Source organism: Ammospiza caudacuta, chromosome 3, assembly GCF_027887145.1.
Source record: "Ammospiza caudacuta isolate bAmmCau1 chromosome 3, bAmmCau1.pri, whole genome shotgun sequence".
NCBI classification, from domain to species: Eukaryota; Metazoa; Chordata; class Aves; order Passeriformes; family Passerellidae; genus Ammospiza; species Ammospiza caudacuta.
The window spans coordinates 710,299-850,521 of NC_080595.1; the positions used below are offsets into that span (position 1 = coordinate 710,299).

General features: G+C 49.7%; 4 protein-coding genes across 4 annotated transcripts; all 4 read right to left on the reverse strand.

Annotated features, from left to right (window-relative positions):
• Nucleotides 1-4,489: 4,489 nt before the first annotated feature.
• LOC131555983 (tubulin tyrosine ligase 3-like) lies at nucleotides 4,490-8,321 on the reverse strand. Its single transcript, XM_058802334.1, has 10 exons — nucleotides 8,282-8,321; nucleotides 7,622-8,199; nucleotides 7,351-7,479; nucleotides 7,158-7,272; nucleotides 6,954-7,061; nucleotides 6,554-6,722; nucleotides 6,334-6,482; nucleotides 6,016-6,262; nucleotides 5,502-5,934; nucleotides 4,490-5,428 (listed from the first exon to the last, which is right to left on the reverse strand). Exons 1-10 carry the CDS (start codon nucleotides 8,319-8,321, stop codon nucleotides 4,490-4,492), a joined length of 2,907 nt encoding a protein of 968 aa, XP_058658317.1.
• Nucleotides 8,322-9,968: 1,647 nt separating this feature from the next.
• ANKEF1 (ankyrin repeat and EF-hand domain containing 1) lies at nucleotides 9,969-20,865 on the reverse strand. The gene is made up of 9 exons (XM_058802564.1): nucleotides 20,505-20,865; nucleotides 19,870-20,069; nucleotides 18,825-18,974; nucleotides 18,236-18,359; nucleotides 16,616-17,411; nucleotides 13,854-14,080; nucleotides 12,467-12,642; nucleotides 11,142-11,279; nucleotides 9,969-10,094 (listed from the first exon to the last, which is right to left on the reverse strand). The coding sequence occupies exons 1-9, from the start codon at nucleotides 20,848-20,850 to the stop codon at nucleotides 9,969-9,971; spliced, it is 2,283 nt and encodes a 760-aa protein (XP_058658547.1). The 5' UTR covers nucleotides 20,851-20,865.
• Nucleotides 20,866-32,321: 11,456 nt separating this feature from the next.
• On the reverse strand, nucleotides 32,322-47,475 carry LOC131556253 (D-beta-hydroxybutyrate dehydrogenase, mitochondrial-like). Its single transcript, XM_058802723.1, has 4 exons — nucleotides 47,136-47,475; nucleotides 38,423-38,575; nucleotides 35,572-35,702; nucleotides 32,322-33,073 (listed from the first exon to the last, which is right to left on the reverse strand). Exons 1-4 carry the CDS (start codon nucleotides 47,473-47,475, stop codon nucleotides 32,726-32,728), a joined length of 972 nt encoding a protein of 323 aa, XP_058658706.1. The 3' UTR covers nucleotides 32,322-32,725.
• Nucleotides 47,476-62,093: 14,618 nt separating this feature from the next.
• LOC131556360 (uncharacterized) lies at nucleotides 62,094-78,317 on the reverse strand. The gene is made up of 5 exons (XM_058802873.1): nucleotides 78,238-78,317; nucleotides 76,702-77,144; nucleotides 65,601-65,699; nucleotides 64,484-64,590; nucleotides 62,094-63,410 (listed from the first exon to the last, which is right to left on the reverse strand). The coding sequence occupies exons 1-4, from the start codon at nucleotides 78,315-78,317 to the stop codon at nucleotides 64,487-64,489; spliced, it is 726 nt and encodes a 241-aa protein (XP_058658856.1). The 3' UTR covers nucleotides 62,094-63,410; nucleotides 64,484-64,486.
• Between the last annotated feature and the right edge of the window lie 61,906 nt (nucleotides 78,318-140,223).

Consider the following 140,223-nt stretch of genomic DNA (forward strand, 5'->3'; position numbering starts at 1 on the left):
CAGCAAGCTCAGAGGGAGTGCTGCCAGCAGGCACCAGCCGCTGTCAAGGGGGGCTAAAAGTCAAAGGGGATGAAAGTCATGATGAAATGATTCTTTAGCTATTTCTTTTACGTAATGGCTAGATTTGATTTCTTTTTTTCCTCCATAGAAGATGCCAGCTCACTCTGGCCCATCAGATAACAATTGCTGACAGGCATCCAGAATTAATAGGCAATCTGAAGCTACTTCTGGCTCTCGTGAATGTTTCTGTTGGTCCCGTGTAATGGCTGCACAGCTCAACAGCCATTCCCTGTGATGTGCCAGGCTTCTTCTGGCATCCTTAGTCAGCAGCTAGGAGCTGCATTGCACAAAACTAGCAGATTCCTGTTTATAGACTGTTGTCTGTGTTTCTACATCTCCCCTGCCTTTGGGGGTCCCTGGCTCTGTTTCCCCTGTAAGCAGCATGGCGCAGGCTGTAGCAGCTCCAGAGTGTTGGATTTCCCTGCAATCCCTGTGCCACAGGAGAGCTGTTGGGCTGTACAGGCACTGCTGCTCGTAGGAGAGGATTTATTCACCCCATCCTTCTGCAACACCACACACAGCAAACACTCTGCCACTTTTTATTTCCCTCCCTGCCTTCTTCCAGGAGGTCCCCATGGCCTATAATGCCAACACACCATGATTTAGCCTTGCCCCAGTCAAGTTCATTTTGGGAGCAGGAAGTGAAGCCCATACTGAGGGATGAGGGAATGCTCCTTCCTCCAGCCCATTTAAGTCAATACAATTCCTCTTACTGAGAGTCTTCCCCAATTTGATATTATAAATGAGGTGCTCCTTGGAGCTATGGCAAGAGATTTGTGGCAGTAGTAATGCTAAATTTAATTTCCTGGGATTCAGTCTCAAACAATTGATAAAGCTGGGTTATTCAGGAGCCATTCAAAAGTCCTAAGCTGTAAATGTATTTATTAGCTCCACTGTGCTTACAGCAGCCCAGGAATTCCACTTTGTGGAATTTCTGTCTGTTTTCCACTAGCGTATGAGCACAGATTACTGGGACTAGAACAATATTTGTGTTGCAAATTGCCTTTCAGAAAAACCCAAATGAATGGTAAATTATTGGAAAAAGGCTCCCAATATTACCAGCTGGATTGTGCCTGGGCCAGTCTGACCCTCGCTGCTGGGCCAAAGGCAGCAACTGCGGTGTATCACCCCAGAGATACCTTGGCTTGCTGGTGGTTGCAGCTGGGCACTGAACAAGTCCAGGCTTGTTGGAACCCCGTTTACCTCAGGAGGAATAGCTTCAGGCGATGGTGAAGAGAAAAAGGAGAGGATTCTGCTGGAGGGTTTAATGTCCAGAGGTTTATTCCATGGTTACAGAGGTCTGAACGTGAGCAACTGCTCCAACAGAATCCCGGCCACGTGGTCTGATCACCTTTTTAAGCTCAGGGACAGGGGAAGGGGAGGGAACAGGTGAGCCACCAACCAGGTGAGAGGGGCAGGGTCTCAGGGGGGGATGACACCTAGACAGGCCAATGACCCCTGGGCCTGAGGGGCATCCTTTGAACTTGACCAACCACACCATGCCTTGCTGGAATGTTAAACCTGATTGACAGCCCAGCAGGGGGCCAGGGGGGACGGGAAGAGAGGTATTGGCACACCTGGGGAAGGAAGTTTACAACACACTGCAACAGTAAATGTGTTGAAAATAGGGAGGAAAAAGCAGGTTCTTGTATTTCAGTCATAAATACATACTTAATAAAATATATGATAAATTGGGAACAATGCATGTACTGATGTAGGACACCTGGAAGATTAATGTGAGGACAGAGGTGAGAAGGATTTTTATCACATAAATGTTATTTTGTGCCTTTCACTGAAACTGTTGTGGTACCAAAGCAATAACATGATGTCCTGTTTGCTAGCACAAGGTGACTGTGCTCACATCTTCCTCCTTGAACAGCCATGGCAGAGGCAGGCTGGGGAAACTCCAGGGAGGCTTGTGGAGCCTTGGGAACGAGCAGCTGCACAAAGGGACTCACTGTGCATGTTTGTGCTTGGGTAGGTGTGTGAGGGCTGCCTGGTGGGGCAGGGATCCAGCAGGACATGAAGCACTCCCAGGCAGCAAGAGCAGCCAGCCCGAGGTGCTTCTGTTAGATTGAAACAATCCTTGGAGGCTTCACAAGTGCTTGAACCTCAAAGGCAAATCACAAAGTGTGGCTAAGGTTACATGACAGCCTGTCTGTGAACCAGCACCAGCATTCAACTCCTCTGGCCTTAGGTTGTGTACATGTGCAGAGTTCATCTTTCCTTTCCTTTGCTGTTGCTGCTCTCTGTCTGCTTAACTCTTCTGCACTGGTATCCCCCTTTGGTTTAATTTTTGCTTGTGTCACCCATCTCAAGAGACTGAGTCACAGTAGTAATCTGTTTGAACTCCTACCTGCAAATTTCCTCGTTCTCAGTACATTTTCTGGCGCACAACTGATTCAGCTTCCCAGAAGGATCTGTCACTTGGGAGAGCAGAGCTTTCCTCTCTATTACATTACCAAGGTCTCTCTCTGTCTGACTATCCCTTGACCCCTTTTAAAACATCCACCAAATGATCACTCAGCCTTTCCATAACCACTCCATTGGCAGTTTCCTTCCCTCTCTCACAGCTTACTTCCAGCTCTGTGTTCAACACCCTTATTTCTGCTGATGTCATTTAAGTTCTGGAGCTTCACCCTTTGACTCTCCTTGTGACGCCTGCTCTCGCATCCCTAAAACCTTCCTGTGCTGCTGTCACTGCTTCATGGAAGAGACTCTCCTACTGTGCTTCTGATGCACAAGGGGAGTCTCTAAATAAATACATCCTCACTGCCACCCTTGAGGACAGTCTTGAAAGATTCATCCTGACTCAGCCAAGCCCCTCTGTTTGCTCCACTTCTGCCTCTGGGCCACTGGCATCTGAATGAATTGATCAGTCATGCAAAAACGTTTTCTGACTGAGTGGTAGATATCTAAATGCCAGTTAAGTCAGCTCTTTTCCTTTCTTTGTGTGGAGAAACATGTGAAGAAGACTGGGAGAGTCTGCAGCCCGTTCTGGCTGGGATGAGAAGGCACGAGGATGATGCCAGTCAGGATTTCCTGGGGGAACAGAGGATGGTCCCCCCTCAGTACTTGCCCTGCCAAACAGCCTTTTCAGGGGCTAGTCACCAACATGGATACATGATCCAAAGTGGTGCAGGAGATGGCCCCTGCTGCTTGCCAGGTTTGATTTTTCCCTTGCATCCAGCTTCTCTTCCACTTGTTCCCAGTGGCCCTGATGACTGCAGCCAGCAGAAAAAGGTCTGTCTGGACCTTAAGGCAGCAGGAGTTCCCCAATGAGGAAGAACTCTCTTGCAGAGAGGAGGCTTGAGGAGCTGCCTCTAACAGCAGAGTGGCTGGCTCTCCCAGCTCCAGCCTCCACGTCAGAACTCTGCCAGAAGCACCAGCCTTTTTCTGCAGCTGATGTACCATGCACTGGTCACTTCTGCCCAGCCCAGAGCAGGGCAGGAGGGGCCCAGCCATCCATGGGGACAGCAGCAGGCACAGGGCACAAGCACTGGGGAGCCACGAGATCCTGCGTGCTCTCTGCCAGCACAGGAGCTGCCCTGGCAGTGCCAGTTCCAGCTGTCAGGAGGAACTCACTCCACACACTGGAACAGATCCCCAGAGACACTAAGGAATGTCCGTCCCTGGAGACACTCAAGAACTGCCTGGACACAATCCTGTGCTGTGTGCACTGGGATCACCTGCTGGAGCAGGGAGGTGACACCAGATGACCCACTGTGGTCCCTTCCAAGCCCAGCCATTCTGGGATTCTTTAACAAGGTGGGTTACCTCATCACAAAAGGAATCTGCAGGAGCTGGTGCTGCCCAGGGCCCCCCCGCACTCCCCCCCACCTCCTGTCCTGTACACCTGAGCAGCGCCAGGAGCCCACAGGGGACCCCTGAGGACACCTGACTTTCCTTTTATCCCTTTAATCCCCACCTGCTGCTTTTCTTGGCACACCCACAGCACGGGACTCCTCCTGCCATGCCCCTGGCATGTCAGGGGGCACCAGCCCTGCCAGCACTGTGTGCCTGGCCACTTCCCAGGGCTGCAGCAGTGTCACCGCTGCCACAGCCCTGCCTGGCAGGGGCCACCACAGGCAGCTCTCCCTGCCTCCTGTGCCTGTAGCCAGCAGAGGAGCTGCCCTGGCAGCCCCAGGTCCTGCCTGCAGCATCATCCCCAGCTGTGTCACATCTGCCACACACAGAAAGTCCCAGCCAGGCTCCTTTTCACGAAAGTCTATTAAAGCAGGCGTGCGGGTTGAGGTGGCTACCGCAGCACAGCACTGGGCTCCTGTACCCACCGGGTGCTGCTGTGTTAGCCACCCAGGACGGGCAGGGTGCTGTCACCTCGCGGGGTGTCTCTGCGTCCCAGGTCCCCTGCATGCCCTGGGGAGCTGCCGTTCTCCTGTTCCCGGCAGGGGCTGGGCTCCCGGTGCCGTCACAGCGCCGGCAGGCGCGCCGGCCTGGCAGGCAGCCCTGCGGGGGTCGGTGCACAGCCCGGGGGCCGCCAGGGTCTGCTGGGCGCTGCCGGGGGCTGTGCCACAGGGCCCCGCACCGGGGGACGGGCACTGATCGGGGGCAGGGCTCGGTGGGGCCGGGCAGCCTGGGGCTGCCCACCCGGCTGACTGAGCCGGGGCAATCCCTGGCGCCCCGGGGGTCGCCAGGGCCTCCTGGGCGCTTCCTGGCGCGGTGACAACCTGTCCCGGGGACAGCTGTTGGTCGGGGGCTGAGCTTCCTGGGGGCGCGCTAACTGAGCCTCAGCATCCTCGGCTTGCCCAGGCACGTGGAGGAGCTCCTGGCTCTCGGCAGAACCGCCCGGAGGTAGCCAGGGGCTCCTGGTCGCTCCCCGGGGCGGTGGCACAGGCCCCCTGTGCAGAGGACAGCTGCTGGTGGTCGGCTGCAAAGCTGTCTGGGCTTGAGCTTCCTGGGGCTGCCCGACCACCACGTGAAGGAGCCACGGCAACTCCTGGTCTCCAGCAGAGTAGCCTGGGGGTCGCTGGGGGCTCCTGGTGGCTCCCTGGCTTGGTGGTCCCGGCACGCTATCCATGGAACAGCTACTGATCATGGGCTGAGCCTCCCCGGACTGCCCATCGAGGTGAAGGAGCCATGGCAGCTCCTGGCTCCCAGCAGAGCAGGGTGGGGCCCGTGGCAGTGCTGGAGGGTCAGATTTGGGCAGGCAGCAGCTGCCCTGCAGCACCATAGGAGGCAGCTTTTCCCGTGACGCCCTCGACCTGTGCACCTTGGCGGCTCTGTTCCCTGAGGGTGCAGACCTGGGGAGCCTGTCCTGGGATCGATGCTTCGCCGACTGGGGCTTCTTCAGGGAACAGCCTGTGACCATCAGCCTCAGCCCTACAGTCAGACACGAGGACACGGCTGCCTGCAGGGGGACACAAGGGGCAGTGGGGGGCTCAGGGTGCCTGGGGGGTGGCTGTCCCCGGGCCCCAGCCTACCTCCTTGTAGAGGAGCTCAAAGGCACCAATGGAGCAGGTGGGGTTGTCCTTGCGGTCGAGCACGAGGCGCAGCGTGTCCCGCTGGACGTTGGCGCACAGCTGGCGTGTCACCGCCGAGGAGGGGCTCATGGTGGGGCAGGAGTTGATCTCCAGCAGCCAGGGCTGGAGGTCCTCCCCGATAAGGAAGTCGGCCCCGAAGAGCTCAAAGCTGCCCTTGCGGGAGCCCACCTGGTCCCGGGCGCAGCGCAGGGCGTTCAGGATCGCCGCCTTCATGCCGGGCACCATCACCCGCTGCCAAGCGTTCGCCCGCCCCAGCCACGCCAGGTGGGCCTGGAACTGCTTGTTGGACCAGATCTTGTCGGGGGGCACGCGGGGGTCCGGCTGCCACGTTTTGTACCGCTTCTGGATGGAGACGTTGCAGAGGTGCCTGGCGCTGGGGCAGGGAGAGCGGGGCTGGGTCAGGGGGTGCCGGGTGGCTGAGCGGTGCCAGCCGGGGCTCGGGGGGGACACTCACGGCTCCAGGTGGCACAGGGAGAAGGGCCGGGAGCAGAAGCGCAGGTAGCAGTCTCGGTAGAACCAGACGGTCAGCGGCTTCCAGTCGGTCACCACGAACCACTGCCGGATGTCGAATTTGGTGTTGAAGATGGTGAGCGGCCGCTCCACGTACTTCTGCACCACCCACTCGCACACGCCCGCCGGGGTGCCCACGCAGCTCTGCGCCAGCTCCAGCACCTCCTCCAGCCGCGTCGCGCACACGATGCCTGGGCAACACAGGGACGGTGGCACCCCTTCTCCGCGGGATGTGTGTGCCCCACGCCTCCCCCAGCCTTACCCCTGCCGCGGGATTTGGCGCTGGGCTTGACGATCCACACGTTGAGGCTGCCCTCTATGCCGAGCTGTGGCAGCTTCTCCTCCAGGCGCTGCAGCAGCTCCTGGCACCGCTCCCGCTGCTCCGTGTCCAGCTCCAGCCTGGCCCCCTCGCTGTGGGGGACACGGGGGGTCAGCAGCGGCCCCACCACTGTCCCTCCTGCCCCGTCCCGCTCAGCACCCACTGTGCCACACGGTAGTATTCCGGCAGGAAGCGGTCCCAGTCGATGCATGTCCGGCAGGGCGACGGGGTGCTCCTGTCGATGTCCTGGTGCCCCAGAACTCCCAGGTGCTGCTCACAGACCTCCAGGGCCTCCTCCAGCAGCTCGGGATACAGGGCTGAGCACGGCCCTGCTGTGGACAGCATGGGGTGAGATTCATGACTCCTATGCCAGCCTTGGGGCCGAAGCACTGAGCCTTCCTGTGGGACAGATGCCTTTGGAGCTAGGGCAGGGGATGGAGTAAGGGACCCCAAGCCACAGACATGAGCAGATGCTCAGCCTCCAAGCTCAGCCCTCAGACACGCCCTGAACTCCCCGTTTCATCCCTCACCTCCACCCCGCTCAGCCAGCTCCATGCACTCACCCGGCACCTCGTCGGGTTTTGAGGGCTGCTCTGTCCCCACTGGCCTGTCCCCGACCTTCTGCAGGGCCAATTTGAGAAGGCTGCGAGCTGCTGTCAGGCAAAAATCATCTGCAAGAGGGAGGCATCATTCCTAGCCAGTCACGCACAGGACACGGGAAGACTGGAGCATGAGGGGTGACAGGAGGGCAGCAGCCTCAGGCTCACCAATGAAGGCTTCCTTCTCGTCCTTGAACCCCAGCCGGTAGCACCGGGGGAAAAAGGTGTTGAAGTCGACTTGCTCGAACCAGGACAAGTTTTGCAGGCTTTGGCACAGCCCCTCCTGTTTGGAGAAGCTGGTCATTTCGTTCTGGACACCCGCACCCCTCGTGTGCCCTCCCTGAGGCCCCCGTGCTCCCACCTTGGTGCAAAGCGCGGCCAGCCGGGGATAGCGGTTCACCACCTCAATCCTCGCCAGCAGCTCCCGGTCAACGCTGCTCAGGCGAATGGTCCAGAGGAAGTTTGGCACCTGGTCCTGCACCAGGAAGGACTGCGGGAGAGAGCGGGCTGGGGTGAGCCAGGGAGCCCCCATCCTGCCCCAGCCCTGAGCCCCAGGCTGAGCCCTGCCTCCGAGGGTCCCAGGATGACGTGGGGAGCTGTGGCAGAGCTCAGCCCTAGCCCTCTTAGCTAACCATGAGGTCATGGATGTCTTCAGAGTCCTCACTGCACTGCTCCTTATCTTCGTTGTCGTCCTCATCTTCCCTTTCCCCCTCGTTCTCCTTATCGTGTGCTGTGCACCACGGGTGCTGCAGGGGCTCTGCGGTGCCCAGGGAAGGCTGTGCCCCACCCGGCGGGTTCAGCACTGCCTCCCCCTGCTCATCACCGCCACCGCTTGCCCCCCCGTCCGGCTGCTGTTGTCTTTGGTCGGCAGGCTGCTGCTTCAGCTGCTTGTGGTTGAGGGGCAGCTTCCTCTCCACCCAGCCCCGGGCACGCAGCAGCCGGCGGATGACGGGGTAGGGGCCGTGCACGGTGAAGATCTTCTTCTCCTGCGGGACAGCAGCCAGCTCAGCCTGCGCTCCCGGCGCTCCGAGCCGGCTCTGCTGAGCCACAGGGGCACAAATGCCAGCGTGTGCCATCTCGGGGCACTGTGGAACCGAACCCCTCACCTTAATGGCCTTCTCCACACGCAGCCTGGCCTTCCTGAGCCGCTCCGACTCAGCCGCGTACTGCTGGCCATCGTGGTAGCCGATGGTGGCAGCTGCCACCTGCCCTGTGAGGACAGCCCCGCCTGAGCCCGCTGTCCCCGTGTCCCCAGCCCACGGGGTGGGCAGGGAGCGGGGAAACATGCTGACCTGTCTGCCTCTGCCTCACCACGTCTGGGGATCCTGCCATGGCATTTCTGGACGTGCCAAGCCTTCTGCCAGCATCCCAGCTGCACTCCAGAGGCTCGGGACGCTGCGCTGTTCCCTTGTCCTTGGCCTGCTGGGCCAGGGGCAGCTGGGGTGTCAGCTGCTCAGGTACTGCCCCTGGCTGAGGGGCTGTGTGCCTGCAGGGCTGCTCTGTCACGCTGTCCCAGGCCAGCCTGATGGCGAGGGGAGCTGTGGGTGGCTCTGCCTCCTCCAGGCCAAGCAGGTTGTCCTATTCCCCCATCCCTTAGAGACTGCAGTGGGTGTCCTGCACAGGACACAGCTTCCTTATTCCATAGCCACCGTGATGCCACAATGCAGGGTGCTCAAAGCAGCCTCAATACACAGGTCCTGGTTCTCCCCTCTTGTGAGGGACTTTAACCACCCTGACAGCTGGAGAGGTGACGCAGCAAAGTACAGACAGTCCAGGAGGTTCCTGGAAAGCTTTGATGATCCCTTCCTGACACAGGTAGTGAGGATCCCACTAGGAATGGTGTGCTGCTCAACCTTGCACTAAGAACCAGGAAAAGCCTCGTTGGACATGTGAAGGCTGTGAACTGTCCTAGGTAACATCCATGACAGAGCTCTGCTAGAAACGCAGTTTTACCTTACAGTATAATTTCTGACTGCTGCTTGATTTTATTTTGATAGCTGCTGTTCAGCAAATTGCCCCTTTGCTTCTCCTTCTTTCAGAGATGTAGTTTCATTTACAATTGTTCACGGGCTCCTTGCCCACACTGCCTTCTATGACTTAACTGAAGCTCTACTATTTTTATTATTTACAATCATCTGCAGCCAGCAGCAGTTTTACGCTGGCAGATAAAAATCACACACTGGTCACTCAGTGTTGTTTCACTGTGATTGCCCCCGAGGGATGTGTTACCAAGAACCTCAGTTAACTGGCTGCAGAGGTGGGTCACAATGTTAAACTGGCATCACAGATAGGCCCCTTGGCTCAGGTGCAGGGACTGGGGGGCTCCAGACCTGCTGGAACGTTTTTCTCCAGGAGAATGGAGAAAAATGGATTACAGATTATTATACAGAGATTATTATCCTTTCAAGAAATCAGAAGGAAAACAAGATGCCCCTGTTGGGGTGGAAGCAGCTTCAGGTCTCACACGCACTTTAGAAAATGGATGGGAGAACATGATCAGGAAGCACATGAGGCACTGTGATAGTTCTGGCTGTAAACTCTCTGTGGCCTCTACAGACAACTCAGAACATTGCTGTCTTAGCTAATTACTGAATGCCATCTTCGTATCTACATATCTAGAGTAGAAGGGGAATGTATCTTCCAGGAAGAAGTTTTGAGTTGGGGTGAAGAAAGCCTTAGAAAGCCACACCTTTGCAAAAGATGTGTGTCTCACAATAGTGGCTATTCCATGAAGTATACTGAGCCAGCTCCAAGACTTGGAATCACATGAGGATAAATCTTTTTCCAAACTAAGCCCTCAACAAAAGATTGTGTGTAAGCAACATAATCTATGGAGGAAAAACTTGATATGATTTTCTTTTATGGTAGCTGAGATTTATTTACTGAGCTCTGCACGATTCCTTCCTTGCAAAGGAGTAGCCTTTTACATCTTTGTCTCCTCAAAACACGTGCTGAAGTAGCTTTTTCCAGATGCTGTGCTTATTTCTCAAATTTTCTGTTGAAGAGGGTTGTAAAATCTGCCATGTGACCACAAAGAGCAGCACGTTCACTGAGCAATACTCGCTGTTCTGCAAGCTGCATTGCTGTGGCATCAGGGCTCCATATCTACAAAATAAAGGTTTGTGTAGTTAATGTGGATGGGCCTTTTGCAACAGAGGCACTAGGAAGATACTGTTAGCCAAAGAGAGGCATGTTCTAGCACTCCTTTCCACTGTGAGACATAGAAAAGAAGCAGTGTGGCCACCCAGCAGAAGAGAGGTCAACAACGCGTGTGTATACAAACAGAGCATTCTCTTGTTGTCACTTCCAATCTCTATCATGCCATGGACTCAGATTACAGATAATGTGGGAAAGAAGATCTTAAGGTAATTATTTAAAATTACTGACTCGGGCTCACGATCCTCAGAGTGGAAAATAGTAATTAGCTGTAGAGTCATCAGCTATGTAGCCTCAGTCCTCTGAGACCATTGTAGAAACTAGCATAAATCAGGGTTAGGGAAATGATAAACAAACTCCAAACACAACTGCTTAGCCAGCAGTGGCATTCTTTTCCTTTTCAAGGAGGGGGAAAAAATACAAAAATTACCTCACTGTGATTATGTTGTTCTGTTTCTCAGTTATTTCTAAGCGTGTATGACAAGACCTGGACAGAAAAGTTGTATTTCCACTATTCCAACTCTAGGTAGCAAATATTTAGTGTGCTGTAATCCATCTAGTTCAGTAACTGTCACTGCCAAAAGTCATCATATGATAACTAATCAACAGGGCAAGTTAGAAGTTGGCGCCCATGCTATGCAAATAGATTCCTATCTTTTAAAAGCCGGAGTATAAAAATACGTGTCATAAATGTAGTTTCATTTTTATTTTAAAGTGTGGTTCACTTTAATCCAATTTAAAAATCCGATAAGAGATTTTGATATATAAAACAAATATTTGATTTCCACAAACATATGTCATATATATATATATTTGTGTCATTATAAATTATACATCCACAAACTCATTAATTTACTCTTGCTTGGTGGCAACCTCTCTACGTTGTGTCACATCATCTCTAAGCTAGATGAATGCTTGGATTGTTCTGGGTTTTGATCTCAGCAAGAGATCAAAAGTCACCATGGAACTGCACCCCTGTTTTGCTGCTGTACGTACTTTCCTGGGTCTGAAGGAGATGTCATTTTTGTCTTCTCTCGGTGCCAAGGATTGCCAATAAGCAGAACTGTCCTTACGGGAACTCTTTGGCTTTTCAGGAACAGCTTCTTCCTCAGGTGGCGGAGATCCATCTGGAGACTGAAGGGGAAGAAGGTACCAATTTTACCCATACATCATGTTCACAAGCAAGGCATGCATCCTGCATCTTCTGATGCTCTGCTACAATGCTTACTGGGAGGGTATTTTTCTTAATCTCTTAAGAACCTGTTTCTGTCAAAGCTGATTTTTTAAAATCAAAAATTGCAAGGGCCACCCTTTTGAAAGGTAAAAGGCACCTCTCTTCCTTGGGCACTAAAACATTAACTGCTCTTTGTGACTCCCAAGACAGTCACCTTGTACCACTGGTGATCCCATCCTTTTCCAAGTGAGGAATGAACGGGCACCTAAGGTTGCCTTCCTCCTGCCTCTGAAAGTCCTGTGCTGTCCCTGACATTCAAAACCTTTGTGCAAGGGGATGCCAGCATTTAGCTACTGAGACACATTTACTGCACTGTCCAGGGCAGCTGAAGGACACCTCCAGCCACACAGATACAATTTCAACTTCTCCCTAAATAGCAAGCTGCATGCGACTAAAAGTGCCACTGGTGAATCAGGAAGGTCTCATCCACAGGAGGAGAAGCCAGACGTGGGCATGGAGGCTGGTGTCAGCTTGGGAATAGGGCAATGCTGAGCTGCTCAAGACTCCCAGAGGGTGCAGGAAAAACATGAAGAAATAAAACAGGCAAACATCAGTGTGGGATTTGAGAAACAACACTTAGGTAAATAGTGGAAGAGGAAAGATATGGCATAAAATGGAAAATAGGAAGTTAGCAAGCCTGGTATTCTCTCAGTGAGTTCAACTAGGAGAATAAAAAACCTTTTAACCAGTTTCAAGGGTATTGCTCTTATCTTGTGAAAAAAGAGGTTCTCCCTTTAAGAAATTATGGTTACCAGTTGTTCAGTGTTTACCACAACAGAGCGGGATGAGCACATCCTTCAGGAGGAGGGAAAAAGAAAAGGAAATTTCTGTCTATGTCCGTTAGTGATACAGGACATCATTCTGATGTGTGTCTGTGGAAGACATGAAGTTTGTCTAATTAGCAAGACAAATTTCAACCAATGAACAAGTTCTAATGCTCACAAGAACAGTATGAGCATCTGAAAATCCTCACTTTAACAAAGCTGCCCAAGTTACAGTGTTAGAGAGGAATGGATAGCAAAGAATGAATGAAAGCAACTCCCTGCTAACTATTAGCAAGTCAGTCCTTTGTTACCATCTCTCATACCTCTGTTTTCACAGATTTCGGTGGCTCTGGTGGTTTTGGCTTCCCACCTTTGCTTTGCTTTGCTTGCTTTGCTTCTTCTTTTTCTCGTTCTTCTGCCAAAAATTTCAGTTGATTTTCAAGCAGTTCAATTATTGCAGCATCTTCAAATATTTCAGCTAGATCAAGAGCACTCCTTCCTGTATTTAAAAAAATAAATACCTGTGTAAACCATGAAAAGTAACTTTGGCACTGGTTTTTTGCAGCTGGACAATCAACTGAATTTAATATGGCCAGTATTTTATTACCCATCCCATATGCCAGCAACGTGCCTGACATTGGTGTGAGGACCAGTGGTCATCAGCACTGCTTGCAGAAATAAGACCTGGCAGACACCAGCCCTAAAACTCATTTTACAGGAATATTGCAGGAATTCTTATATTGCTTGCTTTGCTCTTAATGTTCTGCCATTTGCAGCTTAATACACTGGTCCACAGGTTGTCATTTTGATCTCTGAGAGCTGAGAGCATTTAGCACTAGGAGATGGTCTGCATTCCTGACCTTGTGCTGTGCTGGCTATCTCCTTCTGCCTCTGCTTGCTCTGTGGCTGGCAAGGGAAAGCCCTCTGATGGAAATGAACAGCTTCAGTGCTTAATGAAGGAAAAAATCTGTCCTGGTTCTTATGAGACTCTGGCTGTAAAGTATCTGTGAGACTGCACTGCTGTGTGAATCACAACTCCACATGATATAAGGAATAAGGAATACACGTCCCTTCTACAAGCAGGGTTTCACCACTAGACATTTTGGCAAAGAAAGTCTCATTGTGTAGCAATGCTGCTTCCTATGTTAGAGCAAGAGCTTGAAAGATGATGCATGTGAACTTTTCAATTACTCTGGAGACAGTGGAAATAACTCTGAAGGAGAGATCTGCTGTGAGGAGGTAACTCTTCAGTATCAGCTCAGATTTGGTTTTCTGTTAAATATTTTTTTCTCAGGAGTTATATCTACACGTAGAGCAGCAAGGAAGTCCTTTAACCAGCGCTGCCTGTGCCTCAAAATAAATCACTTAAATGAGTGGCAGACTATACTCTGAGCCACAGCTGAAATCCAATTTTCCCTCAAATAATAATAACTAGATAGAATGTTTTCATTAAAGCCACTTATAACTCTGTATGTATCTTGTGAGGAGTAACAGTCTCCTGAATTGAGTAATTATTCATGTTACTTCATTTTCTAGAGATGCAAAGTCCAAGAAAGCCTTTTTTCAATAATTATTCCAGACTGGAGAAAACTAACTGAACCTATTCCTTCATCCCAATCCTGACAGCAACCCTAAACACAGAACAGTTCTCCCAGTGTTCCAGGTGTTTTTAATAGAGAATCAGCCTGTTTTGGAGACATTGCTATTTACCATTGCTGTTTAAAGCCTCGACGTCAGCACCTGCAGTGATTAAGAAATAGACCATGTCCAGCCTGCAGGCCTCAACGGCTCTCATCAGCGGGGTGGCCTCGCCTATCGACGGGGCATTGACGGCTGCTCCAGCCTTCACCAGCACCTCAGCGATGTCCAGGTGTCCGTTGTAGCAGGCATGGTGCAGAGGGGTCCACAGGAAGTTGTCTGTTGCATTCACATCAGCCCTGCACAGGGTAAGAGCGGCTGTGGCAGCTGGAGCTGTTGGGTGCCTGCAGGAACAGCCCCAGCTCCCCGGGCAATCAGCTGCAACTGCCCGCTGCAGTGGCATATTCAGTGTAAAGAGCTATTTTCATATGGCTATTCTGAACCTGTTTCAGTCCCTGAACTTGGCATGGAATAGTAATTGTAAGTGTGCCTGGGTGCTGCTCATGTCTCCCCCTAAGCCATCAGTGTCCTTCACATGGAGCTTTTCACGGGTACAGCAAAAAACACAGGCATTCAAACACCTTAGTCCTGTAAAAGGCTGCTTGTGCTCCAGCTTCACCGAGAATGGCAGAAAGCAGATTCAGGAACTCAAAAAGTTCCCTTCTGGGCCAAGAACAAGTGCTACAGGACATGTGGCAACACTGCAGAACTCGCCTGCACGAGAGGGAAGTGTTCACCTGTCCTTTTGGTGTTGCTGCCCTCTGCCTGCTCCATTCCTCTGCACTGGCTCCTCCCTTTGTCAAACGAGTTACACAAGGTCTGCCTTGGGAGTCTGAGCTCTGAAAAGCCATTCAGCTACTGTGCTGCTGGGCTAGGACCTGCTTCTGCTCCCAAATTAAACCTGGGATGCTCTGCAGAAATCAAGGGCTAGTTCATGGGAGGTCCCTGGACAAAACTGAGAGGAAAAGTATTACCAGCCCTAGAGGTCCTGAAGGGAGTTAGGGACACTGTCCCACTTACTTGGTGGACAAAAAGCTGCTGTCTTCCCAAAAAAGAAGGAGGAAGGAAGAAAGAAGAAAGATTGTGAAGGAAGCTGCTTCCAGGGATAGCTGTTTGCTCTTCAGGTCAGATGATTGTCTAAATAAAAGCACAGATTCATCTGTTCTTCTTCCCTTGTTTAAATTTTTAATCTTTTTTCAGAATTCTATCTTTGATGAGATCTTAGCACAGTAAATTCCCTGACCTACCACGTTTATCTCTCTTATCTTTCAGTCACTAAGTGTTATGGTTTATTTGTAGGCAGTTTCCATTTGTTTTAATTCTCATTAAAATGAGCTTCTTCAGTTATTTCACTTTCTCTCAACGCAACCTCTTTGCCTGCACTCAGACTCTGTCTGCCCCCGAACCCTTTTTCCTAACTTCATCCTATCAGAAAGAAACCAGTCAGTGGGAACAGGGACAATGCAGCACTGAATTTAAAAATTCCTTGGCATTTTCTGCCCATCAAGCACAGAATTTCCCATCAGACCAAATTTCATTTACTTCTAATTCTTTCTGAAGGAAGATAGAAAGTAGATACCACCAATTTAATTTTAAACATAATAAATGTTAACAATTTAGCTGGATAAATGTTTTGTTTTGTATTCAATATGGATTTGTGGTTCTGTACTGAAAAGGTTATATTATAAAAGGTATTTGAATGCCTGTGCTAAACTGCAAGCCCATGATGCTGAGAGATGCAAACCTAAATGCTACTGATAACTTTCCATTTTCATTTCTGTCTATTGAAAAAAAGCGCAAAACTGGTACTATTTATTCAAGCTAAGTTACTGTGTTTCTAGGTCTTATTGTTAAATAGGATGTGACTCCAGTGCTGTCTGCTGAGGCTTGGGAAAAGGAGTAGAGATTAATCTGGTGGATTAATTTGGTAGCTCCTACACCTTTATCTTCTGAAAACCTGAATATACACATTACCCAATTTTCCATATGCTCTAGGAATGTCAGTGTAATTACCAGCGTGTGGAAAGATCCATTTGCTGTTAGTCTTTGCAGGAACCAGAGCAATGACTACAGCCCCTTTCCCTGATATATTAATATTAACATGAATTCTATCTATGCATAGTAGAGAGAGAACAGAGTTAACGTAAATATCTTTGGAAAATGTTCATTTAAGCAATTATGTGAAGGACTGTAGGAGCACAGCAGTGTGACAATAAGAGATTATGCTATTACACAAGTATGACTGAATCTTTTTGAAATTGCTTTCATTTTTAAGGTGTCATTGAGATTTTTCACAAGTGTGTCTGCGGGCTACAGAATTGCTGAAGCACTTCTAAAATGAGGAGCAGGCTAATTAGTAACAGGGGCTTCTGATGTAAATCCTGCTGCTTCAGCCTGCCTCAGCTGCAGAGGAAAGTGGAGATTTAAACCAGGCATGTGGAACAGGAAAGTCCAGGATTACCTCAATGATTTCAGTCAAGTCCTTCAAGTTAGATTTCCCCAAAATAATTTCCCAGTTTTGAGAGTTTGCTTGTGAGGATGTACTACTTGATGCACTACTACTTGGGTATGAACCCCTGCTGCTGACCAAATATCAACGGCCCAGACACCAACAATTGCAGTCCTGGGGAACTTGTCTCTTGGTTGTTTTCATTTCCATGCTACTAAAATATGAAAAATAATAAACTTACCCCTGTGACTTGAGATCTTAGGGAAGTAACTTTAATGTTGTGTAAGCAAAAAACAAACCGTAGCCTTTTGCATCCAAATATTCAGTGGACATTTATGCTTTTGAAAGCCTTCCCAAAATAGCAATTAAATTGAAATTATCTTACCCCTTTTCCAGAAGAAACTCCACAAGAACTATGTTGCCAATTGCACACGCAACCATCAAAGGTGTTTTGTAATATATATCTTTCATGTCTACTGGCACGCCCTGGTCGAAGGCTCTCTGCAGAGACACAAAGTCTCCTTCTCTGACCAGGTAGTTGATATCCATGAGGGTTTTACCGGGCTCCTCCATGTACCAGGCACGGTCATCGAACACGGGGTGGGCGGCGTGGAGGGCGCGTTTGAATCGCCGCTCCTCGGGGATGGTGGGGACAGCCTCCACCATGCAGGTAGGGAGGCCATCTTCCCTGAGGGGGCGTTCACTCTGGGGCACTACGCACACTGGCACAGGGAGGCCTTTCTTGCCTCTCCTTCTCGGTGGCTTCTTCTTCTTCTTTGGTTTGGGCCCAAAGGATGAGAGCAGAAAGGTTTTCTGCAGGTATCTTGAGCCTTTAAAAAAATCATCCAGGCTGATCTTGTCAGAAGATACTTCATGCTTTCTAGCAAGAATTTCTATTTGTTCCTGATCCACGGTGCCCCAGTGCTTCCGAATGACTGCCATGAAATCTCTTTTGGATACTATCCCCTCGTCTTCTTCATCAATCTCAAACTCCTTGCGGATGGCTTCCTCGTGCTGCAGGGACCAGTCGTACACCTTCAGGTACCAGTCAAGGGTCTTATCTGGCTTCCTTGAGGCTTTTTCAGCTTTGCGCAGCACTGTTACTGCTGCTTTGAACCCACCGCCCTTGGCAACATCCCTTGCGGTCAGCTTTAACAAGTTGGTCCATGTAGGATCACAGCCTAGAAATATGGACACAGTATGGCTAATAGTGCAGTGGAATTCCTACTTTTATAATATAAGAAACTTGTAATACACAGGCAACTCGTGGCGACGGCCTAGAATTTTATATAAGTAGCAGTGGTAGGTGGAACCACATCACTGATCCCAGGCTGGAAGGTCACCCACATGTCCATATATTTTTCCAAAGGGAGAAGCATTGAGCAGCCTGTATTTATTTATCCACCCATGAATATGTATAAAGAGAAGTTCAGTGGAAACTTTACATTTTTACTTGAAGTGGTGAGCAAGGTTAAGAAGCAAAATAAGATTAAGGTGTCATTTATTTCTATATCCCAACATTACAATTTGGCAATGGATCACAAGAACAGGATGTGGGATTTTGCATGGTGCTCTTGGATCAAAGCTTGAAGTGCAATGATCATCTGATCAAGTCAGGAAAGGATCACAGCTGCTTCAGGGCATGTTTCAATACCCATGGGTATGAAATTTTCCTCATGACTGCACAGAGATTTTTTTAAAATGATCATCAAATCAAAAATGTATTTTCTATTGGAAGTTTCAATACAATACATCTAAACCCAACTAAACCCAGAACCACCTAATACTGTCCAACACTAAGTTATACAACCTCCTGATGTTTCTGCTGCTTTCTTTGAGAAATGTTTTCTCATCCACATGAGGTAAGAGCCTCTGTTAGGCCCTTCTGAATAAGATTTTCGCCACAGGATACCCAAATCCTTCAGAGATACCCAAATGAAATCTTTCCTTTAGCACAGAAATAGAATACAGATAATAGTTGTGAAGTAATTTAGTTTTCATGTACCTCTTTGTCCTATATACCTGCAGCAGTCTGTAAATCCTCCCTCTGCAGCATAATGAAGTGGTGTGTTACCATTCATAGCAACCAGTTTCAAGTCTGCACCATAACCTGAAATAATCGCCAGAATCTAGAAAAACAAACAGAGCCCCACCAAAAATCTTGTCTGTTCTTAACATGTGAAAATGTAAGATTGATTTACAAATAAATGCAATATATGACATTCCCATTCTAATAACGAAGTTCTCTCCCATGTCCAGCTGGTCAATGCACATATAACATTAATGTTTTCTATAGCATTATGCTTATTCAACTGATGAAACAGAAACCTTGTGTAATTGTAGACACCAAGGACAATCTTCTTGCCAGCTCACTGTGAACCCCTGTCTGGCCTATCACTGCTGGAATCCCTCTGATGCTCACAAAGAATCTGCTTTTGATTACTGATCATTATGCTTTGATCAGCTGAGATAACAGACTCAAAAAAACCCCAACAAAAGCACACTCCAAAAGCCCAAAGCAAAGCCCTGTAACAACAAAAAACGCAGCCAGGTTTGGCTTTGCAGCAGTGCTTTCACAGCAGAAATGTGAATACCTCAAGGAAGCCTCCTTTGGCCGCGAAGTGCGCGGCGCTGTGCCTGTCGAAGTCGAAGAGGTTCACGTTGGCTCCCCTCTGCAGCAGAGCCAGCACCACGTCTGCCGCGCCCTCGCGAGCCGCCTCCATCACCGCCGTGCGCCCCGTGGCCTGCGGCAGCACAGAGCACTCACACTGGGAGCCCCCAAAACACAGCCTGACAGCCTCACAGGGACCTGCAGGTGAGCCTTCAGAGCCTACTCATAATAGGGCTGCCAGCACCTCAAGTACATTGAAGGCTTGAGTCCCTTCAATAATGCCCAATCTATTGCTTAGTTAAGGAGTCCTGGATTCTATGGGCATCTTCTCATGTATATTTACAACATCTAACTCAAAATACCACCTCAGATTACAAAAGCAGGAGCATGAGGAGCTATGGCTGGGGAAGGCAAAGCCATGGTTCTGTGAGGCAAAGTTCACTCGATTACATTAATATTGTCTTTTCCTAGATAGTAATGTTTGCTTTGGATAACTCCAAGGGAAAGCCTGAGCTTCTTGATTTATCAACAGCACAGAGCTTCAGTGTTTCAGGTCTTTGTTAAATTAGGGAGCAAACAAATAAATGATTAGGATATACAAAAGAGAAGAAAGTTTCTCATGCCTTGTTCCTGCCTTGATTGCTCATCAGATTTTCCCTACCTTTTAGCGAATATTCACTAAAATAACTTACCTTTTAATGAATACTATTTCAACTCTGAAAATCTAAGGACACATCAAGGCAAATACAAATCAGCAGTGCTCCACTGAAGTACAGTGAACTGCAGCTCCTAAAAGCTGATACAGTTACATGAAAGTTTGGGGAAATATTTGCACTCTAAACCTACAAAAATCAAAAAAAATAATTTAAATCCGTCTCCTCCAAAAAAGGGTGGTACAGAAGAGGGGAAGAGGTATGGCCACCTAGTTAAGCAATTTTCACTGCTTTATTATGTTAATGTGAGGATTTAAGGTCATGTACTCTGCTCTATACTCCTGTATCTGTTCTTAGCTACAGAAAGGCTCATACCGGGTCTCTTGCATGGGGATTTGCTCCTTTCTCCAAGAAAATGAGGCACATATCTTTAACCTCATGAGCATGCTCACAGGCTTCTAGAAGCAGAGACCTCCCAGTCGTGGTACAGCTGTTGACATCTGCACCATAATCCAAGGCAATCTCCAGGCAGTGGGTATGGCGAACTGTAGGTACAAGGCAGTAAAACAAAACACCTGCAAAGGAAACCAGTGGGGGTTAGGGTGGAAAAGGAAATTACCAGAAGGGTTGTGAGGCTGTGAGCTTCACAGCTGACCAGTCTGCAACAGAGACCCCTTCACTGAGGGTGAAGCCATGCAAGAAAAGATTTCTACTTCAGAGACTTTACCTGAGGAGAAAGCCAGAGCTCAGTATGTCACAGGCCATGGGAGGAATGTGATTCTCAATTATAAGTTACCTCTCAGCTCTCTGCTGGGGAGACATGATTTAATGGCCTCGACTCTTCAGGAGGAATTATTTTCATTTTCATCAAAGCTGTAATGGCCAACAGCTTCTGTTGGGCTGTAAGGATAACCCTCAAGCACAGCTCCTCTCCACAGACAGACACATCACATGTAATAAGTGTGCCACACAGTTAAGGGATTGCTTTATGGTACCTCCTTCTCACTCACCTTTCCCTTCATTATCCCCAGCAGTCATGTCTGCTTTAGCTGTTGCTAGTAGTTCCAGAATGGCCTCAAAGCCCTGCTCAGCTGCCTTCATGGCTGGCGTGCACCCCATGTTGTCGTGGACGTTGGGGCTCGCTCCGTGCTCCAGCAGGAAGCGGCACATCTCAATGTCGTTCTTCATGGTGGCCACGTGCAAGGCACTGTATCCTTCCTTGGGCTCTGTGTAATTAATCAGATCTGGGAATCCCTTCTGGGTCAGGTTTTCTATTTGCTTCTTGTCTTTCTTGTGAACACACTGTAGAAGTTTGTAGATCTGTAAGTTTAGAAGCCTTTTATCTACTGGTAGCATCCCAGGATAGGGACGATTTTCTTCTTTCAAGGAAATACTTTCTGCATGGACAAAAAAGAAAACATGTAATCTCACAGAGGACATTATAATGACCTGCCAGTAAAATCAGGAATTAGACCATGTTCACAGCATGAAAATATCCACTTTACCTGGACAAAATATTAGGTTTTGAACTAATTTATCTTTTACTATGGGCAGCACATATAGAGGCTATATAAACCCAAGTAGTACCTTACAAAATTTTTCTTTCTAGTCATCCAACTGTTCTGAAGAGGTCTCATTCAAGGAGAAAATTAAGTTAAGAAGCTGTAGGGTAACTGCTCTCCATTCAAGGAACTGTTATAATCTACAATTACTTGGAAGCCTAAGGGGAGGCTGTTCATCTGTTGTTTTCAATGGGAGAAAGAGTCACAAGACGCTGTGTCCTCTTCACTTCCTGAAACATAAAATTGATACTAAAATTTTTATTAACATCACCTCACCAGTGACTGAGCATCTTCCCCGTTTTTTTGGGTATTTTTTTCTGGTAGCTGATGCATGAACTTCCTGCTAGGTTATGTAGATAAAAGAGTAAGTCAAATTTCTCTGCTGCAAAATCCTTGGAGGAAAAAAAATACAGACTGCAGGGCACTGGTCTGGGAAAAGGGTCTTCCATGTCCTGCATCACAAGCTTCTTGAAAAAAATTCAGTGCAGGACTTTGCACTTGCCTCAATTCTGGATGTTTTCCATTTTTTTTTCTTTTGGGTTTTTTAGCCTCTTTTAGCTAGTCTCAGCTCTCACGGCTGGAGGGTTAGGAAGGGTCAGACATTGTAGGGACCATTTCTGAAGTTTTTCTAAGTGGACAGGAGGCTTCCTAGCAGCTTCAGCAAACCTTTGGTCATCCTGTCCTCCAGAACTCTTACAGGACATGCAACACAAAAATGTGAAGGAACATATGTTAGAGAACACTTGGGGTTTGGTTCGTTTGGGTTTCTTACTCATTGCAATGTAGTCTGTAAATGGGACCACTCAGCATCTGCCTGGCTACTCTGGGTGCTTTGTGGATGTCTGTGACAAGGGGAGATTGCAGAGAGATGCAGAAGGATGCACGATTCCAACAGGCAGGACCTCCCATTCTGGGGAGGAAGCCTGAGGGAAAACTGCAGGAAAAGTAGAAAAAGTTGACTGAAGGTGAATCATGTTGGGAATGGACAGAGAGGTAATTTTTGTACCACAGGTACAACTTGCCAGTTGTAGTTTCTGTAGCTATTGCCTCTCATTTCTTTGGAAGTTCTGTGTCCAGCCTAGCTTTGGAGCAGAGATTGGGTCAACTGCTGGCAGATTTCTGAGCATTGTGCCTCTTGTTTTCCCTGCCAGACAAGGCCCTCAGCTCCCTCCCTGTGCACCCCACTGTGCTGGGTGAAGGTGCTGTTATTAGAAGCTGCTCCCTTGCAGAAGTGTTTAAGTGGGTAATAAATGCAAAGACTTTCTCTCTGCAATGAAACCTGCTCTGAATAGATCAGCTGCTCTCAGATGTTCTCCATTTAAACATGGAATTACTTAAATCCTTTTCTCTTTAGGTCTTACATAACCCTCATTCTGATCATAAACAGGTATGTTCTTACATCAAACAATTAAATCTTCAGGTAGCAATAACTTAAGTCTGTCACCTGTGGCTTGTTCATTCTCATCCCTACCATGTTGTTCTTCCTGTGACATTTTGTCCAATGAGAGGGAAAAAATGCAGAGATTTTTATCCTGCTGACGGGAATTACACCTATAGCAACCCTGGAGTCCTGAAGCTCAGAGCTGAGAAATAAGGGTACTTGAGAGTACTGCCCTGCTAGAAGTGATCACTGGAGTCCCCACAGAGCCTGCCTTTTAGAGCCTGAAGAAATTTCTGAGCAAATCCTCAATACAGGAAGTTTTTTTTCTGGCTACTGAGCACAGGGAAAAGTTGTGACGCAAACTCTGCAGCAGCTGTGAGGAGGAGCAGCAGGAATGTTCTGCAGGGAAGGCTCTTACAGTACTTACACCACTGAAATTCAGCAAAAGAAAGATACTTAGATGGAACTGACAAGCTTAAATATTATTTTATGCTTTTGTTCCACTTCCCACCATCCTGCAGCAGTAAGGAACTTGGGTTTACTTCCATAAAACTTTCTTCCCACTGTTATTCATGATTTGCATCTGGATTTTTTTCTGGAACTTATCTTGGATGAAAACTTGCTTTTTCTTCCTTTCTTTCTCCCTCTGAAGCAGCAAACACTGAAGTGACATTCTCCTTGGACATAGGTTAGTAATGCCACAGAACATGAACAGAAGTGCACTTGGTAAAAACCTGTTAGTAACTAATCTTTGATGAACAAATGTGAACAAATGGATATAACATTCAATACCTATGAATTTGGATTTATTTCATGGATTATCTTGGAGATTCCTTGAGATACTTGCTCCCTATAACCTCTGCCCCATGCTGGACATGAGACTGATGGCACACCTTACACTTACTGCACACTTTCATTTTTGCTCACAGTGGAATGTACAATTGAGTACCATTTTAGTTCTGATCAGATTTTTTTCTGGTGCTTTTGAGCTGCTTATGACAGTATTCTTTTAATATTTCACATGCAGCAATAAAATTATTTCCATGAGCAGAAGTGAAATTATTTTTATCGCAATAGTCAAGTCTGTTATCACAATTCAGCCACCACTGAGTCCTTACCCAGTTTAAAGTCTTTGCTTCAAAGCATTAAGAACCAACAATTTACATGAAAACAACCAAAACATTTTAACTGTTACAGTTAATATTTCTTTGCAGCATTTTTTGAAAGTGACTGGATCAAGTTTTATTAGAAGCTTCTAAAGTAGCAGCATCAAAGAAACACAGGTGGGATAAGAAATTCTACCCAGGGTCATGTAAAGTTATAAGCAAGGGAAAAAAGCTTCTAAAATGAAAACTGCAACATCTTGTCAATTTTCATTGTAAATGAGTAAATTGACTAGTAGTAAATACTAGTAAATTTACTAGAAGTAAATGCTACCAACGCTGTGTATTTCATATATTTTTTTATCACTTCACCTATAATAGGTGGTTTAATGGAAAATGAGGGATTGTTATGTGGCTTTGAGACAGCCAGGCTCTGGGAGGGCTTCATGAAGATGTAACCACAAACCCCAAGCCTGTAGTGTTTGCTTAGCAGCAATTTTATCTGTTGACAAACATCAACAGACTCGCTACCTTCATTCTGCCAGCTTGTGTCATTGTTCTGATGGAGAGCATGAACTCATTTCAAATCCAGATTAATCCTTTTCTCCTGGCATTAAGAAAATAATTTTAGTTGGATTCCTGTTTGCCCACAAAGCTTTCCAAGCTGTGATGGAGGTAGATTGATAGAGAGGGAACTTCTGATGGCCACTGATCTCATTCCCTGTCTCCCAGTCAAAGCCTGCTGCCTGACTGCTGCTGGAAGCACTTGTGACTCTGCCTTAAAAGCTTGCAGAAGTTTTCAGTTTCAACATTTCCAGTTGAAAACGTCCCTTTAATTATCTCTATTCACAAACCAGTAAACAAAATTTTCATGTGTTTTATCTTTAGTGGGAGAAAATAGCTGAGCGCTTTCTAAATTTAATCCCTTTGCATGCTGGGCACAGAGATAAGCATGAGCCCTATATGTCAGTATAAAAGGAACCAATATGGTAACAGTGCCATGCTATATTTACAGCTTTACGTGAATAATTGCACTGGATTTTTAGCTGTGACTAAGGTTTAATAGGAGTGATGCAGCAAAATCTTCCCAAAACCAAATTCCAGTTTCATGAATAGCCTACAGTGCTGTGGTTTTTTGGTGTTAATTCTCCAATGGTGCCTTGCCTTGGGCTGAGGCACGGCTGAGCACAGTGATGACAGGTTTGAACTGAGCAGGTTTCAATGTCGTGTGGAGATCTCAGCCCAGATCCAGTCCTGAGTGCTGTAAAGGCAGTTCCCAGGTTATGGCTGGGTTGGATCAAAAGATGTACATCCTTTTGTCTTCAGCTTGCTTTGCAACTTCCAGTCACCCCAGTATCCATTGAAACTGGGGTGTAATGGAGCCCTGATTGCCAGCACCTAGAGCCCTGACTGCCCACTCCTAGCAGCCCTGATTTCCCATACCTGGATGGAGCCCTGATTGCCCACACCTGGATGGAGCCCTGATTTCCCATACCTGGATGGAGCCCTGATTGCCCACACCTGGATGGAGCCCTGATTGCCTGCACCTGGATGGAGCCCTGATTGCCTGCACCTGGATGGAGCCCTGACTGCCCACACCTGGATGGAGCCCTGATTTCCCATACCTGGATGGAGCCCTGATTGCCCGCACCTGGATGGAGCCCTGATTGCCCGCACCTGGATGGAGCCCTGATTTCCCACACCTGGATGGAGCCCTGATTGCCCGCACCTGGATGGAGCCCTGACTGCCTGCTCCGGGCAATCAGCTTAACGAGCAACACCTGTGGGACGGGGGGTGGCTCCTCAGCCAGGAGTGCAGCTGGGCCCCAGGGAAGCTTCTGGAAGGCTGTGGAGTCGGGGGGGTGGCTCCTCAGCCAGGAGCCCAGCCGTGCTCCAGGGAAGCTTCTGGAAGGCTGTGGAATCGGGGGTGAAGTGCTGCTGCGCTCAGGAACAAGGTGAGCAGCAGCGGTTGGTTTATTTTATCTGGACTGCGACTCAGAGGAGCGGGCGGCCTGTAGAGGAGACTGGCTTTAACGGGAGAGAAGCTGCTGGAAGGGGAGGATGCTGGAGAGCCGGTGATGACCCAAACGGTGTTCCCTGCCAAGGACGTGCCGCTCTGGCCGTGCAGACACCCCAACGGAGGTAATACCAGCGGCGAGAGGCGCGGGCCATGAGGGGGACGATGCACAGCGCGGCCGCTCTACCCCGGCCCTCCGCAGCGCCGGGAGCCGCCGGCTCAGCCCCGCCGCCCTCTCGCCTCCATGCCCAGCGGCGGCGACAGCGACCCTCGGCAGCCCGGGGCACTCACCTGAGGGGGAGGGCGCTGAGGGCTCGGGGGCCGCCGCCGGAGCCTCGCCCGCCTCAGCGGCAGCATCCGGAGCCTCGCCCGCCTCAGCGGCAGCATCCGGAGCCTCGCCCGCCTTAGCGGCTGCAGCCGGACCCTCGGCGGCCGCTGCCGGTCCCTCAGCGGCAGCATCCGGAGCCTCGCCCGCCTTAGCGGCTGCAGCCGGACCCTCGGCGGCCGCTGCCGGTCCCTCAGCGGCAGCATCCGGACCTTCGCCCGCCTTAGCGGCCGCTGCCGGACCCTCGGCGGCCGCCGCCGGACCCTCGGCGGCCGCCGCCGGATCCTCGCCCGCCTCAGCGGCCGCCTCCGGACTCTCAGCGGCCGCAGCCGGACCCTCGCCTTCCTCAGCGGCCGCAGCCGGACCGTCGCCCGCTTCAGCGGCCGCCATCGCCGTTGTGGCCGTCTCCTTGGCAACGGCGTCGGGCGGTTGAGAGCCGTGAGGCCGTACCGGATCCCCGCGGTGCCGCCGCGTCCGCTCGGTGCCCTCGGTGCCCCCGGCTCCCCTCAGAGCCCCCGGCTCCCCTCAGAGCCCCCGGCTCCCCTCAGCTCGGTACGGACCAGCGCCCCGCAGGGGGTGAGGCGGGCGCTCGGGAAGGACTTGGGTGTCGCGGGCTCTCTTTCCTTGAAGCTGGCTTACTCGCCAAGCCTCCTTTTCGTCCCCCGTGGGAAGAAGCAACGCTGTGCGGTTGTTCCGCCTCCAGACTTTTCTGGAGTTGCCAGAAAATGGAGTGGCGAGGTGCGCGTGTCCCCCAACGGCCCGGCCATTCCCATAGGGTCTGTGTAGCACGATAATGGAAATGAGCTTGGGTGGAAATGGGATCGTTCAGAGTCAGTTGAACAGAAAAACCTGTATTAACAGGAGAAAAATGCCAGTGAATGGGGAAAAACCCTCAGAGCTTGTCAAGTGAAGCCTAAGTCATTCTAAAAGGCAGCAGCAGTAACCCTGGGACTGCCCGAGCTCTGTATCTCCTTTCCGTTCACTTCCTTTAGTGCCGAATTCCCAAATGCCACAGCCCTGCCCTCAGTGCTCCTGCCAGGCCCGGTAGTCATGTATGTATGGGATAATTGCAGCAACACTGCCTGTCTTGCTCCTGGCCAAGCCTGGCAGCTGAATTGTTTGCAAATCACCTCTAGCATTAGGAAATAAATTAAAAAAAAAAAAAAAAAAGAATTGTTTTTTGATATGAAATTTCTTCTGCCAGGAAAGTGGTGACACAGCTGGATGCATGTCCAACAGCATGGAAAGGCATTTGACGAAAGCCATGGGACTGTGTGGTGAGTCACAACAAGAGAAAACATTGTTTTAGCATAATGTTTCATTATTTACCCTGCAATGAGTGCCATTCGTACAGCAGCTATTTGGTGTTAGCACTCTGTGGTGTGAATTGGCTGGACTGGTAGTGATGCACTGTTGTGCCTTGGTGTATTGCTTTCCTTTTTGGAAAATATAGCATAGCAAAAACATAGGCCCTTCTCTTTCTCCTTGGCTGCACTAAATGGTTGATGCAGACATGGCACGGTAGAAGATGTTTCCCAGCCTGTTCTTTGTTAGATTTTTGCTGTTGTTGTTGCTGCAAATAAGTAGACACATGTCTTGGCTAAAGGCCTGGGGTAAATTCTCCTTTTTCACTTTGTTGAGCAGCACACATTAAATTCCCATTAGAAAAGTTAGCACATGTATTTTGAAATTTAGTTAAATGTGGAAGTAACTGAATATCCTGTCTGAAACATCTGCATGCCTTTTCTCTGGAAGTTGTGGAAACACCATAACCAGACTATAACCACTCTGGGCACTTGGTATTCCACCCCAAATGTGAATGTGCATGTAACTGCATGTGTATATGTTTAGATTCTTATGCTTGATTTATTTTCTCATGGTGATCAGCTTTCCATGAGCTTTTTGAGAGTGATAATGAGGATTCGGGATGCAAGAAGCAGCTCAGCATCATACTGGATGGTTCAAAGCAATGTGGTTTCAAGAGCAGAGGTGTTGCACTTGAGTTAGGGTACTGCAACGTCTCCAAAATAAATAGGATTAAAATTCTCTTAGAGAAATTCAGAGTATTCCCTGCCTATAGAGATAAATAAAGCTCACCAGAGAAAATTGTTCCAAGGTCTGAAGCCTCAAGCTGCTGGGCTCTTTTTGGCTGAGAGCTCAGTTTTGGAGGAGTGGCGAGCTACTGCAGGAGTGCCAGTGGGATGGTGCCGGTAGAAAGTGACCGCAGTTAGGAAGTGGTAATTGGCTGCCCTGAGGAGGAAAGGTGTGAGGTGCCCTGGAGCTCCCAGAGGCAAAGGTGGGAGGCACAGCACAGCACAGCCCGAAGGTGGGCACCGTGTCCCCGTGCCCTGGCAGGGCCCCCGGTGTGCCGCTGCCGGGCGCTCACGGGAGGGCAGCGCTGCCACAGCCGCGGGTGCCGCGAGGGAGGGCGGCCTTGGGGCTGCTCTGTCCTGGGTGCTGAAAGCAGCTCCCCTCCCTCCCTCCCTCCCTCCCTTCCCGCGGGGACATCCCTCACAGCCAGCGGGGAGCTCCACTGCCTTCATGGTGCCCCGCACGAATGCAATCTGTGGAGCCCACGGCACAGAGGTTTGGCCCACTGTGTCTGACAATGAGATCACTGCTAAATCATGTCCAAATCAAGATTATTCCAAAGAACATTCATTACTGACATTTATTACTGTTTCCCCCTTGTTTTATGTACTCTTAAGCGTTAACCTCAATTGTTCCTGCAACATACGTTCTTCCCCGTGGTAGGTAAAGTCCCCATTACTGACATGCTCACTTTGAAGCTCCAAAATCATCTAATTGCATGTGAGAATGTTTCACTGCTGAACGAGTGCTTCCAAATATTCAAATACAAAAGCTGTGAAGTTTTGTTTGGTGCTAGCAGAAGGTGCCAGGCTGAGAGCACCGCTCAGTCGCTCCCGGAACATGTGGGACCATCCTCTGCCCTCCTCTGTTCCGCCGGCTGTCTCTGCGTTGTGCTGGGTTTCCTCTGTGGATGCCAAAGCTGTCCCACAGCTGACCTCTGGAGGGAGGCTGTGCACCACGGGGGCTGCATGGCCCTGGAGTCCTGGTGGCATCAGGGGGAGCTGCGCTGGTGACAGCCTGGCTTCAGCTGCAAGGTGTGCTTGAGGATTGCCTGGCTTTTACTTAAGCCTTTGTACTGGGGAAGTAATTATCACTGCTATTCATCTCTCTGGATTCTGATGCTACTGCAAAAAATCTGCTGTGTGGTGCATTCCACCCAAAATCTCCTTATTCAGACCTGCCAGCTTGGGAGAATGACACAAATGTACACATGTGGCTAATTCTGAAGGTCCTCTTGGGAGCTGTGGTGGGGGCATTGCTCCAGCGGTGCCCTCTCAAGGGAGGGAAGTAGTCTGCTCCTTGAGACAGCCTTTGTGTCTCACAGCAGCACAGCCTCCTCAGGACTGTGCTGGCAGGTACCACACGGCTCCTCCTCCTGAATTTCCTGGCATCTGCTCTGTTTCTGGTTTTGGTGCTGCTGTATGAAGCTGTTGGTGTCACTCACATCATTGTACAGCTTATAAACTGGTTTAGGTTTTTTCACTCTTCTTTATACTCTTTCTATAAGTGCTTTGTCAAAACCAACACTGACTCTTTCTACCAATTAATATGCACTCTTAGGAATAGGCCTTTTCATCAAGGAGAAAATCCATGAAATAACTGTTAGGTCCTTGATACTGTGTCCTTGGAGAAGAGACTTGGGAGGAAAGCTGAGTCTCTTTTGGTGTGGTTGTTTTCAAGGGAAAAAATCCCAAATTGCCAGCAAGGCTTATCAAGACAAATAGTGACAAAAGCTGATGTGTTTTGCCAAGAAGTTCTCTGTTGAATGCAGCTCAGATCAATGCTACATAGAGAAACAGCCTCAGGAAAGGGTCTGCAGCAGGTTAACTGGGTTTTGGGAGAGGGGTGTTTCAGGTATGAGAGTAATGTCAATATAAGTTTGGTTGTGGGGTTGGGGGGGGGGTTTGTTTGGTTTTTTCTTTTATCTTTGTCCTAAGTTTTTCCTAAAACTGTTTAATTTTTGGATGTTGTAAGTACAGATTTCTTGTATGCCCCTGCACTTCAACTTGACTTGAGGTAAAGGTGATTTCAGAGTTACTGAGGAGGAGGGAGGCGCTCCTCAGCCAGGGATGTGGCACAGTGAGAAGGGATGGAGGGGCAGTCCAGCAGCTCTGCGCTCCCAGCAAGTGCTCCCCAGAGTCAGGGGAGCCCCAGGGCAGGGCAGGAGTTCACTGCAGAGCTGACAGCTCTGGGAGTCCTCAGAGTTCAGCACTGGCTTGGTTAGCGAGGTTTGTTCACTAAAACCTTCAGTTACTGATCCTGCAGCTTCTGTACCCTGTGGCACTTGTGGAGGAGGGAATGCTGTGCCCCTTCCATCACCACTTCCTATGAGGGTCTCTTTGCTGCTCAGCCCAGGCATTCTGAAATTATTTCTGCTACTTATCTTCATGTTTGCTTGTCTAACACTGTGGCTTGGAACACATAGAACTCAGTGGGAGGATTCCAGATGACTTCAGTGGGATGTTGTGTTAATAACAAACTCTGATTCTCTTTATTAGTTCTTTATCTGCAGATCATAATGCTAAATTATAGAAGGAATAAAGATGATAATTTTGTGGCTGGTTTTCAGTTAGCTTCCAAGCCGGTGGTTAGGTGGCAATGAAAATACAAACTGCCTTATTTGTCCCATGGGCTCTCACCCTGTCACTGTATCCTGTTTAAAATCCTGTGCACTGCAAGTTCTCAGTTTTCAAGGTGAGGGAATAAATGTTCTGGAGTCTTTCTCATCTTATGTTACATGAGGCTATTGAAATATTGATCACATGCTTCACCCCGTACCCAGCCAATAAAGAACTTCCAGTTGGAAGCTATTTAGTGTCTGTGAGGCAGATCTGATGGTGCTGGCTCTCAGCAACTTAGTGCAGTAGCTTTTAGAAATGCCAAGAGAAGGGAGACAGTGTAACGGGGCAGAGATCAGCACTTGTACCCTGGGCCTGATGGAGAAACCTCTGGGCTTCAGAGCTGCTCGTGGAGGCCAGTGCTGCTTACTGCGAGGGAGGAAGGGCAATCTGCACAAAGAACAGCTGAGGGCACGAAAGCAGCGCTCCAAAGCAGTGCAGGGCTGCTGAAATCCCTGAGGTCACGTAGGGGGAACTCCTAGACAAGGAATTGATTGGTTCAGTTGGAATAAGCCTCATTCCTGTTCCCTTGCTTGGCCTTGCTCAGTTGTGGTTAAATGAGGAGAGGGATGATAATCATCTGATTATCCTGCTCTTGACAGTCTGGGGAACAGTTGGGAGCCCAGGCTTGTCCTCTTGCCAATGCCAGCTCCAGGGATGGGTTCAGCATTTGGAAAGAGAAATAACATGTTCCACAATCTCTGACAGGTGCAGTGGCTGTTCCACTGCTGAGTGTACCAGGAGAGAGCCTGGAATTGTCACTCTGTTTTCTGATTCACACTGCCCAAATTACCAACCAGGAGAGAGCATAAACTTTCTCAGCAGTTGATTAAATATGTTAGGAAAGATTTCCCAGGTACAGGGTGCAATTTCTGCCTCAGATGAGAAAGTTAACTGTGTCAACTTAGAGCTTAGATTTGATAAGGGAGACCTGGCATGGGGGAAGCTAATGCTCAGTGCTGCTGCCCTGGATAGATCACTGCCACCACAGTTTATCCCAGCTCTTCAGGGTTCTTTTGGTCCCAGAGGTCTTGCATTTTGTGCCATACCATAACCAAGTCAAATTTAGAGCTGTATGTGTAAACCAGCAATCTTTGCCATGACAATTAGTAGAAGAGTGTAAATGGAGCCACTGTGATCAATTACTCTCACAAAAAATGTTACTAATGTTTCTCTCTCCTGTTAGCAGGTATTCTTGTCTTCAGACCTTATTCCTTGCACTAGCAGCCAAACCTGAGTCTGTTCTTTCTGAGCTCTAGGCACACTGATATGGCTCCTTGGTGTTTAGCTCTCTCACTACACTTCAGGTCAACACCTTGATTAATCCAGACATTAAAGGATAGAGATTATTTAGGATTAAATACTCATTTATAAATGGAATATGTAACTTGTTTTCTGAAGTCTGTGATGTGTCTGCTTTGTAAGATTTATCCAGAACACCTGAAAAAGGATTGAACTGTAGTTAGCCAGGACAGTGTTTACATATTACAACTTTATTGTTCATAGAATCACAGAATGGTTTGGGTTGGAAGGGATCTTAAAGATCATGAAATTCCAGCCCCCTATTGTGGGCAGGAACACCTTTCACTAAACCAGGTTGCTCAGAGCTTCAAGACTTCCTAACTTGCTACAGCCATTTAACTCCATTCAAAGTATTTGAGGTCCAATGCTCATTTCTATGACTTTTCCATTAACCTCTTACTATCACCCTGAATATATGGCTACTCAGGTTTCTACAAGCAAGGGCTTTTGCTCTCTGCTGTAATGACTTCAGGTGTACAGCTGCCCTGTGGATGCAGTCCATTTTGTCTGCATCATGGCTGTAACACAATAACCTGCTATTGCTTTAGAAAATTATGTATTAAATTTCCCAGGCAATAACTAAAGTGGCTTATGTGGATGAGGTTTTTCCACAGGGAAGAGATAACGTTACTTAAACAAATGCTTTAATTTTACACAGGGTCCTGTATGTTTTTCTGTAGCAGTCAGTGACAGTTCTGACTAGGGGGACTCCCCAGAGTTTGTACTGGTTAATCGGAGTCACCGTTCTAACACACGGGAGCATTCAGTCCAGCTCTGCCTTTCACATTTGATAAACTGCCTCACCTGAGTCAGGGAATAGCACCACTGCAGGCTATGCAAGCTTTACCTTGCTCAGAGCATAAGACAGAACAGAATCCATCACAGCAGTCGGGAACAAAGTACACACCAACACCAGGGCCTTCTCCTTCAGCTTCGCCACCATGTACCGTGCCTTGGGCGCAGGAGATGTTAGAGCCTCCACCATGGCGTCGACCACCTCATTGCCATTAGTGCTTCCCTCACTGAGGATGCTGTTGAAAAAGTTAGCCCGCTCTTGAACGTACTCCTTGTTGTAAACAGCCTTCTCCTCTTCGCTCAGCTCACTCCAGATCTCTTCGGCACTGAGCGGTGGCTGAATTTTTGTAGAGCGTGCATAATTTCCTGGCTGGATAATACAGACCTGAGAGCGAGATGCAAAACTTACCAAGGTGCAATCAGTCACTGTGAATTCAATTAAATACTATAGTCAGTAACACAGACCAAAAGCTCTCTACAGACAGCCAGAAAATGCTGCTTTGTTGAAATTTTAACCCTGGAAACTTAACTGAAATTAAATGTATCCCTGTAAAATATTTAAGATTGCAGAGGTGCTTTATTCTGACTTCTTCATTTTGCTCTGATGTTAATTTCTTGTTTTGACTACTCAGCACACTCTCACAGAATGCAACAGAGCATCTTTGATTGCTGTACAATGCTTAACTGTATAAATGTTTTGACAGTACTGAGACAAGCATTTCAGTGTGACTTTGATGTCTCCAAAGTGGAATACTTTGGATTTTTCACTCAGTGGAGAACCTTGCCATTGATGATTTTTGACCCAACTTGGGACAAAAGGAGGTATCAAAGAAAATTATCAGGTCCTGGGGAAAGAAGTGCTGTTTTCCCCAAGAAGGTGTAATAAAAAGTAAACTAGGTATTGTCAGCAAAGAACAGGGGAACAAAAGGTCCTGCTCTGCCTCTCGCTGAAGCCATGAGGAGATTTCTGTAGATTTGTGCACATAGATTTAAATGAAAAGCACACAAGTCCTTTGCTGCTCCACGTTTTCTTTGTGTATTGCTGCTGTTCTGCTCCTTCTGAGTATTCCAGGGAGTTTTGGAGCGGGCTGAGCACTCACAGCACACATGCTGTTCTCAGTTAGCAGCAGCCTTGTTCAAACTATTTGTAGATATGCAACATTAAAAGCTCCGTGGCATTTGACTGACCTGATTTCTAAAGGCTGCAACACAAGGTGGGGAAAACCCATGCTGAGCTGTGTCAGAGACTTGGGGATCTGACAGGCATTCTCTGGGAAGTCTGTGGTGATGTAAAACCCTGATGTCTCCACTCAGCCACCAGCCCAGCTGTGTCAGTCCCTGCCTGCTGGCCTGCATGTGATGGATTCCCTGCTCTCAGGAGGACTGGGCTGCAGGTCCTGTGCACAGGGAGGAGGAAGGGATGCAGACAAACCCCAGCAGAGGCATGGTGTGCACAGCTGGAACAGCTTGGTGCTGCCTCAAGCACGTTTGTCACACAGCATCCTCGGGAGCCCTCCCTTCTGGTGCTGTTTAGAAGTGTGCTTGGTATCAGCTAAATAGTCAACTTCCCACATTTATTGTTAACAAAGGGGGTTTGGAAGCTTCCTTTTTTGGAGTTGGCTTGGAGGGAAGGAGAGATGGCTTGGTTTTTGCCCTTTCCACACTTTCTGTGGCCTTTCTACTGGCAGGCACCCACTTTGTTTCCTGTAGGCTCTCAGCTTGCCTGGGCAGAGTTCAGTGGGACAGAGCCACAGCTCCATCTGCTCCTTGCACCTCTGTGCAGCTTTCTCCTGAAAGGACAGACAGGACAACAGAGCACAGCAAAAAGGGACTGTGTGTTTTGTAGGCTCTGCACAGGGCAGGTTCTCAGGCAAGTGCCAGCCAGCATCTTCCATTCAGTGAGAAACAGAAAAACACCTCTCAATGATACTCCAGAAATGCTTGTCAGCCCGGCTCACTCACTTATGTGCTGGGACTACTGCAGAGGTGGAACAGGAAAAGTCCCAAAACAACCAGAGTAGCTAACCTGTTAAACTAAGCCCTTCCATGCATTTGAGATTATCCTCAGCTAATCAGCAGAAATCCTCATCATGCTGTGTGGTATTAGGATGTGTAAAGTCACTTGTATTTTACAGCCCTCATATTTATCTGACAGGGGTAGCTAATAGATGCATAGCTGTAATATTTTCCAACACAAAGCTTATGAACAATGCTGTAAGTCTGTGTACGTAAACAGTACCCCAATGCAGACCTGGCAGGGAAGACTTTGAGTGTTTGAAAAAAGTGTTTCAGCAGTAGAGTGACTCCAAGGAAAAAGCCCAGTGAAGCTACTTAGGGATCTAAGCTTCAGGTTTGACTATTAGAGTTGCTTAGGGTACTAAGAGCACTCTTAGAGCCTCTTAGGTTAAGAGAATAAAACATAACTGCTCTGCACAATGCTGCCTCTTGCAGCGTAGCTGTTCTCTCAAGAAGCAAGGAGTTGGTGTTGTAAGGGGAGAGAAAGAACCCCTCAGGCAAGTGACGAGTTCTGCTGCACAGCACTCGGTGTCTGGCTCTTTGCAGCCGCCCAGGGAACATGTGGGCTCCTCACTGCTGTGGGAGCTCGGGCAGGCCCGTGTCAGGAACCTTCCCCACTGCAGAGATGTGGAAGTTTCAGTGCTGACACACAGACTGTTACCCAGCAGCTTCTCAGAACCAAAAACATCCCCCAGGACTGCTGTTCCCAGTGATTTCCAGCTGACTGATTAGCCACAGAGAAACCACCTCTTTCCAAAAGGAAGCTGCACCCATGAATGCAGTTCTGAGCTTTTATCTTTTTTACTTTGTTTCACATAACTCATTACATCACTTACCTGGTTTCCAGGTTCTTGTTACATCACTTACCTGGACACCAAACTTCTTCATTTCCAGTCTTAAAGCATCACAAAATTTTTCAATAGCTGCCTTGGTCATAGAATAAATGCCATTTCCCAGAGTAAAATAGGCAATGATGCTGGACATGAAAACAATACGTCCTGGAGAGAAAACAGTGCCAATAACAAAACTTCACTCTCAGTCTTTAGCATGGAATTGATTTGCCTCAGTCTTGAGCTGCTGAGAATGTGGTGTTTAGCAGGAGACTGTTTTCCTGCACACTGTGCCACAACTGGGCAGTGTCTGTGTGCAGTCCCAGCACAGATGGGCACTCAGCTCTGCTGAGCAGAAAACTTCTCACAAAAATCTTCCACCTAGTGACAGATGTTGGACTAGACAAGTGTAACACATTCCCAGTGTGCTGCTTATTCCTTCTGAGCCTGAGAGGGGATGGAAAAGATGGAAACAAAGCAGTGCCCTAAAGACTGAAAAATAGTAATGAGACTGTGCTAGAAAGAAAAGGACTGCAGAGGAGAGGGGAGGTGATTTTCCCTGAGGTGCATTATATGGTTACTAATATCATTTTTTTCTGTGCTAATAATGTCTCTGCACTGAGGCCAGGTTCTGTTACTGTGCATATAAATTCCAGTGTACAGTGATAAGCTGTACAGTGATAAGCTTTACCAAGGAAATGTGATTTGCCAAATATGTGCAGGTTTATAAAACCTCACAATGATTTCCCTGATCTGGGCTGCTTTCCCTCCTTTCTAACTCCTGCTGAGTGCGGGCATGCCATAAATAGCAGAGATTCCTCACGTGAGGCACTGGACTGTGGTTCATTTCCATTGTTTCCTTGTGAACTTCCGTCACACAGTCCTACGTGGGGTAAGGAATGTCTGGGTGTGGATATACCAATACCAGGGGTGAGAAAGGTGGTGTTGTCACTGACAGTGCAGAGAACACAGCTGCACCCCTGCTGCTGCCACAGATGCAGATCACAGCTGGGCCCCAGATCTCACCAAATGGAACAGGCTTGGGGGATATCAAAGGGTGTCACGGCAATGCAGTGAAATCTGTCATTCTGAATTAGATTCCCTGCCTTCCTGTACAGCATCCCAAATAAATCTTATCTACAGTAAGAGGAAACTAACCACCAGCTTACTGATCAAGATGCTCTATCAGCTGGCCTGGCCAGCTGGAAAAGATATGGGGAAATGTTGCTCCTCTCAGGGTAGAATGTTTAAGTCCTAGGCTGGAGGGCACGACCTCCCTTTACAAGTATGAGTACTTGTATGAGTAATTTTGAAGTGTTTCTTGGAATAGGTGCACATCCATGGCAGTAAGCAATGGGTGGGATGACCTCTGCCTCCTTTGTCCAGTAGCTGAGTGGATGGGGCTCACACCCAGGATGTGGGACACTTTGTTTAACTTCTCTTTGAAGTGCCTAAGGGAACTGAAACTCAGGTTCCCCAAGATTATGCTCCAATGTCTGTAGGTCAAGCTTTTCATGTGGAGAGGCCACTTGCTGCCCCCAAACACATAAGCTTTAGCTGTCCTGGCTGTTCCTGCAAGGAAGGCAACAGCAAATCCAGGATTCTTCCTAGAGTGCCTTGGCCTCTTCTCCTACATAGATGGTACTTGAGAACGGAGTGCAGGAGTTAACCATGGAAACACTGACAGCCCTGGCAGATACAGAATGTTCCTTTGAGCCAAGGTGTGTGTGCAGCCATCAAGACCCAAACCTTCTGAAGGTTTATGCATGTACTTAATATTGCACATACTGTTGGTCCCCTTTGCTTCAAAGTAACCTGTGCAGTTCATGGGCTCAGAGAATGCCTCTGGTGGATCAGCATCACAGAGTTCCAGCAGTAAGTAGGACATGACAGGGAAAAGAGATGTCTCCCTGTGTAATGGGCCACATGACACACTCACTTGGTACACACAATAGCACATTCTGCTACAAAAACACATCCAGCCTGCAGTATTTAAAGGTTTCTTTCTTCTTCTGTCATAACATCATCTACCAAACGCAGCCAAGCAGAAAGAAGCAGAATAGCCGAAAAAAGGGATGTTTTCATCTCACCAGCAGTTTGTGTAGCAGTGACACCTGGAGTTTCCAGGTGAAACCTGCCCCTTCCTGTGCTTGGTGCTGCACTCAGAGCACAAATCCTCACCCTAACGAGCCAGAACAGACAAGGAAGAGGGGATCTTCCTCCCCAAACACAGATGGAGACAGGGAGGGGACAAATGCAAAGCACCCAAGGCATGCTGCCATGCTGCAGAGGGCTATTAAACACTTCCTTCTCCAAAAGAAGGATAAAGCCCACATGTAGGGAGGTTCATGCAAATACATTTATCCCACTGGATACCCATGCACCTCTACATACTTGAAGTTTCCTGTCCAAGGTCACAGAGGCTCCACAGAGCTGGAACTGGAAGCTGATGTCTCTAGTTCACCTCTGTAGGGTCATTCCTGCTCTCCTAATTGCCAAACAATAAAATTGTAAAGCCTAAATAATAAAATTAGGCAGCTTATGTAACTTTGTGTTTTCTGATGGCCAGTGTTTAAAAAGCCTTGCCTGGGCTTAATGATCTATGGTAAACATTCTTCCTCTTTTTTTGAGTCAAACACGGTGAGAAATCCTTAAATATAAATACTTTTTTTCCTGTGTACTGCAAAGACAAAATCTTTAAGGATCTTTTTTCCCCTTATGGCTTCAGCCTCTTTTCAGGATCAAGTTGCTCTTTCAGGCCACACACAAGGAGACTGTCATTTCAGTTCAATGAAAGACAATTAAAGCCTCTTTTATAGATGTTACATTACCCTGATTATAGTAAGCTAATTATTTTACAACTCTAAATAACAGTGGATTAGCATTACCCTTGTATTTCCTTAGAAGGGGAAGAAATGCCAGGGTTGTTCTGATGCTCCCAAGGAGATTCACATCTGCAAATTTTTCATATGTCTCCATAGGCAGCCAGCCTGTCTCACCAAATGTTGATATTCCTGCATTGTTGACAAGGCCCCAGAAACCTGCGGAAGAGAAATGACTCAGCAAACACCTTTAACTGCAAAGCAGCCTGTTAGATAACAAAGCATCACCACTGATTCAGAGCCTTGAGAGGAACTGTATGGTTGTGTAACATCTTTGTCTTTTCCACTTCAAAGGGTAGGCATGGTTTGTTTAGTGAAGGAATGCCACTGTGCCCATAATCTGGGCTAAATGGAATCACAGAATAGTTTGGGTTGGAAAAGCCCTTAAAGACCATCCAGTTCTACCTCCCTCCCATGGTCGAGGACACCTTTCCTATAAGTCTCAGTGATATTTAATAATGCTCCCTCTACAGTTGTCTTAAGATATTTATGATTAACATGATCTGGGAGACTACATCTTACTGCCAATGTGGTGTACCGTGATATTTTAATTACTTTAATCCCACTGTGTGCTATGAGCAGCTTTGTGGAAATTATATTAAGCAGTCTAAAGGCTAAGGGGTACTATTTTCAAAGTGCCTGACTAATTTAAGAGCCCAAGTCTTGCATCTTCTTCCAAGATTTGAGCTCTCATTTCTTCTGAAATCAGCCACAATCAGGTACATGGCTGCAACATTGGGTAAAGCAATCAAGCAGGGTCAGTGGCAGGGTCAGTATACTTAAAATTTTGTAGTTTTGAACAACATTTTTGCCCATGTAATGACAGGTTTTGGTGCTAAGGAGAGAGATGTCAGTGCTCACAAGCAGAAAGATACTGGCAGTGAGGCTTGTTGTGCTCGAGCTTGGTGACAGGGAGCTGGAGCCCTTCAGCCCAAAGGCACAGCAGCACTGACAGTGCTGACAGTGCTCACATGGAATGCAGTGCTGCAGCAGGGAGCACCCCCAGCACTGACAGGCTCAGCACAGAATGCAGTGCTGCAGCAGGGAGCACTGACAGTGCTCACATGGAATGCAGTGCTGCAGCAGGGAGCACCCCCAGCACTGACAGTGCTCACAGGGAATGCAGTGCTGCAGCAGGGAGCACCCCCAGCACTGACAGTGCTCACATGGAATGCAGTGCTGCAGCAGGGAGCGCTCCCAGCACTGACAGTGCTCACATGGAATGCAGTGCTGCAGCAGGGAGCACCCCCAGCACTGACAGGCTCAGCACAGAATGCAGTGCTGCAGCAGGGAGCACTGACAGTGCTCACATGGAATGCAGTGCTGCAGCAGGGAGCATCCCCAGCACTGACAGTGCTCACAGGGAATGCAGTGCTGCAGCAGGGAGCACCCCCAGCACTGACAGTGCTCACATGGAATGCAGTGCTGCAGCAGGGAGCACCCCCAGCACTGACAGGCTCAGCACAGAATGCAGTGCTGCAGCAGGGAGCACTGACAGTGCTCACATGGAATGCAGTGCTGCAGCAGGGAGCGCTCCCAGCACTGACAGTGCTCACATGGAATGCAGTGCTGCAGCAGGGAGCATCCCCAGCACTGACAGTGCTCACATGGAATGCAGTGCTGCAGCAGGGAGCACCCCCAGCACTGACAGTGCTCACAGGGAATGCAGTGCTGCAGCAGGGAGCACCCCCAGCACTGACAGTGCTCACATGGAATGCAGTGCTGCAGCAGGGAGCACCCCCAGCACTGACAGTGCTCACATGGAATGCAGTGCTGCAGCAGGGAGCACCCCCAGCACTGACAGGCTCAGCACAGAATGCAGTGCTGCAGCAGGGAGCACTGACAGTGCTCACATGGAATGCAGTGCTGCAGCAGGGAGCATCCCCAGCACTGACAGTGCTCACAGGGAATGCAGTGCTGCAGCAGGGAGCGCTCCCAGCACTGACAGTGCTCACATGGAATGCAGTGCTGCAGCAGGGAGCACCCCCAGCACTGACAGTGCTCACATGGAATGCAGTGCTGCAGCAGGGAGCATCCCCAGCACTGACAGTGCTCACATGGAATGCAGTGCTGCAGCAGGGAGCACCCCCAGCACTGACAGGCTCAGCACAGAATGCAGTGCTGCAGCAGGGAGCACTGACAGTGCTCACATGGAATGCAGTGCTGCAGCAGGGAGCATCCCCAGCACTGACAGTGCTCACATGGAATGCAGTGCTGCAGCAGGGAGCGCTCCCAGCACTGACAGTGCTCACATGGAATGCAGTGCTGCAGCAGGGAGCGCTCCCAGCACTGACAGTGCTCACATGGAATGCAGTGCTGCAGCAGGGAGCACCCCCAGCACTGACAGTGCTCACAGGGAATGCAGTGCTGCAGCAGGGAGCACCCCCAGCACTGACAGTGCTCACATGGAATGCAGTGCTGCAGCAGGGAGCACCCCCAGCACTGACAGGCTCAGCACAGAATGCAGTGCTGCAGCAGGGAGCACTGACAGTGCTCACATGGAATGCAGTGCTGCAGCAGGGAGCATCCCCAGCACTGACAGTGCTCACAGGGAATGCAGTGCTGCAGCAGGGAGCACCCCCAGCACTGACAGGCTCAGCACAGAATGCAGTGCTGCAGCAGGGAGCACCCCCAGCACTGACAGTGCTCACATGGAATGCAGTGCTGCAGCAGGGAGCATCCCCAGCACTGACAGTGCTCACATGGAATGCAGTGCTGCAGCAGGGAGCATCCCCAGCACTGACAGTGCTCACATGGAATGCAGTGCTGCAGCAGGGAGCACCCCCAGCACTGACAGGCTCAGCACAGAATGCAGTGCTGCAGCAGGGAGCACTGACAGTGCTCACATGGAATGCAGTGCTGCAGCAGGGAGCATCCCCAGCACTGACAGTGCTCACAGGGAATGCAGTGCTGCAGCAGGGAGCGCTCCCAGCACTGACAGTGCTCACATGGAATGCAGTGCTGCAGCAGGGAGCACCCCCAGCACTGACAGTGCTCACATGGAATGCAGTGCTGCAGCAGGGAGCACCCCCAGCACTGACAGTGCTCACAGGGAATGCAGTGCTGCAGCAGGGAGTGCCCCCAGCACTGACAGTGCTCACATGGAATGCAGTGCTGCAGCAGGGAGCGCTCCCAGCACTGACAGTGCTCACAGGGAATGCAGTGCTGCAGCAGGGAGCACCCCCAGCACTGACAGTGCTCACAGGGAATGCAGTGCTGCAGCAGGGAGCGCTCCCAGCACTGACAGTGCTCACATGGAATGCAGTGCTGCAGCAGGGAGCACCCCCAGCACTGACAGTGCTCACATGGAATGCAGTGCTGCAGCAGGGAGCACCCCCAGCACTGACAGGCTCAGCACAGAATGCAGTGCTGCAGCAGGGAGCACCCCCAGCACTGACAGTGCTCACATGGAATGCAGTGCTGCAGCAGGGAGCACCCCCAGCACTGACAGTGCTCACATGGAATGCAGTGCTGCAGCAGGGAGCGCTCCCAGCACTGACAGTGCTCACATGGAATGCAGTGCTGCAGCAGGGAGTGCCCCCAGCACTGACAGGCTCAGCACAGAATGCAGTGCTGCAGCAGGGAGCACTGACAGTGCTCACATGGAATGCAGTGCTGCAGCAGGGAGTGCCCCCAGCACTGACAGTGCTCACATGGAATGCAGTGCTGCAGCAGGGAGCGCTCCCAGCACTGACAGGCTCAGCACAGAATGCAGTGCTGCAGCAGGGAGCACCCCCAGTGCCCAGCTGAGGAATGCAGTGCTGCAGCAGGGAGCAGCTCTCTCCCTGCCCCAGTGCTGCTGGAGCCGTGCTGGCTGGTGCCTGCCTGCACAGCCCCCAGCTGTGGATGGCCAGCAGAGCAGGAGTGACACAGTGCTTCTGGAAACACCTCTGTTCCTGTCCTCAGCCCTCACTGACAGCATCTCCAGGGTGACAGGGCAGCCTGACTGGCACTGGAACAGCTGCAGTCACAGCTTACTTCTGCCAGCCTTGGCAATTTTGCTCGTGCATTTCTTTTAAGGAATGAATGTGTCCAGGGCAAATAATTGTTATGTCATGCCTCCCACAGGACGTCCAAGCCTGGGTTTCTGGGGAGGCAGAGCAGGGTTTAGTGCCTCTCTTCCTCTGGACACATGACTTTGGGGCAGGGGTGATGCTGACCCAGCTGCAGCCTCCTGTACCTGTGGCAGCAGAGTTATTCTCAGGGGAAGTATGATCACTTTAGTCAAGGCACTGCAGAAACCTTTGGGCTGAATCCTTTTCTTTCTGATCTCCTCTGACAAAACTACGGCAATAATTTCACGGTATCTTGAAACACCCATTTCTCATGGGTCCTTCCAGAGCCCCACCAAGAAGCGCCAGTATCAGATTTCATTCAGAACAGTAGTTAGAGGTGAAACAGAAAAATTTTAAAATTAGTTTGTAAAGCAGACCTCTGTAAACTTTTCTAACATATATATATATATATATATATATATACTACTTGTATTACCTAATGAAATTGGTCTTTAAACAGAGAAAGAAACTGATTTCTTTTAGTGAATGTCTCATTTGCAGGGCAAAACACTCAAAATTCGGAATTTAGCACCCAGAACTTGGATAACTCTATCCTCTAAGGAGCATCAATCACTATTCAGTAGCCTGTCAGCCAGCGATCCTGGACCCCTCTTACAACTTTGGTTACAGACAGACTGGTGCCCAAGTAATGCAGCAGCTTCCTCTGGACTCACTTCTTTTCCATGGCCTCAAGGGTTAGCAGACAGAGGAGAGGAAATGAGCTTGAAAACTGGCCATGGAATTGGGCATCCTAGGCCTCTTCTTCCTCCTGCCACTGCCTCCTTTTCTGTGTCTTTCCATCGTTCTCTGGCTTTATTTCTCCATCTTAAAATGGAACCCAGCCCCATGGGACTTACCTCCCCATAAAATGCTTCCAGATCAATGGCTTAGAGAGCCCTCTGCAGAAGCTAATTATCAATTATATTTTTGTACTTGCACATGATCTGCTCTGCAGATGGGCTGAGTGACTGCACACCCCATCTGTTTCTGCTCAAAGCTGGAGGTTTCTGTACTCAGGGTTATTTTTATATAACCTAACTCCAGCACAACCCAAACTAAAGCCCAACATCACTGCAAAAGCTGCTTCCTGATATTTTCAGCTTTACCCTTTCTAATTAAAGTAATTTTGCTTCTGCCACTGCACCCTGTGCAGCACAGCAAGGACACTTGTTCCACATACCCCTGATTTCATCAGGCCTTCAGAAATACAGCCATTAATCTTTGTAATTGATTTTCTTCCACTTTCTCTAAACTGTGAAATTCAGAATTTAGCTTGCAAGGTTTAAGTTTTCTCTCCAGCTATTTGCCTCGTGTGCTTCAAAGCCTCTGGGTGGCTACTGGAGAGTGTATTTCTGGGAGCTCACAAAATAATGGCTCCTTCCTTCTGTGTAGTGTCCAAATCAAAAGCCATGAGGAGAAAAACTGGCCTGACTTAAACTAAAACAGACTTGTGCTTAACTTTTAACTTAAACACAAAAAGACACTTTTGACCTGGTCAGCTCAAAACATAACTTGCCCTCAAGCAAAACATATTGTTTCTTAGAATATTTTGGCATTCCCAAATGGGAAATGCTCTGATATTTTCCAGAATGTTTCCTGCCACTTTGTATAGTTGAATCAATTTGCAAAATTCTACCCCAGTAGCAAACAGTTCATTATTCCCTCATGCTGTTTTCTAAGAATATTTCCTGCTTTCTGAGAAACAACCTGCCCAGCTCTGTATTCAGAGTACTTGAATGTGCTTTGGTCTTTCCTGAAATGTTTGTGGTAAAAACTAATGTTATAAGTGTGCATTCAAAACATATTGTAAATCTGCTTAGCCAAATGCAGCTCAGGTAGCCTAAAAATCGAGATGGAAATCCCGAAGGACAAGGCACAAGAACTAAACAGCTGAAGGAGAGCGATGCTGCATTTCCTCAGTGTCCCTGCAGAGCCGCATTTGGAAAAAGCAGGTGATGTTTGGTGTGTCAGACTGTCAAAACAGAGCTCAGTCCAAACACAGCTCATGAAGAGAGGTGTTAGACTGTGCTACAGCAGGCAGGGAAAAAATAAACTGGAAAGCAGGACTGGATGTCACAGAGATTTTCACTGATCTCTGTGTTGGGAACATGGATCCTGACAACAAAGATTAAAACATACAGCCATAGAGCTAAGAATCACATTAGGAAACTGAACTTTAGTGAAGCTTTCTGGAGAACAGTAGCTCTCACATAAGCTCTCCAGTAATTTCTGCTTCACAACATGGTGACCAAAAGGAACATATCCGAAATCCTTATTTAGGCCCAAAAGACATCTGATTTTTTCCCAGAAACTCTTAAAATCTTCTTCCTATTTAAGTTAGTGCAGCTGCAGGTTTGCAAAATGTTTTGAAAATCAGGTTGTTTCTGTGTTGGTGCCAACACTCAGATAATACCTGAATTCACACTCCGTCAATCCCAACAGGTGTTCTTGGGATCACTGATCTTTGGAGTTTCTCCTCTAAGCCTGAGCCCAAATGAAAATGACAGGCTCTCTCCTGATAGGTTCAGACCAATACTAAAGGAAACTGAGCAGTGCAGGGTGCTAGCAAGCCAGATGAGATTCCTGAATTATATTTACATCCATTCATGAGTCACCATCCTTTGCTTGGAATATTATGCTGAAATTCTCTTCACTGTAAGGATAATCTATTTCTATAGGAAGTCTGGGCTAAAATATTGTACCATGTGTGAATTCCATGAATACAAAATCATAATTATGTGTAAGAGAGTACTTAATAACCTCTGAGTAGGAAGTGGGACTAAAACTAATATCCCTCTGTTCCAGCTAGCTAATGTTACCCACTCTTAGCAGGCAATAAAAGGAAGACACATTCTGATTTGAAACAGAAGAAAATCAGAAAAATTCTGAGGCTTGATGTAGAGCCTAATAGAATTGCAAATCACGATGCTGTGAAGTCCTGGTCTATTTCTCATTGGCTTTGGATTTGTACTTTTGTATAACAGAGGGAGAGAAGGTAATGAGGAGCTTGGGCTAGTTACGGTTACAGCATATAGGAGGTGTAGGGAGAACTGTATTTTATTCCTCATACTCTGATTTTCTTCTGATATTCTACACATTTTTGTGTACATTTCATAATGAATAGTCTACTTATCCTGGGCCCAGGAAAAAGGCAGATTAAGGTGATTTAAAAGAAAGCATATCTGCCAAAAAGCTCTACTTGTTTGAGATGCATAGTCCGTGGAAAGGATGATACTGTAATCATAAAGAATCTATGAAATTATTTATTCTTTGCTGCCTTTGCAGAATACCCTCAAAATCCTGCAGCAGCAGAGCTGCCCAGTCATGAAAAAGGTTTCATAAAATGTGGGTGCTTGCCCAGCCCTTTGTGGCTGGTGTGAGGGCCCGAGTGCCAGCCCAGGAACAGCGCTGTGCCCATGCTGTGAGCCTGGTGCATCCCTCACCAGCCCTGCTGAGAGTCTGCACGGGCCTGGAGCTGCTCTGGGGGCACCTGCACAGTGTGTGAGCACTGAGCCTGCACTCCAGGGTCTGTATGGCAGCCCCAGCACAACCACTGCAGGACTGTATGAGCTGTCAGAATTGCAGGATAAATTATGTGAAACCCAGAGTTCCAAGTGACCTGGTGCCCAGGGAGCCTTTAAGGGCTTTTGGGAAACATTTGTGTTTATCTGCAGGTTAAGAAAAGGCCTGAGAGGGGCAGGCTCTGCCTCTTAATAAGATAAGGTCAAGATCAACCATCAATACATGTGCTTAATGAGCAATGTCTAGGCTCTTTCTTCTTTCATGTCTCATTCCATCCCCTTCCCAATGAGCTAATGAGCCAGGCAAGCAGAGGCCTTGCATTTCCTTATCTCTCTGTGTGCCCCATTATCCACTTTTATTCCCTGTATGAGCAGGAAGTGTTTGTGATTTGGAGGGAATCTCACTTCTGACTCTGAGGAAATCTGCTCTGCACCAAGTTATCCCAGAATTACACTGGCTAATTCCCACCCTGCGGTCCCACTGGGAAAGCAGGTAACTGTGGCCCCATCACCTGCACTGTGTCACATGTGCTGGAGGGATTTAGGTTGTCTGAAATTATTCTGGAGCTAAGTCTATCCATTCCCCTGGGTGCACACTCCCTGTAGGCTGTATAATTGACACGTTTCCCTTGCAGTAACCTCTCCAGGGACTAGCTTGACAAACCCCAAGTGGTTCCAAGAAGCAGCTGCTTTAGTACGGCACGGCAGCTGCCCTCGCTGCATTTCTTGTATCTATTTCCTCTTTGACAAGTCATGCTCAGAAACGCATCAGTCCCATCGCTCGGATGCCGGCACAGCTGTTCTGCGCTCTCTCTGCAGTCTGTGCTTTCGGGTACCCGCAGAGGGGCTCCGGCACGCCCCACTCGGGGAGTTCCTGTCCCGCTGGAAAGGTGAAGCTCCCCGAGCAGCGCACCCGCTCTACAGTGCCGGCACCTTCGGACAGGCCCCGCTCCGTGAACGCACCAAAGGGTTTTCGATAAAATCCCGCCGTCCTCACCAATAGCGGTGGGCGCCCCCGGCCCATGAGTGGCGGTGCTCGCTACCCTCGCTGGGCTGTGCAGCCCAGCCGGCCCTCCCGGGCAGCTCCCCGCGCGCAGCCCCGGGCGAACCGAGGCGCCGCTCCCCGCCCGCGGCCGGGCTCACCTCGCTCGGGCAGGTGGCTGAGCACCAGCTCCTTGGCGGCGCGCACGTCGCGGGCGCGGGTCACATCGAGCCGCAGGACGCGCAGCCGGCCCGCGCCGCCCGCCTCCCGCTGCAGCCGCCGCGCGCCGTCCCCGCCGGGGCACAGGCAGCCCGCGAACACGGTGAAGCCCAGGCGGTGCAGGCGCAGCGCCAGCAGGTGCCCGAAGCCGCTGTCACAGCCCGTGATGAGCACGGCCCGCCCGGCCGGCTCCAGCCGCGCCGCCCCGCGCCGCCACAGCCGCGCCAGCGCCAGCGGCAGCAGGAGCAGGAGCAGGAGCAGGAGAGGGGCCGCTGCCCACATGCCGCCACCGCCCCGCGTCCGGCAGCCAGGGAGGAGGGCAAAGCCGCGGGCAGCAGCGCCTCCCCGCCCGCATGCCCTCCCCGCTGCCCGCACCGCACCGCGCCCCGCCCGCCCGTGGCGCACGGCCGGCCCCGCACCGCGCCCCGGCCCGCCCGGCCCCTCCGGGCTCCGTGCTGCGGACACCCGGGCTCGGCAGGGCTCTCTGCCCACCGGGGCCTCCCCCGGCTCTAGATCCCGACAGAGAGCGCAGCCAGGGAGCTGCGCCGGCGAAAGGGAGCTGGGCTATGCCGAGACCCGGCGGCATGGACGGTTCAGCTTCCCTGCTCAGCTGAGTTTGCACCGTCCCGCCGCTGCAGACTGGCCGCAGGGCACAAATGAGAGCGGCCATGAGTGTTTCTAGACCGGCCAGGTGGGGATTTCTAAATCAGCCGTATTATTATGTTATAGTTGCTGTATCTTACGTTATATATTACGTGGCACCGTTAAATTGATGTGGGGTTTTTATGACTCAGGTCTATGACTGTTGTTATCTCAAGGGTGCCTACATTAGCCCATGGTGAAGGAAAATGTCTGTTTCTTGTAGGCTAAAGTGACAGTTATACATTGCTGAAAAAAAGATCCCCGAGAGCTATGATTACAGGAGAAATGTGATTAGGCAGTGTTTTCTCTGCCCTTTCTTTTATCTGAGCAACTCTCCAGACACCTATTGAAAGCAAAACTGTGTCGTATCTGCCTCCTCTGAGTAAAATGAAATGACTGAAAGAACCAGATGCCTTTATTAATTGTGAGTTAAAGGTGGCTTGTGAAAAGTACAAAGGGGGCAGTCATTCATTGATATTTACACAGCAGCAGACAAAACAGCAGGTCTTAACACACACAGAGAAGGTTCCAAATATTTGCTTAAACTACATCCCTGTGGCTCGCTATTCAGCCCTGTTTATACTTAGTGAACAACCTGTATCTGATTGTGGCAGATGGGTTTCAGAACTGGTGTTGCCCTGCTGTCCAGGAGTGTTCAGAAATTGCGTGGTCCCTACAATCAGCTGGGTTTTGTGTTTGCTTGGGGACACCTTTGCGCTGACACAGAGTTTTTAATCCGAAGGAGAAAGGGAATAATTATTGTTTCATCTGCTTTTTCGGGGCCCAAGGCATTCCTGTGTTTTTACTCTCATTGGCTGCACCTCTGCCTAGGTTTGTTTGAACTTTAAATTGTTCAGTACTCTCTTCTGCACTGCTGAGCTCTCCATAGGCATTGCATAATAGGACTCAAAGCCTCAAGTGGCTTGGGAAAGCTTTGCTGCTGGGAGACAAAGTAGGACATGGAATGGTAAACCCCAAAGAAGATACCCAGATACTTGTCCTCAGTAGGATTTATTTGATTGTGTTCCATCACACTGGGAGATGCTGCCCCTTTTTAGCCTTCAAAAGATCACTCAGTCTTCTGGGACTACATGAGTCACAAAGTCTTGTCTTTATGTTAACAAAATAATTATGCAACCCTCAAAATCATGAGAGCTGGTAACAGCCTGTCCTCCAGCCAGCTTCCCTCTGGCATAAAAAGACAGGGAGTGATTTCCAAATTCTCCTCCTCCATACCTTCTACCCACCTCTCATCCATGTCTGCCAGCCTCTCCTCTCAGTTTTTGTGTCCTGGTAATAACATAAGGATCACAGGCAGTGACACAGCCATTCTTTTGAAGACTAAGAGGTGACCCAACTAACCTCTGAATTTTATGCTGTCTCTGCTCAAAAAACAAAAAAAGGTGGTGCACAAATGTGACACACTTCCAGCTGAGCACAGAAGCAGTATGTTGTCAGAGCAATGCAATCATTTAGGCTGAAAGTTATGGATTATAGCTGTGTCCTTCACTCTTAAAAACAACTTCATGACTACCTAGTCCAGGAAATGAGGCCACTTAGGTCTCCAGTGCAGCACATTTGCAGTAAAATTTATTTATTTCCTGGAATGATTTTCCTCTGGTTTATAGTATTCTGTTCTAACTCAAATATTTACCCATATGTGTACACACACATACACATGCTCACATGGTAGTGTGTACTTTGAATTTATGTCTCTGCTTTGTCTAGTTTCTGACATCTTTCCCATCTTTAGGACTTAATTTTAAAAATGAAGTTTTTATGTCAATCTGTTCTACCTCTTATGCAGTTCCAGTTAGTTGTGGTTTACCTGTAACAAGTCTAAGTAAAGGCTTGGATTCTGAGGAAGTAGATGAGGAAATGGAAGACACTTAGGGACTGATACTGATGGGGATCCGGACAGTTCTGCTCCCAGAATATGCTCAGGGACCTTCAACTCTTCCTAAGAGCATTCCTGGCAACAGCAACCTCTGAAGCTTTTGCTTCAAACCTTAAAGCTTTATTCTGTGTCGCTCTAAGTTTTACAGTGTGAAATAACAAGTTGCTCTGGGAAGGCATCATAATATCTTTTTTTGTTAATGGGTTGCCATGTTGTCCCTACCCTAAAAACACAAACTGCTTTTCTAAAGAACTGTCAAGTTTCTGTAAAAGACCAGGATAAAGGAGAGCTGGGATGGACCTGTGCTTATTTTGCCCATTCTCTTGTTGCTGTTGCCTCAGCCCTGTGCCCCTGCTGGCAGCCTCAGTGCACGCTGGAGCTGTCTCAGCATTTGCCATCTGCCGTGCTCAGGGGTGCCCACTCTCAGCAGTGGGTGGGAGCACTAAGGTCTTTGATGTCTTTCTTGCAGGCCCAACTCTCCAGCATGCTGTGGAAGCCATTATTATTTTTGCATTCGAAAGCAAAGATGAAACCCTCATGTCCTTTGAGGTAACTGCAGAGCCATCCTTGGTCTCACATGAATCCTTTTCAGTGCAGACTTTGACTTTGACTTTGTCAAAGCTTCAGAAAAATGCTAAGAATGTGACAGAGTGCCTCCTAAAAGTTCCAAATAGCCCAGCAAACAAGAAATACAGACTCTTCTTTTTAACATTCTGATGCTTTTGGAGCTTTCATGATTTTCAGGGTGCAGGATCAGGATTTTGGTTGTAACTCACAATCCCCAACAAATGTGACTTCTCTTTGCCATCCATTGTGTCTTGTCAGCTCAGGCCCCAGACCATGTAGCATTCCTCTTGCTATTGTACAGTAAATAGCATAGCAGGCTGCTGGTGAAAATTATGCTTATCTGACCATAAACCCCCACAGAATTAATCTTGGCCCGCCCATCTGGAAGTTCAGCAAATTAAGCTCCTACTTCTAATGCTAACACACAAGTGACACTGCTTGCTGCAAATATCCAAAAGGCTGACATTGAATTTGCATCTGCAGGCAAGCATTTCAGGACTGGGAAAAGCTGCTTTCCAGGAAGAAAATCAGAATATGGGTTTTGGTGCAGTTGGACAGGCAAAGACAGTGTGAACAGAAAGGCTTGCAGTTTTTAGAGCTGGTGAGCTGCACAGAGAAGGCTGTGCCATGGTGTCAGAGGAAAGGAGCCCGTGGGAGGCTGTCATTGCTTGCAATTAGACAGGAGCAGTTGCATGTGGGCTGTGCATGGGGAATATCCAGCCTTTGAGGACTCAGCAGGATATCTGATTGTGTATGATGGGATGAGCTCTATTAAAATCTTGCTGCATATTTTTAAGAAGCCTGGACTCAGTTGACAAAACAGATTTAGGATGCCGTGTGTATCGCTCAGTGTGTTAAAAAAAGGGAGACTGCTTCTATTTAAAAAGCAAGGCAGGAATATCTCTATCCATGAAACATTTTCAAATGCTTGTCACTGCATACGGTGTCCAGACTATTCCAGAGATTAAGTTGCCCATTTGTCAGAAGTTATTTTAGTAAGTCCCTAGGATTAAGTCTTTTTTGGCAGTACTGGAGTAGCAACAAAGCAAAAGAGAGAGAGATGGAAAGAAAATTCTGTGAAAATTCACCATCTTCTGTAACCTGAAGTGACTGATCCTTTTTCCACTGGAACACCCCTGGCCCAGGGACTGATGGTTCAGCTGGAGTGTCCTCCTGCAGGGGCAGCATGGAAAGTGAAAAGACACCCTCTACTTTCCAAATAACACAATCCAAAACAAACAGAAAATTAAACACTGTCGTATGTCATTTCTGACTTGAAAGACAAATGTGGGATGATTCCGACTTCCAAAGGCTGCTGCAAAATGATCCCAAGGGAGTAAAAATGCTTGGCTGCTTCTCCACACAGACTAATACTCACTCCTGTCATGGAAGGATTACCTCGGCACAGCAACCTGAGAACTTCCTTTGGAGGTGGAGGATAAGGATGAGGGCAGATCAAGTCTCCTTCCTGGTGACCAGATTTGGAAAGTGCTGAAATCCAAATGGTCTCCTCCAGCACGTATTGTCACCTTAGGCACACAGTGCAGATACAGATTCATCGGGTAAATGGTTTTGAACCTGAGGATTACTGAAAAACGGGCACAACATTATGAAATTAGGATCTATCTGAAGATGAAAAGTCCTTGCACTGTCAGATTGTTGGGAAATTCCAAAGGTGTCAGAGTAGATACAAAATCAGTTCAATGGTGATAAACTGATCCAGCATTAGAATTAGCAGATTTTGAAAGAAGTCTACACAGGCCTTAAATATCCCACTCCAGATCTGCCCAGATTTAGCTTTTGGTAATTTAGATTAAAGCTGTAAAGGAAGTGCCTGAAGAAGCAGAGGACATATTTACATTGATTTGACTGCAGATTCTCACTGTGCAAGAGATAGAAATGTGAAATCTGACTCATACAAGGAGCTCCTACGAGTGACATAGCCAGCAGGGGTGCAGCTTCTGAGTACAAAGTGTGCCAATCTTGCTGGTTCCCACTAACATCCCCCCGTGGCACCTGCAGATATGCCTGTCAGAGCTCTTATTTTCATGGAAAATCTGTCCCACTAACCACGTTAGAGTCTGAACAACTTTATCATCTCTGCATTCGTACCATTTTCCCAAGCCAGGGACCCGAAGGGTTGCAGTTTCCTTGGATCATCGGTGCAGAATATTGACAGTAACGAGCTCTTTGCGCTTGGGAGTTGGTATTTCCAGGGAAAATCCTGTGCCAGTGGCTGCCCACGAGGTGGCAGCCTGTGCGGGGAAACTGCGGGAGCAGAGCATGGTCCGGAACACTTTCCCCTGCCCTGCCCTGCCCTGCCCTGCGGGGAACGGTCCGGAGCCCTTTCCCCCTGCCCTGCCCTGCGCCCCGGGGGCGGCAGCGCCCTCTGCACCAGGTGTGGGGCTCGGGCATGTGCCAGCCTCCCCGCACCGCCGAGACACCCCGAGGCAGCAGCCAGGCTCATGGTCTGGGGGATAGCAGCCGAGTTCATCCCTGCAAACACGGTCTGCAGGGGCATGCACTGAAAGACGCCCGGCAGCCTGGTGGCCAAAACCACCTGGTGCTGATGGGCAGCGAGAGAGCTCCGAGTGTGCAGTGCAGTAAATGTACATGAGCACAGGAGGGTGCTGCTCCTTCTCTTAGCACAAGGCAGCATCTCCCTTCCCTGCTCCGTGGTGCCATCAGCTCACAGGCCTCAGAAGGGTTGTGTGGGTTCATCCTGGCCAGAGCCCGTGGTGATGGAGCTGCTGAAGAACCCAGATCGCTGCCTGTTTCTAGAGTAAAGGGACATTCACGTGAAGGACAGGTTGTGCTTTGAGGTGACGACCAGCACAGCCAGCAGGCTGCTGGAAAAGCAGCCAGGTCTGTCATCCTGCAGAATGCTGGCACAGGGCAAGGTGTGGGTGGTGTTACTGCCATCCCCCTCCAGCTAAGGGTATAAACTAGAGGTGGTTGGCATTCCTGCTGCCCTGGTGTGCAGCTGTTCAAGGACAGCCCAGAAGGTGGCACATCATTTACCAGTTGGTCCGGGCTGGAGGAGCCAGGGCACCCATTTCTACTGGAAATTACTCTGCAATTTTGTAGAGTATCATTTGCCTTTTCTTAGCAGTGTATCAGCTGGTGGTGAGGGCACGAGGATGGGTAGGGAAGTGCAGGGGAAGTAGTCTGAGAGAACAGATCAAATCAGAAACAAATGTGACAGAGAATGACAGAGAATATGGTTTCCTTATTCACAAGTCCGAGTTGCCCTGTGTGTAGGACAAGAATAATACCTGCAGACCCTGATGCCCCCTCAAAAAGAAAAGTAAGCGCCCAAAGGATGGAAATATGTGAAGGTTTGCATTTTTATAAATAGAAGTAGACCTTTTAAAAATAGAAGTCAAAAGCCAACTCCATTTTAGAACTGAGGGGTGCAGAGGAGCTGTACCATAGACAGCAGAGAGGATTGCAGTAGAAGAAACAGATACTGAAATTTGCTGCTGAGCTCACTGGTGCAATCTGAGAGTGACTCAAGAGAGCAGCTAACACTCACCCACCTGCCTCTGATCCCAAACCTCCCTTCCATTATGCAACAGGAGTTAATCAATAGGTCTGGTTTCTTCCTGGAAAGGCCACAGAAAAGAAGGCTGGGCTTTTCTGACACACTTCCAGCTCCAGCTGCCAGAAGCACTGTCCAGCCTGACATCTCTGAACTTCTGCATGGGGTTACCTCCTTGTCCCTGCGCTGGGACAGCACAGGCAGCTCCCCCTGCGCTCACAGGGGGAGTGCATGGCTGGCAGGGATCCTCTGTGACGGTACCAGGATGGAAATGTGACTGTTTAGTGCCCCCTCATACAGGCCTACTTTTAGGAAAACATACAGCACCCATATATCCTGTTTTCCTGTACACCTGAGCTGAGCAGTTTCCCTGGTTTGGGATTCCTGCCTCCCCTAACACTTGCCTCACTGGTAAGAAATTGCAGCTGCACCACTGCCGCAATGTGGGGGCTCACTTTTCCAGCCCAGGCAGTGTGCAGATCACTTGGACTGGCACCTTCCCAAGCATAATGTTCTGAAATGTCACTCTGCTCCTGGGCGAAGCTTGGCTTCTTCCCAGCTTGTCTCCTCCTTTGGCTTGCAGCATCTGTGCATCTTGCCCTCATTTCTTGGCATGCAGATGCCTGAAGGTGTAGAAGACAGTGCTCTTGTTAATGCTGGAAAGTGAAAATAGATGTATTTTAAATCCTGAAGGGATCTTGCCAGGGTGCATCTTGCCATCGTGCGAATGCCCACTTTTTGAATGACCCCCAAATGCAAGGGAGGTGCTTTGGAGCAGCACAGGGCACGTTCAAGGCCCCCTGACAGCACTCTTTTTTTTGGTCATTTTTAATGCTCCTCACAGGGGGCTCAAAGCATAGCTTTAAGCCTCTACATTTGGAACTTTGGATTTAAGGTTTTAATGATAAAATTGCATGTGGGTTTTGGCCATTCCCACTTCCTTTTTGATTTTGGCAGATTTCCAAGGGTGCCAGACAGTCAGGGGCCAGGAGTTGACTCAGATTCAGACAGTGTGCCCAGAGCAGCCCAGCTCTGTGATGGTGCTCCCCCCTCAAAGCAGCTTCCTTTGGAGCAGAGCCCATGGTGTTGCTCTGGCAGTGGACAGGGATGGCCACAGCTATGTTCCAGACTGCTGAGAATCAAAGCCATTCCCGGAGCACTGGGAACATTTGGAGGCTGAGTTCTTATCTGGGTTGCTAAAGAATATCCTGTTTCTGAAAGCCCTGTGTGACACAGGGGCTGGTAAATAATGAATGTCAGGGTGCACAGCTGAGTGTTGGCACACGAAAGGAGCTGTGCTCGGAGCACCAACCTCTCTGCCTGGCAGCAGCAAGACACAGTTTACTACATTTGCTCAGCTGTTTTGTTGGTTTTTTCCTTTAAGTTGATAATAGCTTTTCCTTTTCTGTCATTAAATAGCTTCTGATAAGAATTTATTTTCCCAAGGGAAACAGGAAAGACTTAGAAATCTGTGAAGAAAATGAGTAAAAAAAGCCTACCTCTAATGGTAATTGTGTGTTCTACTTTCCAAAGCATTTCATTTCCCCTCCTGAATTGTGATTTGACATCCAGAGGAAAGGGGGTGGATTAAACCAGGCTCGAGTTTGGACAGCACAGCCTCAGAGCCAACATTGGTCCCAGGTCCTGCAAGGTTTTAATCCCAGGCGTGGAAGAAATCAAAATCAGTTCCTGTGGCCATGGCAGGAGGGAAGAGCAAATCCCTGACAAAGGTCAGCAGAGACCCAGAGGCAGCTCATGGAGCTGGCCTTGTGCAGCCCTGTCCCAGTTAAACACTCAGGAGTGCTCAGCATTACAGCACAGAGTTTTGGCAGCACTGGCACGGCAAAGCAGGGCTGCTCCGCCCTGTTCCCCCGTTCCCTCACAAGCCCTTTGCTTCCTGCCTCTGTTGTCTGGTTGTGATAAAGGTGCTTCCTCCAGAGCCTGCCTGTCCCTCAGCAGGCACCTCAGTGGCAGTGCCAAGGGATGATTCCATGGTTCCTTGAGCGGGCTGGGGCTCATAGCACGCACACAGCAATAAAGCAGCAGCAGCAGGGAGCTCAGGACCTGCTTCAATATTCCCATTACAGCTGTATTTGAAGGTGCTACGCTTCTGAAGCCACAAGGCATTCTTAATGGTCATTAAGTTATTCGGGTCAAGGGCTTTCTTGTGCAAGGACATGGAGGAAAAACCCCAGCTTAATATTGCACAACAGGATTTTTAATATGCTGATCTCAGTTCCATTGTTATTTTGTTGTTCCATAAAATTGTGTGTTAGGAATAGATTTATACTGGGCCAGTTCCTTGGAGTCTCTGATTGCCAAATCCTTTTCTCTTTTTTTTTTTTTTTTTTCCTCCATAAGCGAATTTCTATAAAAATTATCCATTTGTAAGCAACCAGTGTATTCGATGACATTTCCCTCTGTGGTACATTTATGCTAGAAATGCAGAAATGAGAAACTCTGAAATGGCAGCATAGTGAGAGAGCTGTCTCCATTTGATTTCCTTCTAGCCTGAATTTTCATAACAGTTGCATTTGGGTTTCAGTTACCTACACTGGCTACCCTACCCTACACTGGCTGATGAATATTAAACAAGGTCTACAGACATTTCTTGGGTTTGCTTTTACAGACTCTCCTTGTACAGAGGTATATTTTTTGATGGTGCCCTTCTTGGTGCCCTCTGTCTCACTATTTTATTGTTCCCAGGTTGTTCTGAGAGGCAAGTGACAGTGTGAGACAGGAGGAGAATGATTACATTTTTCAGGGAAATTATACAGAGAAGAAAATCAATAGTTAGATGCTCCCTGGGACTGCCTAAAACTTCTTTGAAGAATAATTAGCTTGCAAGAGAGCTCTGGTAGCTGGAATTCCTCCCCAATTCTGTATGTATAAGATAAATTTAGTCTGGAATAAGCAGTGTGTTTGAGGTCTCTTTGCTGATCTGGGGAAATGATTCATGTGGAGAGAATGAAGAGATTAGATAGAAGAGGTGTGGGAGAAAACCTGACTGACCACATCCATCCTGGCTTGGAAGCCAGGAGCAAGCAGCAGCAGAAGCAGGGAAAGCCCAGAGAGCAGAAGGGGTGGGAGCTGGGGCTCAGCACCTGGTGGTGCTGCAGGTGGCTCTGTGACAATTATCCACTGGGCTGGCAGGGCTGAGGCATTACCGGGGGGAGTGCAGCCCACCCCTCAGCTGTAAGGGCTTCATTTGCTCAGCAGCAGCAGAGCAGGGGCTGTGTTTAAGCAAACTGCCTTTAGGACAGCTTTGCTAAGCTTGGAGGGGACGATGGGCAGCAGCAGAGGGAGGAGTGTGGGTGAGTGCCACCATTGTGTGCCGTTTCCTTCCATTGCCGCAGGAGCTGTAATTGCTCTGTGGGTTTGAGCTGGGCTGGGCAGAGCTGGGGGGGAGATCAGTCTGGCTCCCCAGAGCTGTCAGTGCTCTGTCTTTCGGAAGCACAAAAACACCCTTGGAGTGCGGAGAAAGCTGCTGCAAGAGGTGTCAATAGCAGTGCATGACAGACTAAGTGACATCTAATCAATTCATTATCTCCCTTAAAGGAAGGACTAATAAGGCTGAAGAATGTGCTGGAGGCATAATGTAGGAGGTATTACGGGAGATCTGAGAAAAATCTAACCAAACAAGAGAGTGAAGCAGCACAGTAGTAAAAGGAGTCACCACAGGGGACTGGAGAATGATCTCCTAGGATGAATGAAAAGTCAATGTTTAGTATTTGTTGCTATTTCCATTCTTAAAGTCATAAGCATTGAATGAAAATACATCTCTGTTTTGCTTGGGTTTGGTGTGTTGGGTTTTGTTTGTCTGGATTTTTATATGTATCTATTCTTAGGAGTTAGATGAACATCCAAGCACATGTGTGGCAATAAGCATGTGACTCAACTCTCTACAGCCAGATGTGTCTCCCTCCTAATTAAATGTGTGCTAAAAAGGTCTGTTGGAGCAAAGCCCAGTAGTGCAGGTTTGAGCTGCAGGTCCAAAAGTGCTGCTAACAAGCAAATCTAGAATTATAGACCTGTCAGCTTAGCTGTGGTTCCTGGGAAAACACTGGAACAAATCACCAAACTATTGGAGAGCACCTGGAAGAAATTGAGGGGATGAGTAACAGGCAGCATAATTTTTTTTTTGAGACACATATTCAAAAGGTTTGAGTTCTGAAGCCGCTTCACATGTGCCTTTATAATGATTATATGGCTGAAAATATCTGAATGCAAAACTGGTTGGAAAATTGATAGGGATCTATCTTTTGTTTACACCTGTGGAATGGCTGAGGCAAGAGAGCATGCAATTTAAACTTGCAGCTGGCAACACTTTGGAAAGGCTTTGGGCAGGTTACAATTCAGTGTGGTGCTTGCAAGTGGAGAGGTGCTAAGAACCCCACCCAAATCAGCTTGCCATGCAGCTGGGACAGTGCTTTGTCCCTCTGCTGATACAGATTTGTGTGTTGCAATAAACTCTTCATGTAGGTTATTCTCTAGTTATGACAGGGTTGGGACCAACAGCTACAGTGTAGTTGACTTATCAATGAGGATGAAAGCTTTTGATGGCTCACGAATTGATCATCAATAAACAACAGCATGCTGTTACAGAAGAGGCACATTAAAGGTGAGCAGGACTGTGGCAAGGGCAATAATGCAGCAAGCAGGAGCATTTGCTTTTGCCTAGGGTACTTCCAAGCTGAGCTGGATTGGGTTGAGTGGGAAAAGGAAGGCAGGAAGACTGATCCAAGGTCCAAAAGGCTTGATTTGCTAGGGAATGTGGAGGGGTCTCATCCTCAGGAGAGGGAGGCTGAGGGCAAGACTGTTTCTCCCCAAAACACTGTCAGGCAATAATTTGGTGTTCCTGGCCCTGGCAGTTAAGACAAGAATCTTTGGGATAAATTGCTTCCAGGGAAAATCAGGGCACTTTGTTTTTAGTAACTAATCTGGTACTAAGGGAGGGCGAAGGACTGGAGCAGATTTCCTGGGAGACATCTGTAACTCCTCCAAAATAAGCTGGACCTGCTCTCAGGCCTATGCATGTCCTCCCCCAGCCAGGCCAGTGGACTAAATACTATCTGGAAATTCATTCTAGACCTCTGGTTCTTCTAGGGCTGATTTCCACCAATCTGCCAGCATGAATTGAGGTTGACTTAACTAAATCAGAGCCAGTAATCCCATCCCAATGGAAAGGGAACCTTGTCTTCTCAGGAATGCAGCTTTAGTTGCCCAAGGTTTTCCGTTCTGGGAGTATTGAACGCGTAAGTGTAACTCACTTGAGTCACAAGTATTAAATGTGTGAGTGCAGAGAAGAACAGGGTAGGAGGATGCTTGCAACTACAAGGAAATCACAATATCTAACCTGAAACCCACTTGATAATTAGTGTGTGAAGTCCAAGTCGTTGATTTTGTTGCACTCTGCCTCAGCCCTCAGTGATGGTTTTGGAGGCTGAGAGAGAGCAGCAATGTAGAGCAGGTTTCTGACAGCTCTCCAGGCAGCAGAAGTAGTACTACAAATAGGGAATAACCAAGGTAGCTGGATTTTTTGCTTTGCTTCATAAACAAGCTGCCAAGAAAGTGTTTCACTGAATTCTCCTCATTAGGAGAACTGGCTAACTGGGGAGCAACCAATGTCTAATGGGTTTGATCTCAGTTTCCTAAACCTAAGCTCTCAAAAATGTTAAGGTTTCTTTGACAGAAATGTTCAAGTTCACATGTTGTGGCATGATCAGTAAGCAGCATTATCCAAAGCCTGTGTGGCATACCAATGGCTCCTGGAACACTGGATTAGGGCTCCAGAGCCTGTGGCTTTCTCTTTTCTCCAGGTCATACTCTGTAATGCTCCTATCAGTTTCACTGCCCTGTCTGTGCAGGGAGACAGGTTCTCACATGCACTGGAAAAGAGGCAGAGGAGTGGGAGCCCTCTTCTGGAAAATGATTCAGCCCCAGCAGTGGGTATTTGAGGTTTTGGTCGGTGTTTGAGGTCTGACCTGCTGGCCCTAGGCAAGAGAGAGTGGTTACTCAGTGTCTCCTGGGAGCTTATCAGTGGGGAATGGTATTTCAGGCTCTGCCTTGGGCTGACCTGTGACACAGTGCAGTGCAAAGTGCATCCAAGTGGCACAGGGGAAACTTGTCAGTTGTTCCTTATTAAAAAAAATATTTAAAAGGCCAAATTAACTTACCTACCCATAAGACATTGCTGCTTGCAGTTGTGGTTTTGCATGCTTCTCAGAGCTGATACAACAACATTGCCCATAGTTATTTTTTGGTGGTTTTTTTTTTTTCATCCCTAGGGAATGCCAAAATAAATTAGACACATTATAGCAAACTAATCTTGTGACTTCACATTTCGGAGTTGCCGTGCTGTGGAAGTGGAATCCAGGCTCTCTGCACAGATGCTGCCTGTGGCAGTCACTGCTCCAGGGCTGTTTGCTCACAGATGAGCAGCTGTAAATGGGCCAGGTTCCCTCTCGTGAGGCTGTGGGGACAGGCATTGGGATGGAGGGGTGGCCCCCCTCCAGCCTGGCAGTGGGGAAAGCTGCTCCTCAGGGAAATCTGCCGTTGTAGAGATTATTCCCCCCGCCTTGCACTTGTCAGTTTGGAGATTGTCTCAGCTTATTTCAAAGTCAGTTTTAAGCCTTTAAAATGAGCTTTATACTGATACACCAATAGGGTGTTTATATCTGCTTTTGGCACTATCTATTTAGAGAGATAAAAGCAAAAGTTAACACAAACTTTCTTTCTCCCTGCCTAAAATCAAGGTAAAGGATTGTAAGGAAGGCCTGTGTCTCCTTAGAGCACATGCTGTGTCCTGGGGTATGACAGCAGTGACGTCCCATAACTGACATGGTGCCAATTGCAAATACAGCTCTTCCTCAGGGCAGAGCTCAGCACAGCCTGTGTGGCACCTCCATGGGGCTGGTGCTGTGCCAGCCTGGGACAGTTCTGCCTCATCCTGCCTTTTGCACTCTCCGGTCGGGGGCTGCGGCACGGGTGCTCCTGCAGGGGGGCACGGCGTGACAGGCACAGAGCCCGGTGTGTGTGATATGCAGAGCCCTGGCAGTGCTGGGCTGGCTGCAGGGCAGAGGCACCTGCGGCTGCACCTGCACATCTGGGGCACACAGAGCCTTGGGCACAGCACCACGAGATTATCCTGCTCACATTGGGCAATTCCCACCTGTCCTAGGACCTGTCCCACCCACACTGTGTGTCTGGGGTAGCCAGCACAGCCAGGACACACCGGGCAGGGCTGAGTTTAGGCACAGGAAATCCCACTCCTGCCTCTTTTTGTTGTTGCCAAAGTGAGTGGTAGAGATTCAGGTGATACTAACCATGGCGTAAGGGTGTTGAGCTAATTATAGAGACACTTGAGCATGGCAAGCATGGCAGAGGGTTCTGTATATGTTTCTAGTGATTAAACCATTAACAAGAATAGCAAATCCCATTACACTAATCATTATTTTCCTTCCCTTCCTTCTCCTCCCTCTTTGTCCTCCTCTGGATACAATAAACACATGGAGGGAAATTTCTCACCTCAGGCTGCCTGAAACAGCTCCCGGTATCCAGTGTGGAGGTGGGCACTACCTGCTCTGGCTTCAGTGGAGCTGTTTCTGTGTCTGACCTCTGCTCAGGAGAGGAAAGTCAGGACAAAGTGTCCTCACAAACAGAGAGAGAATGCTACTAGGGGAGTGACAGTGCTGCAGAGGACTCAACCCAAGGGAATGCTCTCTTAGTATCTTTTGACAGGCATGCAGACATCTATAAAGGAATAAAACTGGCCTGTAGATTAGTTCTTGACATAATTTAAAGTGGTAAAAGGATGTGTTCGTGTAACCAGCTTCCCTCTGGTTCTCCATCACCACTAACATTTAGGCTCTGTTGGGAAATAATTTTACAGTGTTGCCCAGGAAAATCTGTTCTATTTCAAGTCCAATTCTGTGCTTTCTTAAAAAGGTGCAAAAAATAGAAATGTTGCAGTTGAGACTGAGGCGAAAGGACAGATCTTGGGTGATCCATTGTTTCTGTTCTGACTTGCAGGACATGGGATTTGGTGCTAAAGCTATTTTTCTTTTAGCAGACTTTTATAGCCCAATTACATTTTTATTAAATGGATCAAAGTGATCTATTGAAAAACATGTTGGAATTGTTGGGTTTTTTCCTGAAAGCATTTATTAAGGCTTGGAATACTTTCATGATTTTCTGAATCTCTAATTTTAATGGCTGTATGCTTGGGGAGATGTGTCTAAAAAGATGTTGCCAGAATCTTTTGGCCATGTTTGTAGGCTTGAAACGCCAGTTGCTTTCATGTTTTTGTGTTACACGTTAGTAATGAAACATTCAGCACTATTGAAGGAGTTCAAATCCCTCATTGCCACTCAAATTAAAAGCATCTGGGCACTCGGATCCCTTAGTCAGCTTCAGCAGTCTGTAACTTCAGTGTTAGTTTGATATCGCTAGTTTGTGTTAAACACACTTTTCAGTGCAGTTATATTATGATTTCTCTCACGGTACTATTGCCTCACTGTGATAATTTATGCTTGCACACAGTGGTTCCTGTATCCCAGTGGACTGGAAAGCTTCATGAACAGACGTAGGCCATTCCCAAGTCCTCGGGCCAGCAAAGCTTCCACTGAGGCCTTCAGGAGCTTTGCTCACATAATGCCTCTGATTTCAGACCCTGAGTACTGCAGGGTGCACAAGCAGGCACCATCCTTTGCTTGAAGGTCACTTTGGGAGAGAAGCAGGAGCCATGCAGCAGCCCACACATGTCCCCTGCCGTATTTTGGAGGAGAAAATAATGGTTATCAGCTGAAATTGTACAGGGTTATGTGCACAGAATGGGATTTTGCGCTGAGCGAGTTGACAGCACTGGCTCAGAGCAGGGTTCTGACTAAAGCAAACATTTCCTGGGATCTTCTGCAGAATATATGGGTTTGGCATTATTCATGTAACTGGTTATTTGCCAAATGTGTAAAGACTAAAACCTTGAGCTTATAATTCAGGAATTTTCTGCTTTAGTATGTTCTCTCTCAGTGCTTTGATGTTACAGAATTAAAATGTTTGTTTCCAGAATGATTTGATATTAAGCTGGTTTAATGTCTTAGAGGAGCTGTTTTGAAAGCTTTCCTTTTCCTCCCTGGATCCAGCTCCCTGGGAGGGTGACATCTCTTATCATCAGTCAGGCAGTTCTGAGTTGTGCCTTTAGATAATGAAAACCAAGCCCTAGCGTTTTGCTTCCCAGCAGAGTTCTTCCTTTATTTCCTTTCACCTCAGATGTTTTTTCCTCTGTGCATATCCCAGTGTGCACAGTACAGCACTGTAATGAACAACCCAAAATTTCAATGTCTTGGGGTTCTCTTCCTTACAGATTAGACTTGCAAGGGAGCTGCTGACCTGTGACATGGTTCTGAAAGTGTTTTCTGTCTTCATCCACAGTTTTTTGTTGGCTTGCAATTGAAGTCACTGCTCATAATCCCCTGCTGCAAGGAGTTTGTCACTTGTGATCCCAGCTACGCTCCCTTTTCCATTGTGGTGTGGCAGTGCCGGTGTGCAGTGCTCCGTGGGTTGCCTTGCTGGCTGGAAGACAGCAGGAGGGTTTTAGCTCTTTGGGGCTGTTTGCTCATTTCCCTGGGCTCTCTCCTGCTGGGCACGGGGTGCCCCAGCCCAGCTGCTGCAGCGGGCACTGGTGACACAGGCTGCAGCCAGCTCAGTGCCCCATGCAGCATCAGAGCCTGCTCTTTGGCCTGACCCAACACTCTGCAGGCTCAAGGTGCTGCTGAGAGCCAGGCACCTGCAGGAGTGCTACAGGAGAGCCAGGGACCCTCTCCCCTCTAGCCAGAAAAGATCAGACTGCCCACTGGGGACACTGGCAGGTCACATCATCAGCTGCCTGCTTTTTATTTTCTGGCTTTAATTTGTTTTCTGTTTTCTCTCCTGTCCTAAAGCCTGGACCAGAGAATCACAGGGTGCTCTGGGCGCTTCCTTTCAAGCAGGGATGTTGGGGACCAGTTTGATTGCTCTTCCAGCCATGTGCTGGATGAAAGGGAATTCAAGGCCTTTGGAGCCTGCAGCAGTGAGAATACAGGAGCTGGGGAGAGATGGTCCAGCAGTGAACAGATACAGGATATTTGGGGGTTGCCCTTTAAGGGTGACTGTTGTGCATCTTGAAATCCAGTGAGGTGATGGAGAGCAGTAAATGGTCTGCCTCAGTGCTGGAGGCTGAGCTGGCTGGTTTTGTGTCTGCTGCTGATGTGAGTGCACTGCTGTGCCTGCCTGGGCTGGACTCCTCAGGGCCACACTGGGGCAGAGGGGCAGTGTCCCTGGGGTGTCACCGTGCTGCACGGGCTGCTGCTGCCTGGGCTGTGCCCCCAGCCCCCTGCCACAGCTGGGACCCCTCCCCTGCAGTGTCCCTGGGGTGTCACCGTGCTGCACCAGGCTGTTCCTGCCTGGGCTGTGCCCCCAGCCCCCTGCCACAGCTGGGACCCCTCCCCTGCAGTGTCCCTGGGGTGTCACCGTGCTGCACGGGCTGCTGCTGCCTGGGCTGTGCCCCCAGCCCCCTGCCACCGCTGGGACCCCTCCCCTGTCCCAGCAGAGGAGCAGGAGGTGCAGTTACCTCTGGCAGGTAACTGAGCTGGGAGGTGCTGCCTCACCTGTCACTTTCTGGGCTTCAGCAGAGGCACGAGCAGCTGAGGGCTTCTCTTCAGGAGAGTCAGGGCACAGGTCACTGGGTGACACAGGACTGAGATACAGAGAGCTGCTAATAGAAAAATGACACTAACTCAATAGCTAAAGATAACATTAATGCATCAAAAAAAAAAGCTTTTTTAGCACAGCCTCTATGGGCTTTGGATTCCCAGTGACCACCCTGGACGTTCTTGGGTATTTCTTGGTTGTTTACGTCATCTTTCTGGCACATATTCCACATCTTATCACTTGGGAAAGGAGGAGATGCCTACTTTTTCCTGCTATTTCATGAAGGAGTATTTAGCTGCCTGCTCTTGCAGTTTTATTTTTGCTCCTGCTCTTTTACGGGGTGCATTGGGACACACAGCCAGAGCCGTCCCTTGCCCAGGGCCAGAACCTGCCTGTGTTGTGGAGGCTTGTACAAGCCCAGGGAACACCTTCCAATGGTGGCAGCCTCACAGAGGAGGTTTCACACACAGCTAAAATTAAATATTATTGCTTGTCATTTATAAATGAATAAGTTACTACAAATGAATGTAGCATAAATAAAGCCATGCTTTAATTAGAGGGTTATTTCTAATCAGGAAGTCTTCCTTCCCACAAACAACTGACAACACAGCTCTTCCAAGTGGATGCTAAAGCAGCAGTATTTCCCACAGGAAGAGCAAACCAGAGGAGAATTTCTGCCATCTGATAACAGCCTGGTGCTGCCAGTTACTGAACTGCATTTTGCTGATGGGAGCCATGGGGTTTTGTTTGCTGTGTCAGGAGGAGGGAACTCAGCTGGTCCCTGGGACAGCGGGAGCCCTGCAGAGCTGATTTTGTACATGTTGGCTCTGTCCTACCCAGGTAGTCTGTTTTAAAAGTCCAGTCTGAAAGAGCAGCACTTTCCCAGAATATTAGCTAAAACCTTTAAACCCCCACTTTAAGCTGTCTGGTGAGAAGTGGGCACAAACAAGGGCTTTGTTTTGAAGTTCTGGGGAGAGTGGAGAGTACTGAGCAAAGAGCCCTGTGCTGGCTGCAGCGTTCCAGAGCCCGTGCCCTGATGCAGACGCCGCAGTCAGGGCGCTGTGTGAGCTGTACCTGTGCGCAGCAGGCCGTTCCTGCGGGGAACGGGCTGTGTGTCCGCAGCCCCCTCGTCCCAGATCAGGATGGACGGCTTCCTCATCTGCCCGTACATGCCTGCCGAGCAAAGCACAGAACGGGCTGTGAGCTCAGCCAGCTCACCCAGAGCTTTCCCCAGCACCTGGGCCCGCTGCTCCAGAGACGCAGCAGCCACTGATGAAATCCTGCCGCTTGGAACTCACTCTAGGTAGAAACCCGAGGGCAACGAGCTCAAGAGCGGCAGTCCCTGCTGTGCAACACTGCCAGCATGAGCAACACAGCTGGTTCAAGGGTAGCCGTTCTCCCTTTAGTGTCCACTGAAATGTGTTATTACATTTCAAATCTTTAGTTTTTACCACTTCCTTAAAGTTATTTTTGCAAAAGCTTTGGCAGTGTTTCCATCAGTTATACAAAGAGGCTATCCGGAATAAACAAGAGAAAGCTGTGTTCTATGAACAACCTATTGCACTTCAGAAAGTTCAGCAGCCCACTGGGAAGTCAGATTATTTGCAGAAGGTCAAATCAATTTTATGATCAGACAAATGTTAGCAAATTGCTTTTCTTAGAAGCAAAGCAAGGGAAGTATTTTCCAAGAAATTTGCTTGAGGAAAAATCAAATTACACTTATTAGAAACCATCCCTGAATGAGAACTGTTCTCTTTAAGGCACTTATTCCCTTTGTAATGCCAAGCTATTGCATCCAAATATCACATGGGGGCATATTCAGGTACAAAAGTTTTTTACTCTGTAGAAAAAAATGAACCAGAGCTGGGGCACTTCTGTCTGTGCTGTAGTGAGTATCTTGGAATTTTTTTTTTTCTGTTTGCTTGTGTAAGTTCAAAACAGAAGCCAAGGGGCTCTGACCCATAGAAATGCGGTGTGTGCCTAGGAGCCATGTTTCTGTCGAACCTGGTGGCTGCTCCAGTGCATCGAAGGGAGAGGGAAGGCTGGGCGCTGTGGGAGGAGACAGTGGCCTGCTGCTTGAGGAAGGGCACTGCCTTGAAGAGAGCCAGGGGAAGGAAGGAAGGAAGGAAGGAAGGAAGGAAGGAAGGAAGGAAGGAAGGAAGGAAGGAAGGAAGGAAGGAAGGAAGGAAGGAAGGAAGGAAGGAAGGAAGGAAGGAAGGAAGGAAGGAAGGAAGGAAGGAAGGAAGGAAGGAAGGAAGGAAGGAAGGAAGGAAGGAAGGAAGGAAGGAAGGAAGGAAGGAAGGAAGGAAGGAAGGAAGGAAGGAAGGAAGGAAGGAAGGAAGGAAGGAAGGAAGGAAGGAAGGAAGGAAGGAAGGAAGGAAGGAAGGAAGGAAGGAAGGAAGGAAGGAAGGAAGGAAGGAAGGAAGGAAGGAAGGAAGGAAGGAAGGAAGGAAGGAAGGAAGGAAGGAAGGAAGGAAGGAAGGAAGGAAGGAAGGAAGGAAGGAAGGAAGGAAGGAAGGAAGGAAGGAAGGAAGGAAGGAAGGAAGGAAGGAAGGAAGGAAGGAAGGAAGGAGGGAGGGAGGGAGGGAGGGAGGGAGGGAGGGAGGGAGGGAGGGAGGGAGGGAGGGAGGGAGGGAGGGAGGGAGGGAAGGAAGGAAGGAAGGAAGGAAGGAAGGAAGGAAGGAAGGAAGGAAGGAAGGAAGGAAGGAAGGAAGGAAGGAAGGAAGGAAGGAAGGAAGGAAGGAAGGAAGGAAGGAAGGAAGGAAGGAAGGGAGGGAGGGAGGGAGGGAGGGAGGGAGGGAGGGAGGGAGGGAGGGAGGGAGGGAGGGAGGGAGGGAGGGAGGGAGGGAGGGAGGGAGGGAGGGAGGGAGGGAGGGAGGGAGGGAGGAAGGAAGGAAGGAAGGAAGGAAGGAAGGAAGGAAGGAAGGAAGGAAGGCGCCTCCCTGGTGTTGTAGCCAGAGCCCTGGAAAGGGTCCTTGTCAGCGCTTGGCCGGGCTGCTCCTCAGGAAGCAGAGCTGGGACCAGCTCTCGTGTCACCTGCTGCCGTGGCAGAGTCACTGCATCGACCTGTTTGGCATCATGTCCCCATGAGTGACGCACACAGACATGATCCGTGCCCTGGAGCTGGTGCCATGAATCAAAATCTGCTCAGAGCTCTGAAGAGAGGCATGCAGAGAGCAGAGGGACAATGGGAGTGCTCCTCCTGTCACCTCTGCTTCTGGCATACAGACATCCGGGGCTTGCCTTCTCTGTATTATTGCAGACCTTTTTTAAAATCTTTTTTAGGTTGTAATTTATTCTCATATTTCTGCCTGCATTTTTATTTTCTGGACCTTATTTATAAAACACTGGAGTCTGCTGCTCTTGAATGGATGGATAAGAAGGACCTGGTCCCTCCCTTTGCAGTTTGATACCTGGTAAATTAGTTAATGCTGGGTGTATGGGTATGGGGAATGCTCAGGAGTTTTCCATCAGTGTGTTTATTCATTGGAAAATGTGCCCTTCATAATTTAAAACAGGATGGAAATTCAAATCTCTGATGAGGACTAAAAGCTTTCCTGATTTTGTGCAAGTCTTGGGTAGCAACAAAAGAGAGAAAATGCATTTTTAGTATATTTAATATGAAACCACAAAGGTGGCCACTAAGAGATCAGAAAGGAGTTTTAGCTTTAGATCGGTGACATCTCAGTTAATTTAATAATGGCCACTTAAAATGGGAGTGGGGAAAACAAGGCTGTAATGAAAGGCACCTGGACTCCTACAGGAAAAGTGCAGTTCAGATCCAGAACAGGATTAGAAAAATCAAAAACTTTCTGGGCTACTATATTTTGGCTCTGCTCTAAGGTTTAAATGGACTTCTGTGGTGTTTGTTAGGTGTCTACATTGAGGACCAGGCAGAATGGGATTTAAATGAGATCTAGAGGGAAAAGGAATGAGAGAAGCAGCCAGGTGTTGTGCCAGACAGACACATACAGGTGTAAATGTCTGAATTAACCACTGGGAATGGTTCTGTGGTGAGATGGTTTTGTGGGGGGAAATAGGAATACTGTTCAATAACAATAGATAGTGAAAATAACTTTTTGTTGTGCCTCAGTCTGTTGGTTTAGAAAGTTACATCCAGTCAGGAGTTAGAAATTAATGCTGCCTGGCAGTGTAATTCCTTATCAGACAGCTCATAGATTTCATGCTATCTGACCAAACCCGAGGAGTGAATGCTTAAGAATAAATGTAGTTCTAGAGACCAGGAGAAGGCACCTAAGACAGAAGGGAGGTACTCCTTTTTTAAATGTTTTTTTTTTTTGATGACATAGTTAGAACAAATTATTTGACTAATGATAATGAAGCATCAGGTCTAAAATGTTTTCACCACCTGCATTTAAAATTCAATAATGTGTAAAACAGGTTGATTTTTAACCCTCTGGTGGCAGATGGTTGCCTGGCCTAAACTGATGCCACTTTTTGAAGTCAGTATTTCTAAGCCTACCAAGGGATGAAATTCAGCTCTGTGTTGGGGTAATGAAGAGCTTTAGTGCCATTGGCTGTACCTGGCAGACTTTTCCCCTCAGGACCCCCTCAGGAAAGCAGAGAATCTGTGCAGGGCCAAAGCAAAGCCCAGGGACCATGGACCTGGCCAAGTGCTCTGTCCTGCTGCAAGGAGAACTCCACACAAGAGTTTGCTCTGGCCCTCCTTTTCCTGCTGAAAATGCCACACAATCCTTCTGTGTTACCTTGGAGTTTGCAGCACAAGTGTTGGGAAAGCCTGTTAAATAGGCAATATTAAAAGAGTAGATTTAAAATAAATAATCTACTCAGACGTTGTGTAACCACAAAGATAATTTATTCGTATTAGGGAAGTATTTAATTATCATATACAGAAGTGCTCCAATTATCATATACAGAAGTGTTCCAATTATCATATACAGAAGTGTTCCATTTTTATGCACATTCAGTTTTACCACATAATTCAAATTAAGTCTCTGAGCATATGTGTTAGAACTGTTCAGCAGGTTTCTGTCTCCAAACACTGTAATATGGGAAAGCAGAGCTGCAGAAATATTTTCTCTCACTTGATTCCCTTTCCCTGTTAAAACTGACCTCTAGAAAGCTTTTCTGAAGGACTGAGGTAAGGGGTAGAGTAAAAGCATCCAGGTGCACACGCACACATTGGCAAACTGCATTATTTGGAAAAGACACAGATCTGTAGAACTCTTTGGGCTTCAATCCTCGTATTTTTCAAAAATATTCTCTGATCAGAAGCTGTCCAGCTCTGGTTAATGAAAGACAACATCTCTAAACTGCAAAGCTAAGCTCTTGTCTGGGAAGTTCTTAAATTAGTGTAAAGGTTATGTTACACCTGTGATTATTTCCAATGGCTTCCAGAATCAGAGATTAGTTTAGCATCATACATAAGTGATAAATAAATAGCTTCCCAGATACTTTGGGTTTATTTTCCTTTGCAGGATCTCCAATCCTGCCACTGCAGTTGCATGAAAAGGAGTTGATCACTTGTTTAAAGAATGACATATCATAAATATAGATCTCTTTTTGGCAGTCTCTAAAAATACTCTTCAGTCTTGTGTGGTGTAATGATTGATGCAGCTTGGAAATCAAACTCTTGTCTTGTTGTAATCTTGTTGTAAGATAAACTTGTGGTTTAGGACTAAAATTCACATGAGCTAAGCGGGGGCAGTGTGAAGAGGGTACTGTTTTAGGATGCTAAAAATGGCTTCTGGCAGAATTTAGGAGCCAGTGTAACATAAGTATCCAACCGCCTGGGCTTTGTTTGGTTTCTTTTTGGGAAATGCTCCACTTCTGTTCCTGTCTGCAAACAGCAAATTTAGAAGAATGATAAAAAAGGCCTTGGCAGTGCGTGGCTCTTTCCCCTCCTCCTCTTTGCATCCTGTCCTCGTGGCTGGTGTTAGTGGCGAGCATGGCAATGTGTTCTGAGTGCACCCAGATAAACAGCCCTCTTTGTAACGTAGGGCAGGCCAACAGGCACTTGTAATCGTTGCTTAAAGGTCTTGGTTTGCCAGCAGTGGTCCTCTGGCCACCAACGAGCAAAAAAGCAAAGCTTTGGGATGGAGGTTTTGAACCCACACGGGCTCTGCCCACTGGCAATGAGCGAGGGATGGGGATGAGGGGGAAGTGTTGCTGCAGCTTTCCTGGCTTGTGCAACCCTTTAATCAGGAGGGTCTGTGTGCATGGCCCTGGAGCTCAGTGCTTGGTGGAAAACTTGTCTGTTGGAACAGGAGAACACAAAACCACTTCAAGGAAGTGGGAATTGCCTCCCATAAAGTGCCCAGAGTTACTGGATGCAGGGCTTCCTTTGGAAAAAGAAAAAGACACCTTGACTCTAGATGATGCACAGACTCCTATTTTTAAAAAGATGCTTTGAGTGGGGAACTCCCCTTCATCTTAAAATAACTCCTCCCAGCCTATAGTTTCACAATGAGATCTGTTTTCTCTCTCTGGGCTGTTTCATAGCCCTGATGCTGCTGTATCAAAGTGCTTCTCTGGTTTTGATAAATCCCCAAGAGACAGGAAGGCAATATAATTGCAAGCCAGTTTTTCAAAAACTTCTGGATAACCCCCATTAAAGGCACAAAAGCATAGCTGCAAAAATTATTCATTTCATTCCTAAGTCCAAACATGGTCATTTACAGCTTGGAAAATGGGCTGATTTATCCAAGGTGGCCTGCAGTTGTTGTAGCTGAATGAAGTTAAATAATGCAGTACTCTTTAAAATTGCATGAGTATATGATTTTGTTTGCTTTATTCATTCCTACTCCCTTGTAGTTTATTGCAGTCAATGATTATTGCATCTGTTCAATCCATCTCTGAGGCTGTGGGAACGGCTGCTCGTGCCGTGCACTAAGCTAGGCTGTTCCACAAGAAAGCTGGGCTTTCTCTCTGCTCTGAGAGTAGGAAAGGCTGGGTGGCCTTGCCTTTGTCCTAAGGAATGCACAGCATGGACAGTAAGGGTTACCTTCTGATAAAATAACCTCATCAACCACCCTGGCATCCTTAGGAAGAGAAGAGCTTCTACAGTGTGAACACCACACAAGGCAGCAGTTCTGATGTCTCTGTCTCCTGTTCAGGTTCACTGTAGGGTCTTTCTTTGGGTCTGTCCCAAGAGAGCCATTCTGGACCAAACTGTGGTCAGCTAAAGTCTGGGAATGCTGAAGGAGAGGTGCAAGGCAAGGGGAAGTACCAGGAGAGCATCTACCACTGCTGCCTGCTGCACAGCAGAGGTGCAAAAGCAGCCTGACCTCTGGGACAGGTGGAGACTGCCCAAGGAGCCAGGGGGCTGCTGGCACCCTGCAGCCACTGTGCCAGTGTGTCCCTGACCCTCCTCAGCAGGAGCAGCTGTGTCACCATGTCCTGAGCTGTGCCTGCCCAGGCTGGCCTGCCTGCCCTCGCAGCCCTGCTCGGAGATTGCATCAGTGTCCCACGGCACACGGAGAAAAGTAATGAGCTGCATTAACAGGGCTTAGCACACCTATTTAAACTGATCCCATGATAAGGTGATCTGCACTCACTCAGGGAGAGGTCATGAGAGCTGCTTTGCCAACAGCAACATGGAGATGGGGACAGATGGCCAAGGATGACAGTCCAATAACTCCCACTGGCCTGGCTGTCTGCACAGGCTGTCTTTCCAGCCCTTTGGAGCCTGCAGAGCAAGGCTTGGAACATGCATTTGCTACTGGTCTGGAAACCATGGTGCAGTGTGGTGGTGAGAGTGTTTATTTAGGAATTAATGTTATTAATTTGCATCAGTTATTTCTCTGCTTGTGCAGAAGTTATTGTCCTTCCTGTTTGAGAGACAGGGACAGAGATGGAAGATGGTAAGCACCAAAGAACCCAGCAGTAGTCAGGTGTTATCTGAGGTCCAGGTACAAGATATGAAATCCTGACGCAGTGAAAACCAACAGAACTGTGTAAGCAGCTTCAGCATAGCAGAGATCTGAACAAAGCAAGGGAGGCTGTGCAGTGTGAGGCATCGCTCACATCAAGGATCATCTCTCCTGTGGGAACCTGGGGAATTACAGAGGATGCCCCATCCCTGGAAGTGTTCAGAGCCAGGCTGGATGGGCTTTGAGCAGCCGGGTCTAGTGGAAGGTGTCCCTGCCCATTGGGGCTGGCCCTAGATGGCCTTTAAGGCCCCGCACAAGCAGCCAGCTGTGTGATGCTGTGCCCAGGCAGTGCTGGCTTTGCCCAGCCTGTGGCTGTTGTGTGTGACAGGTGGACCCCAGGAGCTGTGGCAGCAGGGGCTCCAGCAGGTAACAGGGGAGCCCTCTGCTTCTCGGAGCTCTGTGAGTCAGGTCAGGGTGCTGTCTCTGGGCCCTGCCCATCCCTGTTTCTTTCCTCCGTGCCCTGCCCCACCCTCGCTGCAGTCCCTCCTGAGGCTGGTGAGGCACCTGCCCAGAGCAGCACAGCACAGCCGTTTCACCAGCAGCAGATCACAGAGGGCTTGGACGCCATGCCAGGGGCTCTTGCAATATCTGACAGTGCAGGCTCAGCTGCTGGAGGTGAGCAATCAAACTCCTTCTCTCATCTTCTTCCCTCTGTCTCTTTGACCTCTTGGTCACAGAGAAAGTTTGAATATCTGATCTAAAGGCACCAAAGGCTAAAAGCCAGAAGCTCTAAAGGCTTTTTATGAACTGAGCTAAGCTATCACACAGCAAAGGAAGAATTTGGAAGGGGGCTGGCTTGCATTTCTCTGTTACATTCTCCTTAGGCCTGGTAGCATCTTATTAACTTGTACAGTCACTGCAAAATAAAGGTGCTAGCCTTCCTGAAAATTTGGGTTGCTGGGCCTGTACTAGAATGAAAAGTAGATTATCTTAGCTATCATAACTATTTTAATTCTAGAAGCAGCCATGGCTGGGGGATTCTGTCTTCACTGTGTTACCTTGAAAGGCATTTAGGATGAATTTTAAAAGATTTGATTATATAGAACAAGTATATTTTTATTTACAATAGCAAAGATACAATGGTAAAAATGTCCTATAGGGACAAGTAATTAAAAAAAAAGACCAAAACCCATAAAAAAACTAGCAAAGGTTCCTTTCTGTAGGAACTAAAAATTGCATGCACAAAGTACATAAGAGAAGTTTCTAAATAGCGAAGATTGTGTAATGGTTCTGCCCTACAGCACTAACTCTCCTGCCCTTGTCCAGATCCTGCTCACCAAACTGCATGTGGGGACCCACCAATGTAGGCTTTAGATTTGGTTTAAATTCTTTCATTATTATTGGTGGTGAGTGTTCATGTTCACCTAACCCATGCCAAAAATACCACGGTAAATTTTGCAAAATGAATATCAGCACTCACTCAAAACTGAAAACAAAGAAACCCAAGAAAACAGTGAGGTTTTCTTTATCTTTTTATTTTTCTCTTATTTTTCTTTTTCTTTTCCCTCTCAATTTACTGCTTTGATCTGCCATGCAATTGGGTCAGCACTTGGGAAATACATTTCAACATCCACATCTGTGATGTGAATATTATGCAGGAGATCCTAAATGTAAAACCTCATGGATCCTACGACAGATCCCCCTGTCAAAACAACGTGACACCAGCAAAAGCCTTTAACGAGCAGGGGGACCAAACTAGTCAAGAGCAAAAGAAGACAGGTACCGCTGTGCTGGAGCCTCATTTCATTAGAACAGCACAGGCCCACAGAAATCACCAGCTCCCACAGATCATTACTGGTTAAGAAAGCCTCTGTTGTTCATTTCCAGAGCAGGATTATGCTGATGCTCAGCTTGGGGAGCTTCTAGGCCCTGTCCACACAAGAAGGCTTTACCAGAGTAATTTTCCTGGGGTAAATGAGCCAAAATGCTCGTGCAGGCAGCTGAGCCCTCGGTGTGGAGCCCACTGCTGGCGTGCAGGGAGCCATCTGTGGAGCCTGCACGCAGGCAGTGTGCTGGGGGTGCATCCTGGCCATGCAGAGCTGCAGAGACACTGCTGGTGCTGTGCTGCTGAGAGAGGGCACTGCAGGGAGCTGAGTCCTGAGCAGCTGCAGGGGCTGCCAGGGGTCCCTACCGCCCCTCCAAGGGCGTCTGCAGTGCTGGAGCCTTCCTGGGCGTGCTCTGACCTCCAACATGTCCTTCCTCTGCGGGGCCTGGGAGCACAGAGACAGCTTTCAGTGCTGGGCAGCGGTACCGAGGCTCGCACTTGTCCTGGGGACACGGGGGTGCTCTCTGAGATCCCAGCAGGCTGCCCCGGGGAGAGCCCAAGGGGAGCCTTGCAGAGACCACAGAGAGACAGCAAGGAGCAGAGGGATGGACAAGGAGAGAGCTTTGCGGCTCACAGGGCCCTTAGGTGGGCTCACAGAGCAGGAGAGGGGTTGGCCCCTTCTGTTGTAACCCCATAGCCCAGCAGTGCCCACAGCCGTGCCCTCAGCAGGACACCTGCCCCGTGCTGTCCCAGGTGAGCTCTGCAGGCTGCCTTCGCTCCTGTATTCCCACAGGAACAATGGCAGCGGGGCTCAGGGACACTGTCCCAGCCTGCCACACACAGGAACAATGGCAGCGGGGCTCAGGGACTCTGTCCCAGCCTGCCACACAGAAACAATGGCAGCAGGGCTCAGGGACTCTGTCCCAGCCTGCCACACACAGGAACAATGGCAGCGGGGCTCAGGGACTCTGTCCCAGCCTGCCACACACAGGAACAATGGCAGCGGGGCTCAGGGACTCTGTCCCAGCCTGCCACACACAGGAACAATGGCAGCGGGGCTCAGGGACTCTGTCCCAGCCTGCCACACACAGGAACAATGGCAGCGGGGCTCAGGGACTCTGTCCCAGCCTGCCACACACAGAAACAATGGCAGCAGGGCTCAGGGACTCTGTCCCAGCCTGCCACACACAGGAACAATGGCAGCGGGGCTCAGGGACTCTGTCCCAGCCTGCCACACACAGGAACAATGGCAGCGGGGCTCAGGGACTCTGTCCCAGCCTGCCACACACAGGAACAATGGCAGCGGGGCTCAGGGACTCTGTCCCAGCCTGCCACACACAGGAACAATGGCAGCGGGGCTCAGGGACACTGTCCCAGCCTGCCACACAGAAACAATGGCAGCGGGGCTCAGGGACTCTGTCCCAGCCTGCCACACACAGGAACAATGGCAGCGGGGCTCAGGGACTCTGTCCCAGCCTGCCACACACAGGAACAATGGCAGCGGGGCTCAGGGACTCTGTCCCAGCCTGCCACACACAGGAACAATGGCAGCGGGGCTCAGGGACTCTGTCCCAGCCTGCCACACAGAAACAATGGCAGCGGGGCTCAGGGACTCTGTCCCAGCCTGCCACACACAGGAACAATGGCAGCGGGGCTCAGGGACTCTGTCCCAGCCTGCCACACACAGGAACAATGGCAGCGGGGCTCAGGGACTCTGTCCCAGCCTGCCACACAGAAACAATGGCAGCGGGGCTCAGGGACTCTGTCCCAGCCTGCCACACACAGGAACAATGGCAGCGGGGCTCAGGGACTCTGTCCCAGCCTGCCACACACAGGAACAATGGCAGCGGGGCTCAGGGACACTGTCCCAGCCTGCCACACACAGGAACAATGGCAGCGGGGCTCAGGGACTCTGTCCCAGCCTGCCACACACAGGAACAATGGCAGCGGGGCTCAGGGACTCTGTCCCAGCCTGCCACACAGAAACAATGGCAGCGGGGCTCAGGGACTCTGTCCCAGCCTGCCACACAAAGCTCTGACCTGACTCTTAGGAATCCCACAGCAGCCAGGAAGCCAAGAGGGAGCTCAGCTGGGTTCCTTTTTAATCCAGAAGAGGTTAAACATCAGACACGTTCCTTCACCTCAGGTCACTGTCTAGGCTTTGCTCCCCATTGTTCGTTTCTGTGTTTTCTTCTCAGAGCAAGTCCAGCCCTCTGTGCCTTGATAGGACCTTCTCCCCTTCCTTCCTTGGCCTACCTTGCCTTCCTTCAGGGACTGGGGTCTGCTGGGGCCTTTCAAAGCCACCAAAGCAGGCTCTTTCCCCTGGAAAAAGCAAAATTTTTGTTTTGCACAACAAAATGCATTGCAGTTAGAGTGTTATTACCATTTGCTAAAGCATTCCTGCCTTCCTCATTTGCTGAACTACGACCTCACAATGCTGTGCATTTTAATTTCTACAGTAGGCACAACCCACAACTTTGCCCTAGAGGTTGGTTACCTTTCAGGGATAAGTGGCTTTCTATGAAGGTTTTCACTGTCTTCTGATACTCATCTTCGGTCAGGTGCAGCTGGGCTACCTCCTTGTTGGATGGGCACTCTTGTGTCACTGTCCTCTCCTCCCGGGCAGACCACTGAGCAGCAGACACCCCGAAGCCTGCTTTGTCCAGGTTCCTTGCAAACATCCTGCCGATGGAGCTGTTGGACACGAGAATGACGATGGCTCTCCCTTTGACGTCGGCGCTCCTCTCGGCGCTGCCGAAGGAGAAGACGATGGCGCAGCAGGTCAGCAACGCGATGGAGGCGCACGCGAAGGCGTAGAAGAGGCACGAGAGGGTCATGGCCAGCACCAGGTCTGTGGCCAGCAGGAAGAAGTACTGCAGGAGGAGAATCATGGTGAGGAGGATTGGCTGCTGCCCGTCGCTCTGCAGGCAGCCCAGCGATCTGCCGGGAGCGGCACCACGCTGCTATAAAGGCAGGAGCCTTGCGAAACGGGCGGGGGCAAGGCACAGCCCTGGGGAGGGTGACTCATTCTCTGGGATGGAGCAACAATGGGCATTGCAAGCCACGTACGCACACTGCCAGGCCAAAGCACTGCTCTGTTTGGCTTGGCTTGGCCGTGCACTTGGATGCTCTGCTGGCTGAAATGTGAGGATTTGTTTTGTAAGGCTCTTTCATCAAGTGTCATCTTTGGGGCCAGTGATGTATATAGGTTGTTTGGGAGCAGACAGTTTGAAGGGATTTCTTCAAGGAGTGTGTGCGTAGCACTGAGAAACCATGAAGCTGAAATATTCCCCCTTATCTGCTCAGCTCTCTGAGGCTCTTGAATTTGCCACTGTCCTACTGCTGTAACACCGGTGGTTTCGGTGAGTCTGGGCAGGGATCCAGGCGGGCACAGGAGCGGGAGCCCTGCCCTGTGTAAGCAGCTCCTGCTGTGCCGTAAAACAAGCCACCCTGGGAGCCCTGTGCTGCTGGGCTGGGGACTGTGCCAGGCCAGGGGTCACTCACCTCAGAGACAGGAAACAGGCCGGGTGCTGCAGAAACAGCTGTTCCAAATGACAGCAGAGATTGAAGGGAGGGTTCTGCTGCTGCCCAGGCAGGCAGAGCAGTGCCATGGCAGGGGGCATAGTCACCTCTGACTGCAGGGCTCAGAGCAGGGCTCCCTGCTGCAGCTGTAGCCTCTGCAGAACTGGGAGAGCCCAGCAAAGGTGAGTGCTGCATCATTGAGACTCAGCTGGCCTGCAGAAGAGAGTCAGGAGGGATGCTGCCAGCTCTTCTTGTGCTTTCTCACTGAGGCTGGAGGCCAGCCTTTCTGTCCCTTCTTGGTCATGGGGGAAGTGCTGCTGGTCACCACTCAAGCCTTGACATCAGAACCTGTTCTTTAAATACTGCTGTTTTTATTATTTATTGTTGCTGTGGGCCCATGTGAAGGACCCCCTAAGAAGGTGTGGCTGTGTTGCAGGTGGGAGTTGTGTTCATTCCCTGTTGCAGCTGGAAAGGCTCTGGGAGCGTGGGACAGGCTGTCAGCATGACCCACACACGTTTTACTGGTCCTTCTCGCTCGTCCTCCGTGCAGATCCCATCTTGGGGATCAATGGGGTTGTGTGCCACAGCCATCCAGCTCCAGGTGCTTTTGGGGTGGTGTTGCTGTCAGCTGCACCCCAAACCCACTCTGTGCACCCCACCCAGCATGTGTACAAACATGCAGCTCATTCTTTGGAGTGGGGATGTAGCACCCAGTTTGCTTTCCAGTGGCTCAGCAGCACTGAGAACAGCAGGGCTGTGTGTTTGAGGGGCTTATTTTGCTCACCAAGAGCTTTTACAATTCTTTCAGCCCTTCTTGCTGGAAGCCTGGCGCAGGACGTGGCCTGAAAGACTCTGTGAGGGAAAAGGACTACGTCCACTGCTTATTTAACAGAAGGAGGCATCATTCCCATTCCTGGCCCAGGAGCCACGACTGCAAATGCCTGTGCTCAGTGCTGACTGGGCTGGAGAGCACACGAGTCCCTCCCGCTGGTGAGGACAGCACAGCCCTGGCCCACTGAGTGGCTGTGGGTGCCACGCCTGAGGGTGGCACTGGCCGTGGATCCCAGCCATGGAGGGATGCCAGCCATGGGGCAGCAGCAGGGGTGGCCCTGGCCCTGCTGTGTCTCACCAGCGTCAGGTGTGAGCAGGGCAAGCTGCTGTCTGCAGGCTGATCGGGCCATACCTGCCAGGCTTGGTGGGCAGCCTGAGCCTCCTGCATCCTTGCAGTCCTGGCCAGAAAAGGTCCTTTTCACTGCCAGAAAGGAAAAACTCAAGGCACTGCCTCTGCAAACAATGAGTTTGCATACGCTGCTTGTTAGGTGTGCTGATGGAGCGTGAAAAGCTCCATGCTCCTCTCAACGCTGGAGACTAAAGGTCAGCCCAAAAGGCAGGAGAAGGGGAGTGGAGGCACTGGCCCAAATTTTCCCTCGCTTGCCCCGGTTGTTTGGGCTTTTGCCTGTGGGTGAGGCCATTTGGAAGCTTTATTTCCTCACTGTGCTCCCGTGGTGATGCAGTTGGGGTAGTGTGTTTCTGTGTGGGGTGCACGGAAGGCCGACGTTTCACCTCAGATCCAGGGTCACTTTTCTAGGAAAACAAAAATCGTTGGCGTCCTTGGGCTTTTGGCTTAGAAAGAAAGGGATATTTTACAAAATTACCTTTTTCTAGTAAATGGCGTTTATCGTGAGTGCCATGGCGCCACCTGTTGGCCGGTAGAGGGGCTGCAGCAGCGCGGGCTGGCAAAGCTCCCCCCTCCTTGTTTTGGGGGGCTCAGAGCCCTGGGTGACACCTCGCCTCGTTCTGGGAGGTTAAAACAGCCCTGGGTGACACCTCCCCTCGTTCTGGGAGGTTAAAGCAGCCCTGGGTGACACCTCCCCTCGTTCTGGGAGGTTAAAACAGCCCTGGGTGACACCTCCCCTCGTTCTGGGAGGTTAAAGCAGCCCTGGGTGACACCTCGCCTCGTTCTGGGAGGTTAAAACAGCCCTGGGTGACACCTCCCCTCGTTCTGGGAGGTTAAAGCAGCCCTGGGTGACACCTCCCCTCGTTCTGGGGGCTCACAGCCCTGGGTGACACCTCCCCTCGTTCTGGGAGGTTAAAGCAGCCCTGGGTGACACCTCCCCTCGTTCTGGGGGCTCACAGCCCTGGGTGACACCTCCCCTCGTTCTGGGGGCTCACAGCCCTGGGTGACACCTCCCCTCGTTCTGGGGGCTCACAGCCCTGGGTGACACCTCCCCTCGTTCTGGGGGGCTCACAGCAGCTGCTTCCCCCCACACTGACATCTTGTGATAGGGGGTGTCAGTATTGTCGCCCTTCTTCTAGGCTGACCCTTCTGCTCTTCCCCAGAAATCCTCTGGTTTTAAGAGGTGAACCACCAGCTACCCAGAACCACTGACAAAATTATTTTATTTGTAATTTTTTTCCCCCCGAAAATTATTTCTTTCTTCAGTGATTCTTCTTAGTCAACAAATAAATATTAAAGTGAGAGGTGCTAGTGCAGGTCAAGAAAACACTTCAAAAGCAGTGATTTTTAATTTTTTTTTTAATTTCTGTCTCCACTGCTGTAATATCTGGAGACAGTAAAGAGCTCAGGCTTGCCCTGGGTTTTGTATTACCATATTCACAAGCATAAATCTATTTTGCCAGCTGGTGACCCATGGGGCAGCAGTGACACATCAGCTGTCTCCACTCCTGGCTGCCACCAGTTTGTGGTTTGCACTGCAGTTCCCAGCCCAGCTCTTCCAAGGGTTTCCACTGAATCCTTTCCTGGCCAGCATTAACCCTCGGGCTGCTGGGCCATTTCAATGGAATACGTTGTTCTTTTCAAGCCTGCTCAGGAAATGGCTGATTCGTGCTCCACTTGTGCATGGGGTTTGCTGTTCCTCATGCTGAGTGAGAAGCTGAGTGCATAGGTGTGCCGTGTGAGCTGGGTTATTGAGCGATCCCTTGGGTCTCCTGGGCCCCCCTCAGGAGCCGTCTGCCTGCCTTCAGCAGTGATTTGGGGCTTTCACTGGAGGTGTGAGCTGGAGACCTCATGGCAGGCTTGAGTCCCCCTGGTCACAGCTCCCTCCACAAACTGGTGTGCTAAAGAGGCAGAAAGAACCCAAATCTCCTGTCTGTGAGAAGGAAAGGGAGACCTGTGCAGGGGAGCAGAGATTTGGGATGCCAGTGCTGCTGCAGCACTCCTCTGTTGGGCGGGAATCGTTGTGGTGGGAGAGCAAGCCGCTATCTGCCTCTGCTTCTGGGCTTGAGCCTTCTTTAGGCACACAAACTGTGATCTGTTACAACAGCTACATCAGCCTCTGCTGGGGGCTTGCCAGAACTGCTGGCCACCAGAAAAGGGGACAGCACCTTTGTTGGAGGCTTGATTTGACCATGTGGTTCAAAATGCCTGTTACAGGGAGCTGTGCATTTTTAAATCTTGTCAGTGCTGTTAGGGCTGTGTATAATTAGAGCCTTACCCCAAACCTCTTTCAAGCAGGTCCTGAAGCTCTGTTCACTCTCTGTGTTCCTGGTGCTCCTAAAGAAGCACTACAAAGCAATGTTTTTAATGGAAACCACGTCCTTGGAGTCAAACCTCCAGGAGACTTGGAGGCTTTACAGGGGCACCACAGGGCTTTGAGGCACTGGCTGAGGATCCAGGTGTGAGCTTGGTGCAGTTGTCATTTGGCCTTCCATGGGCATTTTGAGTTTGTGAATGAAATTATTTCAGTAGTGTTTATGAATGCAGTAATTTCAATACTGTTAAATTTGGTGTCGGCTGTACAATGGCTTCCCTGCACTCTGGGGTTATTCTGCAAAGGGGAGGTACAAATTGATTTGTGATGGGGAGTGCTGAAGGGATTGCAGAGCTCGAGGTGAGTGCAGTGAGAGCCTGCAGGGCTCTTGGGGGGTCAGCAGCTCTCTGCAGCCCTCCAGCAGCCTCTGGGGGCTCCCAAAACAGCTGCTGCTCCTTCCCTTCTGTTTGAGTGCAATCCCAGCTCCACAGTGTTACACCTGCATGAAGGATCACCCAGTTCCCCACTGAATGGAAACTCTTGTTTAAAGCCACGGAGCATTGTTTGGTTCCCAAGAGCAGAAACAGAGTTTAATTTTTTCTCTATTCCCTTTGTGTTTGTTTTCCTTTCTCTCTTTTTCAGTAGCAACATGAAAAGAGGTAAAATTAGACTTATAAAGGGAAAAAAGTTGCAAGGGGGGTTGGGAAAGAATAAAGGTTGCTATTTTTTTCACTTCTTTTCTTGAAAATTTTTATTATTAGAAAAGTTGAGAGGCTGGTTTGTTCCCATTCAGTAGGTCTGGGGATTATATACATTGAGTAAGGAATATTGTATCTCTTGCAGACTTCCAGAGGTGAAATGAAAACAGTGACTAGCTAATGCTTTTTTAATTTTCAGTTTGGTACCAGAAGCAGTAGTTGATGGCAAGTTCATTAATTACCTGGTAGCTTAGTCCTACCTGGCTCCTAGAAATAAAACTCCCTGTTGCTTATTAATGGACACATCCAAATGTTCTGTGATGTTTGACACTACTTTACTATTCTGGTCATGAATCTAAAGAAGAAAACTCCCAGTTTTCTTTTTAAAAAATCTTTTACAAGGGGTAAAAGGGTGTTCCTTTGTGATTCAATAAAATGCTGACCTATTTATGTATACTGTATATATCTCATTAGATGCTCTGGTACTCTTCCCATTTTTCTTTTCTGAAGGCAAATTTCCTTTCACTTGCAGCTTCTTGCTCACTGTTAAACATGGTTTAGTCAGAGCCTGCTAATGAATGGAGCAGGAGCACGGAGGAGACAGTGCAAAAGGCAGCTGCTGTGAGAGGTGCAGGGTGTGTGCCCAGAGCTGCCCCACAGCAGTGCAGGGGGTGTGCACAGCGTGTCCAGAGCTGCCCCACAGCAGTGCAGGGGGTGTTCACAGAGCTGCCCCACAGCAGTGCAGGGGGTGTGCACAGAGCTGCCCCACAGCAGTGCAGGGGGTGTGCCCAGAGCTGCCCCACAGCAGTGCAGGGGGTGTGCCCAGAGCTGCCCCACAGCAGTGCAGGGTGTGCCCAGAGCTGCACCACAGCAGTGCAGGGGGTGTGCACAGCATGGCACAGAGCTGCGCCACAGCAGTGCAGGGGGTCTGCACAGTGTGCCCAGAGCTGCCCCACAGCAGTGCAGGGTGTGCACAGCGTGCCCAGAGCTGCCCCACAGCAGTGCAGGGTGTGCCCAGTGTGCACAGAGCTGCCCCACAGCAGTGCAGGGTGTGCCCAGTGTGCACAGAGCTGCCCCACAGCAGTGCAGGGTGTGCCCAGAGCTGCCCCACAGCAGTGCAGGGGGTGTGCCCAGAGCTGCCCCACAGCAGTGCAGGGGGTGTGCCCAGAGCTGCCCCACAGCAGTGCAGGGGGTGTGCCCAGAGCTGCCCCACAGCAGTGCAGGGTGTGCCCAGAGCTGCACCACAGCAGTGCAGGGGGTGTGCACAGCATGGCACAGAGCTGCGCCACAGCAGTGCAGGGGGTCTGCACAGTGTGCCCAGAGCTGCCCCACAGCAGTGCAGGGTGTGCCCAGTGTGCACAGAGCTGCCCCACAGCAGTGCAGGGTGTGCCCAGTGTGCACAGAGCTGCCCCACAGCAGTGCAGGGGGTGTGCCCAGAGCTGCCCCACAGCAGTGCAGGGGGTGTGCACAGCGTGTCCAGAGCTGCCCCACAGCAGTGCAGGGGGTGTGCCCAGAGCTGCCCCACAGCAGTGCAGGGGGTGTGCCCAGAGCTGCCCCACAGCAGTGCAGGGGGTGTGCACAGCGTGTCCAGAGCTGCCCCACAGCAGTGCAGGGGGTGTGCCCAGAGCTGCCCCACAGCAGTGCAGGGGGTGTGCCCAGAGCTGCCCCACAGCAGTGCAGGGGGTGTGCACAGCGTGTCCAGAGCTGCCCCACAGCAGTGCAGGGGGTGTGCCCAGAGCTGCCCCACAGCAGTGCAGGGGGTGTGCACAGAGCTGCCCCACAGCAGTGCAGGGGGTGTGCACAGTGTGCCCAGAGCTGCCCCACAGCAGTGCAGGGTGTGCCCATAGCTGCCCCACAGCAGTGCAGGGGGTGTGCACAGTGTGCCCAGAGCTGCCCCACAGCAGTGCAGGGGGTGTGCACAGCATGGCACAGAGCTGCCCCACAGCAGTGCAGGGGGTGTGCACAGTGTGCCCAGAGCTGCCCCACAGCAGTGCAGGGGGTGTGCCCAGAGCTGCCCCACAGCAGTGCAGGGATGCACAGCCCTTGGGGCCTGGGAGCCCCTCCCTGAGTGAGGTGACACATCATGGCACAGGGTCAAACATCCCACAGACACCTCTAAATTATTCCTGTCTTGGCTTGCAAGCAGTGACCTTTTCAGTTAAAATCTCTTTTTATGTCTTCCATAGAATCTCTTAGGGTTAAAGAAAGAGTTATGGTCTACAGAAATTTTTGAAACCTTCACAAATATTATCAGTCAGTTTGAGAACCTTGAGTTACAACAAAGTCCTGTGTTAATTAATTTGACTAATACATTGCCAGAAATAGAATCTTTTGTCTTCTCTCAGATTTTGGCAGTGTTTTGTAGCCACTGGGGACTTGCAGTAATGTTTTAATGGTATATATGCACATTCTTTGAATGTTTCGGTTCTGCATCTCAAATCCTTGAAAAGGTCAGCTATTCCTGAAGCACATTGCTTGCAGAAGCAGCTTCCTTTGGGTCCTGGTGTTCTGCAAACCCAGCAGTACCTCTGGCCCTTCTTCCAGCCTGAGCCCCAGGCTGCACTGTGCCGTCAGCACGCAGCCTGCAAGGGCAGCCCTGATGGAGTGCACCTCAGAGAGGGCCATGGGCTGAGCCTCACTGCAGCCAGGGCTCAGTGTGCCCCCAGTGCCCTGGCCCCCAGCCCTGGTGTGCCCTGGAGCCTCCTCCGCAGCCCCCTGAAGGCTTGTAGCTCTGCCCTTTGTCTGAACTGCAGCCCTAGGCCAGCCCATGGCCCAGGAGCCAGAGTTGCAGGGGTTCCTTACAGCTGTGAGAGCTCTTGTAGAGCCCAGCAGCGCATCTTGCCACAACTCTGGTCCTGGTTCTCACGGTCTTGTAAAACGAGTTGGGTTCAAAGGAGGAGCCTTCGTGCACATCTGAGTTCAGTCTCCTTGTCAGAGCTGGTTTGGTTCTCAGGAGTTGTGTGATAACTCACTACAGCAGCAGTGCTTGGGTCTTGGAAGCTCTCCATGTGTAGGGACAGTGAAAATGCAGCTGGATACAGAGCTGGACATCCTGCTCTGGCTGACCGTGCTGACCAGGGCAGTTAGGCTAGGGAAATGAGGTCCTTTCCAACCTCAGCTGTTCTGTACGTCCTTAGGAGTGTTCATGGCTATCAAGTACGGCCTGCAGGTGAGTGGGTAATAATCTAGAGGGGGCTCAGTTGAGAAAAGGCAGTAGTGCAGGGAATGGGGTTTCCAGTGCTGTCTGTAAAGTACCTGCCTGGGTGGGGGGTCAGCAGCTCCCTTTGGAAAGCCAGCACTGTTTCACCCACAGCCCTCCTGCCCTTCCTGGAGCCTCTCGGGTGTTTCCTTGGAGAACCTCGGGTCAGTGTCAGGGCATTGAGCTGGCGCTGAACCTGGAAACTGAAGAACAGAGACCCCCAGTGGAGATTTGTCAGGTTTCACTGACAGGAGAACATGAATGATTCTCTCCAGAGAGCCAGGAGACTCAGCACAGGTCTGGAGAGCAGCAGAAATGCACAGGCAGGAGGTCTGCCACATTTTTAGGGTGATCCTATGTACCTGGCCTGTCTGTCTTGTTTGGGAGAACTGAGTCCCTGCAATAAACGTTCTCAAAGTTTTATGTTACCCTGTCAGCAAGAACCAGTTTACAGAGTGGAACAAAATGCCAATATTTATGAGGAAAAAAAGTACAAAATTATATGTTCATGATACGTTCATTTAACAAAATCACAGATTATTCAATGGTCTCTAAGTTGGATGAACGGAAAAATAAATATATAGATGAATTACAGAATAATCAATCAGAATGACTGTTGCCCATTTAGAAATGCCAGTGCTGCCTCCTGTCCCTGGGTCAGCCCCAGCTGATTAAACACCCCATTCCTCATGTGAGAGATCTTGCATTTCTCTGCTGCTGCCACACTGGGCCTTTAACTCCTGGCATCTCTCAGTTGTGGTTTATAAGATAAAATAAATCCTTTTCCCATCACAAATCCTGTATGAGTCAGTATTATCCTGCTTCTGCAGCTGAGAAAATCAGGTCAGACAGGAGAAATGACTTGATGGAAGCCACCAGGGAGCTCTGTGTTGCAGTGACAGTTAGGGTGGAGGTGCCCTGGGATAATTGGTTGGGTCCTCATGTTTGCTGCATCCTTCCCATGCTGGAAAAAGCCACTGACATCACTTCTTCTTGTCCTTTGAACCTGCTGGGTGGTGACAAGAATGGCTTATGTCTTGGGTTAAGCACACCTTTGAGTACATTTCTTACAACTGCCAAATAGTCCAGCTCCCAAATTGCTTTCCTGCTCAACATTAATATTAATGCAGATTTTCTGACTTAAACACATGGGCTTTTCTTGAGTGTACAGATACCAAATTGACTTAAGCCAGAGAAGAAACCATATTTGGGAAACCCTGAAAATCTTCTTTATTCAGAAGCTTGTTAAATGCAGAGCACAAGTATGAACTGCTAATTTTCAAAATGGACACACTCTGGCTTTTGGCTTCCCGTTCTTCTTCCCCAGCACAGTGATGGATGTGCTCTCTGTGCTCACCATAGTCAGACTTTTCTTGAAGGTCAGAGGCTGAGGATTTCAAAATGGAGCCCGACTGCAATTAAATTGCTTTTGCCTGTCAATGCTTTCTCTAGTTCTGTGTACCAGCATAGATCAGAAATACTTAGTGGTCTCTGTTAGAGGTTTGTCTCTGGAAAAGCAAAGGAAGCTCCCTGCAGGGAACTGAGCAGGTAAAACAAACACCCTGCTTTGGGTAAGCTGTTGCAGAGGAGTCTTCCCTACAAAATACCTTTTCAATAACATCAACCAGTTGCAAGTGTGTCAGGTGTCCTTTTCACCTGCGATGATCCAATGTTTCACCTGAATTACCTTCATTTCTGGTCTCTCTTTCCAAAGCATTGTGGGCAAGCCCCAAAAGTGTGACTTTCAGAGGCCTGACAGCAATAGATTGGCTCTGGTGAAGGTGGTGTTTGTAAGGCTTTGGTTGTGGCTCCAATCCTCTTTCTCCCTAGCCAGGGATGGAGTGTGTGTCCCTCTCCCCTGGGCTGGCAGCCCTGCAGTGGCCAGCGAGTGCCCACAGCCAGCCTGGTGGCCCTGCAGTGGCATGGCTCCAGCTGCTCAGCCTCCCTCTCCTCCCGAGGGCATCCTGTGTCTTCTCCAAATGTACTTGCCTGGACTCAATCATTTCACTGGCAAAATCCTAATTGCTCCTGTATGGATGAACTGTAATCTTTCAGCGGTGTTTTTCCAAGCACTGATTTTTCTGGCCCTGCTCCCAGTCACGCTTTGGTGCCTCCAGAGGGATTCAGCCAAGCTGCCTCCCTGAATCTGCAAGATACAGCTCATAGCCTCAGATAACAAACGCTTATGTATTTTCATTTTGTTTTTGTATTTTCTGTCTAAAAACATATGTTCCACTGCCTCCTTCTTGCAGAGAGCCCAAAAAATCCCCTCCTGCAAGCCCGTGTGCAGCTCCTGGCCAGCTGCAAAGCCCAGCTCTCCAGGGCTGCTGTCAGGAACAAGGCCTCTCTATCTCCCTTCCTGTGCCTGCAGTCTCCACCCGAGAGCAGGGGAGGTGCGCAGCAGAGCACAGGAGAGGCTCTGATCCCTCACTGCTCGTGGGTCTGTTCCCAGGAGGAGCTGAAGCCATGTCTGCCTGTCCCTCCCATTGCTGAGAGCATGCAGCAGCTCTCCTCAGCCCTTGGCATTCTGTGTTCCTCCTCCTGAAGCGTGGCAGCAGTTGGCAGTGCTGCTGGGAAGTACAGCACACGCAGGCACAGAGGCACTCCTTCCACCTGGGCCCAAGGTTCAGCTCACTCTGAGCTGCCCCACATCAGATTTGGCCTTTGGTGCCTTGTGCCCAAGGGAAGCTGATCTGGGCGTTTCTCAGAGTGGCTTTCACTGATTACACTGCACCCAAGAGGAGTAGCACAACTTCTCTGTTGCATGGCTTCCCTTCCAAGCAAACCTTCCCCTGCCTGTTGAGGCAGTTCATGGTGTTGTGCCACAACGTTATGCCGATCGCTGTAACCACAGAGTCTGCCTCTGTGCCTCGTGATTCAGGCCTGAGCTGCTGCCCACAGCTGTGGTACAGCCCACGTGGGCACCTTCACACCCCTGGAACCTCACACAAGCTTTGTCTTCATGTGAGACTGTGCCATTCGCAGGAGAATATAATAAAATAGGTCTCTGCATCCTTTTTCTGCCCAGATGACCAGAGCTACCCCAGCAGTGCCTTTAGACAGAAGAGCTTGGGCAGTGGTGTCTTAGCTGCCTGGAGGATCAGATTGGAGGGTGTGTGGTGGAACATCACAGAAGACAGCAGACAGGATGTATCCCTCTGGTTCTGGATCCCTTTAGCTCTGCAGATTTGAGCTAGGTCAGTTATAACACAGCTTGAAGCAGAAAGATGAAAGAGCTGCAATTAACATCATCAAGCCTGTATTTTCATATGAACAGCAAATGCAAATGTTAATGCAGACAAGCAAAGACCTCTGCCAACCTCTGTGTGTGATGAAAATTTAGCAAGCACATCAATAAACTGTTTGTGGAGATACTCGTGAATATTTTTGTATTTTAGCCTTGTCATCAGCAACTTTTCAAGATAATTATGTTGTGTGAAATGATTACTAGAGAATGAAAGAGCGAGCTCCAGGGTAGTTTGTCTCTGTGGCTGTTCATTTCTCAGTGATATGAATGATGGTTTTAATCAACAGGTCTGTGTGATGGAATAAATTCCACTGTCTCATCATTGCTCTGGGTGCAGGCTGTTTTCACCAATAACTATGTTTTATAACCAGAAACAGCTCCTGCTGAACCCCAGCAAAGAGGACATGTAGGCTGTACATGAGTGCAATTGTGCTTTATGGCTGCCATTTCTAAAGCTGCAAACAATCAGCATGCCCAGACCCCATCAATGTTAATGAGGACAGAATAACCAAGCCCTTCATTGCCCTAACTGGAAAATCTATGTACACAGGGCTTAATTCAAAGTATGTACAACTCAGTGGGTAGGCTTCTGTTGATATCAACAGATGTTAAACCCGGCCTACATCAAGGACTTCAGAGCAAGCCCCAGCCACTTCACACCCCAGCCAAGGGGTTTTGAGGCACCCCAGCTGAGTGGACACTGTGGGAATATTAGAGAGGACTGATACAGCCGGGCTGGGAGCGCTGCATTTGTAAGCTAGTGGACCTTAGGGGGGCAGGGGAGGTGTTACTCAGTTGTCAGTGATATTAAGCTAGGATTCTTTGGCTGAGTTTGCCATTCATCTAAAGAAAACTGGTTGAAATTTGCTAACCTTTCAAATGTGTCCATCTGTAATTAAATACAGCCCCTCCACTGAATAAAAGGATGCCTCACATGCAGGTTAAAAATTGGAGCTGAGTATGTATGGTATTTATGTTGGCTTTACAGCGCCTAATGCTCTAACATTGGCATTTACTTGGGGTTTGTGTTCTGTTTTTACTTTTTTTCCTGGCAACTTGAGTCAATAGCTCTTGGGTAGAAACTAGAATGCAATTGAACATGCAAATAAGTGGACTTCAGGTGTATGAAATACTATCAAGTGTGTTGGATGCATAAACAAACCCCAGGCTTATCAAACATGTTTTGCATTCAGAGTTGTGTTAGCAGGTAAGGGTGATGCTACCCACAGCCAGCAAATTGAAGTGGTTTATGGTCTCCATGTTCTGCTTTCACAACCAGCAGCCCTCTGCCTTGTCCCTCATTTCAGTTACTGGAAATAAGTCTTGTTTTTCCACCTCCAGATTTACTTGTTCATTCCAAGCTAAACCAGCAAAGTAAGGAGATGCTGTACCTGCTGCAGGTCCCTTGTACTTCACCAAGCTGCAGACCCAAAGGCTTATCAGATGCCCCTTTATCTTTTCCTCCTTGAGACAGGACTCTTAAAGGCTGGTTGTATAAAGGCAGAAGTCAGATACATTGAGAAAAGGTTAATCATTCACAGTGGCACTGTAATTAGTAGCCTGGGAATGGAGACTAAGGAAATTGATGTTGACTTTCTGGGGTGCTTTAAATGTTCTTGAAAACTTTCTCTCTGGTCTTCCCGAAACTTTCCTTTCTTGTTTACAGCATCCTAAGGATTTTCAAAGGATAAATTAAAATTCCAGTTCTTTAGGAAGGTAAATCTAAGGAAACATATAGAAAAAGTGCTGGTACTGTTCACCTGGGAAACAGAAAAGGAAATGGTGCTTTAGCATGCAATGCATGCCTCACTGGATTTCACTAAATTGCCCTTGCTTTAGCACTGAGTCGCAGGAGAAATACAGCATTTCACAAAGCAGGTAGACTCAGAAAAACTGTAAATGATTTCTGGGATATTAAATTCACAGGGACTAAGATCTATTGTGCCGGCCTAATTATTTTGAAATACTGCGGGTAAATCAATGGACGTACACTTAACATTTAATTATAGGGACCATCTATTACTTCCACTGTGTGGGCCAAGTCCTGCTCTCATTTGCAATTAATGAAATCTTCCTACAGGCAGCAATTCTGTGTGAAATGGGCAGCATTTCAGCACTCGTTTGATGATACACGTTGTGACAGAAGAAAAAGCCGGGAGCAGAACACACGGCTCTTGCTTTCCCACCACTGGCCTAGAGGTGGCATTGCAAAGGTCTCCACAAAAGTCCGCTAAAGGAAAGTACAGCTTCCTTCTCAGTGGTTTTCCTGAAGGAAAGGACCTCTTGGGTCTATGCTGGGTCAGCTGAGCTTCTGCCGTCCAAAATCAATGCAGCATTTTGGCAAATGATGATTTTTCTCTAATTCGCTCAGAATTTGTCACCTTGGCTCTTACCTGCTCGCTGCCAGGCTTAGGCAGTGCTGGGAATGGGGGGTCCTGCTCCAGCTGAAAGCTGGGGGACAGGGAAAAGCGAGTGCCATTCCCGATTTGGGGGAAGTATATTCCCCTTGCTTTGTGTTCTCCATGGTGCCCGTTTAGAGATGATGATGGCAGACTTTAAATTGTGACTGATTCTGTTCAAGGCTTGGCACTGTCAGGGGTATTTGTGTGTTTCCAGGCAGAACATTGCTGTAGCATTTGTTCCCAGCTTGTTTCTAGGTTTTTGTCTGTCTTCCTCGTGAAAAAAGATCAGGTTTTGAGCTGGAAGCTCTCAAGAGCAGGGATTGCTGGCTGTGCATTCTCTGTATGACTAGAAGAGAAAATGGGTTAATTTTACTTCACTGCTAGGATCTCCTGGCACAAGGTTCACCCTGTGCCGAAAATGTGATTCACAGAAGGATATTATCCATCCAAGTAACTCATTAAAGGGAGCAGGTATGACTTGGGATTATCCAAAGGTCCTACTGCCATCATCCCCCCTTTGCTACCTGCCGATGTCAGAGCCACCTAAACTCCTGCTGTCCCCGTCTGTCCTGTGGGTCTGTGCTGTGCTGGAGATGGCCTGCCCTAGGGCTGCTCCTTGGGGAACACTGCTCCTTGGGGAACACTGCTCCTGGGGGATCGTGCCTCTCCTTGCTCCATGGCCTCCAGGGCAGCTCCCAGCAGACCTGCCCTCCGCAGGGCTGCATCCCCCGGCACAGCGGCGCCCTTACAGGAGGGGAAGGCATCTCCCGTTGCCATGACAATGAGCCTGTCGGGATGAGCATTCCTTCCTGCGAGCAGCATTCAGGGCCTAGAGCAGTGCCGTGCCTCCCGAAGGCTGTTGGTGCCAGCGTGAGCAGAGCCTGGGGGGATGAAGGGGCAGGGGGAGCTGCTGCTGCCGCCGCGGCCCCTTCCCCGCTCGGGCTGCGAGCGGTGCCGGGCGGTTCTGCCTCTTTGTTCCCCGGCACGGATCCAGCCCAGCCTCCCTTCCCCCAGCACAGCCCGCTTAGCTGGAGCACACCACGGCGGAAAGGGATTAGAAAGGAAAGCCATCCTTGCTGCAGCGAGGGAGAGAGAGCATAAATAAATCAGCGCCATGGAGGGTGCTGTGCCCGGCCTGGGCTCCCAGTCAGAGCCGCTCGGGGATTTGGGGTGTGCCGAGCCCTCCTGTGCGCTCCGGAGCTGCCCGAGGGCTCCCGCTGCCAGCCAGGGCTGCACTCAGAGCTGCTCGGGGATTTGGGGTGTGCCGAGCCCCCCTGAGTGCCCCGGAGCTGCCAGAGGGGCAGCGGCCAGAGCCGCCCCGGCTCAGGGTCCGGCTCAGGGTCCGGCAGCGGCCAGAGCCGCCCCGGCTCAGGGTCCGGCTGGGTCCGGCTCAGGGTCCGGCAGCGGCCAGAGCAGCCCCGGCTCAGGGTCCGGCTGGGTCCGGCTCAGGGTCCGGCAGCGGCCAGAGCAGCCCCGGCTCAGGGTCCGGCTGGGTCCGGCTCAGGGTCCGGCAGCGGCCAGAGCAGCCCCGGCTCAGGGTCCGGCTCAGGGTCCGGCAGCGGCCAGAGCCGCCCCGGCTCAGGGTCCGGCTCAGGGTCCGGCAGCGGCCAGAGCAGCCCCGGCTCAGGGTCCGGCTGGGTCCGGCTCAGGGTCCGGCAGCGGCCAGAGCAGCCCCGGCTCAGGGTCCGGCAGCGGCCAGAGCAGCCCCGGCTCAGGGTCCGGCAGCGGCCAGAGCAGCCCCGGCTCAGGGTCCGGCTGGGTCCGGCTCAGGGTCCGGCAGCGGCCAGAGCAGCCCCGGCTCAGGGTCCGGCTGGGTCCGGCTCAGGGTCCGGCTCAGGGTCCGGCTGGGTCCGGCTCAGGGTCCAGCAGCGGCCAGAGCAGCCCCGGCTCAGGGTCCGGCTCAGGGTCCGGCAGCGGCCAGAGCAGCCCCGGCTCAGGGTCCGGCTGGGTCCGGCTCAGGGTCCGGCTCAGGGTCCGGCTCAGGGTCCAGCTGGGTCCGGCTCAGGGTCCGGCTCAGGGTCCAGCTGGGTCCGGCTCAGGGTCCGGCTCAGGGTCTGGCTGGGTCCCGAGCGGCCAGAGCAGCCCCGGCTCAGGCTCCGGCTCAGGCTCCGGCTCAGGCTCCGGCTCAGGGTCCGGCTGGGTCCGGCTCAGGGTCCGGCAGCGGCCAGAGCAGCCCCGGCTCAGGGTCCGGCTGGGTCCGGCTCAGGGTCCGGCTCAGGGTCCAGCTGGGTCCGGCTCAGGGTCCGGCTCAGGGTCTGGCTGGGTCCCGAGCGGCCAGAGCAGCCCCGGCTCAGGCTCCGGCTCAGGCTCCGGCTCAGGCTCCGGCTCAGGGTCCGGCTGGGCTCAGCCCGGCTGGCCTCGCTGCAGGGAGCTCCTGGGACGGCCCAGAGCCGTGTCAGCCCTGCCCCGGCAGAGCGCAGGGCCACGGCATCAGGCTGGCCTTCAGGATTCTTTCAGTGGCTGGTGTTGGCACACGGCTTGTTTCTGTTTGGATCTATGAAGAGTTGTGTTTTCGCTCTGTGTAAATTAGTCTTATGTAGGTTGCAAACAGCCTATTTATGTCTTGAAAGTTTTTTAAGATTTTTACAAAATCTGACTTTCTTGGAGCCACGTGACTGGGAGCTGGAGGAATGGATTTTCAGGTTGATCAGGGATACAGCATTACACTGTGAATTATCCTTTCCCCCAAAATCTGTCCCATAAACCAGGGCTGGCACTGGCACAGTACAGGGTGGCAGGGGGACGTTCAGCCAGCCTTGACAACTCAAAATAGAGTGAAAAGTTAAGTGAGCACAGCCCTATGGGTGAGCCAAAGTGGGAGCTGGGACGTGCTCCTTGCTATGGGTTAGGCTCAGTGTGGCTGGTGTCAGTGTCCACAGGTCACCTGGCAAAAGCATCCCCAGAGAGAAAGGGCTTCTTGCAAGCATGGGTGGAAAAGCAGCTGGACATGGGAGGACGGGGGGAAGACTGCAATTAAGCAAACCTGCTTGGTTTGTGCAGGCTTTGCAGCCTTGAAATGTGGGTTAAAACTGGTGAAAGGCACCCAGAGGTGAATGCTGAATAAGGACAATTGAGACCATATCTTCCCTGAGCTGGTTAAAGATTGACTGTGTTTTGGCACTTTTCCTCAGTTCTTGTTTTTATTTGCTCCAGCCACTGGGTGCTGAGCAGTGATAAGCACCCCAAAGGCTGCATCCTTTGTGAAGGGGCTGTCTCCAGAGCACCGGGGGCAGTGGGGCTGGGAGGGGCTTTCAGTGCCTGTACCAGGGAGGGAGACCCCAGGTAACACCCAAACAACACCAGAAAGGGGCATTGAAAGGGGTTTGGGTTATGAGGTGTGATCTGTGACCACAGCTGTGATGCTGAAGGGCTCTCAAGCACAGGCATTTGGGTGTGGTGTTCTGTACAGCCTCGAAATACAAAGAGTCAGGACCACACTCCCCAGAAAATGCTGGGTGTTTCCTGGTGGTGTTGTGCCTGCGGGAATGGATTAAGGGAGGATTCCCTCATTTGGGAAAGGGGGGTGGCTCCTTAATCCCCAAAGCCTGGATTTACAGATCCTAGAGAGAGTAATCACGGACAGTGGATTAGCATCTGTTGGGGAGCCTGGCAGGAGAGGGCAGCGTGGCACTGCCAACCCCAGGGCTGGTCCTCACCCTTGTTTGCAGCTCTTTGCCCAGGCCCATGTCTCAAACATGTTCACTTGGAAACACAACGTTCACAGAAAGGAAGATGTCAAAAAGAGCGTTTCCTCAAGTCACGGATGATTTCCTGCAAGTGAGAAGCGTGTAAAACAGGTCTGGGGCAGGTGACAAATGATGGCAAGGGTGTGGTGTGTTTGTTTGTTTTTGTAAGCACCTTTAAAATTGCTCTTGCAAGGCTTCTGCCATCACAAACTGAGCCAGCCTTCAGCCAGAAGAAGAGAAGGAGGAGATGCTTGTCAGTCAACAGAAACTAGCTGGTGTGGGGCCATCCTCATGCTGCCCAGAGGCGTGTTGGCCTCCAGCCATGGAAGAAAAGCCGTGGTTAGTGCCTTGTTTGTGTGGGGAAGCCTGGAAAACAGTTTGTGGCAGTATGGCCCTCATCTGTTACGTAGTGTGGCTCAGCTGTCAGGGAGCAGGACCATGCACTGCTTTTCTCTGAGAATGCCCAGCCCAGGCTTTTCAGCAAGGTCTGACTTCTTTGCTATCCCAAACAAAACCTTAAAGCATACAATTTCCATACAGATATAGCGCAAGGGAAGTACTGAGCCTGGCTGAGGCATATTTCCCCTGGGAGATCTTGCAGGAGAAATGAACCATATTGGCTTTTCCAACTGGCCTCAGGTACTGCTGCAGCAGCCCATGAGCTCAGTGGTGTGTGTGTTTGTCTGGCAGGAGGCAGTTGCCTCAAACACAGTGAGGATGTGCTCCCCAAGAGCTCCACCAATTCAAATTTAGAGCTGCATTATTTATTCAGACAGGATTTTCTGGCAGCAAACCTCACATCCTTTTCTGCATCCTCCGTAGTGAAGAGGAAGGCTGGAGCTCAGTGTGATGGTGCCCAGAGCGTGGCCATGCTGCCTGGCAGTGCCCAGGCTCAGCCAGGAGCCCCCTGGGGCAGGGCAGCTGGAGCTGCAGGTGCTGCTGCTCGGCTCCTGCTTGGCTGCATTCCTGAGAGGTTCCCTTTGGGCACTCCTGCTCACCTCCCTGCAAGAGCAGCCCTTCAGCCAGCTTGGCTTTCAGCACAGTGTGATCATCTCCTTCTCCATTCCTGGCCCAGCTGAGGGTGCCTGTTCTCTCCTCTCCTGCCACTGCGCTGATGGAGAGGGAGCTTCTTGTTCTCCTGCCACCAGTGCCCAATGGGAGGCTCTGCTCTGCCCAGAAGAGGGCACAGCTACCCCAGAGCACGGCAGAGGAGCACCCAGCTACTGCTGGCAGAGGAAGCTCCATCAGCAGAGTTTTGTGCCTTTTTTCTTTCCCTCCTGGGCTATGTCTAATTGAATTTGGATAGTAGGGGTTTTTGTTAAGAGGCTGTGCCACTGCACTGGAATAACTGCTCCTACAATTTATGCTTTCAATTTAAATGTCGCCAAGGAGCTGTGCTAGCCCTTGCCTCTTACAGGGAGAAAATCCTTTCTGTTGTTGAAAATTGACTGCGTGCAAGTCTCTGAGGAGCAGCACCAGTTTGTACCAGTCCCCAAACAGGAGCAGTGGTCTGAGTGTGGTCTGTAAATCAGGTCAGTGACATTAGCAAGGCAGGAGCAGCAAACAGCCTGGTGCTGTTCTCCCGTCTGTGCTTGGAGGAGACCCAGAATGGCACCAGAAGGGCTGCAGGGAGAGAACAGGGTGTCTTGGCAAACCTGTGTGTATGTGATAGTCAAGAGAAGCTTTTGTTTTCAGCAGGGGGTTTTCCATGGCTCCCATGGAGCCATCATCCCGAGTGCTCAGAGACAATGCCCAAGAATAGCAGCTAATGGGGCAGGGTGGGAGAGAGAAGGTGAACAACTTTTTATTGCTACCATATGCTTTAAATCCCTTCAGCTCTCTTCCTATAGCCAAAGTTAGGGTTTTTTTTTTCCATTGGCAATTTTTATGCTGTTTCAAAAGAGCCAGATTAGCAAAGCAAAACCAAGGAAGTAACTGCCTGCCCACCCCTGGGATGCCTTCCTGCTCCTGCCTGCTCTCAACATCTCATCAACTCACCTTCAGGCACCTTCCTGGTTTCACCACCGTGGTCAAATCAAAGAATGAAGAGTCCTTTGCTCAGAGCAGAGACCACCAAGATAAACGCAGGAGTTGTTATTCCAATCTCAGTGCACGCCTGGAGTGCTGGGGAGCGTGTGCTGGAGGGAGGAGATGGATCCCAGCCCGTGGGGGAGAGGGCAGTGTCTGAACTGCTGCACGGGTGTGAGCATCCTGCAGGCCCCCTGCCCTGCCAGCAGAGGCTGGAGCTGATTTTTCAGTCAGGGCACTGCTGGGGATGGAGGGGGCAGACTTGGCAAAGCATGATCCTGTTTGCTCTGATCACTAAAGGTCACGAGGTGGCTCCGTCTGTCAGTGGGAGGAAATGAACTCTGGCATCTTCAGCAAACTAATTTCAGGCTTGTACTGATTCCCCTTTCAGTTTAATTTAATCATCTTTGGTGTCTGATTCTACAAACACAGCTTTGTACTGCTAAACCTTTGCTGCATATTAGCTGAGAGGCAGCTGGAATTTGAATTTTATTTGAGTATAGTGGGAAACCTTATATTTAGCACTTGGCAAATCTCTCGAATGCAAGAGCACATCAGTTTATAAATGCAGGTTGCTTTGATCAGTGCAATTTTGGAGGCTTAAGTATGAGAGAGAGAATATAGGCTGGGTACTGATACTCGTAAAGGAGAAATAGACAAGTATTCCACCAGGTGATTGGAATGACATTACAATATCAGCCTACCTGGAATTTGGTGCAAAGGATTGTTTGTAATAGAAAAACGCCTTGGGTCACAAAGTCCTTGCAATGCAGTCCTTTGTAGCCTGCAATGTCAGGGTCAGGTACAGAAACACTCAGGTGAGGGGGCTGAGGACAGCCAAGAATGGCCGGAGCTGGACTGACCCAGGGATGTGGTGCAGACCAGGAAATGAAGAGAAGCTGAAATAGCAGTGAGATAAATGCCTGCTTCCATCCCTCTTCTCTCTTGGACAAAACCCCTGCTGGCTTCTTTGCCATGCAGGATGCCAAACTAAGAGTCACTCTTGGCATTAAAGCACGTGTAGGATGCAGGGTTTAGCCATATGTTCTAACAAAAGCGAGTACTTTAGTTTGCAGTTTGGGGCTGGAGCTGGAGGCATTCCCAGTGATTGCCTCTTCCGAGAGCCCATGTCCCTTTGGAACCTGTCCCGTCTCAAAAGGAGCCACCTCTGAGCAATTCCCAGCAGCTCCCACAGGCACATGGACCCAGCTGGACATTCTGGGGTGGCCCCTGGCACATCCCTGGGGCTGCTGTTAGAGGGAGGAGTGCTTGGCACCTGCGGGGGGGCAGCAGGGCCTTTAGCAGCTGGGAGGCTCATCTGTGGGTTTATTGCTTCCCCAGAAAGACTTTGATTTTTAGAGAGAGGGTTCCCTTTGCATAGGAAAAGTGATTGCTTCCAGACCTTAGGAGTACGTGGTATTAAGGAGCTCAGGGTCTGCTCCCAGCAGTAACAGTGACTTTGCCCTTCGTATTTGCATGGGCAGAACAGGAAATGGAGCTTCAATGAAAATATTATCAGTGGTGCTGTGGGCATGATAATGGAGCCTTCGCCACCTCCCAAAAAGCAGTAAGATGAAGAGGTGACCCTTCCTAGGCTTTTGACAGCTACTGGCTTCCAAGAAGTACGCCATCACTTTGATTTATTGACATGCAGTTAGTTTTCAAGATCAGGCAGCACTGTGAGTTCAGATCTTCTGGAGCAGAAATGGAGATGGATTATCCCCACCTCCCGTGTGCTGTGAGGAAAGGAAAGGCTGATATTTTCAAAGCACTGCAGTGAGATGGTGCACTGGCCCCTCAGCCCTGGGGTTGCTCATTCTCTGCTTTGGGCTCTGGCTGCCCTCCCCAGATGGGGCTCCTTGGGGAGCTTCCCCAGGAGATCTGCAGGGTTTGGTCTGTGCGAGCCCCAGCATGGCCCAGGGGCCCAGCCTGGGAGATGGAGCACACAGGCCTTTCACAGGGCCAAGAGCTCACGTCCCACTGTCAGAGCTCCTTCCGGCCTGGGATTCCGTCTGCTCCACAGCCCAGCACATCACCGTGGCCCAGTGAGCACTGGGGACACTGCAACCATTGTTCTTATCATGCCTTAAGCTTGAGTTTTTTATATTTTTCAGATTTTGGGCTGTTTTGGTGTGTAGTTCTGAGCTTCATATTAAGGGATGTAAGCTCTCTTCACAGAGCAGGGAGACAAAACTATTTCTTCTCTAGCTGGGGGCCAAGGAAAAGTGAGACAAATCTCAGCCCAAGAGCACAAACACCGTGAGCTGGAGAGAGAAAAACAAGCAGGATGGGACTTGATAACCTAAAGCTGTATTAAATAGTATAGTTTCCTGTGGCCCTAACAGCAGGCACAGGAATGTTCCCAAAATTGTCAAGAAGTTCTTTTCTCTCAGAATTGCAGGTCTGACTAAGATTATCAAAGATAGAGTGCTGCTAAAGGGCACAGTAAGTGCTGGGGCACTCTGATTTCCACCTGAACTTTTGGCTTGTCACCTATTGCAGAACTTCCCACAAAGTATGAAATGTAACCTTGAGGTCAAACAAGAACTTTTTGGAGCAATGCTATTTTTACTTCTCTCTGTTTCATGTAGGCAAACACATGCAGCACAGACCATCAGTCCTGATGAAGTGCCATTGTATAATACTGGAAAAATGCACATTTGATCTAGTCTGCATTTCCTAAAACCTGTGTTATTGATTTGACAATATATTTTTCCTCAGACAAAAAAATTCTGCAGTTATTTATTCATTCTTGCCCCTTGGAGAGCTCGCTACCATCTGTTTTTCTTGGCTTTGCATTACCTTATTTTTTTCCACTTGTTCTTTTCCCACTGTGCACCACTGAAGGACTATACTATACATTATCTCATAGCCAAATTATGCAGGGTATTGTAAACATGTTGTAAACTTTGCCAGATGCAAAGTCAAGGGCTCTGAGAGATCTTGCTCAGTACTGGAAACGATCTTTGAGGAAAGAAGGCAGCTTTTGGAAGCACATTTGCAGGGCAGTGTGACACAAAGGTGTAATAGTGCTTTTGCAAAATGCTGGGGGGAGGAAAAGGAGCGAATCCCTTTGTTCACGGATCCCAAACTTCAGTGCAGAGGCCAAGAAGTCCCTGAAACAGGGACTGTGTCCCTGAACCTGAGACACAGCAGGGCTCTGGCAGCTGGGACAGCCATCTGAGCCTGGTACAGTCCCACACTGCTGTCCTCTCAGGCAGGACAGGACAGGACAGGACAGGACAGGACAGGACAGGACCATCTCAGCCATCTGAGCCTGGTACAGTCCCACACTGCTGTCCTCTCAGGCAGGACAGGACAGGACAGGACAGGACAGGACAGGACAGGACCATCTCAGCCATCTGAGCCTGGTACAGTCCCACACTGCTGTCCTCTCAGGCAGGACAGGACAGGACAGGACAGGACAGGACAGGACCATCTCAGCCATCTGAGCCTGGTACAGTCCCACACTGCTGTCCTCTCAGGCAGGACAGGACAGGACAGGACAGGACAGGACAGGACCATCTCAGCCATCTGAGCCTGGTACAGTCCCACACTGCTGTCCTCTCAGGCAGGACAGGACAGGACAGGACAGGACAGGACAGGACAGGACCATCTCAGCCATCTGAGCCTGGTACAGTCCCACACTGCTGTCCTCTCAGGCAGGACAGGACAGGACAGGACAGGACAGGACAGGACAGGACCATCTCAGCCATCTGAGCCTGGTACAGTCCCGCACTGCTGTCCTCTCAGGCAGGACAGGACAGGACAGGACAGGACAGGACCATCTCAGCCATCTGAGCCTGGTACAGTCCCACACTGCTGTCCTCTCAGGCAGGACAGGACCATGCTCAGGGCACATCACAGCACTGAAGCTCCTGCATGGTCCCAGAGCTGTCTCTGGAGCTGGAGCAGCCACGTCCTGGGAAGATGCAAACCACAGAGCTTCTTGTGCTCTGCCTTGCATGGTTGGGCCCATTGCTGCCCTCAGAAATAAGAGTTGAAGGGCAGGAATCACAGGTGTGTGAGGATAAGTCTGTGCAAATATCCCTAGTTATAGATCTTTGTGTATCTTTTGATCATTCAGCAATGAGAATGTTGGCAGTAACAATACCAGGCGTACCAGAAATCGTGGCTCAAAAATATACAATCGCTTTAAAACCCCCTTTATGAAATGTATCTGTTCTGTCTGTCTGTCCTCTGGTGACTGATGTCAGTTACAGTGAAGGTCATGCCTTCAGGCTTTCATCCCGTGGTACACTTCCCAAAAGGGCAGAAATCTCTGTGGAGACACCACTCTTGGCCAGGAGCGGGCAGTGCAGCAGGGAGGAGCAAGCAGCACGGAAATGGAGGGGACTGTCACCCCTGCTGACAGAGAGACGGGCCATGGGGCTGCACCAATGCACTCCAGACTACTTGGAGAGGAGTAAAAAGCAATGTGGATGATAGAGCCACGGGGAAGAGCCTGTTTCAGTGCATGTTGGACATGCAAAGTTCCTGTACAGGCTGGTGATACTCACACAGCCCTCAGTGAAATGCAGCTGTCTCCATTCTCTATACATTCATAGTGAATGCTGTTGGGCTTGCACTTAGACTGACAGGGAAAGCAAAGGCACCCTAGGTTTAGAGGAGGTGTGAAGTGCAGTTATGAGAGTCATTGTTCTGGTGCCAGAGGAGTGGCCCTCAAAGAGCATTTGGGACAGAGGCCAGGGGCTGCACAGGAGCACAGGTGCTGGCTTGGCAAAGGCCCACCCTGCCCTGCATCCTTCACCTTCCTCCCGCTGCAGCAGCCCAGGACCTTGAAAGGCTGCTGCCACCAACACCAATAGCTGGACAGGGCGTTCATCTGCATTGCTTGGGGAATTCAAACCTGTCTTTTTAATTATTCCAGCAATACTTCATCTTCCTCTCCAATGGTTAGCAAAAAGGATCACCAGTTCAGCTGTACTTACATAATGTGGCTGTGAATATCCTATGACTTATTGCCCTATCCCTGATCTTTTCACAGGGTTAAGAGCTTAGGGGTGAAGAATTGCTTGGCTGGGTAAGATGCATTTCTTTTTGCAAAGGATGGATGATGCTCTTCCAGCCCTGGAAGTATTCTTGTGAAAGTTATTTTTTCTCTACAGTCTTTTATTACTATGATGGGCCTATGTTCATAGGCTTGCACTCTCATTAAGAGGCACACATTTAAATAAGGGGCTTTAATCAACAATTTTCATCATGATTTAAATCAGCTAGCAGGAAACACAAAATTGATTATTTAAATTAATCTTGTTCTTCATTTGTAGTTTTAAATTATTTTCCTAAGGAACAACTGATACTTCCTCACCGGAGCCTGGTACTCTTTTTTCACTTGTGATCAGGATATGCTATTATCATATTTATTTAAGAATCTGCATATTAAGTCTAAAGTTACTTAACAATTTTCATTTATGTGACAAACCGATGACTGATGCCTCTACTCCATGGCTTATTTTAATGTTCATGTTAAGGTGCACTGCAGAAAAAGTAACATACATTAGTTACTGTGCTCAGTAAATCACACACTAATCTTAAATACAATGGAGGGATGGGGCAAGGGGAAGAACACAGGTATCAAAACTGATTCTGCATTTGAAATGGACATCTTGAACACAGGAAATATTATCTCTGACAGCATGCTGGGGTGTTTCTAATCACCAAATCCTTACAAAGACTCACATGGGAGAAGGTGCAATCTCCTGTTCCCTCTTTGTTTTCAACCCCCAATGATTTTCTCAAATTGGAGTGAACTGAAAGGAAGAATGTGCATCCTGAGAAGAAATGGGTGTGTTGGAAATGGGCTTAGAGTCTCAAGAATCCCCTGACCAGTTGGTTCAGCAAATACTTCAGACACTGCAGTAGCTTGACTTAATCTAAAACTTGTAGAGGTTAACTGCTATTTCTTTTAGTATTACAATGAAATTTAGGCCATAATGTTTAGTGCCACTGGTTCAGGTTTTAAATTAAAATTATCAAATTTTAAATGTATAACGATAAATAAAAAAAAAAATCCTGCTCTCTGATTTTTCTGGAAAAGGGACGTGTTGTATTCTTATCTGCCTTTAATTTGCATCAACTCTAGCTCTGGGCAGTTGCAATGACTCAAGGAGCCATATTTCTGATTCATACCATTGTGTGTAAGGTAAAAGCAAAATGAACCTTTTTGAAAAGCTTTGGGGTATATCTGTTTTTCAGATTGAAGGTATTAGGTAGATAGTCACATTCATCCTTAGGGAAATTCAGCTGACTTCAGTGGAGAAAGTAATGTCCAAGTTAGAGACCTGGTTTCTTGTTGGCTTCAGCCATGGAGACAGGGAGTCCAGGGCTCTCTGGGAGTACAAGGATGGGTTTTCCTGTGCTGGTGGATGATCAGCCTCCCTCCCATGTGAGTCTCTGCAGGTTCCTGTTACTGAGGCTCCGTGCCAGCCGTTCTCCCAGCACCCCTGGGCTGTGGAGGGGTTTCTGCTCCCTCCCTCCCTCCCTGCCCTGTCACTCCTGCAGTGGTGCAGTGCCTCCCTCCTGGTGCTGCAGCTTGGCAGCCATCAGCCCATTCTGCCAATTCCTGACACAGTTTCCTCCAAGTCACGCTTGAGACTAAAGACAAAACAGCCAAGGCTTGGTTTCTGTTTGTTGCCCAGAAGCTGTGTGTAGCATGCCAAGATGTGACATGCAGCACCTTGCATTGCAGACACACACCACTCATGCTGACTCAGAGCAGGGAAACCCTCACTGCCTTGTCCCACCTTATTGCTGCTCTCATGCACCGGGGAAAGGCTTCAGCTTTGGGCTGAGGTTTAAAACTAAGGTGTGGGGGGTTTTCCCTTAAAGTTTTAGCCTGGCTTGGGGTTTTCTGGGGAGAGGTTGGGTTGTTTAGAGTTTTTACCAGAGCCTGAATGTTCTTTGGTAGCTGCTGCTTCCAAATGATGCTTCTGGCTGCAAAACCCACTGCAAAGAAATGGAAACCAGGAGCAGCAGAGTCACTTCAACAATGGCACCCACGCAGGGTGACCCCAGTCAGCCTGTCTCTGAATTCCACATCTAGGAGGTGAAAATTATGGCCCAGGGTTTTGAATAACTTTATGCTATATTTTGGGCTGTTTGTGCTGGTCTGTGGCCCAGGTCCCTCCCAGAAAGCAGAGTGGCCCAGCAGTGCGGTGGGCAGGGGCAGAGGCTGGAGCAGGAGCTCGGCCATCCCAGCAAACACTGACACCGTGTGCTGGGGAGAGCCAAGGGAGCTCCTTTTGTCTCAGCATTATGCAGAGCAGTGATAGAGCAGAACATGAAAACAGCAGAAGCAAGCACTGCTGTAATGGGTAATGGATGAGCACATTTCTGATGGATTTGTTGTTGTCGTTGTTGTTGTTATAGGGTTTTTCATATGTGCAAAACCTATTTGGGCCTCGGATGCCTTAGTGCTGTGAGAGCCTCAACCTCTGCACATCCCTCTGCCTGGCCCAGCACATCCACCCCACACAGCTCCAATGCACCTTTGTCTTCAAGCTGTTCCTGTCGAGTCCTCTCTGCTCCTGCCACACAGGGCACATGTTAATGCAAACAGGCATCAAAGAAACCAGAAATGATGTGCAATTCAACGTCATTACTATGAAATCACTCCTCTCCCATGCAGGGCTGTATCAATCAGGTCAGCTTTGGGTCTCTTCTTCCCAGGAAGCCTCTGCTGCAGGTGCCTCTGAAAAGCACTCTGCTATTTGTGCTCTGTGTTTCCTGACAGGGAGGCTTGTGGTCATCCATGAGCACACACCATCATCTTCCTACTGATTTAGCATGTGGAAGGATGGGTACAAACCTTTATTAAAGGCAATCTTAATCTTTCTTATGGAACATTTCATAAACATGTAGGCTTAGAGCAGCTTTCAGAGGCAGCCACAAATTGCCAGCAGTAATACACCAAAATTAGATGGGCTAGATGGGGTTTGTCTGTTGTCATCCTCTGATTGCTTCCTTCCATCACTTGCCTTAACCGGATTTGTCCCTTAGCACCTGACCATTGTCTGGGGAGAGCTTACAGGTAACAAAACACACTGGCACGGTTGTTTTTATATTAAAAAAAATATAATAACTGAGGTCCAAGTGCAAAAAGCAGTGGGTGGGTGGATGTAGGGGCATGTGGGTGAATGGCTGCAGAGTTGGGGTGCACACGAATGGATGTGGGTAGGAGTGTGGATTGGTACATGGGCAGGTGCATGTGTTGGTGGAGGGATACATGAATTGGCTGTGGATGAGTGCTCAGGTGGGCGGGTGCATGCATGGATGCATTGGTTGGTGCATGACCGGGCGGGTGCAGGAATGGGTGTGTGGTGCCCAGGTGCATGGGTTGCTGCGGGAATAGGTGGGTGATACACGGGTACGTGCACGCACGGGTGGGCGCACAAGCTGGTGCCCACATGGACGGAGGGGTGCACTGGCGGGGGCAGGCACGGCTGTTTGGGGGCAGGTGCCTCGGCTGGTGCAGGAGCGGGCGCTTGGGCGGGCAGGTGCGCGGGGCGGTGCAGGGATGGCTGGGCGATGTACGAGCGCACGGTGCGTGCAGCGCTCGGTGCGCGCCGGGGTGCCGGGGCCGGTGCGGAAGCGGTGTGCGCCCGTTGGGGCGGCCGGCCGGACAGCCGGACAAAGCCCCGTGCCGTGCCGGGCCGTGCCGGGCCGTGCCGCGCCGTGCCGGGCCGTGCCGCGCCGGGCCGTGCCGTGCAGGGCCGGGCCGTGCCGCGCCGCGCCGCTCCGCTCCGCACAGGTGCGCAGCTGCCGCCGGCCGTGGCAGCGCGGCCCCGGCGCTCCGGGCGGGGCGGGGCTGCGGGCCCGCTGCGGGGGCGGCGCTGCGCCCGCCCGGCTCGGCTCGGCTGGGCTCGGCTGGGCTGGCACGGGGGCGGTGGCGGCACCTGCGGCCGCGCCGTGCGGAGCGAGCGGAGCCGGGCCCGGATGTAGCCGGAACATGGCGCTGGGGGCGGCGTGACGGCGGCGGCCGAGGTAGGCAGGCAGGCGGGCGGGCGGGGAGAGAGGGCGGCGGGGCCGGGGCGCGGGGGCTGCCCGGGGCGCGGGGGCTGCCCGGGGCGCGGGCGGCGGCTGCCCCTGCCCGGGGGCCGCGGGAGCCGGGGGCCGCCCGGAGCCCGGAGCCCGGCGCTGTGCGCTCCTGGCAGCGCCGCTGCCCGCGGACAAAGGCACGGCCCGGGCATCCCGGCCGCACCTGTGCGGAGCGGCACGGCCGCGGGCGTGCCAGGGCATCCCGGCTCCTCTCCGCGGATCGCCGTGGCTGCTGTTGCTTTTGATAGCTCGCCGGGGTTTCCTACAACAATGGCTTTTCTCTTCTTTTTTCTTTTTAAGCCATTTTCCTTTTTGCCATTTCCCCTCCCAGAAGTTGCTCCCAACTTTCCGCGAATATGATGTGCTTTTGGGTTTCCCCCAGGGAGCAGGTGCCCAGAGAGCCGTACAGCCGCTCCTGGAGATGCTCCTACATGCGCCCCTACACCTCTACTCCCTCTTTTTTCTTTTTTTTTTTCTTTCATGTAAAGGGTTAGAAATGCCTGCAATCGACTCCGCTCTTCTTTCAGTGTTCATGAGCCTCGGATCATCGCAGCTGAAGAAAATGAGCTGCATAGTGACTGCCGTGCTCGAATAACACTCCAGCCTCAGGCCAGGAGAGGTGGTTTTTTCATGGTATCGATCAGACCTTGAGAATTTTTTACCAACCCGCCAGCAGCACGCAGGCTGCCTTTCTTCCTCTTTGTTACATACCAGCCCTCTACTAACAGGAAGAAACAATGGGATTTTTTCCCCCCCAATTTATTCAGTGTTATATCTAATGGGCTGTCATTGCCAGTAAGGATACAATTCCCAAGAACTTGAGAGGGGCCAGCAGTGACACTCCTCTGCTAGTAGCCTTTCCCGTTCATTTTAGAATTTTTTATGTGCTTTAGCATTTGTGAAATGAAGGAAATGAGTTGGTATCTGTGTTGAGCACGATCTCGGTGGTCCCTGCTGCCCAGACAGCACCAAAGGAATCCTTGCTCCGAGTGTGTTGCCTTTATCGTGCGGTGAAACTTGCGCTGCGCTGCTGGGGGTGCAGCAGGGAGCAGCCGTGCTGCCCTGCCCTGCCCTGCCCTGCCTGCTGCCACGGCCGGCACTGGGGCTGCCAGCACGGAGCATCGCTGCTGGTGCTGCTGCTGCTGGGGACAGAGCTCTTGGCACGCCGGGTGTCGGGGTGGCTCTGGCCGTGCCTGAGCAGGGTGCTGCGGAGGTGCCAGTGGGTGTAGTGCCGCTCCTGGGGCTCCCTGGCCCTCTGCCCCCCAGGAGCTGCGCGGGAAGCTGGAGAAGCTCCTCTGGTTCACGTTGAGCTTCACAAAATGGCCCTTTGCCTTGCTCTTTTTTCCTGCCCGTGCGTTGCTGTTTCTGCTGTGTGTGCATGCCCGTGGTGAGCAGCTGCTCTGCTGGGTTTCAGGTGGCAGTGAGGGACCTGGCTGCGGGGGGCAGGGCGCTGGTTTCAGAGCTGGCTGTGCCAGCTAAAGCTTTGGGAGTTGCTCCTTGTGGTTCGCCTTACTGCCTATTGCTATGGCTTAGTCACTTTTCTTTGGCTGTAGGTCATTTTAGGTTGATGAAAGGTCTTTGCTCACTGTGGAATTGTGTATTTATGCTATCAAATGTATTAATTGGAGATTAATTGAATAAAAGCATTGTTTTAATCAAGGGAAAGACTTTCATGTCTCATGTTGAGAGTGCTAAAGTTAAACTTTTTCCTTTCTCCTGCTTCAAACATGGTTTGTATCCCAGTGAGACCATGATGTCTAGCTGAGATGCGTTTGCACAGATGATCTGAGTCCAGCCTGCCGTAGTCCCACATCCCTGTTGAGCAGGAGCTCGGGGTGCTGTTGCTCACCGCTGTTTCACCCTCACTCTGAGGAAGTGAGAGCTCACTGGTCACAGCAGTGTGAGTGTCCTCAGCTGGAGGGACTGCTGGACCGGGCTCCACTGGGCAGCCCAGGAGCCATTCCACACTGGGGAGCAGTGCCACAGAGAAGCCCTGGCAGGCCTGTTGTGGAGAGCCCTGGCAGGAGTCATCAGCAAATCCCCTTGGCAGCCGCTGTGGAGCCAGACCTAGTCAATCCCATTGCTCCTTTGATTCCCTGATTTCTTTGGCACGTCTCTTTGCCTCCCAGTGGCTTTTCTGTTTGTTTGGGTTTTTTTCCTGGACATCTTCATCCATCGTGAATAGTCACAGTATGTCAGTGTTTGATTTTCAGTGAGTTCTCAGTATCCCAATGGCTGATTCTAAAATGGAAGCGTGTAACAAGCCAAGTTCCTGCAAAACATTTTACTTCCCCATTATTATTTGCCAGTGTAACAGATTTTGGCAACTCTTACTCTGGAAACTAGTATTTGGGAAGTACAATGCAATGTAAGAGATTTGCTCCCCAGTGTCAGCTCGTGCTGTCAGTCAGCTGAGAACAAACATCTCGTGGTAGTTAATCACAACTCTTAGTTTGGCTTTACCTTGTCAGTGTCACTTCTGACCCCAGATTTGCTACTGACATAGGGGAGACAAACTGTTCTCCTTGACGTGAGCTGGGGCATGCAGCTGGGGTTTAAAGCTGAGTTCTAGGAGAGCTCCAGCTCGTGCAGCGGGAGCCCAAGAGGTGATGCTGGCACAGATCTGTCAGGGGCACAGGTGGCAGCTGCTTCAGGGATGGATGGAAAAAAGAGCTGCAAAGACAGAGCAGAAGAGCACCTGCATCTCTGCTTCTCCTCTCTGATCACCCTCACGTCTGACACCTAAATCCTCTTCCTGCTTTGAAGCTGCTCCAGTTAGGAATCTGAAGTGTTTGGCATCTACTTGTTCAAAAACATAAACTGGCTCTGGTTTTACCGGTTTACTCTGCAAAAGCTCCAAACACGAGTGTGGCATGTGCCGAAACTGCCAGCAGGTGTGTGTGGGAACAACAGCTGAGGAGGTTCAGAGCCATAAATCCCAAACAAAACCTCTCTTTTAAATAGCTCCTTGGGATATCCTGCTCCTGGCATTAGCATTGCTGACTCATGGTGCTGTTTGACTGTCCTGGAGGCGTTTTTGGGACTCTCTCTGCTTTGCTCCGTGCAGAAGTCAGAGCAGTTTGTTTGCTGCATCTGCTGCAGGGTTTGGCCAGGTTTCCCCAGGTTTGGTGAAAGCTGAGCAAAACCTCTGTTGTCAGGATGGAATGGTGTGTGATTGCAGCCGGGTGAAACCAGACAAGTGATGATGGAGATTTCAGGTGGTTGACAGCCTCACACCTGTAGGGCCTACACTTTCTACCATCCTTCAGTTATACTCTTTATTTTTACCATTAATTCTAATCTCTTGAACATACTTGTCTTGCTACTCTAAGTACCAATTTGAAGCCGGAAATGTGTTTTAAACAACTGTTGGCTTAAAAAATGGATGGCATGACCAACAGAGCCTTGGTTTTGATGGCCCCTTCCCTTGTAGCTTATGCAGTGTCTGATACAGGTTTATGTGTTGATCAGTAGGAGCTTCATAGTGTACCTTCCTTCTTTCTAGATACAAAGCTTGATATATTTATGACAATTTGCCCCAGTTGCATTCAGCTGTGATGGGTGGTGAGGTGTGCCAGAGCACTCCCTGATGCACAGCTGCATTCACTTTATTATTAGGGAACAAGCTGAAAGGGGGAATGATCCAAAACCATTAACAGCTGTGAACAAAACCCCAGTTAGTTCTGCCAGTTCAAAAGGCAGCTCCCCCCAGCTCCCTTCAGAGCAAATTTCAGAGCACTTTAGTGGTGTTTAATGTTCAGGTAACTCTAATTAAGCCTTTAATCCATTAGGCCACAGAGATTCACTGGGGACTTGGCTGTTAGTGCGGGTGCTTCAGCCTGCATGTCACCGGGTCCAGGAGGACTCAGTGTTGAATTTGGGGGTCTGTCCCTGTGACAAAGAAAACAAAATATTTCCTCTGCAATTACATGTTAAATTTTGCTTGTTTTGTTTTTTTTCCTGGAGAGAAAACAACTCGGGTCAGGACTGCGGCCAAGGCTTCTGGTCTAAGACCAGCCACAGTATTTGGTTCTCTCGTGTTTCAGCTGTGCCTGCTGAAAGCCCTGGCATGAAATTCCAGCTTTAAACCAAGTTCTGTGCCTTGGAGGGTTCAAAGATATCCCTTTCAGAGCGCTGCCTGTGAGCGCAGCGATGTGAGAAGTGTGTGCTCCCATTGCGTCGCGCAGAGCCAGCCACAACGCACCAAGTCAGCTAGTTTGCATCTTTTCCAACTTTTTCTTTTCTGTGCCGTGTGAGAATGCTGCCGCTTTTGGAAGGTGCATCTGGTGGAAGTGCAAAGCTAATAACTGTTTCAGATACAGAGCTTGAATATCTTTTGAAATCAAACCAGCAAAGCAGAAATACATGAATTAAGTTTAGCTCCTCAGGGCTGCCATTTGCCATTTGCAACCTTCCTTATCTCCTGAGCAAGGCTTTTATTTAAACATGAGCTGTAGATGCCAGTTAATATTTACACGTCATGAGCCACCAAAGCTGGCTCCTGGAGGGCTGTGAGGGCTGGGGGCAGCCCTGCTGTCCCCTGTGAGCTCAGGGCACGGGTGCGCCCACCCTGTGTGTGCACATGGCGCGAGCACGGCCAGGCAGGGCGGCGTGGCTCGCTCCGAGGCACACAGCGATGCAGAGTGGAAGTGAAGCCCTGTCTCCCATCATTTTCCTTCTGGGCTCTCCTGGCTTTGCTCTGCTGCCGGAGGCTGCTGCCGGCAAAGGGCTCTGCCTGCAGCGGGGCACGCTGCCCCGCTGTCACAGGGCCGGGGCTCTGATTCTGCTGAACAAAGATGCTCTGCCAAAAATAGGTTAAGCCAAAGAACTTAGATGCCAAAAATAGCACGAGATATTTTTTTCCATTTTCTGACTGTCCTTTTTTTGACTGTGTTTTAGATTTATTGTTCCCTGCTGGAGGCAGCTAAAGAAATAAAAGAGGTACTGCAGCTGTAGGCGAGGGAGTAGTGGAAACAGACATACACGGTCACCTCTGATGGGGGAAGACTACATGTGTCAGCTATCCCTGTAGAAATACACAAAACTGACAATGTAAACAAACATGTGCCGTGTCACTAAACCGCTCTCTTAGCAGAAATGTTGGTTTTTTTAGAGGTTAAGGTACCCCACAAAGGGAAGGGTGGAGAGAATCCTGGTCACAAAGGGGAGGACAAAAGAAATGCCAGCAAACAGAAACTGGAATGAATAAATGCCACAGGAATGATCCTGGTGATAGCCCTATAAACCTTTTATTCCGACACGCTCTGCTGCGTGTGAATAATTCACTCGTCCCAAACTGGTGGCAGTGAAATCCACCCAGCACTTTTCACAGAGGCTGGGCAGGTTAGAGCTGTTAAAATGTAAGGCTTCTTTCTGGGGATTGTCCATAGGAGGTTTTGTGTGATGGAGTTAAACTCCAGCTGCCCCGCTCCCCAGGCTGGAGGCATGCTCAGAGGCTGAGCTGAAGGCTTGCACTGCAGCTATTTAAGGGGCTGAGCCTGGAGCTGGCCGTCAGGAGGCACCGTGGCTCTAATCCTGCCTCTGCTGCTCACTGAGCCACCTCCAAGAAGTTATTTAACCTCTGCGTGCCTCTGCTTGCCTCGGGGTAACAGCAGGGATTATGATAATTGCTTCTGAAAAGCACCTTGGGTGTTTAGTTTTATTTTTTTTCCAAAGGTGCAGAGCTCTCCAGTTCTGATCTGGAGAAGCTTGATCCATCCCAGGAGGCTTTTCACAGGATTGTGAAAACAATTCTTAATGCCATATTGTTTGTTTGGGCCGTGTAAATAAAGAAACTTAATAGATTTTTGATGCATTTTTTGCACACCACCCACAGAAGGGCTCTTAAGATACAACCAAAGGACATAGAAATGAGGTATAGTTCAAAAGGATTGTTACGGGACACTTTGTGAAATACAGGTAAACTGGCAGAATGTTTAAATTGTTTCCTTTTTCAACCTAACCCTGCCAAGGCCACAGAAAGCTGGGTTTGCATGTATTAAACTTCTCTCACTTGGGTGTAAAGAGCCCAAAGGCAACAGATTTGTATCATTGCTCACTTGGATTTGGAGGGTATTTGGTTTTGTGTTTTACAGCAAAGGGTGATTTTCTAGGCTGAACAAGTAGGAAGGTTTCCCTGAGAGTGAGATGAGAGCAAAGTAAATGTGCCCTGAGCTGTGCCTCTATCCCAGATTTTGAAGCATGCTGGAAAGAATAATGGTACATGAATTTGTCTCTGTTGCACGCACTGAACTCCTCCTTCCCAAAGAGCAGAACTTGTTCCTATTGAAGCTGTGTGTCACAGGGAAATGCTAATCAAAGGGCAGAGAATTGCACGGCGGAGCTGCAGCTGAGAGCAGCGTGCTGCAGGAGCAGTGTGAGCATGGGGCCGTCAGTGCGGTGCCTGCCTGGGAGGCACTGTCCCTGTCCCAGGGTGTGCACAGGAGCAGTGTGAGCATGGGGCCGTCAGTGGGGTGCCTGCCTGGGAGGCACTGTCCCTGTCCCAGGGTGTGCACAGGAGCAGTGTGAGCATGGGCCGTCAGTGGGGTGCCTGCCTGGGAGGGAGGCACTGTCCCTGTCCCAGGGTGTGCACAGGAGCAGTGTGAGCATGGGCCGTCAGTGCGGTGCCTGCCTGGGAGGGAGGCACTGTCCCTGTCCCAGGGTGCTGCAGGAGCAGTGTGAGCATGGGGCTGTCAGTGCGGTGCCTGCCTGGGAGGCACTGTCCCTGTCCCAGGGTGCTGCAGGAGCAGTGTGAGCATGGGGCCGTCAGTGGGGTGCCTGCCTGGGAGGCACTGTCCCTGTCCCAGGGTGTGCACAGGAGCAGTGTGAGCATGGGCCGTCAGTGCGGTGCCTGCCTGGGAGGCACTGTCCCTGTCGCAGGGTGTGCACAGGAGCAGTGTGAGCATGGGCCGTCAGTGCGGTGCCTGCCTGGGAGGCACTGTCCCTGTCCCAGGGTGTGCACAGGAGCAGTGTGAGCATGGGCCGTCAGTGCGGTGCCTGCCTGGGAGGCACTGTCCCTGTCGCAGGGTGTGCACAGGAGCAGTGTGAGCATGGGCCGTCAGTGGGGTGCCTGCCTGGGAGGCACTGTCCCTGTCCCAGGGTGCTGCAGGAGCAGTGTGAGCATGGGCCGTCAGTGCGGTGCCTGCCTGGGAGGCACTGTCCCTGTCCCAGGGTGCTGCAGGAGCAGTGTGAGCATGGGGCCGTCAGTGCGGTGCCTGCCTGGGAGGCACTGTCCCTGTCGCAGGGTGTGCACAGGAGCAGTGTGAGCATGGGGCCGTCAGTGCGGTGCCTGCCTGGGAGGGAGGCACTGTCCCTGTCCCAGGGTGTGCACAGGAGCAGTGTGAGCATGGGGCCGTCAGTGGGGTGCCTGCCTGGGAGGGAGGCACTGTCCCTGTCCCAGGGTGCTGCAGGAGCAGTGTGAGCATGGGGCCGTCAGTGCGGTGCCTGCCTGGGAGGCACTGTCCCTGTCGCAGGGTGTGCACAGGGCTTGGGCAGCTGCCTTGCCAGCGTTTATGGTGCTGTGTTATCCAAGTGCACCCGTGCCCAGGCAGGGGCTGTAATCAAAGCCACTGGCTGCTGAGGAGCCCAGGAGATAAAAAGGTGCTCCTGTCTTTGTGCAGGAGATTGAAATGAAACAGCCCAAAGCGGGGGCTGTGCTGCATCTTCCCAGCACCAGGGATGTGGGCCCTGTCAGCGTGTTTGGGGAAAGGCCTGACTGCCAAAATAGCTCAGTGCTGCTCCAGAAGTTGCAGGTGGTGATAGCCTTTTAAGTTCTGCTCTCTGTTGTGACGTTTTTAGGGCAGTTGATGAAGGATGGGAAGTAGAAACACAAACAAATGAGAACAACGCAGCGTGGGGATGTCTGCTCTTATCGGGGCTGTCCTGCCAGAGTCAGGGAGGGCTGGCAGCGAAGGAGAGGGGTTATTGCCAGTAGGTGCCCTGCCAAAACCAACTATTGATGACAGGGCTCAGTGTAAAGCAGATGGTGTAATCCATACCCTAAAGACTGCCTGGGGAAACACGTGCAAAACCATGTGCCTGAGTGCCACTGAGGATTTACTCCGAGGGGTGAGGCAGGAGGAGCCTTCCCTTGGATGGAGATGGGAGCGGAGGCTTGGGTCTGGGGAGCAGGGAAAGTGCTTTACTGAGGCAGGGCTTTTATGAGGGACTCAGGCATGTCTCTCATTTTCTGGTATTAGAGATGCAGCACAGAAACTACTGAAATGCAGCATCCATCCCACATCAGTGCTTTCTGTACCCAGTCTCTTTGAGGACCAGCTCTTGGCACTGTCACATTCACAGGGAGACCACAGAGGGCTTTTTCAAGTACTTAAGAAGTACAAGGCACGAGGTAAATAATTTAAACACTGGTTCAGGGCATTGCTAGCTGAAAAGTGACTTACAGTCTCTTCACAGGCTAACAATAAATGGATGTTTTTTCTTCTGTTTGGGGACAGGAGTGTGGAATGTGTTGCCCATCAGCGGGGCTGCTTCCTTCCAAGAGAAATGTTTGCTGTAATGAATCATGGAACGACCTGGATTGGAAAGGACTTTAAAGATCATCTTGTTCCAGCTCCCCTGCTGTGGGCAGGAGCACCTTCCACTGTCCCAGCTTGCTCAGAGCCCTATCCAGCCTGGCCTTGAACACCTCCAGGGATGGGGCATCCATAACTTCTCCCCAACACCCTCACAGGGAAGGATTTCTTCCTAAGCAGTTAATATAGACCTACTCAGTTTGAAGCCATTCCCCTTGTCCTCTCACTCCATGCCCTTGTAAACAGTCTCTTTTCCATCTTTTTTATCGGCCCCCATCAGGTACTGGAAGGTCCAGTTAGGTCACCCTGGTGCCTTCTCTTCTCATGAACTCAAGGCCAGGGCTTTTTTCCTCCCAGGAATCCAGTCTGAATTTGGACCTCATCAGTGCAATGGATCCCTGGCATTGTGTGTGTAATGGGAAAAACCTGGTACCTCTGTGGCTCACATTTATTATAAACTTCTGTTTGTAGAAGCATTTTGACTTCTTCCTCAGCATCTGGTAGGACTTGGTCTACAGTATGTTGTTACTGCGTTTAATTTTTACACAACAGCCTGATGCTGCTTCTGAAGAGAGATCTTCAGCTGAGGATTGAAGGGGTTTTATGTGGTTTTGTTCCATAGCTTTTGCCATTTTTGTTCCTCTCCTGTTTAGTTTGCCCTCGTATTGATCTGAGAGCATCTTGCTATTTTCCTGCAATTTCCAATTCTGTGTGAGGAAGAAGAATAGTCAACTGTCCTGATTTTAGCTAGAAATCAAACTGCAACTATTTTTCCATGGAAAATTTCCTTAATAGGAAAACTGGTGATAATTGCTAACTAATGCTTTTTAAAGACTTTTTTTTAATGGCTGAAAGACTGTCAGGCTGTCAATCAAGACAGCTGTTGGATAATACTCCATTTTCCTGACAAGTTCCCTTTATTATATGAGGCATGTGTTTCGCTCTGTAAATTTGAGCTGCTCAGAATTTGCCCTTTAATATTTACTTTTCCTGTCCTTTCTCAGTATTACTCAAGTAGTCCTCAGGTACCTGTACAGCATGGTCAAATGGATGTAATAATCTTTGAAGAAAGTGACTTGGAGGTGTGATTAGCTTTGTAGTATCATGGTATTCCTGAACCTTTTAACAGTCTCACCCTGTCATTCCATGAGGCACCCGCCTGTCCTTGCTGAAAGCAGCTCCAAAAGGCAGTGCCTGCCTGTGTGATGAGACACTAAAGCCAGGCAAGTGTGAAACTCTGAGTTGCATGAACATTTGTGGTCCTTATAGCCATTGCTCAAGACTTTTGCCTATAACACAGAGCATTTAATTTTCTCCTTATTTCTTTTAAAGTAGATTTGTAGAGAAAATTGGATGTTTTCTTGTATCTCTCAGGTTCCAAAGGCCTGGGGTTTTCAGAGAAACTGTTAAAACAGGAGAGTTGTAATCAATGCAGATACTTGACCTGCTGAGAGTAGCATCTCTCCAAAGTATTGGCTGCTCTTTCATGGTTCTGGATTTAAAGCACTATGAAGCAAAATTTATCTCAACTCCAGTCACCACTGGCATTGCATGTAAAGCACCTCAAATGTACAAAACTGGTTCAAAGCAGAGCAGTCAGCATTCCCAGACCATTGCCCCACCTCCAGCAGTATTTGCATGTTGGATACCATTGCCTTTCATGCACCAGGAGGTTCTGGAGTTAGCATCTGTAGCAGGCTTTGCTGCTCGGGCTGGGCAGGGCTTGGCAAACTGCTCCAGCAGTGTTCCCGTGCTGCTGAGGGGAAATACAAGTGAAAGGACCAAGTACAGTATTGATTCTGGCGTAGATAACAGTAAAAATGGCCATGATGTCAGAGCAAAGCATTGCAGTCATTAGGGGAAATAATGGGAAAAATAAAATTATAGAAATAACCATCTCCCTTGGCCTGCAGATAAATCAAAGCTTAGCCCTTGATCTCTCATCGCTCACTAGCCCGGAACATAAATCCAAGGGTTTATCATTAAGCCTAATGGGTTGTAAAATCTGGGCTATTGTGGAGGTAGTTGCAGAGATTTGCAGCCCAGGCAGAGAGCGGGCTCTAAGCCACTGGGCCTTGTGTAACTGGGTAAATAGCAAGCTTCAAGTAATGCTATAAAGCTATCAAATGTAATAACTAATGCAGCAGGGCAGCGTGGGGAGGGGAGCCTCGCTGGGGACAGGATGGCCATCCTGACAGAGCAGCCCTGGGGCAGGAACAGCTTTAGTAACCAGCTGAGGTCCTGTTGCTGTACTGGACACCAGGTCCGTGCATCTGCTTTGGTTCACATGCAGCACTTTTGTTTTCTGCTCATAGTTCTGCCCTCACCGTGGGCCCAGGGGAGCCAGCAGCACAAGCCAGAGACACAGGAGGCACCAACACCTCTCTTACTTTGTCATCACCAGTTAAATATTTATGACAGCGCTTCACAGCGTGCTGGTAAATGCATGCTAGCATATTACGTAAGAGCAATAACATTCTGGAAGGAGGAGACTTCACTAGTGTCCTTTGCTAGTAAATCTGTGCTGCCAGCTCACTGTGGTGAGGCCATGTAAAGGCCATGCCTTTTTCCCCAGTTATTTTAAGTGAAATGGGTGTTCTGCTGCCGGTGTGGAAATGGGCATTCAGCTTTTACTGGCATTTGTGATCACATATGTTTTAAAATTGCTCTCCATCTCTTATTCAGGGGAGACTTTGGATCAGGTCAGGCTCCTGTAGAAGTTGATAGCTCTGAATGTACAAGTGAGCAGCAGGTTTTGGTGTGTGATGGGGAGCACATCCCTCAGTGAGGGAGCTGGGGAGGGGGGATCTGGGCTGGGAGTCTTTCGGGTTAATTAAGAGTTCCAAGCAGCTTGTACTTTTCCTGAAGGGTTGCAGAGTATTGATTCCCATCAGTGCTGTACTGCTCCAGAGAAGGGGATTCTTGGGAAATCATTTGCAAAGTTGGTTGTGCCCAGACTGACCCGAGTCAGATTGAAGTTTGGGATGGGTGGCATGGCTTCTGGGAGAATTTGCTGCAGAGTGCTGACTGTGAAAACAGAAAGCTGATGTAGATTTGACTGTGGGACAAGTGAGAGCGTAAGCCATCAAAGGAGAGCCTGTCTAGCTTAGCATAAATAGTCCAATAGATTTAAACAGAGGTGTGTACATTTGTGCCTTAATGAATGCAGGGGAGGTTCCCCCCACGCCTTTCCCTCCCAAAGGCAGCATCAGGAACCTGTGCTTAGATATGTTTCTGAACTGCAGAAAACAAACTGAGGAGTTAGAGATGATTTGTACTTGGCGTGAGCGCTGTTCTCTGTCGTGATGGCTTTCCTAGCTGCAGTGCATGTGTTTGGGAAGACATTTTGGGGATCTGTGCCAGTGAGAGCCAGCCTTGGAAGCAAACAGTGTGGGGATGGCTGAGGCAACAAGCCGCTAGCACGGAGGATGAGCCAGCATGTCGCAGCTCTGGGGAGGGTGGGCTGCAGGCGCTGAGGGCCCTGCAGGCTTGGGCACATTCTCTGCACAGTCATGGAGAGATTAAATGTTCAGCAGGTACTGGATTATTTATCTGCTGCACACACGGGGGTGTTTACAAAAAACAAGTGCTCGATGATCGAGACTGTTATCTTAGCTTTCACCAAAGATGCTGAACGGATGCCAAGTAGGAAAGTGAAACCTGCCAAAATCACAAAGTAGCACTAGAAGTTGCTGACTTTTAATTTTGAGCCTTTGCATACACAGGCAGCCCTAATTATGTGTGCTGTTTGATACACGTGGTTGAGCAGCAGTTGTTTGTGCATTGATTATGTCTCAGTACCTGCTGGTGCAGACTGGGAGAGCCTCGGCTGAGCCGGGCAGGAGTCCCCAGAGCCACGGAGTGTTCTTACAGGAGGGGCTCCTCGATCTGTCAGCTCCCACTGTTAAGTCTTTGCCCAGATTTGTGTTTCTGAAAGCCCTGTTGGAAGATGTGGTGAAGTTTTAGTTCTTTTGGTGCAGTTTGAGAAGCAGAAGCTGTGATAGAGCTTGGTACTTCGCTGGGAACACCCAGTGCATTATCTTGTAATTCTGTATTGACCCCAGTTCTCCAAACACTTTCCTTGAATTTCAGACCTCAGGAGACTGCTGGATTATGCCATGGGGGCCTGAAAATTCCCTTGTACATTTGAGAAAGGTGATGGGATGGACACATCTTGGATGGTTTTGAGTTTGATCCATGGGATGGGCGTTGATTCAATGTGTGGCTGGGTATCAGTTCACTTCTGTAACGTACCTGGCATTCCAAAATTTCCTGAATGTTGCTCTCTCCTTCTTACATTTCTCTCTTCTAATGTTTTTGAATTTTGCAGCTTTATATAGGCTCCTTTTCCTCCCCCTCTCACCACTTGCTGCTTCTTCTCCTCCGCCCCAGTTACTAAAATCTCTCCCTGGTGCCTCACCATCGTCAGCAGAGCTCTTCATCTGCAGGCTGCGAGCGGAGCAGAGCACACTGGGGGAAGGAGAAATGATCCTGGACCCCCCTTAAGTTTTGAAGTGGTTGGAAGTTGTTTGCTGATCCAAGGTGGCGCACAGGAGCCTCTTCCCTTTGCCTCCTCCGTCCTTTGTGTGGCAGCTCCCTCCTGTTCTGGCTGGCAGGGCTCGCCCCTCGGGCTCTGCAGGGCCCTGCTAGACTGAGAGAGGCTCTGCATTTCCAGATAAAAGCCCTTCTGAGTAGCCTGGTGTGTAATTCCCAACTGCAGAATTCCTGCAGTCGGGGTGGTAGGTGCTTTCCAGAAGATGGGAACCCCTTTGGCAGGGAGAGTGAGGAATTTTGGAAAGAGGGGTGAAACAGAGGGAGGACAAGTGCCCGATGACAATGCTCAACTGAATCAGCTGGTGAGAAAAAGCCATTCTGGTTGCTGCAGTCATCAAACCATGACTGTGAGAGTGTTGTGAGCAGCATTTACGTGGAGAGAGCTTGTGTAGGTGGGTGAGGATCAGATGTGTCCCTGCCCTTGGAGGTTTGCAGCTGGACAAAGCCCTGAGCAGCCTGCCCTGTCCTGCTGCAGCCCCTGAGCACAGAGACCCCCCAGCCAGGGGGAGCCTGACCCTGCTCTGTGTTTGAGAGAGGAGCAAAACAAACAAAAATGTTTGGGTCATCGCCAAGGGGAAGTATTAGGAGTGACATGGTGAATTTGTTTTAATTTAATCTGGACTTAATCACTGGTTTAGACTGTACTGGAGGCTTTCAGCTCTGGTAAGGGGTTGGTTGGATAAATGTATTTATTATCCTGCTGTTGTGGTGTGCTATTCATTTTCCAGGGATGAACATACCAGGTACTTAAAAGCATGTAGCAAGGAAGAAACAAGAAAAAGCAGACAAATTAAGTGACTCTTGCCAGATTAATTATTCTGTTACATCTCAACTTACATTTTTAAACCTACAACTTTGAAAGGGAATGTTCAAAATTATCTTTGCAATGACCATCTTTCCATCTAATTTAAAGTCATTCAGCTTTACAAGAAGTAATTATGCTCCACACTAACAAATGAAAAGACATGGCAACATCAGAAAAACTGATTATTCAAGCGGTCCTTCTTACATAAAATAGCCAGCTAATCTCCCAGCTTCAGTCCTTGAGTGCTATTGCAAATACCCTCCTGAAAGAGAGCCTCATTCTTGGCACACTGGCAGTCTGCCTCTGTCCCTGATGGCTCCCTGTGTAGTCAGTCATGGTTTGGGGGTTAGGAAATCCTTCTCTTTTATTTCTTTATCTCTTCTTGCACCCTGTGCAATTTTTTTCCTTGTGACCAGTGAAAGCGAAGCTCAGGGAATGAAGTTTGTGTCCTGCTTAGAAAAACAAGGAAATCTCCAGACTTGCTGCTCTTCTGCTGCTCTGGCCATCACCCTTGAGAACTTCTGAGGCTGTGGAGGAATGTAAATGTTTTGCAAGTCATTAACTAGTGCACTTGAGGTGGTTGTTATTAGCCTAACTCTACTTCTTATAGAAAAATAGAAGGAAAAGAAAAAGCCCTGCTTGCAGAAGAACTCCTAATAATAAGTTGCTGTTAAACACCTCAAGTCCTGATACCTATGCCTTTCTCTTCTCAGAGTTCTCAGTCCACCTCACTGTCCACTCAAAGCCCTCTTTAGCCTTACTGACCCTTCTAGAAATTCAAAAATGCCTCTTCTGCAAGAAAGCATTTCTAATTCCTGATTGCTCTTAATGTTAAAAACATCTACAGAAAAAAAGTCAGTGAGTCATCAGTGTCCTGTGCTGCCTTCAGGAGGAGCATGATGCTGATGGGTGGCTTTTATTTTTCCTGCCGGTAGAAGCAGGAGGTGGAGGTTGGTGGTTTCTTCCATTCTGCTCCAGGATCCACTTGGGATAATAAATCTATTTATGCTTTCCAGCATGCTTTTAGGTATTTTTTCTTGAAGTCAGTATCTGCATATTTGCGGCTGTCTTTGCAGTAAGTGGAGCGTCTTCAATACTTGCTCCTAATTCTGTTGGCCCTAAACTGGTTTGGTCAATGTCTGGGCTGTTGGTGAGATACTTTTGGGGGTGTGCAGGACCGTCCTGTGCCCCTGTGCTGTATTCCCACACCTGCACCCCTGTGTGCCATCTGTGCCCTGCGGGGGAGCGCCCTGCTCCGTCATGCTGCCCGGTGGCGCCGGGATCATCCGTGCTTCATTCTCCCGGGAACACCTGCTGCTGTTGCTGTCTGTGCAAGCATTACAGCCATGTACAGGGATCAGCCCCCTGGTCAATAGAGAAATTGCTGCTACAGCTAAACAAGCTGCAGCAAAGCCCCAGGGAGCCACAGCTGGAGCCTGGCCCTCGGCAGAGCTTCACTGCATCTGAATCATGGGATTGTTTGCTGGTTTTGTTCCTTTCTATCTCATAACATTCCTTAATTTTATACTTTCATCTCAATTATTGCAGAACATAAGGTTGATGTTGACAGAGGATGATTCACGAGGCTTTCAAGACTTCTTTCCTGATCCCAAGTTGCTCGAAGGATTGTTGTGTTTGCAAAGCCAACGCTGCTGTCCCTGCCCTGGGAGAGGCTTTGTGTTTCCCAGCACTGAATTTGCTTGGACATTTTAAAGGCAGTTTTGTGTGAGCAGAGTCACTTGCAGTGCCATCAGGATGAGTGCCCAGTGGCTGGGAGCGGCTGGGTTTGTGTCCCCTCTGCCTGTGCAGGGATCACAGCTGAGCTGGCCCTGGCACGCCTGCCCTGCTGCCTGCAACTGGGGATGACGCTGCAGCTCACTGGGGCCATGCTGCTGCCGTGAGCTCACTTACCTCTCCAGCTCTCTCGTCTTTGGCAGCCAGCTCTGTCCTGCTCCCTGCTCTGGATGATCAAGGGTTGTTAATCCTTTCCCTAAAAAGTTGTGTGCTGGCTCTTCATCTGTAGCCAGTTATAGCAACAAGCTGCTTTTCAACATTCCTGATCATCACTGGTGTTTTGGGTGGTCTACCATTTATCCGAAAGTATGTATCTGTTCAACCTTTGTCTGCTTTGCTATTTTCATATAAATGAAATATTTATAAATAATAATAAATAACATTTCTTTATTAAACACATTTTCCTGTGCTCTTCAGTGGAATTTGCCAAGGACTGTCTCTTTTTATAAATCTTGCTAAATTCTTGTCTTTGAAATTGCAGAATTTTGCAGCTTCCGCCCCCAGAAGTAACACTGCCCTGAGATCTGCTATCTGATTTTCCTTCTTCCCTGTATTAATTTGCATTTTCCAAGACAGACGTTTGGCCCCGGTTTCCTTAGGGAATGCTGCCCTTCCTTGGCAAGGCTTGATCTGCTCCAGGAGGCTGCTTCAGTCCCTTTTGCTGTGCGTCCCTTTTCCCTTCACTCGGCTGTGTTTGAGCATTTCCGAGGATGTTACTGTGGTGGAGGAGTAAGGAACAGAGAGAACAGCCCAAATCTCACATCAGCCCTAAATTGTGCCTGCAGGCTCCTCTCCCTCCTTACTCTGCTGCTGCCTGGGTGGACTGCAGCTACCCAGTCCCTCCGTGGCATTTCCCAAATACGACGGATCCCCAGGGATGCACGAGGCTGTCCCAGATTAACATTGTGGTTTTCTGAGGCTCATCTATAAAAATATGTTTAAGCAAATTGAGTATTCATGATTCTAGATAAAATTAAGAGGGAGAGGGGAGTGGTTTCGCATTTTGAAAGTAAACATTTAAAACAGATGCAGCCTGCTGGGAAGGATCACATTGAATTGCATGACTTTTTGAAAGAAAAGAACATCCATTTGACTCAAGTCCTCAGTATGAAAGATTAGGAGTTAAGAGACATTTTTCGCCCACTTTGAAAGTAAATGTATTTTAAATTTAATTCTTTGGTGCAGCTGCTGCTTTCTCTCTCTGGAAAGTCTTCCTTTTGCTTTGAGCAATGTAAAGATGTGGGCTGGGTGCTAATCCAGTTTAAGATTCCAAACTTCCTTTCCACTCTTTGGAGATTTTCCCATCACCACCTTCTATATAAATGTAGAACTGTCTTTTATTTTAACATGGGACTGGTTTAGGGAGATTTGTTGGAGATTCATCAACTCAGCGCAAGGACAAGTATGAGTGTGAAGGTTTCATGTTATTTTGGAATAGATAAATCAATGTAGGACGGTATGAAATCAGCTGGTTTCTCTTTTCCCTCCAGTATAAATACGTAGTGCTGCCCACGTTTAAGGCAATGACCCAGAACAAGCCAGGAGCTGTGAGAGGGTGCTGTTGGGGCAGGCAGGAGCTGAGGCAGGACGATGCTCCTGGTCCTGCTCATCACTGCTGGCTGTGCCTGGGGCTGCTGCTGCAGTCCCCCCTCACCTGGGGCTGCAGCACCGCCTGCGCAGTGAATGCCTCGGTCTGAAGAGGCTGGCCAGTCAGGGGTGCCAGAGCTCTGGGCAATCTGGTGTTTCCTGAGCTCGCTCACCCCCCATGGACTGCAGGAGTTGCTGAGGGCACACCGCACCAAGTGCCAGCTCTGGGAGACCTGGGCTGAAGCAGCAGCAGGATTTTGCTGTCTCACTGCCCTTGTCCTGATCCAGGCTGCCCCAGGGACTTCCCTCTGCTGTCCCCAGGGAGAGCCTCCTCCTTTCCTGTTCCTCTTCTCCTGAGGAAAGGGAGTGTATTTTGTGGATTGAGCGTGCTGATCTAGAGCTCATTAATGCTGTTGTACCATTCTGAATACATCAGCTGTGCCCATAATAGTCTGAAGCATTATTCTCTAGAAGTGATCTTCCTCTCTTCCTTTATTATTGTTAATATTATTATTAGTTTTATACAGGCAGCACTGAGCACTTTTCCAATAGTAACTTGTATTTAGTGACTTATTAAGGTTTATCCAAGTCACAGATTCCCAGCGGATGTTCTGAGCTTGTTTCTTATTTAAAAACATCATCTAAATTCAAATCAGGAATTAACACAGTTCTGCAAATGACATTCACCCCTCTGCAGAAGGGCCAGCATTAATCCTGTGTGCTGCAGCAATGGTATTTCAAGCCTTGTTTGAGGGCTTTAGTGGCTTAAATCAGCCTTAGGCAAAGCACAGGCGTCTGCAATAGTTAGACAGGACTAACTTAGGGCAGCCAGTTCAAACGTGTCAGAGGGGCTGGATCAGGACATGGGTTCCCTTCATGGCCAGGGAGGAGACACAGTGCTCCACAAAACCTTCCTGCATCACTTGGTGCTGGAGTTAGTGCCTGCAGACACAATCTTCACTCAGCCCTGTTCCCAAAGCATTTGTCCTGCTGCTGGAATCCTGGTCTTTGCTGGGACAGGGGCAAGGTCCCTGTTACAGGGCTCCAAGGGAACCAGTGGGGTGCTGGCAGAACCAGCAGGAGCCTTCTTTAGCGGCACTTGCAGCTTCTGCTGAAATTCAGGTCGGGTTGGTCTGGTTCCTGTAGGGCTCTCAGGAAATCCCCACTGCAATATATGAATGTATTTGCCTCCTCACTGTTGTCGTCAGCAGTCCATGCTGTTTGAGTTCCCACCAAACCCGTTGTGCTGGGCCCGTGGGTGGGTTGGAGAGCTTCCATCCATCCCTCCCGTGCCTCTGTAGGGTACAGTCTGCCCTGGGCATGGGAATTGTGAAGTGGGGCTCTGAGTGCAGGAGGAATGTGATACGCTCACTTCTCCAGTGTCCTGCTGCTCAGAACAGCAGAAACCCGAAGCAGATGTGTCATTAAATCATTTTGAATCATTGCAAACAGTGCAGGAGCTCAGTACAAGCATCCATAGCTTTAAGCCACCTCCGCAGAGCTTTGCATCCCTCATGAAATTTGGATGAACTACACTGGGTAAACTGTTCTGCTGTTACCTGATAGCCACCTACCTTCTAGAGCTGAGGCTGGCTGGGGGAAGATGGAAATAGATTTCAGTGCATGGTGAGAGCTCAGAGTGACTGATGGGATTTCTTGGTCCCATAAAGCTGCTGCCAATGTAGGAGAACAGCTCCCTTTAATTCAGAGACCAGGCAAAGGAGGCTGTCTTGGGCCTGAGATGGAAGTAGATGATTATTTAATCACTGGTTAGTTGGCAATAATGAGCAAGTGTTTTGCAAAATGAGCTCTTAAAGGGAGTCTCTGAACACAGGTGCTGGGGCTGAGCACAAAGTGTGGCCGTGCTGTTCCCAAGAAGGGCTCATTGGATCCCTGTTCCTTCACAGGCAGGTGTTGGGGCAACCCTGCTGCCCACACTACCAAGCAAAAGCTGTGCCAAGGCCAGGGGAGGACAGAGCTCCGAGGGTTTCTTAACTCAAAACTGTCTTTCCTGGTGCTCCACTGAGCCTCTCCAGCAAGGATACGTTCCCCTTTAATTGCTGGACTTGTGACAACAGCTTGACAGAAGAGCAGCCAAGCTATCTTGTTTTCCTTTGTTAGCTATTTTTATTTTACCTGGATCATTACTTATCAAAGAGCGCCGCTATCACTTGAAATAAACATGTTTAAACATTAATAAGTAGCTTAAGAGATGCTCTTTTTGATGCTGTCTGGGAAAACATCATCTGATTTCTGGAGGAGAAAAAATTCAGCGCAAATGTTTTTTCCCTCGTGTGTCTTAATGTCCCTCAGCAATTACTTTGCAAGTGGGAAAGCAAAGAAGGGAAATTGCTGCCATCAACTTGCTGCCCTTAACATTGCCTTGGCAAAAGCCTGACTGGGCCAACAGTGAGAGTGAGGAGAGGTTTGCGAGGGCACCTGGGTCTGCACACTCTTCTTTATTATCTCTCATAACTTCAGCTGCGCTGAAAGCCTCATGTGAAATCACAACGTCATGGTGGCACCCATTTCTCCAAATGGCTTGGAAAACTGGCTTTCAAAGGCAAGAATTCCTCCATTTCCTTGTGGCTGAGCAAGTGGCAGTACGTGGGTGCTGCTCCATGTCCACATGAGCTGCTGGGTTGGTGGCTCCACAGCCAGCCAGGCCAGAAGGGACTGTGGAGTCCTGCTGGTGCTACCCTGGTGTTCCTGAGCTGCTCCAGCACAGGGCAGGCTGTCCTGCTGCTCCTCACCCTGGTGTCCATGGCTGTTCCCAGCACAGGGCTCCCTGTCCTGCTGCTCCTCACCCTGGTGTCCATGGCTGCTCCAGCACAGGGCACCCTGTCCTGCTGCTCCTCACCCTGGTGTCCATGGCTGCTCCAGCACAGGGCTCCCTTCCTGCTGCTCCTCACCCTGCTGTTCCTGAGCTGCTCCAGCACAGGGCTCCCTTCCTGCTGCTCCTCACCCTGGTGTCCATGGCTGCTCCAGCACAGGGCTCCCTGTCCTGCTGCTCCTCACCCTGGTGTCCATGGCTGCTCCAGCACAGGGCTCCCTTCCTGCTGCTCCTCACCCTGGTGTCCATGGCTGTTCCCAGCACAGGGCTCCCTTCCTGCTGCTCCTCACCCTGGTGTCCATGGCTGCTCCAGCACAGGGCACCCTGTCCTGCTGCTCCTCACCCTGGTGTCCATGGCTGCTCCAGCACAGGGCTCCCTGTCCTGCTGCTCCTCACCCTGGTGTCCATGGCTGCTCCAGCACAGGGCTCCCTGTCCTGCTGCTCCTCACCCTGGTGTCCATGGCTGTTCCCAGCACAGGGCTCCCTGTCCTGCTGCTCCTCACCCTGGTGTCCATGGCTGCTCCAGCACAGGGCACCCTGTCCTGCTGCTCCTCACCCTGGTGTCCATGGCTGCTCCAGCACAGGGCTCCCTGTCCTGCTGCTCCTCACCCTGGTGTCCATGGCTGTTCCCAGCACAGGGCTCCCTGTCCTGCTGCTCCTCACCCTGGTGTCCATGGCTGTTCCCAGCACAGGGCTCCCTGTCCTGCTGCTCCTCACCCTGGTGTCCATGGCTGCTCCAGCACAGGGCTCCCTTCCTGCTGCTCCTCACCCTGGTGTTCCTGAGCTGCTCCAGCACAGGGCTCCCTGTCCTGCTGCTCCTCACCCTGGTGTCCATGGCTGTTCCCAGCACAGGGCAGGCTGTCCTGCTGCTCCTCACCCTGGTGTCCATGGCTGTTCCCAGCACAGGGCTCCCTGTCCTGCTGCTCCTCACCCTGGTGTCCATGGCTGCTCCAGCACAGGGCTCCCTTCCTGCTGCTCCTCACCCTGGTGTTCCTGAGCTGCTCCAGCACAGGGCTCCCTGTCCTGCTGCTCCTCACCCTGGTGTTCCTGAGCTGCTCCAGCACAGGGCAGGCTGTGTCTGACTGCCCTTCCCTCTGCAGGAGGAGACCCAGCTTTCTTCCCATGGCATGTCCCAGAATTCAGGCGTTTTCTGCTCTATTTCAGAGCTTGTTGGGGAGTTTAATGATTCATGCTGTAAAAATACTTTCCTTGTTGGCTTTTCCCTGTCTTCAGCTTCCAGCCAGTGATTTCTTTTCTTTGTTACTGCAGAGATAACAAAGCCTTTTTCTGGCGCTGTGTTTTCCTTTGTGAAGGGTTTTACGCTATAATCAAGTTACCTCTCAGACAAGCTGAACAGATTGAGCTCCACATTTCTCATTAAAGGACATTTTTCTGCCATCAGTAATTTTTACTACATCCTATTCAGTTTTTAACATTGTTATGCCAAGGCTGACCCCAACGCTGTTCCAGTGATGCCTTGAGAGGCTGGCCTGGAGCAGAGCAGACAGAGCCAGGAGAATGAAGTAGGTATGTATTAAATGCCTTGAAGGATGCACCCTGGGCAGCAGCAGGCATCAGCAGGATCCATTCCATCAGCTCTGATGTGTGGGGGTGAAGTGTCCTCCTGGCCTGCACGTGTTGCATTCCCAGTTTACATGGACATGGCCCACTGGAATATCCCCTGCCTGTCACACGGTGGGTTGTGCTCTGCTCTCCTGGATAATTTTACAGAGGCATTTTGTTGCTGCCTGCCATGGTCAGTTCTGTAGGTACCTCCACAGTCCTTGTGGTGCCAAAGAGGTTTGTGTTTGCTTTGCTTTTTTTGCAATTAAAAGTGGAAAAGAGTTTGACGGTGCAGAGCTGTTCCTGGAGAAAGATGAGTTATGAACTTAATAAACACAGGTATTCCCTGGGCTTTCTTATTTGTTGGTTTTCTGGTTTGGCAGCTAAGCTAAAGTTCAATTAAGTGTCTCTAACCTTGCTGCAGGGAGAGCTGGGGAACCATTTGTTATTTTAAATCTCTTTACTTTTCAATTGTCAAATTCAATTAAGGGAGAATTTATGCTTTCATAGGAAAAGAGCAGCAGCTATAGAAAACTCAAGGACCTGAGCTGTTCCGGGATCTGTGGAGGGATTTCCTGCTTTCAGCAGAGCCATCTTCAGAACTTTTGGCAGTAACTTCAGAGCTGTGGCAAATAAGTATTTGCTTATCTTGACTTTTGGAGTGTTTAATGTGCATATAATGTGCATGCTTTGCAGCCAAGCTGCAACCACAGAGGGCAGAGCTCAGCAACATTCACCCTGCACCAGTGCTCTGAGCCTGTTTGCAGAGAGCTTTGTTTGCACAGGCTGCACCTTGCCCCAAAACTGCTGAAATCAAAAGTGATTTTTCCAGGGAGCCCAGACATGTATGTAGGGGTTTTGCAGTTGGTTTTCTTTTAATTTCACTGCATCCCAGAAACATCACTTCTTTCCTTCAAAGTCTCACTTCTGCTTATTTCCCTGGTTTGGGGAAGGGGGAAGGGGCTTACTGTGCATCAGGGGATGTCATATGTAAAGCCTGTGGGGTGCTTGGGCCCCGTGGGGGCTGTGGAAGTCTGAGGCTGTGCTCTCATGGGCTCTGCCAGCCAGTGGTGCAAAGCCAAGCTGCAGTTCCTCTGAAGCCACCTCCTGACCAGGGGCTGGGGCATTTGTGTTGGGCTGCTGCATGTCCAGTGCCTGCAATTAGAGCAGGAGGCTGCTGGTGTGAAATACTGGTCTCAGGCTGCAGGATATTCTGCTGGATAACCTGGTTAGCTTGCTTTGCCATAAACTTTGGGCTTTTCAGTAGTCTCAGAGCAGGTGCTCTTTCTTTTGCTGTCTTGTCCCCTCCCTCCCTCCAGTTAATGGTAAAAAATATTTTTAAGTACTGTTTCACATAAATCTTGGAGGCTGAGTGACTTAGAAGCCTGCTGGGAAGCTGAATGTGTCATCTCTGGAGTAAAACATAGGTTTAGGGAGTTTTCATGGGTTTTTTTCCCAGTGTTGCCATTTCTGGTGGGCCAGCAGATGGAACTGCCCACGAGGCTGTATTTATCCCTGCAAAGCCAGCTGCTGCAAAGTGCTGGGGCGAGGGTTGCTGTGACTCTCTGTGCCTTGGAGAAGCTTGTTGTTATAATGAGAATAATGTCCCTCTGTTTGGCTTAGCAGCATTCTGCAAATCAGTATTTGTTCTTGAGCTTGTGTATAAATCCCACTTAGTTAATTTAGGCCAAAGCTGCAAGTCTGTGTGTGTTCTAAGAAAAACAAAAAGGGATCAGGGCAATTTACGAGGAGAACGTGATTTGTGAGATATCATCTGGTAAGATGTCTGGTGGCATCCTAGAGATTAGAGGGGTTTTCCCACTGGCGTGGATGTGATGCCATGCCCTGCATGCTCCATAAAAGCACCAGTGTGGTGATTACAGTGAGTGGCAGTTGGCCTTTGGGCATTTGTCACTGATCCTGAGAGGCCTTGGAAAGGCAGCAGCCAGAAACGTGGGGCAAGAGCACCACAAGCTGAGGAGCAGCCAGAACAGCGTTAAAGCTGTGTGACATTCAGGGTAAAGCAATGCAGAGTAGTGGCACCGGTGGCTGCCTGTGCAGGCAGGAGGACACTGGGCTGATAGCAATCACCAGGTGTTTCTGGGGGCCCAGGAAGGCGGCAGCAGCAGCAGCAGCAGCAGCAGCAGCAGCAGCAGTGTTGGGTGCTGCGTGAAGCCCACGGCGCCCGTGGGAGCTGCCAGCGGCACAGCGGGCGCTGGGGGTGGCTGCTGCTGCTGCACAGGGACTCTGCAAATCCTGTGGAAATGAATATTTAATAGGGGAAAAAAGGGGTTATGTGGATGTGTTAATGCTGGTTTATCTCCTTGCTGCCCTGTAAATGGCTGGTAGCTATCAGCCCAGGAGGGCTGCAATAATTACGGCTTCACTGACTTGGCTGATAGAAAAATCCACTCCACTGGGATGATCCTGTGCTTTCCTTAATGGGAGGCACTGGAAGGTTAGCCCCATTTTAAGGATGCACCTACAAGAAAAAGGGACTTGCTTGGAATCCAGCTGTCCCCAAAAATGGAAAATTCTGCAAATACTGCTTAGCTATCTGTGGTAGATAGGGACAGGCGATTAGAAGATTATGCGATGTGACAAAAAGCAGTAAGATTTTTTTTTTAATTTCTTGAGATAAGAGATCACTTTAAAAATGTAACTAAGAATGTAGCCCCCCTAACGATAGTAATGCTAGTAACTTTCCACTCCTTACTAACCATAGATAATACTACAGACCCCCTCTGACGTAGAGAAGCCCCTTAGACTATAAAACCCCATGAAATAAAACAATAAAAGCCTTTGACCGTCTACCACATTAGTATCTGCGTACTCTTTAGCCCAAGCAACCCTAGTGAGTTTAAGTCGCCGTGCTACTCCTCGAAACCAAGTCGCTTTGCCTTATATCAAAAAGCAACACTATCTCTTCCTTGGCAGCCTGTGGACACAGCGCTCCATGGGAGCAATCACTTTTCCTGGCACCTCCCAGACTTCTTCCCAGCTGAACGTCTTTGGTTTGGTTTTGCCTTGGCTTGTTTTGGCTTTTTCCCCAGAGGAAAAGTCCAAAACAAACTTTTTGCAAAATTTGCATTGTTTCTGTCAGTATTTCATTATTTCTGTCAGTATTTCAAGAAAAAGTTTCTGTTTCCATAGGAGTGCAAGGAAGACAGGTAGAAACCCAGGTAGAGTTGGAGTGCAACATTATTTGTGGATGTACAGATCCATCCTCAGTCTCCACTTGGAAGCTGACACTGGGGCTGTTAACATCTGAAATCTTCAGAAAATGCTTTTATGTCAACTTTCCCTGTGTTGTCCTGTTTCCTAGAGGCAATACGTAATTTGTTCACTAACAGACTTTCTTATTTAGACAAATTAGACCTTTTAAACACCATTTGTATTAACTGGTTTTGACTGCACTGTGTTAATTACAACAGGGATGGGGACATCATAATTGCAGAGAATTGTTCTCTAATTTGGGGAGAAAAGGCAATTCTCTGTCCTCAGCTTCCAGTTTCTTTTCCCTGTGTTCAAACGTGGTACTCAGACCTTTAACATGATCTTGGGGTGCCTGTAATTATGTGAATAACTGGGTGGGAAGGAGTCCTAGCATAGGACAGAAATAGCACCAGGGAGTGCAAACTTGCTTCTCTAAGCAAAGTAAGAGCAGAAGGAGGAGGGAGATGAGATGCCAGTGGTGCTGCATCCTGGAGCCAGTACAGCTGGGGACTGGGTAATGCCATCACATATTGCAGCTGTCCTCATCTTCCCAGTGGAAATTTGGAGTTTATTGCCTGTCCCAATTGTCCAGGGAAGCACTGAAGGCTTTGAGAAAGACCCACCCACATACCCAGATGCTTTGTGAACACTTCCACAGACTCTGCCACATCCCTGGGCAGCTTCTGCCAGTGCCTGACCACTGTTCAAGGGAAAACATTATTTGGATGTCTAATGTGAATAACCCCCCCTGGTGCACTTTAAGGCCATTTGTTCTCATCCTTTCTGTTCAGACGTGGCAGGAGAGGCTGATCCCACCTCACTGCAGCCTCTGCTCAGGTGGCTGTGGAGAGCAGTGAGTGTCCCTCAGAGCATCCTCTTCTCCAGACTTACCTGGACCCCTCCTCACAGGACACATTCTCCAGCCCCTTCTCCAGGGTTTCCTGTCTCTGCACTCACTCCAGCACCTCAGTGTCCCTTTTTGAAAGAGGGACCCAAAACTGAACATGGCACTCAAAATGTGACCTGCCAGTAGTGAGTGCAGGGGACAGTCACTCCCAGTGCTGCTGCCACGCTGTTCCTGAGAGAGGCCAGCCTTGCCTTGGCTCTCCTGGCCACGAGGGCTCACACCCAGCTGCCTGCCAGGCAGCACCCCCAGCTCCCCGTGTGCTGAGCAGCTCAAGCCATTGCTCCCCAGCCCCTGGTGCCACATGGGCTTGCTGTGACCCAGGGGGCACCGGGCCTTGTTGAACCTCACACACATGTCCTCAGCCTTTTGATCTGATTCACCCTGCTTGGTGTAGAGTTGTGGAGATGCCCCCAGCCCAGCCTGACACCTTTCCCCACATCTTCAGATGCTGTATTTGTCCTCCCCTGCAAGCTGCCTGCAGGCGGTGTGGTGCAGAGGGCTAATGCACTCTGCTCAGACACAGGCAGTGAGCCCCTCGCCTGCCCTGCACCCATGGCTGGAACCATCTCACCAGACTGTATCATGGCACTTTAGAAAGTCAAATCTCTTTTTAGCCCCACTTGCTAAGGCGGCTTAAGTGCTCATGCTCTGTTTATATCCTCATCCCTCCCCTGGAGAACTTTTGAACCCGTGGGCCCAGATCAGCCAAATTTATCAGCTGAAGGTGTTGATGGTAGTGAGGCTGTGAGGTTCTTTTGGAGCTAGATAAAGTGGTGACACTGAGGGAAAGCACTTGTTGTCAGCTCTGGGCTGCTGAGGCGGGAAGTCCGCGGAGGGGCTTGCAGCACACGGCAGTGTGGGAATTGCTGGAGCAGCTGCTGCTGCGGGGGTGCCTTGGCAGTGCTGGGGCTCACAGGGCTCCCCATTCCTATTTCTGTGGGGCTCAGCCACATGGGAGGTGGTTTGGCTGTAAATGCCTGCTGTGCTGAAGGGGACCCCACAGCAAAGGGGCTTTTCTGCAGTGCTACAGCATTTGGCAGTAATAGGGAGGAGCAGAGCAAGGCTTGCATTTTCATTTTTGCGCTCTAAAAAATGAAAATGGAGATCAGGGAGATCATGAGGGTCATGATAATTTGGCTTTTTTTATTTTAAGATCTGTGTCTTGAAACAAAGTGATGGGGATTCTCTGATTTTGGGGTTTCACAATGGCTTTAAACCCTTTTGACACAGGTGAAAATGTTGAATGAAGCCAAGCTACAGGGTGAGGCTCAGGAAAACTGATTAAAGCTGCATCCAGTCATGCATGAGTGTCAGTCCATACATATATGTGCTGTTACATGCATGTCCGGGTACATTTCTGTGTTTGTGGGCCGGTGGATGATGCACTGTGTGCCTCTGATGGCAGGGTGAGATGCAGTATTGGTAACTTCAAAACCGAGAATGCAGCGATAAAAGAAGCCCCCGTGCAGTCCCATCAGGGGGCAGAGGAGCACGTTTGGCAGCCAAGCCAGCTCCTGCCACCGTGCGAGCCGTGAGCTCCGCGGGCTGTGCGGGGACATCCCCGGTGTCACCGGAGCCGAGCTCACGGCAAACAGCCCCGGTGTACCCTGGGCACGGAGCCCGTGTGAGCCGAGCGCTCCCAGCAGCAGCCCAGGGCAGATAAACCCTTCCCGGGGAGATAACACATCCCGGGGAGATAACACATCCCGGGGAGATAGCACATCCCGGGGAGCGGGGCATCACCGACAGGAGCCTCCGTGCCCGCCATCGGGCATCCCTCGGGCCGCGCCCGCACGGGGAAACGGAGCCGCCCGAGCCCGGAGCGGGTCTGACCTGCCCGGATAAGGGAGCGGAGCGGCGGAGCCCGGTGTGAACTGAACCCGGTATGAATTGTACCCGGTATGAACTGAACCCGGTATGAATTGTACCCGGTGTGAATTGTACCCGGTGTGAACTGAACCCGGTATGAATTGTACCCGGTGTGAATTGTACCCGGTGTGAATTGTACCCGGTGTGAACTGAACCCGGTATGAATTGTACCCGGTATGAACTGAACCCGGTATGAATTGTACCCGGTGTGAATTGTACCCGGTGTGAACTGAACCCGGTATGAATTGTACCCGGTGTGAATTGTACCCGGTGTGAATTGTACCCGGTATGAATTGTACCCGGTGTGAACTGAACCCGGTATGAATTGTACCCGGTGTGAATTGTACCCGGTATGAATTGTACCCGGTGTGAATTGTACCCGGTATGAATTGTACCCGGTGTGAATTGTACCCGGTGTGAATTGTACCCGGTGTGAATTGTACCCGGTATGAATTGTACCCGGTGTGAATTGTACCCGGTGTGAACTGAACCCGGTATGAATTGTACCCGGTGTGAACTGAACCCGGTATGAATTGTACCCGGTATGAATTGTACCCGGTGTGAACTGAACCCGGTATGAATTGTACCCGGTGTGAATTGTACCCGGTGTGAACTGAACCCGGTATGAATTGTACCCGGTGTGAATTGTACCCGGTGTGAATTGTACCCGGTGTGAATTGTACCCGGTATGAATTGTACCCGGTGTGAATTGTACCCGGTATGAACTGAACCCGGTATGAATTGTACCCGGTGTGAACTGAACCCGGTATGAATTGTACCCGGTGTGAACTGAACCCGGTATGAATTGTACCCGGTATGAATTGTACCCGGTATGAATTGTACCCGGTATGAATTGTACCCGGTGTGAACTGAACCCGGTATGAATTGTACCCGGTGTGAACTGAACCCGGTATGAATTGTACCCGGTATGAATTGTACCCGGTATGAATTGTACCCGGTATGTATTGTACCCGGTGTGAACTGAACCCGGTATGAATTGTACCCGGTGTGAATTGAACCCGGTGTGAACTGAACCCAGTGTGAATTGTACCCGGTGTGAATTGAACCCAGTATGAATTGTACCCGGTGTGAACTGAACCCAGTGTGAATTGAACCCGGTGTGAACTGAACCCGGTGTGAACTGAACCCAGTGTGAACTGAACCCGGTGTGAATTGAACCCGGTATGAACTGTACCCGATATGAATTGTACCCGGTGTGAATTGAACCCGGTGTGAACTGAACCCGGTGTGAATTGTACCCGGTATGAACTGTTCCCGATATGAATTGTACCCGGTATGAACTGTACCCGATATGAATTGTACCCGGTGCGAACTGAACCCGGTGCGAACTGAACCCGGTGCGAATGAAACCCGCCCCGTCCCGGAGAACCGGGAGCGGCGCTGCCGGGACCGTGCCTTTGCCGCCGCTGCCTCCCGGGCTCGCTTTGGGGAACGCACGGTTATTTGGAGGAGGAGGAGGATATGCTAAAGGTGCTGAGGGTGCTAAATCCATCCTTTCTCAAAAATGATTGCGTTTGAGACCGGAAGGTGGAACTGGAAATGGTTATTTGCTAAACTCAAATAGCTTTTCCTTTCCTTTTGTCTTAAATTTGAAGTTTATACCTATGTCCTATAGTTTCTGTGGGAATAAGTTCTGCTGGTTCAAGTCAGTGTTTGACACGACAAAGGTTGTTTGATGTCAGTGTATAATTGTAAAAGCACTGTAGAAAAGATGACAAATTAACCTTTAACAAGCAAGACTACCACGTTTTGTTTCTAATTTCTAGGACATGGTTCTGAGCCTATTGTAAACAATACATTCTGGCAATTTAAATCACTGCTTTACTCAAGAAGAATTAGAATAAATACCCTAAAAGAAATGGCATGTAAGATCAGCAAAAAGGCAGCAAGCAAAACTGTCCAGTGCCTCCATTCTTCTTCTCTGTTCTTTTTAGCCTCTTGTCTCTTTTGGGGTCTTTGAGCTAAGAGTTGAGGTTTCCTACATGTGCTTCTGTGATATGTTCCACCAGCCTCTTTGTGATGACCTCTCATTGCAGGAGTCACCAGGGATGCATTGCATGACTCCAGTAAAATCTTCGTCAGCAATTTTGCCTTTTGTCATGTGCACATCGCCTTGTATCCTTGGCTTCCAAAGTCTTCTCTTCCTTGCTGCAGGAATCTTGCTTTCAGCCTTCACTCTTCATGAAATTTCCAAAGTTAGATGTTTTTCTGCCTGGAAAGTCTTTGAAGCTTGAATTTCCAGGATCTTGCCTTCTCTGCTGTGCTCCTGGCAGCCTTTTGCTGAGAAGGGTGTGGGTCTTCAATACTACATTTTCCTGCTGGCACATATTCCAAACTTCAGTGCTTTAATAAGCATGTTATTGACTCTGGGACCTTTTAAACTGGAGTTCTCATTCTTCTCATGCCATTTCTAGTTTTTGGCCTATTAACTCTGATAGGTGATTACATTTAATTATATGAAGTTGAATTTGATTATTTAACGTTAATTAAACCACTCTGTGTTTCCATTCTTCAAATCTCTTGAGAAGGAATTACAATATTCCCTTTCTGGTGTAACCTACATTAGGAGCATTGGCTAGACTGCTTAAAGCTGAATAGGAGGGGTAGAGCTTATTGGTTTGTTCAGGGGAATGTTGGTAAGGCCTGATGTTCAAGTTTGAGGTGATGGAGACACTGGGCACTGCTTTGCCATAATAACAACTTCTAAGTAGAGCTAATTTCTCTTTTTTTTTTTTTCTTTTTTCCCTGTTTTTAAGAATGGCCTTCAAGCTTCAAGATTTCAGGAGTCTCTTTATATCTCGTTCGGATTCTCTCTGTGAGATCTTGTCCACAATGTGGTATAAATCACAGATTAGGTAGTATGGCCTGTCTGAACCAATATTTTAAAATTACAGTCGTTATTTTAACCAGGGGCTTCGGAGCTGACTGTTACTAAATATCAACTTGAACGTATTTAATTGGGTACAAAATTTAATGTTAACCTGGATTTATTTTGAAAGGATTGAGCAGTTATGAGACCTAGATGTTCATCTGGGGTTTTTTTATTTGATTTATGTATCTTCCTCTGTGGCATATTGTAGACAGTTCTTATGAGATATTTCAACTCTTTAATGTAATTACTTTAAGTGAATGCTCATACCACAGCTGTACATAGCACTAGCTATGTTTCTGGTACCACTTCTGGAGTTTATTCTGCTAAATGTTTCCCAGGGGTTTTCTCTAATACTTGCATAAAATTCACTGCTTTTCAAACATTGCTGCCATGAATTCTCAGGCTAATGTATCCAGAGGAAACAAATAGGAAGATTAAGTAGAACATTTTGTACCTGGACAGACATGACAGAGGCTGTCCCCTGAGCTGGTTCAGCCTGATTGTAAACCTGTAGTAAGTCCCTGATTTTCCCCAATGGCAAAGGGCTGCCTCCTGTCCCAGCTGGATGTCCCATCCATGCCCCTGGATGGGTGCTGGCTCTGGGTGTCTCTGGGTGCTGTCTGACTGACACGTGCAGCACAGCTCTGCTGCTCCCAAAGCACTGCTCCACAGCTGGGAAAATGAGAAAGCAATGGAAAATGCATCACTGCCTGGTTTGCCAGCGGAATAAGAAATGGTTTCTAGAGGCCATGAATTATGCACAAAGTAATTTTTAATATTAATTTTATTGGTGCTTTATAAAGTGGCTGTAGCAGTGGCATTTTGAAAAGGTTCAAAATAGTGAGAACCTGCAGCAAAGGGCAGCTCCAAAAAAATTATTGCTTTTCCAGGAAAACCAATGGCAAAACAAGCAACTTCTTACCTCAGGGGAGAAAACCAGACCTTGGTCCTGCAGACTTTGCTACTTGCTTTGCTCTGAGCACAGGAATGGCTTCATTAACCCTTGTGAGATCAAACAGCTGGAATAAAGTTATGCCTGTGTGTGTGTAGGATCGGGGCTTAACCCCCTCAGCATCAGACAGGATCTGTGCCTCCACAGACCTCTGGGCTTGTGATTTCCCGTGGTGATGGTCACACATGGGGAGGGGAGGGGTCTCGGGGTCTGCAGTCATGCCCAGGCCCAGGGGTGGAGGGGACAAATCCCCTGACCCTGCAGCTGAGGGGCTCGTGGCACTCGGGCTGCCCTGCTCTGTCCCTGCGGGCACTGAGTGCTCCGGGCAGGGCTGCCTGGCATGTGCAGCTCTGCCAGCAGCAGCACCTGCACTCTGGGCAGGAATGGCATCCCTTGGGCTCTCGGGCATCCAGCACATGGAATTCAGCCAAAGCCCCACAAAGAGTTAAATCAGCATCATTCCTTCAGTGGAGTGTTTTAACAATCCTCTGCAATACCAGCACACAACCAAGTGAAAGCTATTCTGGGCCAGATTTTGCAGTTACTTGAGCTTCAGTGATGTGTAAAGCACCGTGTTGACTCCAGATCTTTCCCCTGCCTGCACAAGTGGTGTTTTTACCACGTGTGCAGAGTTTTTCCCTGCGTGTGGAAATACCATTGCTCATGGAATTTATTGTTGCTGATGGGACTGAATCATCTGCATAACTCCCCAGGGCAGGATGCCAAGGAGCAACCCATGGGGCCTCATCCTACGGGATACAGAGGGCTCCTGACACCCAGCACAGGGTCAGTGGGGATGGGGATGGGTCTTGGACCCTGTTGGACTCCTTGGGGTCCACTGGGTCTGGTCCTGCTGGAGATACCTCCTCTTTCTGCTGGCATTCATCACGTTCCTGGCTCTGCGATCCTGAGCCACAAACCTGGGCAGGATGGAAGAGAAGGAAAGGCAGAGCTGAGCTGTGCTGGCCCAGGCCTGTGTGCACATCTCAGTGTTTGGAGGGGCACTGGGGGACACTGATACTGCAGTGTTTGGAGGTGGTGCTGAGCAGACTCCTAAGGGTGCTCTGTTAATTCCCTGCCTGCAACGAGACCTTGCAAACATCTGGGCCTGCTTCTTCTGCCCCAGCTGTTTTTCATGTTCTCCAAACAGTATTTTTGACAAATACGCCATGTCCTTTTTGTTAGAAAGAGATATTTCAGTTTTCATCTGACACATGGTTGGGTGTTTCTTTCGGTCTCTCTTCACATCTCTCCGTAACTGTTTCTAATCATTCCTAGCAGAATGGTGAATTCCCTTCTCAGCCTTTCCTTCATGAGCTCCCAGGGGCCTTTGTCACCAGTTCTTCTTCTTCACCAGCTCTGTCCTTGCTTGCAGGGCACCCTCCTGCAAAGCCCCTGATTGCTGGGTATTGGCCACCATGGGTGTTGTTCCTGTGTTGAGAGGAATAATGTTTAGCAGCAAGTAAAGTGTTTGCTGGTGGAGAGCTACAGCATCTGCAACCCTCAGTTGTGTTTATTGTTTATGTTTGCAATTTCAGTGTCTTTGCCTTAACAACAGCAATTTAAACAGGTGCTGCTGACCGGAGGGCAGTTAGGGACTGTTGGATTTTGCATTTCCCTAATACCCACCCCAAGCTGTCCCCGAGCCCCATTCTGCTGGTGCTTGTCAGCTGGGACTGAGCAGCAGAGGGACGTGGCCCCAGCACAGCTCCCCAGCCACGGGCCCACAGAAGGCTGGGGCTTTTCCTTCTGCACAGATTCCCGCAGAGCTGCTCTTCCTCACAGCCTGATTCATGCCCTGGGGCTGATGGAGCTGAACTAATGATTGTAGAAGAGCTGTGTGTTTTATTGCACAGGGACCAATTTTCCCAAGCCAGAGGGCAAATCCTCCCTTCTTTACCTGTGCTCTGGTTGTGCAGCTGCTGCACATCCTCTTTGATAGTCTGAGAGCTTCAGGTTAGGGGATTCAGGGGCCCAGAGGAGCCATTTATCCTCCTTTGGAGCCCAGGAGAGCAGTGGTGTTGCTGTGCTTTGCTGCTGGCTGTGACCTCGCTGGGGGATGCACCAGGCATGAGGGGCCCTGCCCAGCAGAGCACAAGGGCAAGCGAATGGAGGAATTTTGTTTTCTTGTACATTCCTGGGTGTCTGGTCTCAAAGCTCATTAGAGAAGGGAAGCTGAGCACTTAGCTCCATCTCTATGAGCTGCTTTGGTAGTCCAGGACCCACAAAAGCACGGCCAGAGGTGATGAGTGACCGAGTTAAAAGCGTTGCCTGCTCCTCCTCTCTCCCAAGCATTCCCTAGCACTAGGCTTGCTCTGATGTTCCTGGGTGTGAGATCCAACCCTCAGGACCTTCAGTGGTGCTGTCCAACCAGCCACAGGAGACCTGAGCTCTGGGATCCTGGCACTCTGCAATGAGGAGATGCAGATTTCCACATCTGAACCAAGCCCATGGAGCCTGGAGCGTTGCCAGCACCACAGAGTTGCTGTTTCCATGGAGGCAGCTGGGAAAGCAGATTTTTCCTGTTAAAGGAAGGCAGAGCATGGGACAAAGCACATGTACTCTAATGTGGTGAAGTTCTTTACCAGAAAGTGAACCCCGTTAATGGCTCCTGCATAAATGAGATGTTCCTGAGGCTGTGGATGGAGATGTTGTGTTACTGATCTCATCAAGTGTTGCTTCTGTGAGAAGAGAGCGGGGTTTAAGAGCTGAGCCCAAAGGAGTTCTATGAATTTGTGAAGGGAGCTGATGGCTCTGTGTCTAATTAACTCAATTGTGAGTGATCAGGGTGCTGGGAGAAGCACAGAGGGCAGAGCCAGGAGAGCAGGCAGCAGCAGCGGCCACAGTAATTGTGCTACCTTCCCTCACTTCATGGCTGACAAGATCCTCCTCCCTGCCCTCCAGGAGCTGCTGGGCTGCCTTTCCTCGCCAGTACTGAATCAAGTCAAAGCTACTCCCTGATTGAACCGCTCCTCACCTGCCTCTCCTCCCTTGCTCAGGTCTCCATTGCATCTGTCCCCTCTGGCTCAGCCTTCCCTCCTCTAGGAGCCACTAACATGGACTTCTTGTGCTGCTCTTGTCTTCCCAGGGAAACCCAGCATGATCCCCGTGTTTGTGCCTCCTGCCCTGCCCTCCCTGCTGCTGCACTTCCCTGGCAGGGACATGGCCATGGTGCTTTG

Coding starts and splice junctions, on each gene's coding strand:
- LOC131555983 (XM_058802334.1), bottom strand. CDS start 8,321: ATGGCAGGATCCCCAGACGTGGTGAGGCAGAGGCAGACAG. Junction 7,480..7,621: donor AAGACATCCATGACCTCATG/GTTAGCTAAGAG, acceptor TCTCTCCCGCAG/TCCTTCCTGGTGCAGGACCA. Junction 6,723..6,953: donor AAAACCCGACGAGGTGCCGG/GTGAGTGCATGG, acceptor TGCTGTCCACAG/CAGGGCCGTGCTCAGCCCTG.
- ANKEF1 (XM_058802564.1), bottom strand. CDS start 20,850: ATGCTACCAGTAGATAAAAGGCTTCTAAACTTACAGATCTACAAACTT. Junction 14,081..16,615: donor GAGTTTCTTCTGGAAAAGGG/GTAAGATAATTT, acceptor TACCCTGTGCAG/GGCTGATGTGAATGCAACAG. Junction 12,643..13,853: donor CGAGGCTTTAAACAGCAATG/GTAAATAGCAAT, acceptor TTTTAAATACAG/GAAGGAGTGCTCTTGATCTA.
- LOC131556253 (XM_058802723.1), bottom strand. CDS start 47,475: ATGTGGGCAGCGGCCCCTCTCCTGCTCCTGCTCCTGCTCCTGCTGCCG. Junction 38,576..47,135: donor CAGCCACCTGCCCGAGCGAG/GTGAGCCCGGCC, acceptor TCTCTTCCGCAG/GTTTCTGGGGCCTTGTCAAC. Junction 33,074..35,571: donor TGAAGAAGTTTGGTGTCCAG/GTAAGTGATGTA, acceptor TCTCGCTCTCAG/GTCTGTATTATCCAGCCAGG.
- LOC131556360 (XM_058802873.1), bottom strand. CDS start 78,317: ATGGCTGTGGCACACAACCCCATTGATCCCCAAGATGGGATCTGCACG. Junction 77,145..78,237: donor GAAGGACCAGTAAAACGTGT/GTGGGTCATGCT, acceptor CGCTCCCGGCAG/ATCGCTGGGCTGCCTGCAGA. Junction 65,700..76,701: donor AAGCCACTTATCCCTGAAAG/GTAACCAACCTC, acceptor TTTGCTCGGCAG/GCATGTACGGGCAGATGAGG.